Source organism: Ceratotherium simum, chromosome 15, assembly GCF_057802395.1.
Source record: "Ceratotherium simum simum isolate JZ-2026a chromosome 15, ASM5780239v1, whole genome shotgun sequence".
Classification (NCBI taxonomy): Eukaryota; Metazoa; Chordata; class Mammalia; order Perissodactyla; family Rhinocerotidae; genus Ceratotherium; species Ceratotherium simum.
In genome coordinates this window covers 6,259,220-6,403,398 of record NC_141914.1, presented here as the reverse complement: position 1 = coordinate 6,403,398, position 144,179 = coordinate 6,259,220, and the positions used below count along the sequence as shown (strand labels likewise).

The window sequence follows — 144,179 nt, the reverse complement described above, 5'->3', positions numbered from 1 at the left end:
GTTAGACCCGGGAAAAGAGTACTAGGGAGATAGTAACACTGGCCTACCACAGAGGGGTGTGAAGGAACAAAGCAAGTAAAATGTACATACAAAAATTAATTTGTAGAAAACACACAGATTTGCATCTATGTGTTTTAAATGAACTTATCCTTTTGAGATTTGCCAAAAATGCAGGCATTGTCATCGGAGCTCAGCCTTTTTAGGACAATGTCAAAAAAGATATTTGCCCACACATGTTTTTGCCAAAGTACAGACAGGCAGGATGCTGTCTATGAAGAGAGACGCCTCGGGCTGTTTGCTTTTAAAGGCTCGCCTTTACCTATTCCTCAATTAGATTCATTTTTCCTCCTCACTGTCCCCTGTTAAATCTAGTCTCATGTCTGTCCTGCTTTGGAAGAGTGCAATCAGTAACGGAGAATAATTTTAATGTCATCATAAAAATGTTATCTACCCAAGTGAAAGGATATAACTTATTGTCTCTGTTGTACACCAGATATTTTACGTATGTATTATCATTCAATCCACGCCAGTTATGGGTGATGACATTTCTTAGGGGCAAACACACAGGCTTGACAGACTGAATGACATACTCGAAGTCAAACAACCAGGAAGCGCTCGCTCTGCTGTGAATGGCTCCAATGTCAATGCTGTTTGGCAGACAGGAGAGACTGCAGGACTTTATGTTCTGCCCAAGTGATTCCTCGGCCAAAAACTTGAGTAAAACTTTCGGGCTTGGTGATGGCAGGTGTTGGAGTGCTGCACCCTATAGAGACAGAGGGCAGGTCAGAGGTCCTCACCCGCCCCCTTTACATTTGAGCTTCAGACACTTGTTAGGGAAAAGTAGCACTGGATGATCCTGGTCTACAATACGAAGCCAGACAACCACTTGAAGAGAGGATAAAGGTGATTCCAAGGAGGTGGACCCAAGCCCTCTAAGGCTCCTTCCTCCTAGTATTCCATAAGTGGCTGATTTTTAGCACCCTCTTCTAATTTTCCAAACCTAAAGATAATTATAACTCATTATTTTAAGAATAGTACAGTTTCTACTAATTCCCTCAGCCCCAGAAATGAGGATATAGTAGATAGAATATTGCTCTTGTCAGTTTCGTGAACTCTTTTCTTCAAAAACCAACCACAGCCATCCTCCATCCGTGTAACAGATAACATTTGGTTATTGAGACATGCTGAAGCATTTCTTCAGTCTGCCACAAGATTTGGGGGTGCTGCGCCCCCACACCCACCTCCCCCCACACCCCTGCACCGAATCTCCCAAGATCAAAATAGCACCTGGGAAATGGTTGTTTAAAGGTCTCTCTGAAAATGTCATGTTTCTCAGCCGTGTTACATAAGTTATTTATTATTCAATGAAACTTAAGTGAAAATCCCCAGCTACCAGCACACCTCTATCCTCCACTAGACACCCCTCATTCCAGAGCTTATACAGCAGAAAGATGCTACATGCCTTGAGACCAAGCCTACCTTGTTGGAGACCTGAACCAAACCTGGAGAATTAAACCAACCTTTTGGAATTCAGCTCACAGAAGAAAGCAGGTTGAGACAGCATGTCCACATATCTGTTCACTTCTTCAAGCAGCTGTGCATCTTTTATCTCTGCCCTGCCCCCATCCCATTTGTGCAACCACCATGTCAAACATGCCCGAACTTTAGATTGACACTACCCTTATAACCATGATGTAAGTCACAGCAGGAGGGTGCAAGGATGCAAACTCACTCCCCTCCACAATGCATTCATGGTGCAGTGGTGTGCACAGTACGTCAGTGGTGCTCCACAAACTCAGGTCAGAGGAGTACTCACCCCAGCAGAATTTAAGGGTAGGTTTTCCAGCCCACTCCTGATGCTTCTGCTCGGCCTGACTCCTTCTCCGGTGCCACCTTTGCTTTCTGCTCATGGGTATTTTCCACAAGATCAAATGGACTTCCAGACAATGAAAATGGATGAGGTTTGGGACAGAGAGTCTCAGTTTTTGGAACTTGTTTTTATAAACGCGCATTGGTCTGTCGACAAACCTGGAATGCCAAGGGCTCCTTTCAGAATGACCACATTGTCCTGTTCAGCTCCAATAATCCAAGAAAAGAGAGAGTTTTCCTTCTTTGTGCATCAGAATCATCCAGAGAAATTGCTAAAATACAGTTTCACAGGGTCCAGCCCAAGCCTACCGAACCGGAGTCTCTAGGGGCAGACACCAAGATGTCTGTGTTAACAAGCTACCTAGTTGATCCTAGTGAAAATGCAAATTTGAGAAACATTGCTGTGGCCTAAATTGGTAATATGAAAATTTGAAATCATGATGTTAAACACTTTATTTACAATCAGATCTTTCCTGGAATACATGATTGTCCTGAGAGATGACATGTTCTTTTCCAGATAGCTCCAAGCTTACACCTGTAGGCATTCAACCGGGAGGAGGCAGATTCCCACCCAGACCCTAACCCTGGTCATAATGAGATAAAGATATAAGCTATTTCTTCCCTTCTCCCACCTGCCCTCACTCCTGGCCGAGAGCTGGCTGGTCACAAATGTGGTTGCTGTGTTAATAAGAATCATATCTTATGTTGGTGTTTGTTTTTTTACAATGAAATGACATGATTAATTGGACAGAATATTTTTAGTGGGTTTAATGTCTTCGCTTTCACAAGGAAGGACTAAATCTCCACTTCCTTGGCAAATATATTGAACCCAAACACCTTGGGACTAAGATCCCTGGGGTGAAAGTCCATAAAGTGAATATGACCCTGAATATAACAGATAAAGAGCCAACTAACAGTGTGACCTGTGGCCAGTCCAGACCTGAGCACACAGTGACAGAGAGGAAGTTCACTTTCACGTTCACTTTCGACATCCCCTGTTTTTCCCTTTTTTACTTCCACAGTTGCAAGTTGAGTTTCTATACACAAGCAGACAGCCGTGGATGGGTAAGCCCAGTTGAAATAATTCCAACAGACTAGATCACATAGATATAGATGCACAGAGACTGATGGAAGGTTGGAGAGAATAGGGTCATCAGCTTCTCATGAAAATGGGAGAGTGCTTGATCAAAAATTTTCCAAAAGATCAAAAAGTAGATAAATTTAAAACATTTATGAAAATTATTAATGCACTCAGGTAATTATACAATAAGAACTTTATTCATTGATGCTTTCAACAAATGTGTATTGAGCACCTTCCATATGGCCAGCACTGTGCTAGTCCCTGAGGATTCAAAGATGAATAAGAGACAGATTTAACCTCGAAGAACTTTGTTTCTAGTGAATGGGAGACAAATATGTGAGCAAGGTATGCAGTAAGGAACTATGGGTGTTATGGCAGGTGGGTGGACAGGTAACTGTGTACAAAAGAAGTAATAGTGAATTGGTCTTTGGGAAGAAGGTAGGAGACAGCCTGTGCTGTGTTTTCAATAATTAGCGAGTGTTCACCTAGCAGATAAAGTGAGGAAAGGCTTTCAGGGCAGCATGAATAAAAGAATCAAGACATAAAACATATGGCACATTTACAAAATATCAAATAGTTTGGGACAACCCGAACATCATAGAGTGCAAGGAACAAGATCCAATTGGGATGATTCTGAAGAAGCAAGCAGGGGGCCTCATCAAGAGCTATGAATGATATCCTAGGGTGCTGAGGCTCAGTAGAAGAGTTTTAAGTCTTAGAGTCTTAGAAAGTTCACTCTGGGTAAAATGTAGAGATTAAGTATAAGCAAAAAAGCACTAGAGGATTGGAAATCCGTATGGAGGTCATTGCAATGATCTGGATAAGATCATGAAGCCTGGATTAAGGCAGGGGTTGTGAAATAAAGATGTGTACAGATGCCAGAGCTGCTAAGAGAGTAGAAATAACAGGCCAATGACAAAAACCCAACTGACCTATGGCCCTCTTCTTCTTCTTCCAAGTAGTCACGTTATTTGCTTAAATGATTCCATGCGCGGCATAGATGGGTAAGGCAACTAACCTCAATTTCATTTCTCTGATAAAGTATTTAGGAGTGCTGCTGAGCAGTAAGATAGCTAAAATACAGACAAGTCAGGATGGAAAAGAAAAGAGCCCAGGGTAATGTAAAATAAGCAATTCTCAGTGGTTGCCAGAGGTTAAAGGTCAGAAGTAGTTTGACTACAAAGGGTTATCAAGAGTGAATTTGGGAGGGCAGATGAAATTGTTCTATATCTTCACTGTTGTGGTAGTTAACATGACTCTTTTGTAAAAAGTCATAGACCTATACACCAAAAAGAATGAATTTTACTGTATGTAATTTTTTTAATAGAAGGAAAAGGGAAAGAAGTAGACAATTCTCAATGATAAATCAATTTATAGCAATCTGAGAAGAGAAACCTCCTTACTCTTGCATATTCATTCATTCATTCAACAAACACACATTGAGCACATACTCCATGCCAGAAACTGTGCTATGTGTTTGATACATGGTGCGAAACAGGCTCCATGGAGCCTACAGTCTAGTGGAAAAGACATCCATTAAATAAAATTTCTGTGAATTCATTTACAATAGTGACAGAAAAAAATAAAGAACGATATATTATGTGAGCATGTCACAAGCTTCCCTAAAGTGATATTGAAGCTAAACCCTGAAGGACAAGTTTAAGTAGACTGAAGGTGAAGGGGGAGGTCAAGTGAAAGGACGGCCTCCCCAAGGCGGGAGCTCCCACATGCCCACAAACACCCTCTCATGCATGCGCTCGCGAACACCTTCACCAACCCACCTACTCACCTTCACATTCTTATATGTCGTGTTTCTCTCTAAGATCTTTTATGCTCTGTAGCATTTCTATAATGGAAACTGGCAAAGGTTTTCTATAGACTTCCCCTATCTACCACTTACCAGATATGTCACCTCAAAGAAAGTTATTTAACCTATGTGTACCTCAATTTTTTCATCTGTAAACAGGATTATTAACTAGTACTTAATAATATTCAAGTACTAATTAGTAATGAGTACTGGGACATTGGGTAATTATAAAGAATAAATTGGTTAATAAAAATAAAGTCTTAAGAACAGCACCTAGAACATTAAGTACTCAATAATAGTAAGTTATTATTATTATTACTACTACTATTTTTAGAGACTCTCTGTTTCATAGAGAGAAGAAACAGCAATTAGGCTCAATTTTTGAAACAACCTGGAGAAATTACACTCTACCCCACCATACTAACATCCTTAATAGGGCCAGTGTCCTGAGCCATAGGATGGGATTCACGACTATTAAAAATGCTTTTTCAGGCCAAAAAGAAGCTTTAGGGCCCCTCCTTACTAAATCCATTCCTGTTTACCTAATTTAATTCTTCAGAGCATATCTTGTAAACTTTCACCTCCAGATGTGATAGAGCAACTGGTATTGGACTAGCCCTTCTGTCCTTAACAATAAAACTGGAGGTAATATATGAGGCAATTGTTTTTAAGCATTGGACAAAAGGAAACACAATACTGTGACCCCTGAGAGAGGAGAAAGTCATAAGATGAGCCCCATGATTTCCCTGGATCTCTACCTGGGCACAGTTACCCAACCATGACATAACAAGCCAGAATCCAAGCAAAGCACTGTGGTCCTACTGACCTGAAGAGGCAGAGCTCAGAGTTCGGGAAAGCTGGAACAGCCAGAATCTGTAGGGCAAAGCCCCAGGGAGTAAAGGGGGTAAGAGGGGGATAGAGAGAAGGGAGGGTCCCAGGAGTCATGCAGAAGGTTCTCTATGAATTCTTGGCTCAAGGCTAAGACGCACATGCCCATGGCAAGACTACCTGAGATTTGTAGTAACTATAGGGAGCAGTTACTATGGAGACAAGAGCAGAATGGAGATACCAGATATCAAACAGTGCAGTAGACACTGAAGTACAGGCCAAGGCAGAGTGGCAAGACATTGTTATCAATTTATTAACACACTAGGCATCTATCTGAGACACCAGAAAAGATTAAAACCATGCTCTAGGGTATGGTCCACTTCAAGGCCCACCCTAACAAAGTCTAAAGCCAAGCCTTTAAAAGATTTGCAGGGAGGGCCAGCCCCGTGGCTTAGCGGTTAAGTGCACGCGCTCCGCTGCTGGTGGCCCGGGTTCAGATCCTGGGCACGCACCAAAGCACCGCTTCTCTGGCCATGCTGAGGCCGCGTCCCACATACAGCAACTAGAAGGATGTGCAGCTATAACATACAACTATCTACTGGGGCTTTGGGGAAAAATAAATAAATAAATAAAATCTTTAAAAGATTTGCAGGGAAAACTGAATTTGGAGGTTGGAACCTGCCAAGATAGAGGGGCTTGGGAAACACACTGAGCTTTCCAGAGATGTACCCTAGCAAAGCATAAAGAAAAGCCGGCAGGAGTGCAAGGTAAGCAACCAGTAAGAGAGCTGCCTACTAGAAGAAAAGGTAACACTTCTCAAAGGAAGATAACAAAAGCCCAGAGCCTATACAACACATCACCAACAATGTCTGGTACACAACAACAAAAAATTACCGGATGTGCAAAAAACAAACAAACAGGGAAACATGACCCATAGTCAAGGGAAAAGCATCAGTCCCAAAGTTACTGAGAGGATGGATTTAGAAGACAAAAGCTTTAAAGCAGCTGCTATAAACATGGTTCAAAGAATTAAACTATATATATATATATATATACATGTTCTGTATATATATATGTTCTGTATATACATGTTCTATATATATACATGTTCTATATATATATATATGTTCTGTATATATATGTTCTGTATATATATATGTTCTATATATATATATGTTCTATATATATATATGTTCTATATATATATGTTCTATATATATGTTCTGTATATATATGTTCTATATATATATATGTTCTGTATATATATGTTCTATATATATATGTTCTATATATATATATATGTTCTGTATATATGTTCTATATATGTATGTTCTCTATATATATGTTCTATATATATGTATGTTCTATATATATATGTTCTATATATATATGTTCTCTATATATATGTTCTCTATATATATGTTCTATATATATATGTTCTGTATATATATGTTCTATATATATATATGTTCTGTATATATATGTTCTATATATATATATGTTCTGTATATATATGTTCTATATATATATGTTCTGTATATATATGTTCTATATATATATATGTTCTGTATATATATGTTCTGTGTATATATATGTTCTCTATGTATATATGTTCATATATATATATGAATTCATATATATATATGAATATATATATATATTCAAAGAATTAAGAAAATATAGGCTTAATGAGGGGAAAGATAGGGAATCTCAGCAGAGAAATATAAACTATAAAAAGGAGCTAAACAGAAATTCTAGAACTGAAAAGTACAATGACCAAAAAAATTCACAGTAGATCAGAGACGGGAGAAGAAAGTCCGTGATGAACTTGAACATGGGAAGACAGATCTATAGAAATTATCCAAACTAATAAATGGAGAGAAAATGGATTGAAGAAAAGTAAACAAATCCTTAGAGACTTGTAGGACAATAGACAATTGTCTAAATATGTATAATTAGAGATGGGGCAAAATAGATTTTTTTCAAGAAATGACAAAAAAGCAAGCCATGGACTAGGAGAAGTTTTTGTAATACATATATGTGATGATGGGCTTATATCCAGAATCTATTCTAAAACTCTCACAACTCAATAATAATAATACAAACAATCTTATTATTTTTTAATGGGCAAAATACGTGAACAGACACTTGACCAAAGAAGATATATGAATGGCTAACAAGCACAAGAAGAGACGCTGGACATCATTAGTTATCAGGGAATTGCAAATTAAAGCTACAGTAAGATACCACTACACACCAAATAGAAAGGCTAATATTTACAAAGACTGACAATACCAACTATGAGGCAGATGGAGAATAGTTGAGTCTCTTCTACACTCCTGTTGAAAGTGAAAAATGGTGCAACCACTTTGGAAAACAGTTTGACGGTTTCTTTTAAAGTTAAACATACACTTATCATATGAACCAACTACTCCACTCCTAGCTATTTACCAAAATGAAATAAGAACATACATTCACACAAAGACTATTTATAGAAACTTTATTCATGACTGGGAACAACCCAAATATGCACCAATAGGTAAATGGCTAACAAATTGTGTTACTAACACAATAAAATATTATTAATCAATAAAGATATAAATTACTAATAAATACAACAATGTGGACGAACCTAAAAAACATCATGCTGAGTGAAAGAAGCTCGGCACCAAAGAGTACATGCCATCTGGTTCTATTTATGTGAAGTGCTGGAGAGGCAAAGCTGACCTAGAGTGATGGCAATCAGATCAATGGTTGCCTGGAGCTGTGGGTGGAGGGAAGGGTTGACTGCCAAGGGGTATGTAGGTGGGAACTTTCTCATGTGATGAAAACATGCTGTCTTGATTGTGGTGATGGCTACATGGGTGTATACATTTATTGAACAATACTCTTAAAATGTATGCATTTTACTGTATGTAAATTATACCACACAAAGTTGATTTTTTAAAAGGATACTTGCCTAACTTTTTCAATTAGAAGCCTTATTCTCATCATCATCCTGTAATAAGTCATTCAACAATAAATTTTATGAGGAACCAGTTCTTTGTGAGTCACACACAGGCACCCCAAATGAATGTCTACCCATGCGTTTGTGTTACATGTGCGTGGCTGGAGAAATAGGTGCCCGTTAAACTAGTAAAGCCCCCGCCCGTCATCTCTGATTCTAGGCTGCAGAAGAAACTGTAACTTCAGTTCTCATCTTCCTAAGCATCCTCAGTAACTATTTGTTGACCAGTTCCTGAAGCGAGTGAGTGTCTATTTATTTTATAAACAAACTCTACCACCTGAAATCTTGGCTGTTGCAGTGCATAGGGGCACATTCCATACCAAACCTGCCCCAGTCTCACAGCGGAAGTGAACGGTTAGAGTCTGACCACAGAGTGAACCAATGCTACCGCCGGTCAGGTGAGCTGTCCTAAGCCCCTTCCCCTGCTCAAGGACCCTCTTACAGACTTTTTTGAAAATACAGGCCATAGGGAAGCTAGACTTTCCTTTCCTTGAAATTTTCCTATCTGCAGTGGTAAGTTGATGGACAAGGGCGAGGTGTCATAAACCAAGGGCACTACTCACCTGTGCAGTGACCACATGTGCTAAGACAAGTGCCTCCATTTACTGGAAAACCTCCCTTACTGGTATGGAGCCTTCATAAGAACAGCAGGGTGCTCACTTGGGCAGCACATATATTAAAATTGGAACAATACAGAGAAGATTAGCATGGCCCCTGCGCAAGGATGACATGCAAATTTGTGAAGCATTCCATGTTTTTATATGTGGAATCTTAAAAAATAACCAAACTCATAGAAAAAGAGAACAGATTTGTGGTTACCAGAGGCCAAGGGTGGAGGGGCAATTGGGTGAAGGTGAACAAAAGGTACAAACTTCCAGTTATTAGATAAATAAGTCCTGGGGACTATAGTTAACACTACTGTATGGTATATTTAAAAGTTGCTAAGACAATAGACCTAAACGTTCTCATCACAAGGAAAAACAAAAGTTTATTGCACCTATATGAGGTAATGGATGTTAATTGAGCTTTTTGTGGAATCGTTTCACAATATATGTAAGTCAAGTCATTATGCTGTACACCTTAAACTTATACAATGTTGTATGGCAATTATATCTCAATAAAACTGAAAAAAAAATAGCAGGAAATGTGTAAAATTTCACTACAAGCTCAAACGCTGTGTTACCTATTTTATGAGTTTTCTATTACTGTGTAACAAATTACCACAAACTTAACAATTTAAAACACTACCCATTTATTATCTCACAGTTCGGCAAGTCAGAAGTCTGGGTGGTGTTGGTTGTATTCTCTGCGTGGAGTATCACAAGGCCAAACTCAAGGTGTCAGCTGAGTTGGGCTCTTACCTGAAGGCTCTGGAAAAGAATCTCCTTCCAAACTTATTCACCTTGTTGGCAGAATTCAGTTCCTTGAGCATATAGGATGGAGATCCCATTCTGTTTCTGGCTACCTAGAAACTACCTGCATTCCTTGGCTCATGGTCCCCTTCCTCCATCTTCAAAGCCAATAATTGTGGGTTGAATCTTTCTCAGGCTTAGTATCTCCCCGACTTTCTCTTCTGTGGCCAGCCAGAGAAAACTCTCTGCTTTTAAGGGGCTCAAATGATTAGATCAGGTGTACCTGGATAGTCTCCCTATCTTACGGTCAATTGATTAGTAACCTTAATTACACCTGAAAAGCCACTTTTGCCACATAACAAAACATAATCACAAGAGTAACACCAGGGGCTGAGATCACAGGGTCATCTTAGAATTCTGCCTACCATACCAATGCTTGATTCTGTCCAGCACCACTGCCCTTCATTGTATCCCTAGAGATACCATTCACCCAAACATTACACAGTTGTCTTTAAAAACAAATGCTCCTAATCAGTGATTCAGAGCCCACTCTCCAGATTACAATAAGAAATACAGAAAATACTGGCTTTAAAGTTAGAGGAACTTGGGCTGGCCTGGTGGCATAGCAGTTAAGTTTGCACATTCCACTTCGGTGGCCGAGGGTTCACTGGTTCGGATCCTGGGCGCGGACCTATTCACTGCTCATCAAGCCGTGGCGAGGCAGTGTTCCACATAGATAGAGCTACAACTCTACAACTATGATATACAACTACATAGTGGGGCTTTGGGGAGAAAAAAGAAAAAAAAGAAGAAGATTGGTAACAGATGTTAGCGCAGGGTCAATCTTCTTCAAAAAAAAGAAAAGATTTTTAAAAAATAAATCAGTAAAAAAAATAATAAAGTTAGAGGAACTGTGATTAAATCCCAAGAGATCAAGGAAGAGAGAAGTCAGTATGAGCTGGGAAAAGCTTCATAGAGGAAATGGCACCCAAGCAGAGCTTTCTAGGATGCACAGAATTTGGGCAAGCAAGAGCATGACTAGAGACAGTACTAACAGGGCACTGGCTGAGTAGAGAGGAGACTCACCTGGTAGCCTGCTGGGGAAGATTCAACAGAAGGGGGAAGCTGCGGTAAAGATGGCTTTGCAAACCAGTACAAGAGTTTGCATTGGATTCAATAAGAAATACTGAGCCTGTGAAAACCTTTGTAGGTTTCTGTAAGAGTATGCCAAATGGTTGGAAATTTGAGGATTGGTGAGAAAAACAAGAAGATGAGAAGAAGAAGAATTAGAAAGTTATGGGAGGGCCGGCCCCGTGGCTTGGTGGTTAAGTGCGCGCGCTCCGATGCTGGCGGCCCGGGTTCGGATCCCGGGCGCGCACCGAGGCACCACTTCTCCCTCCATCCTGAGGCTGAGTCCCACATACAGCAACTAGAAGGATGTGCAGCTATGACATACGACTATCTACTGGGGCTTTGGGGGAAAAAATAAATAAATAAAATCTTTAAAAATAAATAAATAAATTAGAAAGTTATGGGAGACACAAATTGCTTATCTATTAGAGATACATACTGACATCCTATGATGAGTAGGGTGGGCTTTAACATATTCCAGAAAAAAATAAGAGAAAAGAAAAAGAATGGCAAAATGTTTATAATTGATGAAGCTTCATGGTGGTGCATGAGGGTTCAATATACCATTCTCCCTACTTTTGTGTGTGTTTGAATGTTTCAATAAGAAAATAAGGAAAGCCTATTGTGGTAATCCAGGAATGAAGTCATGAAAACCTAGACATGGGTGGTGGCAGGGAAAATGGAAAGAAAAAAAAAAGACTAATTCAACAGACATTTTGACCTTGGTAACAGATTTGATATAACAACTTTAGCGGAAGGAAGAAACAAAACTGACTCATTTATATAGCCTTGGAAATAGAATAATGCCATAAAAAGAACCTGTCAATTGTCTAGACATTCCTGAACTTTGATGTATCTCATTAGTCTGTATGATTGGAATGTGTATGGAAAATAATGATCTGTGTAAGTTAAATTTCTGTTTATAGACCTCTTTCTCTGCCTAGGGCACCAGAAGAAAAAAACCAGACAGATTTTCATAAAATTTAGAGGGTCTGTTTGGAAAAATCATCCTATTAAAATATAGCTTTATTTGGTCTATACAAAAAGTCATTTTGTGGGGCCCTAGAGGTGTCTCTTTATTTTTCTTTTAAACAAGGTAATGTAGTATATTATTTTTAAAGTTTTCTACAAGTTTAGTCCAGAAATTTACCTTTTTAAAAGGTTTTCCGGGAATCTTTTGAGTAGAAGCACCCAAAAGATCCAAATGTTTGCTTGTTTTCCCAAGCAATATATTTTAAATTTTCTTTAGACATAAGAAGATCCACCAGACAAAATTGCTATCTCAAAGATGAACAACTCTTGTTTTTATATCTGCAAGAGCTTAAAAAGGAGAATTTTTTGGAAATTTTAAAGTAATTCTGGAAGGAATAATTCTTGGGAGCAAAAAGGGAGAAATAGGCTTTTCTTTGTGTGAGGAAGATTAGCCCTGAGCTAACATCTGTTGCCAATCCTCCTCTTTTTTGCTGAGGAAGATTGGCCCTGGGCTAACATCCATGCCCATCTTCCTCTGCTTGTATATGGGACACCACCACAGCATGGCTTGATGAGCGGTGTGCAGTTCCACACCCAGGATCCAAACCCGTGAACCCCGGGCCTCTGAAGCAGAGCATGCGAACCCAACCCCTATGCCAGTGGGCCAGCTGGCCCCAAGATATGCTTTTAAAAGATGAATGAAAGTGATACCTAATGTAGAAACATTTGGAGCCAATTAGGAAAGACAGACTCTCTGTGGGCAGGCTCCCACTGAGACAAATGCCCAAACTGAGAAACTTTAAGCCCCCAAGAGAGGAGCAGTCCACTTCCAGGGCAGTCGACTCCTGAGTCTTCCAGGAAAGGCCAACAGGAGATACCCCACACTCTTATACAAGTATTTGAAATCAAAGTCCTGCCTGAGAGATATTTGGCTGCAAATGCAGAGGGAAGGCCATGAGGATTAAGATACCATGAACTGAGAAAATAAACAGTGATTTCAAATTTAAGCCCCGAATCAGTTAAGCTAAAGAATCTAGTATTGTTTCACAATCTGAAATCAGTCCCTATTGTCAAGCCGAAAGATACTGTTCCAACAGGAAACACGTGCAGGAGCTAATTACCAAGTCCACAGAACTACTGAAATCTTTATTTTTCAGATTACTAGCCAGAATCCTGTCACTTAAAAAAATATCTAGACCTAAAACAGGATATTTCAATGGAGTTTGGCAAAGTGGATTAATATTTCTTGTCTGAAACCATGGATTTCCTTGAATTGACCCTTCACATTCATGTCTGCAGTTTCCAGTAAGTGCCTACTCTAGTGTTACCATCACAAGGTCAGATGGTGTAAAATGCAGACATTAATTTGTGATCATGTGCTTCCCACATGGGCATCTCTAGGTGGTGTGATCCCAGGTGAAGAGTAGCAGGTTTACTCACATGTACCAGAGAGTAGAATGACTAATGAGAATCAGAGAAGCTCTGTTGTAAGTTTCAAATAATTAAACTCTTTTAATCATTATAATAGTTTTTAAATCACAGCTCAATAATTATTTTATTGTTTCTACTACAGTTTATCAGTGCTAAATGAGTCTCCTGGTCAATGCCAGGTATTACAGCTAATAAATGAAATGGAGATGATGAATCACACATTAAATCAATAATTATATATGAAAGATGCTCACAGATTCTGAAGACAGTCTGTAGTTTGCTCAAAAAGAAGTATTCATCTTAATCGCATTGTAAGAGAAATAATGGGAACAGAAAAGATTATAAAGCATCCTTTATAAAGATTATAAAAGATTATAAAGTAGTGGGTTAAATGGTGGCCCCCAAAAAGATATGTCCACATCCTAATCCTCAGAACCCATGAACGTTACCTCATTTGGAAAAATGGTCTGTAATTAAGACCATTGGCACCTGTAATTAAGAATCTCAAGATGAGGTCATCCTGGATTATTCGGGTGGGCCCTAAATCCAATGACAAGTGTCATTGTAAGAGATTCTCTAGAAATGTGAGAGAATAAATTCTATTGTTTTAAGCCACCAAGTTTGTGGTAATTCGTTACATAGTCCTAGGAAACTGATAGACCTGAGGATTAAAAAGCAGAATGACCTTAGATGTGTTAACACATTAGGTGACTCCTGATCTCTCTTTCAGAGCAGTTTCTCCAACACGAGATCCCACACGCCTGGTGCACAGCAGCCATTCCTCGGTTTGCTACCTCATCGCCACAGGCACTCCAGTAACCCATTCTCTTACCACCATATGGCTACTGCGTGTCACAGCTGCTCTCCAGTCTGCACTTCCTGGTTAATTTAGACTACAAGTGCACTAGAATCATCTTCCCGTATACCTGCAAGGAGCCTTAAAAACGCTGGAAATTCTGATTCAGGAAGGCTAGGGTGGGGCCAAGGCATTTGCACATTTAATAAGCTTCATGAAAGACGCTGATGTCCACCAAAAACCAAAACCTTGAACCTAGGGCATTCAGCAGCCAGACGAGCTATCTGGCTACTCTCACTCCCAAACCCACTCAGGCTGATTGGCAAGGAGGATGGGGTGATGAGGGGAACAGGAAGCATGGGCCTGAGGACAAAGAATATACACGGGAGAGCTGGACATACTGAGAGTGACATCCACTCTTACTCCTCCTGGAAATGGGCCATCCATGCAATGTTTCTGGGTCTATGCAGACTCCACAGGTGGAGTGAAGGGACTGAGAAAATAAAGTGGAACCAGACTTGGTGTGTAGAGCTGAAGGATAAAAGTATAGCTGGATTAAATCATAAATTCCACATCAGTGATAAAACATTTATACATTGAAGTATAAAATATGCTGAGAAAATGTAAATTAAAAAGGGATCCATAAAACTAAATTCAATTCAAGAAGTATTTATTGACTATCTGTATGTGCCAGATACTCTGCTAAGTGTGGGGCCTCTGATGATGAATGAGACCGTGCTCCCCTTCTCTCAGGGACAAATCCAGGGCACCAGCAGGAAAACCCAAACCCAGCCGTCAGGTTATAACCAATCTAAAAGCTCATACCCAGGCATGATCTCAGAAGGACCACTGAGGACTCAGCCAGTGGCTGAAGGTGACTTCTCCCTGAGATCACATTCAACACAGAACTGCTGCTATCAGAAAATGGAGTCAGTGGTACTGAATTTAAGAAGTTGACATTTATTAAAGGTTAGAGGAGTTTGAGGAAATTCTCCACTCCTGATCAACTAAAAACACAGAAATGAGATTAAATGTTACTGATTTGATTAACAAATAGAGCTGGAAGATTCGGTCTCTGACACTTGAGGGTATTTCACTTAGTGAAATACCAAACTACAGCACTCGAGTTAGTCCTTTGCAAACAGGGACTGCTTGATTTTTAAAAAAGAGAATAACTGTGCCCATTTTCATTAACACACCATCGATGTCACAGTTAAATTCTACGGCTGACTCAAGGTCAGAAACACGATAGTCACGAGTTCACTAGTACTTAATAATACAGCTCTGGCTGGAAACACCACTTCCCCCAGAACCAGTGATCCCAACCTGTTTAGCTTACATTCATTCACTCATTTAACCGATATTTTATGAAGCTCCTACCACGCGGCGCCAGGCACTGTGCTAGTACTGAGGTGGCAACAATGAGCACATAGTCTTGGCTTCTGTGGGCTCATTCTCTAAAACAAATTCCATGAAGCGCCCCCACCCCCCACCCCTGAGGCAGATATTGCTAGCCAATCCCGGCAGCGCCTCCCGCCAAGCCCTAGACTGCTGGAGGACCTTTCTCAACAAGCTACTTGTGAGAATGCACCAGTCAGAGGCGGAATACAAAATGAAACTTGTCGGCCACTCAGATGCTAATCAAACTACACTGTGCTTCCCCCAAAATACTACTGCCTTGGATCATGTCATTTTCTGTTTCTTTCACCTCCCGCTCCTCCCCCTCTACGAATATCCAAATCAACTCCTCTGAAGATACAGCTCAAATGCTCTACCTTCAAGTCTCCCTAGTTCTCCCCATTCAGATATAAATTCTTCCTCTTCTGAATCTCTGTATTTCTTCCCCCTTTTTACGGTATCTATATAAGTGCATGCCATGTCTCCCATATACGCATCTTAAGGATAATATGTCTTTTATGTCCTTGAATGCCTTACATTATTTATCATACAGCTTTGCACACACACACACATAAAATCACGTGCTTGCTAAGCACTGATTCAATTATTTACGAGAGAACCTGGGACTGATTAAGAGAGAATGTATAAGCTCACTTGGGAAAAACTTGTGTTTCTATGTTCAATGGGGATATATGATTTCTATTGCTCTGGTTATCAGGTTGTATTTGCAATGCAAATTAACTCAAGATTTCATTTATATGAAAGAAGAAAAACTATATCTGATGTACAGAATGGAACTACAGTAGATTCTTAACCTGCGAGTCACGGACTCCTGGTGGCTGTGAAGCCCGAGATTGTAGACAGCATTTGTGTCCAGATGCATCAGTGCCTTTTTCCAGAGAAAGGATACATAGCTTTCACCAGATTCTCAAAAGAGCTTATAAGAACTAGAATACATGTGCAGTAATTGACTGATGCTGACGGAGATGTTGATGTGTTTGTTCTCACATGTCAAAATGGCATGTTGGGAAAGGAAAGGATTCCATTTACTGCTGTTCCCAGGCCTACACCTCTCACAATGATCCTGGTTATCTCCAAATTGTTTTTCCTATGTTCACTGCTCCCACAAAATAAAGTATGAAAAATAAAGTCATAATGACTTCTTTAGCACATAAACTTCTAAATGATCAACAATAGCCATTAACTTCCATGATATTTTCAGTACATAATAAACCTCTATGAACTTGGCAAAGTTTTTTGTTGTTATATACCTCCAGGAAACATGTTCTCAAAAAAATCTAAATTAAAATACATTAGCTAATTTAAAGGTATTTAGATCAGTAATTAATAGCACTTTTTCAAACTAGGGAAAGATAAATAAGGGACAAGGAAAAAAAAGGCACATCCTTAAGACGACTAGTATTACTGAATTAACGTTTATTTAAAACCATGCATGAGTTTCTCCATGAGTGTGAACGGACTAGTTCACGTCACAGCCATATTGTCAGATACCAAATAACTATAACTAACTTTTGTCCACAAGACATATTGGGTCAAACAGTGTGATCGAGCCACAGGTTATCTTTTTAAATGGATTTTAACTACAAAGGTGATTAGTCAGTCAGTTGCACGTGAGACTTCTCATTTTAAAAAAAAGGTTTTTAATGAATCAAATTTATTACAATGAATTAGTGTGCAATCAAAGCCAAATATGCTCCTCAGCGTATGCCAGAGGTAAGCAAAATAACATTAATAGGATTAAAGTTACTAAAAAACACAGCATTTTTCTTCTGAATGATAATATAAAACATCATGGTACATTATCATTATTTGACAATAGAAAACCAGTAAGACATGTTTCAATATTGACTTTTTGTTGTTCCTCTAAAGGTAAAACAAAATTTCAACAGAGAAAGTAAATTATAAATTCTAGAAAGTGAGCCATAAAGAGGTGTTTTCTTTAAGAGCATGCAATTCCCTGCAAACAATGTGTCTGACCTCAATGTATGAGAAAAAGCATATTTACAATTCAAACACAGCTCTGTCAGCCACTAGAGAACAACTCTCCATCTTTCTCATCTAGAGATGGCAGCTGGGTGATGACAACTCTTGTGAATGTGCATAATTTCAAAAAATAGTTACAATTCACTTGTTCTTTTCCACTTTATTGATTTACACATTTTAAATGCGGCCATGTTAATGACCAAATATGTACAAATACTTTTAAAGACAAAAATAACAATTATATACAGTATGCAAAAATCAAATTTTAACCATGATGCCTTCCATCTAGTCCAATGACTAGACACTTTCCAGCACCAGCAATAACTATCAGGTATGCATCAGGCCAAACGAAGCCTCAACACTACATCCAGATTCAGTTTTTTCCTTTCGAATGCTTTCACTTTTCTTAAAAAAAAGTTTACAATTTACCTGCTTTTAAACTGGCAATAGCTACATGAGCACTGCCTTATGCCACAAATCAAAGCCTTTTCCTACCCAAAAGCTACTGTTAATTGAAGTCAATTTTACCATTCATATTAAATCCAGATGTCTAGATCCCAGATACCTGGCTATGAAATATTAAAATCTGCCAAGAGGAATTAGATATTTTTCTTCTTTTCTTTTAATATAACCCACTATATAATAGTGAACTAAATATGTTTGTTTCATAGAAACAACTTACATTTGCCAATACAGGGCAAATGGTCTATGTACAGATACATTAGGACTGCCTAACTGACAGTGAGTGTTGCCGACCAGGCTCCAGGTCAATGGAGCTAATACGGTGGAGCTCTCTGCTGAATGGACTTTCCCTTCAGGATGCGTCGGATCTGGAATGGAAATAAACAGGATTCATGAGGTTTATTTTTTTTTACGGTCAAAGTACCATATTTCCTTCCGAGTTTCATTCCTTTCTTATATACTCTCCACCACTCCTGTCAACTTGTAAGTATATAACAATGTGTCAAGATTTTAAGGTGACTTAAAAAAAATACTACGACTCCTTTTAAAGTTTATTATAGATCTCCTATAAAGATCTTTCAGTGCAAGGAAGTAAAGCATCTCCACTAAAAATTATCTCAAGTTGAAAATCAACAGCTTAAATAACACCTATATTCCTTTCCTAATCTTTACTCCTGCTATTTGTGAGAACATTCAGTAGAAGGCAGTAACTATGATGATGATATCCCACCTCTATGATGTTATCCCACCTCTCCTGAAGTCAGCCTCAACAAACAAGAACCCAGACCCACCTTACACACCCAAGTAAATCCTTAATAGCCTGCCCATCAGAGCCGTCACGATATCCAAGAATTAAAGCCTCTGCACATAACCTGACGGATCACAGGGAAGCCCGTGGGCTCCTTCAGAGCCTAGTGGTAGATTTTAGATCCCAGGCTGACAAATGTTATTATCTGTCTCTCTGCCCACAGCAGATTAAAAGCAACAAATTAGCAGAAAGAAGACAGGAGTAGGGGAAGCAACCACTGCCAGGAGACACAAAGACGGTAGTCTGACAATAGAAGCAAAGGGAGAGACTCTCCTCCCACTCACAGACACAAAAGCACAAAGCAGAAAGGAGAGAAATCTGAGAACACTTAGTGAAGAGCCAACCGGCTCTCCACACTCAGTAACCCCCTCGAACGTTGCTGTGTGACCGCACCCCACGAACAGGGAAGTAGAGGCAGACACTGGCTCAGGACCCTGCCGTCCACTGTTAATGCGGGCTCCTGGCCCTGGGACCTCTGTGAGCCTCCATTTTCTCAGCTGAACTTTTACACTGCAAAGTTTTCGTAACTGTGAGGTGGTATAATATACATGAAAGCTCCTTACAAATTATCAAGGGATTCATTTTAAGTTATAAAGAGCTGTATCAGTACAGGTTCCTGAGGCATTATGGTCATGATGAGGACTGTGATTTGCATTCCATATATTTTCTTTTGTGATTATCAAAGTATGTAATGACCTACCCGTAGCCACAATCACCCTCAATTTCCCCAGGGAAAGATTTCCATCAAAAATATCTTAAGTTCTTAAAAGATCAGTTCTTGTTATCAACAAACGTTCAGTCATGTGAAACTAGTCAATCTCCAAAGATAATATACAACCATATGCTGAGCATACTTTTGTTTAAAGTATAAAATATCTCTAGGTTCTAAATTACGTAAGTAACCTTCCCATTTCTTACTAAGTGTAAGTACATAGAAATAATCCTAACAGTTCATGTTTACTGAGCACTCACTACATGCCTGGGACTATCCTGGACACTCGGCAGATACTGACTCATTTAATACCCACAATATTTGAAGGCTCATCACTCACAAAACTAAAATTCTTTCTCCTTGGTGTCTGCAGGAATCTTGGTGTCTCCTCTCTCATTCGCTTCCAAACCTCAGACCATTCTGACTTACTCTAACCCCAAGTTTGTGTCATGGAAGAAAAGACAGGACTATGCAACCTCTGACCACTTGGGGTCCAGGGATAAACCCTCAAATTTCTTACTCTTCCTTGGGACACAAAGCAATTGACTCCACAGTGCTACAATGACCACGGCAGACACAGACACTGAGAGAGGCCACCTGAGGAGCACCGGCTGGCCTCTGCCCTGCACAACCTCATGTCCCTTTACGTTACTGACCACGTGAACGTCTCTGCTCTCCCTTCTGTTGCCCTCACCTGCTCCCCCACAGGGCCATCAGGAACCAAATGCACTGGCTGCTCGTTCTCCAGGTTCCGAGTACTTGGGTCAGCTCCCTTCCTCATCAACAGGCGGACTGCATCCAGCTGCGTCACCCGATACTGCAGGCTGGCAGCAACATGGAGAGCAGTGTTCCCGTTGTAGGCCTGAGAACAGAGACAAAACACCACCCGTCAGGAAGGGAGACTTGGATGAAAGCAGCTCAAAAGCCTGAAGAAGGTGTAAAGAAGGTCATTCCAGCTCTGGTGCAGTTACCGGAGCTTTCTGAAAGTACCTTTGTGTTCACAAAAGACAGGCAACTGGGCAGCTCCAGAAAGAGGCGAATGAGCTCCAGATTGGCTTCTTCAGCTGCCAAATGCAGGGCTGTGCGGCCACTTTTACGGTCCTTGTCAAAGGCGAGAGGGAAAACGACCATCAGACATGCCCTGGATACGCTTTTCATCAGGCCTCCAAATGTCTGAGTCAGCCTTGGAGACACTTCGAATGCTCCCTTCTCCCACAGCCTTCCTTAATCGCAAACTGGACGGAATCTCTCAATCCTAGTGACTTGCCTGTATGCCTCTTATCACAGTCTGCCCTTGTACACAGGGTGCCCATAAAATGGAGGCACACAGACGACACTGCTTTATCACATTCTGAGATATAACACACTCAGCCACTTATTATGTATTCGCCTGTGTTTGCAGACGTGGTGGCCACCCTGTGGACATCGTTAGCTGTGTCCCTCACCTTTTCTATCAGACAGCAAGCTCCTCAAGGACTCAAGTAGCTTATGATTTAGGCATTCTTCCCCCAGAGCCCCTAACTCAGTGCCCTGTACACAGGAGACACTCAGTAAATCAACCTCAAATTGAAGAGAATAAAATATTCTCTAGTTTAAAAAACAGATTAAGTCCAGATCCCTCAACGATGAAGCAACCCTTACAAAAAGCACGACCTTTAGCATCTGAGTATGAAAACAGAAGCCAAAGACAATATCAATTTCAAGTATTTTCTTTTCCTTTCAAAGGAAGACTAATTTATTTCACAGTTAAATGACCTTTTGGATAATAACCCAGAGATTAAAAGCAAATCAAGAAAGCAGATGAGATGGTCTTTTAAAACCTAAGTTTCTTAAATATCCATACATTTCTACTCACTCCATTAATTTAAAAAGAAGAAAACAAGTTTTTTCTATATCTGGGAACAAGGTCTTTCCTAGAACCACCTCCCCCCATCCAATCTCCAAACTCTCCTGTGAATTTACCTTAGCTTCCACTGCTGCTCCCATTTGAATCAGACTCTTAATGGTGTCCACCAGACTCTTATTCTTCAGTAAAAGCTCCTGAACCTCAGGCGAGTGGGGCTGCTGGTTTCTCTGGAGCTCGTGCACCACGGCGTTGTGGGCCACCACCGCGCAGTGCAGGGGAGTCAGGCCTGGAGAAAAGGATCACCAAGAGCAGTCAAGCAACCCAGCCAGGCTTTCGGTTGTTCTGTAATTATAAACCTTGAGGACGGCCTCTGACGTGACCTACAGACAGGCTCCACGAGAACTCATAAGGCATTCCGAATAATCCCTCCCTCAGGTCTCAGTGCTAATTTTATCCACAGAATATTTTAGCTTTAATTACCTCCCTTTCTTCTTGCTATGAACCTTAATACCCTTAAAACTAATGGGCCCCTCTCTATGAATGGTTCTTCACCCAACAAAGCTTCAGTTGCTTACCTTCGTAGTTAGTTGCCTCAAGATCCACAAACTGATTACTCATCACTGCTCCTTTCTGAATTGCCTACAAAATTTAACAACAGACCTCTGTTAGCAGAAGACAAGCTACACCAACACTTATCAGTATTCTATGGAATGAATAAGTCAACTCAAAAGAGATGGCTGCAACATGCAGCCTACATCCAACTTCTACTGTGCAGCCCCGCCTCTCCGGCCCCGTGACGCCGGAAGCCTGGCTCTCGGCCTCTCACCTGCAGCACCTGCGAGTGGCCCTTCTCTGCACAGACGTGCAGAGGGGTTCTGCCCCAGCAGTCGGTGGTGTTCACCTGGGCCCCGAGGTTCACTAGATCCTGCACGATGAGGTGCTGGTTAGCAGCCACTGCCACCTGGAAGGCACTCTGTGGACATTCAGAGGAAAAAATATTTTTTTTTAAACATATAACACCATCATAACAAAGACTATAAACGTAAAATAAGACTGATGGGAAAACCCACATGGAGAAAATAAATCCTATCAATAAGCAATAAGATACTGTAACACAAGGAAACTAAAACAAGCTTAGGTGTGGCTTCATGATACCCAGTTAGGCTTTGGTCAAACAACTACAAAGTTAACGTTAATAACTTCAAGGTTGATGGTGCCAGAGTCAACAGCTCCAAGTTAATATTAACTCAAGTCTCTTGGTCTTGAGCCCTGAAACAACCTCCACATACACCTGAGACCGTCACCCTCCTCTCCCCGTGACCACACCCTCACCTGTCCATTGTGCTCCTTAATATCCAGCATATGAAGTGCATTCATCTTTCTTGCAAGGACATAGGAAAGTGCCCTTCTCCCTTGGGCAACAGCGATATGGAGGAACCTGGCAACAAGGGAAGGAGAAGAGGTGAATTACTTCCGATTTCACTAAGTTCATCTTTTTTAAAAAATATTCTTCCTTTAGCCCCTTTCTTGATATGCTGGTACACTCAAGTGAAACCTCACAGAGCATAATTTGTCTTTTCTGCTAAGTTGATAACACATCTGAGTTGCAACAGACGAGTCAGGCTACCAGAAATAGGAAGGCGGCCAAGCACCATGCTGATTGCTTTAAATCTACTATTTTTAATATTCACAAAAACCCTATGAGGAAGGTAATATCATGAAACTGAGGCATGGAGAGGTTATGTAACTTGCCCAAGGCCACTAAGATATCAGGACAGATTAGTATTCAATCTACAAATCAACTCACAAGTGATCATGGTCAACTAATCATGACCTACTTTGCCCTACAGACAGTCTATGCTGGTCTTTCAAAACCAATTATTCAAAGAAGACACACATTTTTTTTTTTTATTAATTTAGAACAGGTAATTTTTCAGCCAGAAAAAAAAGAAGCTTTCTTGAAATATTAGCTATCATTGAAGAGCAGTCTCTACCCACACTAGCCATCTTGATTAGCCAACCACTTACTAAGCTCTAACTTGGTACACCCTAGGTATACCCTGTGCCTACTATATCCAAGAAGGATGGCTTACCAAATTAGGTACATGAGCAAAAGGGATACTCACGTGTCACCATCTGCATCCTTTGAAAGAAACTGGTCTTGAGAGATATTTGCCAATTTGCTTTCTTCCTGCTCTACTTGCCACTGAAAAAATGATTTCCCTAACTGTGTGGTGTTCATTGAATTTCCCATGATGTTCTGGAATGGCAGTGAAGTGCTTAAAGGGGCAGAGCCTGCATCATGCCCGGCCATGGCCTGGCAGGCACCATGTGGCATCATGTTGAAGTTCTGCAGGTGGGCATCATTTTGTTGCTGAACACTGGGGGAAGCCTGGATGGGAACAGCAACATTCTCAGATGCCCCATGACTGCTTAGAAGGGATGCAAAACCTTGGTTTGGGCAGAACTGTGGTTCCTGACCATCAAAGAGGTTTGGTTCATAGTTGGGGGACTGGGAAGTTCCGGAATAAGGACTGTATTCCAGAGTTGGGTTGTGGGTGTAGTGCTGCTGCTGCATGTTCTGGTTCTGTGGAGAATACTGGTACAGCGAAGCCTGATCCATCATGTGCGGGGAGCTGCTGACTTGGAACGGCTGGTATTTCTGAGGTGGAGAGAAGACCTGGCCTCCGTGGATGTCCTGACACTGCTCTCGGGGGGAACTCTGAGGGACCACCACAGGGCTCATCCAGCTAACTTGGACGGTGTTCAGGGAAACCGGGCTGCACTCGTTCTTAATGTTGATGATGTTCTGCAGCAGATCGGCACTGCTGTCCTGTTTGGATTCACTGTGGTGAACATCTTCCATGCTCTCCCCAGGCGTTGGTGTTTGAGGTGGCGTCTGGAAGGGAAGAAAAGGTAAGTTGCATGCTCCCTTCCAAAATTATTCCAGGAATAATTTCCAAAGGGTATTCAGAGGAAAATAGTGAGATACTTACCAAAAACTGGGGATGTAACAAAGCTGGCCGTTTGCAAGCTGGTCCATCAGACAACGAATCAGGTCCTTTCCTCTTCCCACTGTATGATACTGTGTTCTTCAACTCTGCACCAAAGAAAGGAATATGGAATCTGGGACCACTTTACTTGACAAATTTAACCCACAATCACACTAAATTATTTTACTCTAAAGCCCCCATAATACTATGAATAGAAGTAACTCTTACCTGTGAATTGCTCTCTGCTCACACCTTGTGTCTATAAGGAAAAAAAGTTTCCAATTTAGTGTGTATAAAACGGTTTCCTGCTTAATAGACATCAATAAATAGACTTATCTCTACCACTCTTTATAGCTCACCATAAACCTTTGATAGAGTTAGTCTAACAATATTTATTGTTTATCTTCATTTTCATTCCACTTTGCAACGTCCCCCATTTTCCCTTTCACCTTAGTTAACTCAGGTCAAGATTAAATTAATAAGGCCACTTGAGTTTTCCCTTTCTAGTCAAAATGTCCCATTTCAATTGACCCCCATTTATTTCCTTGCCCTCAACGTGCCTTCATTTATTCATTCGTTAAATTTCTCACTCGAACCTACCAAGTGCCTAGCACTGGGCTGAGCGATAGGAAGACAGGAGACAGCCAGAGTCTGTCCTGTGGACTCTGTGGTCTACAAGACCTACTGGACCCAGGTCAGCAGAGCATGATGACCCTGACAGACTAACCTCCCTGCCCTTTGATCCAAAACAAAATATAGGTGCCACCTTAAAATCATCCACAGCTTGGCCGGAAGCCTTCTGTTTATGACTTCGGATGTGCAGCAAGAGCTCCTTCACCGAGTTCTTCACTCGAACACCTTGAAAGGGTCCTCTCTGCTGCCTGCCAACCCCCATATGGGGCTCAACTGTTCGAAAGAAAACAACATATCCGATTAAATCCCTCCACAGACACAAGCCTTAATAACCTGAAAGCACAGCTGTCTAACGTATCAAGTCCGCAACAGCAGACTGCAAAGCCTTCCCAACCCGTTCTGCTCAGTGGCCGTGCATGTCAGTGCTCAGCCCCCCCTCAAGGGTTCTACGTAGCCTGATACCTTTCCCCACCAGGCACACAAAGGAATTAAACCTCAGAAAAATGTGACTTCAGGGGTTTCTGAAGCCAACAGAGAAACCCAAATTAAGCCCCTCTGCCTCTCAACGCTATCCACCCACAAGACAGGATCATAGATTTCGCCACCCTGACTCTCAGAAATCTATAATTATACTTGACTTTTGAAAAACCTTGGGGAAGCAAGAGATAAATGATGAATTTTTAGCTTTTTAAACCACAGTCTTTATGTCTACACAGAAATTTAAAAGTCTATTAATGCCACTCATCTAAGAAGGCACAAAACAAACTTCCTCAAAGATCTCGATGTACCAAAGCCTAACAATTGACAACGTCTTAGAGTTGTTTCTTATTACTGCCCTCAACTCTGCCAATAAAGCCGCTGAAATTCTCTGAGCTTAAACACACACACCCAGGATTTCCCCTCACTGACTGTTTTTAGAATTGCTCACATAAGCCTTCTAAGTAAAAAGGAAATAATCTCTTTTCGTACTTAAAGTTTAAAATACACTTCAGAATGTAGTCCATGAGGATAGCAATCCACTTCTGACCACCACTGTGTCACAATCTCTTGGGACGAGCTGAACACAAAGTAAACATGTGAAAAGTCCGGAAATGAATAATTCAGCCACTCTCTGGAGAGCGGAAACAAGTAATAAGATGGGACAAGAAACAATGCATAATTTGAGCATATATATCACAAACACAGAAGAGAAACAACTCAATCACGGGGCAAATAGAACAACTAGTTGGTTTTATGTCTAAGGTTAGGGATATCTTGCCAGAATCTAACACAGCATCTCTCCGGAATGACAACAGTTAATAATTCGACGTCACAGGGAGAAAAATCCAGTTTCAGAAATCCCCTCTGGCTATGTGGTAAACCAAGGAACTGGCAAAACAGTTTCAGCCAGATGAAGGCCAAATGTGGGAGAAAAGGTTCTAAACACACACACAATTTTTGCATTTGCTACACATAACATACAGGGAGCATCTTACACAACCGAGTGGCTTAAGTCACTTTTTTAAAATGAAAATGAAAAATCACTTTCTAAAATAAAAGACAACCGGGGCCAGCCCCATGGCTTAGCCATTAAATGCGCTCGCTCCGCTGCTGGTGGCACAGGTTCGGATCCCGGGCGCGCACCGAGGCACCGCTTCTTCCACCATGCTGATGCCGTGTCCCACATACAGCAACTAGAAGGATGTGCAGCTATGACATACAACTATCTACTGGGGCTTTGGGGAAAAATAAATAAAAATTACGAAAAAAAAAAAGACAACCGAAGCAGGAGTGGCTAGCAGTGGGGAACACCTGGAGAAGGTTCTTTACGATCACGCTGGTTAGATTCTCCAGCATTTGAGAGTATCTAGATGTTCTTCAGTCTGCCCACGGCGGCATCCTGTTTTCCCCCAAATTATGCAACTCAGTTCATTAAGAAAAGAAACCAAGCAATTCACACCCCAAGAAAGGAAACCTTCCACCTTTCTGTGCTAGATTGGACTTCACCATTCTGAACACGCAAAGCAGCACAGAGACCGCAGAATGCGGGGCCGCCTCCACACACCACAGACGGCACCAACTAGAGGCATCAACCGACCTGGTTTTCAGTCCACCTTCATCCTACACCTTGATGACATCGGTTTCTTCTCTTTAACCTAAAGTCCTTTTACTTAAAATTTCCACAAATCCTGAGGAAGAAATAAGTCATGACCTTGCACACAGCCCCCAAACCCTCACCGCGGCTCCAGCCTTTCACTAAAGTAGCCACGAGAAGAAGTGACACCTGCGTCAGAGCCAAACCTCGCGCTAGTGTGTGACTTAGAGCTTCATCAGGCCGTTTTTAGAAAAAAGAGAAGAGACCAGGTCTAACGCGGTTCATTGCCCCCAGAAGTCACCGGACCGCGCCCGGCTCCCAGACGGTCGGGGCAGCGAGTTGCACTCGCCAGCACGGGGCGAGGCATCCAGCAGTCGCCTGGTGAACGACGGCCCGTGTGAGTACGCCGCGCCGCCCGGGAGGCCCCCGCGGGCGTACCTGGCAGGCGCTCGGCGCGGGCGCCGCCCTTCGGCCGGGACTCGACGGCCCCGCAGGAGGAGGCGGCCGAGGCGGAGGACAGGTCGGAGGAGTCGGAGCCGGGCGAGCCGGGCGCCGAGGGCCCCGCGGAGGCGCCGGGCGGGGACGCGCCGTAGAAGTAGGCCAGGTTGAGCGGGCTGGTCATGAGGCCGCCGTCGCCGGCCGCGTCCAGCAGCCCCTCTCCGCCGCGCCCGTCGTCCAGCAGCTTGTCCACGATCATGCTCCCGCGCTCGGCGCTCGCCCGCCTGCTGCGCCGCCGGCTGGAGCGCGGCGGCCTCGGCTGTGGCTGTGGCTGTGGCTGCGGCTGTGGCTGTGGCCGTGCCCCTGCCTCGGCTGGGCCTCGGCTGGACCGCGGCTGCTGCGGCGCTGCTCCTGCGGCTCGGGCACCGACGGGCGGGAGGACGCGCGGGCTCGGGCGCGCCGGGGCTGCCCGGCTATTTAAGCGGCCGCCGGGCCGGGGGCGGGGAGAAGGGCCCGCCGCCCCCCGGCCCCGCCTCCGGATGCGCCGGGTTTCCCGTAAACCGTACAGGATGAGGCAATGCGCCCTCCGCCCGCGCCCCGCCCCGGCCGCGCGGGGTCCTGCCCTGCGCCCGGGGAGCCCGCCCCCCCCGCCCGCCCGGGCGCGGGCCGAGGGCGCCGGCGCGGGCCCGGCCTGCAGGGGGCGGCGGCGAGCAGGTGGGCCCGGCTCCCGGAGAAGGAAGTCCCGCAGGTGCGCGCCCCGCAGCCCGCGCGGCCGGAGCCAAGGCGGCTCTGGAAGGTTCTTAAGGGCCCGGCTCCTCCAGAGTCTCAGAGCACCTTGTCTCTAACTTAGCTTTTGCCAACGCTCCTTCCGGCAGGGTCCCAAACGAAGAGATGTTGAAGCCATTTTTTCTGTCCTCAAATTATAATCTAGGCGACAACCCAATTTTTTTGGCGCAGCCCGGGAATAAAAAGCAGTGCCCGTCACCTCTGTATCCTTCAATACTGGAACAAAGCCATCTTGGCCAAATGACAGATACACGTACGTGTGTGTCTGTATTTATATGAATGTAATTTCTTTCTTCTGCATAACTTTACACTGTGTCTGAGAAACACAGGAATTTTGCTCTTTCCTATCTTAAATATTTTTTAATGGATTTACAAAATTTTTTATTGACGTTCTCTTACTTGCTAAAACCATGGCTGGGAGTTAGTTGGCAGGAGAAAAAGATGAATGATTATGTCCGTCCTTTCAAGTACATTTTAATCTTGTAGGAATGATAAGGTAAGTACACACATGCTATCTTAAAAGAAACTGATTATGGTTAAATATTGTGAGGGATACAAAGTTCAGTCTGGTGGAGGGAAGGAGGAGGTCATGAGGAAAATCTCTGTAAAGGAGACAGGCCCAAAAGGATGGCTGGGATTTCAACCCACAGCATTTACAGCAAGAGGGACCAGCATGGGCAAAGAATTAAGAAGAGTCGGAGGAAAGCTTACAGTCCCTTTCAGGATAGTCAAAGGGAAAATGATAACATCAAATGTAAAAGGTAACTTGGTGCCTTTGGTGGAGGCACCTCCAGTGGCAGGCGGAGACACTGGGTCTTTATTTAATAAACACGGAGTGAAGATGAAAGAATTTGGGGCAGGCAAAATTAATCTGGAAGCAGTTTAGCTCCCCAGAGGCCATCAGGAACCACTGTAATAGCCTGGGAGAGGACTGACCTGACCCTGTGGTAGAGGCAGTTCATTGGAAAGGAAAGGAAAGCAGCCTGGCAGCATTGCCAGGGCAGAATCCACAGGCCTGGCCTGGTTGGAGGTCGGGAGCAATGAAGGGGTCCCCCATCAGGCTGTGGTTTGGGGCTGGATGACCAGGTGAAGAGGATGCCAGCTTCAGATCACAGGGAAGTCAGCAGAAGTAGAATGTTAGGGTTCGGGGAGGGAGGAAGGGAGGGATGAAAGGAAGGAGACAATGAGCTTGAATTGTTACTCAGTATTAATAGGTGGTACGAGACCCTAGTGGCGGTTCCAAAGTACATATTTCCTTGTTTCTTACAAGTGTTGTATTGCCCCCGAAACTTCTTACTGCCTCCCCGTTCTCCTCATTTTTGGATTTTGGTCACTTTTTTAAAAAATAGAAAGGAAACAACTCCCTTGATTTATCTGCAGAAAATACAAGGCTCCAGTAATTGCAATTCCTCAGAAACCAAAAATCACTTAAAAGATGCTCCAAATGAGATATTGGGCTTTCTCAGTCAAATCTATTTGGATGTTTTTCCTTCCCACTAACATATTTTATGTATAATAAACGCCTTAAGTGGCCATTCAAATAAATTCATGGACAAAATGTTTTTACAAAATTAATTCTCCCCCTAAAATTATTTCCTGTTTCACTTGGTATATAAAAATTCGCATCTCAAAATCATGGCCTCTGGAGGACTTAATATAGACAAACATGGTCAGTGAAAGACTAATGTTTCAAAATAAACATTCAAAGATTTCTCTGAAATGCCAAAGCAATCCTACTGTTTGAGAAGACTACAACCCCCAATACCCAGAAGCCCTCCCACACATAGTCAAGAATGGTTGTTTGTTAATATCACTACAAAATTAAATTTTAAATGGACTTTGCTTCACTTAAATGTTCAAATAGAAACTGAATTTGGTCTATTAGGTTGAATGATATGGAATGATATGACACTGCCCTTGTTCTAATCAAATACTGTTGAACATTCATTCTGCAGGAGGCAGCCAGCATGTTATGAGGACTTTCTGGAAAAATCCACTGAGGCCAACAGCCAGCACCAACTTCCCAGCCATGTGAATGTGCCATTTTGAAAGCAGATCCTACAGCTCTATGTCAGGCCTTCAGATGACTGAAGCACTGACCAACATCTTGACTGTGGTCTCATGAGCAACCTTGAGCTAGAACCAGCCCCCCAAAGCCACTCCCATATTCCTGACCACAGAAACTCGAAAAATGAGGCCTTGAGAGTTTTCCAAAGGCCTCACTGCTCATCGCAGATGAAAAGATTAAAATCCTCATCTGTCTGATTCTGGAGCCTGATCTTTTGCTTTAAAAAGGGAGATCAGAAGACTCATTTCCTCAAGGCTCAGACACACTGTCTACATCTAAAGATACAGAAAAAGATGAAAATGACATATTGGCGAATTCCCTGACTCATGGAAGGAAGAAATCTATCCCAAAGCAACTGAAAGAAACTAAATAAGAAATACAAATATGACAATGCTATCTCCCCCTTGGCTTTATAGACGTTGACAATTTACCTTAGTGTGTCTTATACAATAGAACATTTCTGAGTAGTATGATGGTGCCAGTTAAGTTGTAACACCATTTTGAGACCAATCATTCAGAGTTTTAAAAAAGGAACTGAATTTTTAAATACAGATGTAATAAACTTTTGAAAAACTAAAAATTATTTGGTGCAACTTTTCAATTGGTGCAACTTTTCAAACTTGAGATGAAAAAGCCAGTGAAGTATCTTACAGGATAAGTTATTGTGCTGCATTGGCTGAAGAAGTCAACATCATGGGTGAGGGACCAGTAACGACTAGTCGAGGTTATTCTGCTGAATGCCTTCTAGATGAAAAATCAGCAGAAGAAATGGTGGCACTGCCCTTTCCAATCATGTAGTAATTCATCAAATTGAAGATTTCACTGCCAACGTGAAAACCGATCTTGCCTGCAGAACTGCACTTTTGCCTTAGAATTGGACAACCTACAGACTGCCAGGACTTCCTGTTTAGGTTGTATTCATTGGGTATCACACTAGCTAGTCATCAAAGATCTTTTATATGAATGCTTGACCACATACAGAAGAGATGCTGAAACATTCACAGTGTACAGTAATTTCTTTGAATCTCATCATTTATCCTAGCACAGGCGTGTTGACGTTTGCCCTGAGGGTACAGAGGCAGTGGTGGGTAAAACTGCTGGTGCTCTACCACAGAGCAAGGCAGTGGCAACAGAATGAACTGGAGTCATCGTACCCTTCACCACGACCCACTTGCAGAAAAAGAGAAAAAAAAAAAAGAAGCCACTTTCATTTAAGCAAGTGCTAGATGAAACAGTAAGTTACTAATTTTATTAAATCTTGACCCTTGAAACATACATATTTTTAATATTCTATGATGATTGTCCGGAAAGCCACTTGGTGTATTAGGTTGAATGATATGACATTGCCATTTGTTCTAATTAAATATTGTTTTTGACTTGTGAGCTGAACTAGTCACATTGTCTTTCATGGAACACCAATTGTACCTGACTGCCAAACTGTGGTTATTCAGACTTGAGTATTTGTCAGGTATTTTTCAAAAATGAACAAAGTGGGGCCGGCCCCGTGGCTTGGCGGTTAAGTGTACGCGCTAGCCTGCTGGCGGCCCCGGGTTCGGATCCCGGGCATGCACTGACGCACCGCTTCTCCGGCCATGCTGGGGCCGGTCCCACAAACAGCAGCTGGAAGGATGTGCAACTATGACACACAGCTATCTACTGGGGCTTTGGGGGAAAATAAATAAATAAAATTTAAAAAAATAATAATAATAAAATAATAATAAAAATGAACAAAGTAAGCCTGTCGTGTCAAGGAACAACTGAAAGTATTTGTTGCCAATGATAAAATTCAAGGCTTCAAATGAAAATTAGAATTTGGGAAACTTTTGTCTGACACCTTGAGCTTGAGAGCTTCCCAATATTTGAAGATGTTTTTGATGAGGTCAATGGTGATATTTTATTAACAAATGCAATTTTTTCTTTTATTATATAATGAAATGTGGCAACATTTAGAAAATTTGTCTAACTCAATTAACTAATATTTTCCAAATGAACAATGCAAGATGTTACAAAATCACACATGGGTACAAGATCCATTCCAGGTATGGGTGACCAATGGGTATTAATGTATCAGAGTACAAAAAGTTCACTGACACAGTGTCAGATTCCACACTGCATTTATCCTTTAAGGAATATCACTTATTTCGGTATAATATTAAACAAGAATATCCACAATTGTCTGAAATGACTATTAAAACATTTCTTCCTTTTCCACTATATATCTGTATGAGGACAGATTTTCTTCATACACTTCAACCAAAACAACATATTGCAACAAATTAAATGCAGAAGCAAATGTGAGAATCTGTTTTCTGTAAAGCCAGACATTAAGAGATTTGCAAAAATGTAAAACAGTACTGCTCTTCTCACTGAATTTTTTTTTCTGGTTTAGAAAATATAGTTCATAAAATAAATTAGTAAGTGAAGATTTTTTAAAAATTTTATTGGTAGACTGTACACAATATATCATTTAAACTAATAGTTCCAGATGAGACTAATAATTGTTGAACACCTGATTCTGGAACCTTCCTCTCCTCTCCATCTCTATTTGAACTATCCAACACAGGCCTTCATCTCTCACCTGAGCCAAATGATTGCCCATCCAGCCTTGCCCACCTAAAATCCATCCTCCAGACTAGACTGCCATCAGCATGCCATATCTACAACCAAATCTAAGAATTCCTCTACTCTATTTAAGGATCCTTCCGTGGCTCCCTATACTCTTTAGCATCGAGTTCAATCTTCTTAGAATGGCAGGTGCCCAAGCCCTGCCTCCTCACCAGCCTCATCTTCTTCATCACCTGCAGTAAAACCAAACTGGATCTAGTTCCGCAGAGCAAACTTCACTTCTGCTGTTCCTCTGCACAGAGTGCTCTCCCGTTTCTCAGCTGGCCAATCATGCTCATCTTCCTCAAGACTCAGATTAACATCCAACACTCCTGGAGCCTTCCCTCACCTTCCTCCACACCCTCACCCTCACCCCCAGTCTGGCTTAAGAGCCCCTCTTCCGTGTCCACATACAGACTTCCATCAGAGCTATAAAGCTGTGCTGAAATTACCCATCTGTGAGTCTCATTCCACCATAAATTCCCAGGACATGTACTCCTTGTAAGTAGCCAACTGCCTGTTACTTAGTAAATATTTAATTGACCAGTAGAAACAAATGTAAATGCTTCCAAAATTATTTCACGTGCAATACCACACAGACATCAGAATAGACCCTTTGGCCCCCTGAATTAGAATCCCTTCATTCTGGATTACTATAAAACTATTTTCATGTATTTTATAAATATAAAAAAACCCAGCTGTCTTTGCCCAGGATTCTTTGGTTCATATCAACTTTGTAAAGAACGTAAAATGCTTTCAAGAGCTTTCAAAACAGATAGCATGTTATGTAATATTGATTTGTTGGATGATTTCCCTGAAAAATAACAATTATTATCTCCATAGCAATGTAAAACATTTTTAACATCTCAAGAAACATTTAAACTTCTGGGTGTTCTAACATTATTTTTTTTAATGTAGAGAAACAAATTAGACCATATATTTTTAAATTCTATGTATTCTCCAATATGGTAGGGCCTTGCAAATGGCAGGTGCTTTTCTAGGCCCTGGGGCACAGCAGTGGTCAGACAACAGTCCGTGTCTTTGTGGAGCTTATATGCAGAGATGTGAACATTCTGGTCATGTACACAGATACTATTACTATTCCTGAAGTACACATACTCAGTTCTGCTGGGACTTACGTACTTCCCAATAGAACATGACAACATCTGACTCCCAGGCTATGGCACAGACAGCTGTAGTTAGTAAGATCCATAAACTGCTTCCTTACAAATGGCATAACATATTATTTTGTGTGTTTTGGCCTAGAAAGACCAAAAAGTTCTCCTTTGAAATAATTTCCTAGTTCCTGTTTGCAGCAAATTATTAATATCTGGTATCAAAGCATGGTGTACCCTTATATTTCTGTTGAGGAAATTTCTCAAAGCAGGTAGATATACCTATCTAGTAACCTAATCATATGGATGGATTAGCAAAAGATTTGCACATCTTGGAACACTCTCCTCAGTGCTGACGGAATGAACTTGAAACTCAAGTACTGTATGTACAGTATGTACAACTTTCCATATTATGGACTGGTCATCTCAAGGCAAAATTAATGCTGGAATGTCCCTGGAGACACCTCTCTGGAGCTTCCTCTTGCCTGTAAGTATCTATAAAGAGGTGCCATGTAGCACTCTGTCCCACAAATATTTTCTGAGCACCTATGATGTGCCAGGTGAGTCATCCACCATGTAAAGTAACTCCACTGCTTTCCAGTAGGTATGTAAGGCCTGTCCACACAGCCCAATCAGTTACATGCCCTGTAAACAGAGGCTGAATCACAGCAGTGCCACGGTATCATGAAACACCTTCCAGCCCAGCAATAGACTGAAATCCATGTATGTAAGTTGGAAAACAAAACAAATTTGTCTTCCCCTTTAACACTTCATTTCTAAAGAAATGAAATTTTTTCCATTGGCTTTGAGAAAATATTCACATACTATGAATGTGTATATGATTCACACAAAATCATATGACATACATGATGGAGTGATGTTCGGTGTTGGTCTGAAGGGCTACCTGGTGTACCAAACTCTCTAATAAGTAATGATCAAAACTCACACAGGGCTGGCCCCGTGGCTTAGCAGTTAAGTGCGCGCACTCCGCTGCTGGCGGCCCGGGTTCGGATCCCGGGCGCGCACCTACGCACCGCTTCTCTGGCCATGCTGGGGCCGCATCCCACATACAACAACTAGAAGGATGTGCAGCTATGACATACAACTATCTACTGGGGCTTTGGGGGAAAAAAATAAATTAAAAAAAAAAAAAACTCACACAAAACATCCACATGAAACAAGTGCACTGTCCTGAAATTCACCTCAGGGTAAACTATTCTTGGCTCTGGAGGTGTTTCCTGGTTTCTGTTTATAATGATGAACTTTATCCATAACAGACACATATAGAAATATAAATGATGTAGATGAGCTTTGTCCAAAAGGGCAGAGCTTTACAAGTCCTGTGATGGCTTCTGCTTTCTCTGCCTTGTGACAATTCAAAGATTTCATTCCCATACATATGAAAGAAACCACCATCATAAATACTGAAAGTGGGAATACTGTCGATTCTGAACTGCCTGAAACAGAATGGTGAGGAAAGAAAAGCATTTCCTCCCAACGCCCTTTTCCTTCCTTTTTCCCTCCATCCTCCTTTTTGCCACTCTTTTTCCCACACAAATCCGCAGAATCCAGACAGTAGCACATAGTCCAAAATTATCCTTGCCTATAAATCCTTCTATAAAAACCCATCCTCTGGGAAGTTCACTCAGCTTTCAGGAAGAAAACTCCAATAAACTGATTCACACTGTAATGTAAATAAATAACTTTGTTACCTTTCATGGGAATATTTATACTTTTTAAGGAGGAAAAATAAAATCTAAAGGCCATCAATGAAACCCAAAGGACTGAATGTTTCATAGTTGGATTTTGGGACCTGAGGTAATTAAGCAAAGATTTCTGACAGACAGACCCTTCACTCTTCCTTTGTATAAGACACTGGCCTACATGAAGCTAAGAAACTTCCAAGCATCGTTCTACTTTCTTTAGGTAATGATTTAAATCTTTTCTTTTCCCAGAAGAAAAGGGTAAATTTGAAAGGTGGGTTAATTTGAGCTTAATGCCTTGTTAATATAGAAATAGATACTGTACTTGTAAATGCACGATACATTGTTCCTTAATAAACATGTTGATCAGACTGATTTATATGTTGACTTCTGTTTTTCAAAACTTTTATATTCATAATCTCCTTTTCCCTTCCCTTTTTAACACAGATAACATATATTTGTCAAATTAGATTAAGGATGAGAAATAATTTCATGCCTTATATGCCACATTTTATCAAGAAGAATTTTACTTCTAGAACTTTTAATTCAGAATTTAAGACTTGAGGTTTGGGGGCTTTTTGGGATTTGGGGGGGTTTTTTGTTTGTTTTTTTTTTCACATAAGTCTACAGGGATTTATTTTGAATTTCTGTAAACAAGGACAGTAGCATGTGCCAGACAGAAAGACCAAGTATAAAAAAGTTTATGTGTACATGATATAGTCTACACAGAAATAGAAATATAATGATGTCCACCTGAAATTTATATAATGTTATAAACCAATGTTACTGCAATAAAAAAAAAAAGTTTAAGAGCTGAGGAGAAATTAGCCAAGATCATGTGCAGAACAGACATCATTACCCAAAAAATAATAAAAAATTATAGACCCACAATATAATAATACTTTGATACACTGAGGTTAATAATAACTAGCCCTATGAGTGTCCACCAGGTACTGAATACTATGTTAGGTACTTCACATATATACTTTATCTCTAATGTAATTAACACCTGGGAGAATGGGCAAAGATTAAGGTGAAATACGCAGTGATGAAATCTTGCCAACCACAACCCACATCAGCAGACAAATACAACATGTACAGCCATGAGTCGAGTCTTGTGATTGACAGGATAATTTAATATTGGAATTAATTAATGAGGAAACCTGAACTCTCAGTTACTAAAAAACTGCAAATTTCATACAACATTAACGACAATTACTCGTTCAAACAATTACCTCACCTCCCCCAAAACTGCTTTTGCCACATTTGCTGGACACCTGAGGGCAGGAGTTGGCAACTCCAGCATGCAGGCCAACTCCGGCCTCTTGCACAGCCTGTCACCTAAGAATGGTGTTTACATTCACAAACAGTTACATCTTAAATGGTTATAGGTGCCTACGTAATACCCTCCATCTTCTTTCTTAGCCTACCAAACCTAAAACATTTAATATTTGGCCCATTACAGAAAAAGTCTGCCAACCCCTGCTTTAAGGAAAAGCGCTCAGAGGCACTGTAGTGTCACGGCTCTGACGCCTGCAAACTCAGCTCTAGCACTTACCAGCTAGTGACCTTGGGCAAGTCCATGAATCTCTGAGCATCAGTTTACTCACATAGAAACTGCGATACTAGATCACATGAGATCATGTACAATGCATGTAAAGTATTTGACACGTCCTAGACAATAAGTGTTAGTTTCCTTCTTGATCCTATAAATTATTATGACCATTGAGTAAATGTCCACCCAACTTGTGTGTGTAGCTGGGAGGAGCAGAGAGGGACAGATTACACACTGGACAGAAGCCTGTCTCATCATACCTTGTGTCTGCACAGCATTTTTCCTCCAGAGCACTTTCACATTTGTGCAGTCAAACTGGTTAGAAAGGAGCCCAATGTATAAAGGAAGTTATAATTGTAGAATTTGTAAGTCAGAAAACTATCATAATGAACAATTCCTAAAGTTGTGCCAAATTGGCCACAAGGTTCAGTAAACGGTTTCTCCTGTTAACATCCTTCCATTTTTCTCTATTTCCAACAAGCATGCTCAAATTCCATCTCTGAACCTCATTCTGGATTTTACAGACTTGTCCTATTGCCCTGTAGAGTGTCCTCTTCCCATCAGCCTACATCATCCTATACAGTTTAAAAGTTCCACAAAAGTCTAGCCATCAGGGTCCAGGGGACCAAAAGACAATTGGTGATAAAGAGGAGAGGGCAGATAGAAACAAAGTCATCTTTTCAGATGAACAGAACATGTGTTCTGTTCACTTTAACTCTCAGAATATCTGACCAGTGATTCCCACCCTCTGCTTCCCCGCACACCTGAGAGGTAAGACACACTCCCATCCGTGACATGCTCTCTGGCCACTGTGATATTCTGGGTGTGTGGCCCTTGAAAACGCTTCCCGGTGATTTTGATTGTCCTGTAAGGAGGAGGTCCCCATCCGCTGGAGAACTCTTGCTTTAAATTACTTTACCCAGTAATTCTAGCACCATTCATACCTCTCAGACTATCTGAACAAGACAGGCCAGATTTAACACGAGTCTTCACCTGTATGAAATACCAACAGATTCAGATTCACCTTTGATTATGATTTCTTAGAAAAAAGAAGGAGGGCAGACTTGGTTTAAATGCCTCTCCTACCTATAGCTGTATTTTATGAGACACACACCATAACCAGCAGTCCTCCTGGAGAAAATTATAGAGAAAGGTGATAGACTTATGTTTGTATGGACTGCTGGCACCCACATAGGTACAAGGAGATGGGAACCTTTAAATACAGGTATTGTAAGTAAAAGGAAAAGAGACCTGACAGAAACCAAGGACTCCATAAATAACCTTCTATGAAAATTACCGAAAAAAAAAAAGTAAATGCAAACAGATAATCTGAGAAGAGTAACCAGATTGCTGAAATGCCTGAATTTTTAAAGAAAGTCACACCTACTTTCTCATAAAGAAATGCTGTTGCAGAGAAGGGACCAGGTGATCTTGATTTGGAGAAAGCACAATTTAAGGGAAAACAGAAACAAAACTAAGTTTTTAGGTTGCATATTTCAAGATTCTCAAATATAAGTGTCTGTGTGTTCATTTATCTAAAGGTATTTGTTAAAGAACAAAATTTTATTTCAAGAAAAGATAAAAGGCAATATCCAGCAATCATCAATTTAAGTTCTATTGATCATAAAAATTAACCTATTCATAGATTCACTCAGCAAATATTTACTGAGCCCTCCTAATGTTCTGGACCCTTTTCCAGGTACGAGGAACACAGTCCTGAACAAAGACAGTTTGCCCTCAGGGCGCTTACATTCTACTGGGAAAGACAGACAATAATCAAATGGCTATAGAAATATAACCCCAGGAGGGGATAATGTGCTGTGAAGAAAAGAAAGCAAGGCCAAGGGAGAGAGCCAGACAGAGGAGCTATTTCAGCTGGAGAGGTCCTAGGAAACCTCCACACTGTCTTCCAAACCTACGTGGCAGCAAAGCAGCTTGAGACCTGAAGACGCATCTCCCATCTTCTCTGACGTCTGAGCAAGCCTCCCAGTCCCACAGCTTCAACTCTGACCTAGATAAAGACTCCAGGTGCCTATCTCCAGCTCTGACCTTTTCTCTGAGCTCTAATTCCACATTGCCAAGAGTATAATCAATGGACGAAAACCAAACTTGCCATCCTCCGCTTTGCTCTTCTATTCCCACCAAAAGACTACCTTTATTTTTCTAGAAATTTCTAGAGGACTTAAATATTTGACTCTTCCACTCCTTCATTCCACTCTAGAAAAGTCTTAATAGTTCCTTCTCCAAAATGCTTCCCACCTACCCCTTAATCCTCATTCTCACTACCATCACGTTTAAGAGCAACTAGAAATTAGTTTGGGAAAGCTGTGATATTCATGCTTTCCCCTGCTCGACCCAATTGCACCCTGTGACCTCCCAAATCAAAACTAAACTCCCATGCTTGGTTTTCACATCCTCTAAAATCCAGCTGCATCGTATCTATCTGTTATGGACTGAATTGTGTCTTCCTGAAATTCATATGTTGAACCCCTAACCCCCAATACCTGAGAATGTGACTGTACTTGGAGACAAGACCCTTAAAGAGGTAATTAGGTTAAAATGAGGCCCTTAGGATGTGCCCTAATCCAATCCGCCTAGTGACCTCATTAAAAGAGACACCAGGGATGTGCGTGCAGAGGAAAGGCCATATGTGGACACGAGAGAAGGTCGCTATCTGCAGGCCAAGGAGAGAGTCTTCAGGAGAAACCAACCCTGCTCACACTTCGATCTTGGACTTCCAGGCTCCTGAACCGTGAAAAAATAAACTTCTGTTGTCTAAGCCGCCCAGTCCGTGGTCTTGTGTTACAGCGACCCTAGCAGACTAATGCACGATCCCGTCATACTTACATCTACTGCTCAACACGCAGTCCTTATGAAAGATTCTGGAAGACGGCACCCTAATTCTTGCCCCAAACTTTTATCCAAGCTAGAATTCTTGCCTGTAGTACTCTTCATCCTTTGCTTAAAAGCACAGCATTTTGAAGCCAGACAAACCTGGGTTCAAATCCCAGCTCCACTCACTTAATACCATGTGGCTTTAATTAACTTCTCTAGGACTCTGTTTTCTCAACCGTAAGATGGGGACATTAACTGCACTCAGTCAGTACGTAGGTTAAATGAGGCAGTGTACGTGATGTGCCTCGCACAGCTCCTGGCACACAGTATAACTCAATGATGGTAGTTATAATTCTTGTTTATTTTCAAAGCTCCGTTTAATATTTGATTGTTAGCATTCTAGCCCTTTGGACCACCAGCCCAAGCTGAAGAGAACACAGGAGAAGAGGAGCATCATGGAGTCAGGTTTGGAGCCCTACCCTCCAGGGTCCTGATGCCCCCTGAGGACGCTGGAGTTAACGGGATAAGCCCTGGGAGCCATCAGGGGTTCTGAACTGAGTAAAAGCATGACAAAGCCATTCTCTAGGAAGGATGGAGCAGCCGCCCACTGCAGTTAAGCAGGACAGACACCCTGCAATCGTCAGGGTGACGGGTCATGAAGAACTGAACTCCAGCAGTGCCTATGGGAACAGAAGCGGGGAAGGGTTTAGAGAAGTATTTCAGACACATAACCTATAGGACTGGCCACAGACTGGACACAGGAGAGAGGAGAGTCAGAGGGAACTCTGAGGCCCTGAGGTCGATGGAGTCACAGCACCATGAACGGAAATACGAAGCCAGGGGAAGGACCAGGGTGGGGGGGCACGGAGTCTGATTTGACCTCCATGTCCCACGCCCTGTCCTCACCTCACCCACACCTGCAGTCTGATCGGGCAATCTCTCTGCCCTTCTCTTCCAGGAAAACCTCAAGAAGAGATTTCAAAATTCACTCACACCAAAACATCAACGTTGACCTTTCGTAAAGGCTACTTGCATTTTAAGAAAGACTCTCCAAAATTAACCACCATGAACTCTGGATAACTGACAAACATAAGTGAGGTATGGGAGGGAGAGAGCATGTCCTTCAACATCAGTGTCATCACACAGCCCACCTCTGCCTGCTACAGGCACTTTGTCAGCTGCAATCAGGCACCATCCCTCCATTTTGACACTAGTATTGTGTTTAATCCCTTTCTTAATGCTGGATGCTGTTCAACACCACAGAAAACATACAAAACTGTCTTCATTGGCTGTTTAAAAGAAATGAGATGTCAGCACAGAACAGCAGGGCTGGGCAGGTCCACGATTTATCAGCATCTGCCAGCCTTCAGCCAGCTCCAGGTTATCCATCACAATACTAGAGATGCCAGCGGTAGACTCGGCAGCCTTGCCCAGTGATCGTCTTCAGTCTCCTCCAACCCTAATGAAACCCACCTCTTCTACCCTTGACAGAATAGACAGAATAGACCCTTGACAAATAGAAAGTTCTTACAGTCTTCAAAATAGTTCTTCACAGATTAGAAAACAATTAAAGAGTTCTTTCACTTTTTTTCCCATTCTGGGTTATTCGTTCACCCAAAACTCATGGAGTGACCATGTGCTTGCACTGCAGAGGTGAGGGAGGGAGGCAGAGGAAAAGAAGAAGAGGGTAAAAATCTGAACTCACACGATTCCCCTCCTCAAGGTGTTCTCCCTTCAGTAAATCTTCACTCACATTTGTGGATCGCTTTTGTAGCCCCAGCCTTTTAAACCTCCCACAAGCCTCTCTCTGTTTCTTTTAAATATGGGATTCCACAGCAAGTGGTCCACATCTTCAAAAGGATCTGACCCAAATGGATCTAAGTGCATCACCTCAACAATTCCATAGGAGTTATTCCCAGCCATGCACATGTTTGTAAGTGTGTACACCGTAGTATGTAGACCCATAAGGGTGAGTGTGTAGGGGAGGTTGATTTGTTTTAATAGTCGTGGTGCTGAATCATTCAGCAGATTATTTACTCCGAATTTCATATTACTTCCTGTCACTTTTCGTGGACGCTGCCAAAAATTTTTTCACTGCACTCTACCAAATACTGCACAAAACGAGTTAAAACGACATCATCATGGTGTGGCTGCTATTGAAAACAGTAGGATGGTTCCTCAAAATATTAAACATACAATTACCATCTGAGCTAGCAATTTCACTTCTAGGTATACACTCAAAAGAATTGAAATCAGGGACTCAAACAGATACTTGTATACCCATGTTCAGAGCAGCATTATTCGTAATAGCCAAAAGGAGGAAGCAACACAAGCGTCCATCAAGGGATGAATGGATAAACAAAATGGGATATATACATACAAGGGAATATTATTTAGCCTTATAAAAGAAGAAATTTTTGACATATCCTACTACATGGATGAAACTTGAGGACATTATGCTAAGTGAAATAAGGCAGCCACGGAAGGACAAATAGTATATGATTCTACTTACATAAGGTAGCTAGAGTCGTGGAATTCATAGAGACAGAAAGTAGAATGGTGGTTGCCAATGGCTGGGGGAGGGAGGAATGGGGAGTCATTGTTTAATGAATGTGGAGTTTCAGTTTGAGGAGATGAAAAATTTCTGAAGACAAAAAATTTCCGAAGATAAATAATAGTGATGGTTGCACAACAACGTGAATGTACTTAATTCCACTGAACTGTACACTTAAAAATAGTTAAGACAATAAATTTTATGTTATGTATATTTTATCACAATTTCTTAAAATATCAAAAACACTTAAGGATATAATAGAAGAAAATATTCCTAAAATAAAGAAATATGAAAAAAAAAAAGAAATCACCAGGGCCGGCCCGGTGGCACAGTGGTTAAGTGCACACGCTCCACGTCGGTGGCCCGGGGTTCACAGGTTCGGATCCCGGGCGCGCACTGACGCACCACTTGTGAAGCCATGCTGTGGTGGCGTCCCATATAAAGTGGAGGAAGATGGGCAGAGATGTTAGCCCAGGGCCAGTCTTCCTCAGCAAAAAGAGGAGGATTGGCATTGGATGTTAGCTCAGGGCTGACCTTCCTCACAGGAAAAAAAAAAGAAATCACCCCTCTTCTGGAAGCAGGTACTTTAAAAATTCATGGCAATGATGCAGACACAGAGCAAGACACAGAGACAACAGGCCCAAGAAGAATCTTTGACTTCAATTGAATAAGCATGTGTAGGGCACTTACAGCTGTGTGTCTCAGCCTTGCTGTCATTATCACAACCCCTAAGGAGCCTTTGCAGATATTTCTTCTCTAATTGTCGCCTGATGAAAGTTTAAAACCACAGACACTCTGTGTATCTGTTTATGTACTATGGTCCTTTAGAGGGTCACAAACCGTTGTAATATCTAAGTATTTCCCCCCAAGAACCAATTTTGCCTCTTGGGGACAACATCACCCTCTTTGAGAAGGCATGATTTAGGGTATTAGCCACTAGAAAATGGGTGCCATGATAAATAGCAAATGTGACGGAAATAATCAGAGGACTGGGGATGCACACATCCTAATCAATGCTAAAATGTATCCAAAAGTCTTACAGTAATATTAACAGTTTCTGCACAATGCTAAACATCCAAACAAAAAGTGAGAAATTCATTTTTAATGTCTCCAAACATCTGGAAGTTGCCATCATGTAGCTATAACATCCAGGTGATTAAGAGAATTTTGAGAAGTTTAATTCAGATATTTGGTATCATGTATAGAGAACGTAGCATTACCGTTGTTGTTTATAACCATGACACAGTTTATTTTCCGACATGGAAAAATGATATATGCAGATTTTATAGAAAAGCAGCATAATTTTTCTTATTAACTGGAACTTAAGGAGCCTTATAATTTTGCTACTCAAAGTGTGGACCTTGGGCCAGCAACATCAGCATCACGTGGGAGCTTGCTAAAAACGAGGAATTACAAGCTCCACCCCAGACCAACTGAAACAGAATCTGTAGTTCAACAAGATCTCCAGGTAATTCTTATGCATATTAAAGTATGAGAAGCACCGCCTGAAAAGACAAATACTGAAATCTTCCTTAATTCATCAGCATTTTATTCCTTAGTCATCCAAGTAGATTTCTTTATTACTCCACTCATCTCATACTATAAAGCCTATTGGAAATGCAAACTAGAAAAGGATCGTGCGAAATTAAAAAAAAAAAAAATCACCAGATAGAAAACATGCAAATTTCTATCCCAGGGGCTACCTCTGAAAGAAGTTAATTCAGGGAGTTAGTTAACTCACTCTGCAATAGCGGGGATGGTAGAGAGCAGGTGAATGGGTTTGCCAGGTGCCCTCAGCTCCTCTCTTCAGAAGCAGCAGCAGTGGCCCTTCACCAGAGGTGTGACTAGGAATGTTCTTCCAAGCCTTAGCTTTCCCGCACGGGAGGAATCGTCCTGAGAGGAGGCAGTGAACAAGCAGCAGGATTCCCCTTTCTTTATAATCCCAGCTGTTGTGTCCAAAAATGGTGTAATACGTAAGAGGCTGCCTCTCCCCAAACATTAGCCCAACCACTACCATCAATTCCACCATATTGCTTCACTCTGAGGTACGAAAGATTTTCCGGTTGTCTACTAAAAATGTGAAGGATTATGTGGTTATCAATTAAAACTGTGTCAGTGAAATCTGAACAGGGAGTAGGTGTTAGCCAGGTGGGAGCCAGGGAAAGGGAAGGACCCTTGGGAAATCCGAGCCCTGGACAGAGGATGGCCTCTCTCCTTGTACCTCTGCTAAAATCCCACTGGTCTGGTGGCAAGGGTACTGGCTACGGAGACACGGCCCCTCAGATTCAAATCCAAGCTCTGCCATTTTCTATCTGGGGGACTTGAACCAACTGCTCAATCCCTCTGTGCCTCAATTTCCTCACCTGTAAAAGAAGGCTAATTATGTCTACCTCAGATGCTATTCTGAGGGCTGAGATCTAGCTGGTCAACTCCCAAAACAAGGCTTTAATAACTGTTAATTCCCTATCCAGGAACTCCTCCAAGGAGCAGTAAAATATTTTCATTTACCAGCTTTGCAAGGAAAGTGTTTTACCTCACAGACAGTCCCCAAATTTAAAGACAGGAAGTGCTTTACTCAGAAACCACATTTGCCAGCTTCAGTAAGTGAATGAGTGTCTTCACTGAAACTGCAGGGGGCATGATGCTCACTGGGCCTGCTGAAGATTACATAACCCTGAAACTGTCAGCACACAGCTGAATTCCCCTCTTAGAGGTATTCATGTGTCCTCCTCTCACAGAAAACAGTGGAAATTCAAATTGGTTAAAAAGATGCTAAACCACCAAAAATTCCTAGTTCACAAGAAATCACAGTAAAATGTCTATCAGTAAAACTCATAGTAACTTTGAAGCAACTTCAAAAATTGATTTAAGAGATCCAAGAATCTCAGAAATTTTAGAAAACATCCCACTGCCCATTTTGATTACATCGGCCAAGGCCCAGGTAACATCGGGATCCTATTTGTTTAGAAATATCCGCCTTTCTCACCCTCAGGAGTTCAGCATCAGGCCAAGAAAGCCAAAAGGTGACATTCAGCCTCCTGATCTTCCCGTCAACCTGGGGGAAAAGTAAGAGACCGCCAGATCAGTGTCAGCTAGGAGCCAAAAGGAAATGGTTTTCTCAGGAGCAATTCATTGTAGGTCTCAGAAAAAGTAGAAAATTGTCCCCTTCAGTAGTGCTCTCCCCTGCTATTTGAATTCTGAGAGGGGGACTTCTTTCAGGACAAAGGAGAATGAGGAAGGTTTGCCTCCATTTCCTCGGTGAGGAAAAGCCTGTATCCAGACTAGATTATGCTGACCACAGTCATCACCTCCATGCTGGAAAGGATGCTGCCAAACACTTACCATTATATGGGATTTCTTGTGCTAACTCATTCCAGACTCACTCTTCTGTCGCCCCCAGGGCTCCTCGACTGTACCCTGCCCATCTGTGTCTTCAACCCAAACAAAATGATGTTAGAAAGATGATGGGGGAGGGGCCAGCCCGGTGGCCTAGCAGTTAAGTTCACGCACTCTGCTGCGGTGGCCTGGGCTTCGCAGGCCCAGATCCCAGCATGCACCAAAGCACCGCTTGTCAGGCTATGCTGTGGCATTGTCCCATATAAAGTAGAGGAAGATGGGCACGGATGTTAGCCCAGGGCCAATCTTCCTCAGCAAAAAACAAAAAAGAAGAAGAAGAAGAAGAAAGAAAGATGATAGGGAAGAGCAGTGGATCATATATTGTATTCTGAAGCCAAACGGAGACTTCAGGGTGATCTGCGTGTTTCCATGATCTGGATGGCCGATGCCTCCTCTATCAGCGATATTGAGGGTAGGGAACAAGCCTGGGAAATTTTTCTCTCCTTTGTCTAAACAACCTACTGTCCAAGAGAGGTAAAAAAATATTCCACCTGACCAGATAATGTACGTCTTTAGAAGCCAGATTTAAAGTGGAGGAATATACATTACCAAGTGCATAAAATTTCCATCATAAATGTCATCCTCTTTGGGACACCCCCACCCTGCTACAGCCAGTTCACTAATCCCCGTGGAGAGACTCTCTGATCCATCCTACCTAGAAATGTGCTTTAATTCGCACAAAATCCCTTAAAATACTTTATTCAGATTGTTATAAATCTGAGGGTCAAGTCATCAAATTTCAGGTTTCGCTCATTCATAAAATGGTCTTGTAATACGTGTCTTCGATTTTATGGAAGTAACATAAGAATGAATGAGAGCATTCTATACAACATTTCGATCTACTCAGATATATTTGTCCATAAAGATGTGATTTTATGCCCACCCTTGGTGGGAAGGCAGGCCTCTAAACCCACACGCGGACCTCCTGGAAGATTGCGGCCTGGGGGTATCCTTGTTCTGCATCACTGACAAAGATCAACTAACTCCTTTCCTCACCCAGCCTGTTCTCCTCCATCAGCATCCTAGTCCTTCCTGGGCCTTAAAGGCAAACAGATATGATTCATAGTCATTACCAAACTATAAAAAGCATCCCGGATTTTCTTTCCCCAAAAAACTGCCCCCCAATATTTTGCCCACAAACAAGTATGATTACCCAAATATCAGACAGTGACTCCAAAGGAAAGAATCCGAATATGGGGGGGAATAAAAGCTTAGCATTTAAGACACTTTTTCATACTAAATATCAAATAATAAAAATATACCTCTGTTTGAAGAGTCAAGTCATACAAATACGTAAAGGCAAATCAATTGTTTCCAGCTGTGATCAGCGATAATCGCCCAAGTACGTGAGCGCATGAGAAGGACGACCAGTTTCCTTTTGAGGTTACATGATAAGCAGAGCAGCTAAGCAGCCTTTTTCTCTAAGAACTCGTGGCCGGAGGAGGCCAGCCCTCTCCCCGGCCCCCTTTATAGGGTTCGCGCGCTAGAGGGTGGGGGCGGGGGGAGCTGGGGACCCGTTTCTAAAACGCAGGGCACGGTCAGACTCTGGTTGGAACGGGGGTGCGTGGGCACAGAGGGGGCGGGAGGGGCAGCCAGGACGAGGTTGGTGGACTTTTTTCTGCACACTGGAAATTCCCAGGCCGAAAAGGTACCGACCCGCGTCCCGGACATTCCCCGCGAGGGCCGGCTCCAAGACCCGGACTGGAGCCGCGCACGGGAGTCACGGCACATCTGCAGACGTTTTTCTTAGGGATGCCTTTCTAAACGTCTCCCTCACTCCACTGCCGGGCATTAGGGTTGCCTCCCCGTCGGATTCACCGTCTTTTCGCGTTTTCTGTAAGGCCCCTCATTGTGTGTGCGCGGGGGGAGAGGTGCTTTCTGCAACACAGCTTTTTGAACGTGGCAATCGAAAAGGAGGGCCGCTGTCCTGCGCCTTCGCTGACAAGTCAAGGGACCAGGAATCTGCGACACAAAGCAGCGGTCCCGTAACGCGAAGATCACGTGATTTTCCTGGGGGAAGGGGGCGAATTTGACAGAGAGGGAATGATCCGTTGTACAACACCGAAAGGAATTCTCCTATGACAGTTGGTTTCACTGTGGCTTTTTTTCCTTTCGGGACACTTGCTCCTGTCATCTCTGTGCTGCTTCCTTTTTTTTCCCCAGGCAGTGTTCAAAACCAGCTTTATAGTCAAGACCAGAAATGTCCGGCTCTCCAATAGGAATGGGCATCCAGAGCCAAACACCAGGTCCTTAAAACTTGAAAACAACAGATGGTCTTTCTCAAAGAAGCCTGACTTCCTCTCACATAACGTAGAACATCAAAAAGCAAAATATAACACTTAAGTTCACACTTTTTCAAAACCTTAAAACGTTAAGTGCACTTTCAAGAGACAGGCTAGACTGAAGCTGGTGAAGTGCCTCGGGCCCTCCTACCTTCTGTATCCGAGAAACTTCTGCCCTCAATAACCCTCTCATCTCCCACCATGCCCCACACGCCTAGGATTCCTAAGTGCCCCTAGCACCCAGGGACTGTGGTCTCACTTTCACAGACAAAGAGAGCACCTTTGAGATCATGGTCACTTATTTCTTGCACACTGAAGAGTCAGGCATTCTAAGTGCATGAGACTCCACTGTAGGCATCGACTCTGTGGAGAATGATGCTTAACTTAACACAAGAGAATGAAGACACTTCAAGTGGCATTTCTAGTATAAGCAACTAGCTAATGTTTAAAAGCCGAGTTTACCCAGACCCAGAAAGATAATGCTGAGCTTTATTTTTTAGGGGGCAGGGAGGCTTGTTTCTGTTGTTTCCTTTGGGTGTTTATTTTCCTGTACCTCTCATAATGTTCCTTTAGTAGACTCACCAGAAACAGACCCACCTCTGGCATGTAACACATGGATAGGTAAAGGCTTACCATATACATTCTTGTCAAGCACCCTGATGTATCAATCTGAAACTTAATACCTGTAGCCAGGAAGTCAGTCAATTAGTATTTAATAAAATGATGGTTGTTCAGAATAGTAAAATGGATTATATGGGAAAACCAAAGTTCTGTTTTCTATTTGCTAAAGAAATGTTCCTCTTAATAGGATAACTTCTATGAAATATAATTTGCATAGAAGGCCTTTATTATTGATTCTGCCTTTCACAAGTAACATCAAATCAATCATATAAGTTCTCAAATAGGAGATCCACTAAATGAAATTAATGCTGTTGTTCCAAAATACAAATCCATATTCTAACCCAATGAAATTGTACATAAACCACTGTTTTAATATCTTATTATAAACCTAAATGTCCAACCATAATGGCCAACTTATGTAAGTAATGATAACATCATTAACTGAACTGTTAGGCAGACTTTTATAGTTAAGTTATGAAGACTATTTAACATAGAAAAATATTTGTATGTTAAGTAAAAAAACACAGATACAAATTACATATTCTGTGATTACAGCTATGTAGTTAAAAAAAAAACCTGAAAGAAAATATACTAAAATGCTAATGCATTCAGATGACAGAATTATGGATTCTATCCATAGATTATCTTCTTCTAGATTTTACAGTTTTTAAAAATTATGATGCCCTACATATTTATAATGGAAAATATATACTTAAACTTTGTTATTTTGCTGGCATGCTAATATTCACAACTATGTTGTATTGGCCTAAAATAAACTTTTCAGAAGAAATTAAAATATTGTATCTAATTGTTCTGAGAAAGATTTAGGCAATATATCAAACTCTACACTTAGGCATTTTTTTAAAACTTCCACACTACACAGTAGAAAGACAAATTAGAAGAGGGACAGAAGCGAATGAGAATACTTCAAGAAACTATGTCATCAAATCTTTAGGACTTTATGTCACTAAATCAAAAAATAACAAAAAGTGGACAAGATTACAAGAAATCATTACAAGAAGTAGCATCACTCCAAAGCCCTGGAGAGGAAGTGGAAATTGAAATTCCCCTGGGAAGATGATGACAGCCTCCTCTGGCAATCTTTGAGAAAATGCTCAGAAGTTCTTGCATGAAAAAGTAAACCTCTCTTTACAAAAGTCCAAGTTGTAGTTGAAAAGGGCTAAGGACTCGCACCTTAGTTCAAATGCAAACTCGAGTTCCTCATCTATAGAATGGAGATAATATCACCTCACTATTGGGACCATGACAGATCATGACAGAATTAAATGTGATGGGTAAAAAAAAAATGTGACGTCTATTATTTTCTGAAATAATTTCATAATTATTTTCTGAAATAATAGACAAGCAGTACCATTTCCTTAGTTCTATCTTTTCTCTTCCCTTAATGTTTCTCCAAGTGTAGAATCCCACCATTCCATCAGAAGCATTGGGCATTTGTCACAAAGGTGGATTGCACAATTCCCAGAGGCATAGCCCCTAATTCTGCATTTATATCAAACATTCCAAGCGATCGTTAGACACTCTAAAGCTTAAAGACCATTAAAACTAAGCTATCATATATTTAACTCTTCAGACTTCAGAAAATAATTAAAAATATTCCTTCCCATGGTGGCCCTCAAGGCTAGGAAAGGAAGATCTTAGCATCTCTGTTTTAGTTACAAACCCAAATTCTTTGACCCATTCTTCTAAGAGTGCATATTTTCATGCTTTAAGCATCTGTCTTTATCTCTAAAGCCTCCCCGGTTTCTTCAAATGTCCATTTTGGGATAAGAAAACTAAACTGGAACATATTGTGGCTCAAAAAGAAAAGAGTACTTACTAAATGGCCCCAAATTAACTTAAACTCATTTAAAATTAATAAGATAAAGACAGTCAAGTAAAATTGATAATTCAGTTATTTTAAGACAGCCAGTAGGAATAGCAGCTTTTTACTTCCAAGCATGAGAGTGTGTGTGCCTTATGCCCAAATCAAGAAATACCTGCCATAGAGTTCAATATCTAACTTTAATTTCCAATTAGATTTTAATTTCTAATTTTGGTATGCAATTCAAAATAACAACCAAAAAAAAACACTGGAAACTGATGGAAGTAATTTCCACAACTTTATAACAAACAATAGCATTCTTTACATGAAAGTCAATTCTTAAAACCCTCAAACTTCAAAACACAAAAATAGATTTCCCTTTATAGATTTCCCCCTTCCAGTTCCAAAAGTGGTTATTTTAGAATAAGGATTCATCATGTAAAGTTTAGCTGAATCAAATAAATAACAATCACCCAATACAACTGTCGATTCAACGCATGGATTTGACATATACTGCTTTCAGATTTCCCTTTTGCTTCTTTTCCAGATAAACACAGGACAGTGGAAACAGTCTCATTAGAAAATCCTGACCAACGACACTAGCTTCTTCAGTTAATTCAGAAAAAGTGGGTCATCAAGAGAAACTCCTGAGACAGAGTCTTCAGTGTGGTACAGGAGCCACTGACTATGAGCCTCAGTAGTTCACCTGAGAAGGTGGACCAAGTGTGCTATTCATGCAGATATGCTCAATGTCCTCTACCAGATAAGCTACAAGCACTCTATGCCAACCAAACCTGTCCCTTCCATTTAGGTTGGAATATTTCTCACACTTTTTAGCCCAGTAATCTCCCCTCCCAGAAGAAGCTAGTTCAAACACACTCATTAGCATCTTTGGTTACAAGGGCATTACAGTGTAGATGCTGTTAATAATAGTTCTCCCATGGCTAAGTCAAGATTGGAAAAAATCCTATAGGTAGACATAAATGTAAACTTGCATTTTCTAAGCTCCTTACAAGTCATTATATAAAGTCTAGCTCTTTTTGAAATTTTGTACATATCAATGGCACCCATCTCTCCATGGGGCCACCATAAACTTTCTGTAATGCAGTTGGTGGAGAAAGTCACTGAATGTGATTTCTTCAGTCCCCTCAGGGCAGGCTAGGTCTCCACAGGGCAGACAAAAGACAAGAACATGTCCAGTTGGTTCTTCACAATAACTTCATCTGGATGTAGCTTGTGGGGTAGATAATGGGCCAGGGTCATCTCCCAGGCATCAACGAGATATACTCCAACCCCTGAGAACATCTTCCGAAGGATGGTGTCCAGCTGAAAGTTGTACCAGTCACTGTTGAAAAGGCTCACCTCAGGCCCCAGCTCTTGGGCGTTGGCTGTTCGGATGACTACTATGGTCTTAGGACTTCGATCCAGGAGCTGGACCACTGCTCGACGGATGTTTCTGAGTCGCCGGATATACACTTCCAAGGGGAAGGTGCTGAAATGAGACCATACAGCTATGGCCACCACTGTGTTCTTCCCTCCCACGATGCCATTCAGCTCATTTGCCACATAACGGAGCTCATTGCTAAAGACAGTGGTGAAGCGGATGGGGGGACCATGGCAGCGGTATCTGAGCAGGATGTTGTGCTTCTGGTCCACTGCAAGGAAGGGACCCACGTTCTTGGGACTACCCAAGTTAAATTCTACCAAATCTGAAACGAGGAAAACTCAAATTCATAAAAATGTTCAAACCAAGCACATAAATTTTGATTATTCTTTACTTAGTGGCTTCAAAGAACAGTTTCTAAAATAAAAGTACAACAGAAAGGTACGATACAAACGTACAGGGAACACCTATGTTCCTTCCTCCTGGCCCCTGGGCCTGCGTGGGCCCTTATTCTAACATATTTATTATTTAAATCACCCCATAAACATGACATTACAAGTTATACCATCAGTGACAGATTCTATACCTATGTCGATACCTCAGAAGCAAATCACCTGTTTACCTCTATTAGAGGTAAGAAATCGTCCTGTTTGCACTGATTGTTGAATATCTAAAAATAAACTTGACGTTTACACATTATTGTTCTAACAGATAAATATTATTTCTTCCAGGACAAGGGCTACAACTTCTGCTTTTTTATGAACACATAATAGTAACCAATACCTCTTTTTGCAATAAGTGAAAGAAAGGAGCAACCCTGTTTCTTTGACTTTCAACTGGATGGGGAATCACGTTCATGTCTGAGAAGTTCCATCTCTGTCATAAGAACACAGACAGCAGCACAAGTGGGAATCCCTTCACTCCCTCCCCTTTATCTAAGATGTGTTTCAAAGTCCAGCTCCTCTGAGATCTTCTGAAGATCCCAGGAATTGGTGATTATTCTCCCTTGTAACTCCTTAAAAACTGCCTTTACAATTCATCACTTAACCCATGCCCCATGAGGAAAGAGTGTCTGTCTCATACCCCTAAATATTCCTATAAGTGCCTTACAGAGAACAGACTAGGTAACTTCTGGCAACCCAATCCAATTAACACTTCCTAAGCCCACATTCAGTGCCAGCCACTACGGTGTGAAAAGCCACCAATGTTCAGAGGGATAAGTCACAGTCCTTGATCTCAAGGGGTTTATAGTCAGTTCTGAAGAAGTAGCATCAAACGATGATTGTCCTATATTACGCTTAAGGGTTAAAGTAAAGGTTTCACTTTTTTCTCCGCGCAGTCCCAAGCTCCTAGTCTAGTCTTTCCTACCTAATTCATTACTCCTTAGCATTTGGCCCCACTTAAATTGAATAGAAGGTCAAGCTACCCTTCTCTCTTTTGATAAGATCAAGCAGTGACACAAGGCTTCATCAGGTGACAATGTGTCTGCACAGGGTAGGTGGAAAACAATCAAGACATTCAATGTGATCATTGCTATGAAAGGAAACACCAAGCCACATCATTAGAACTTAAGAATCAGCCAACTACAGACCCCTGGAGGGCCTGCTTGGTCAGCATCAAACCGTGCCTCGCGTCATGCCACACAAATTATTTCCCTCCTCCTGACTTTTTTTTTTTTTATAATTTTATTTATTTATTTTTCCCCCAAAGCCCCAGTAGATAGTTGTATGTCATAGCTGCACATCCTTCTAGTTGCTGTATGTGGGACGCAGCCTCAGCATGGCCGGAGAAGCGGTGCGTCGGTGCGCGCCGGGATCCGAACCCGGGCCGCCGGCAGCGGAACGCGAGCACTTAACCTCTAAGCCACGGGGCCGGCCCTCCCTCTTCCTGACTTTTAACTTACACTTTATCAACTAGAACTCAGCTATGTCTCTTTCAATAAAAAACAAGCAAAACAAAAACCAGAATCAACTTTACTTTTGGGGGTCATATCTACTTCCTCCTTGCCTTCTAAAAATTAAATTTGAAACTAGTTGATGTAATAAATAAAAGAGAAAAAAGAAAAACATCACAAACAACACCTGACAACAAATCATGGGAATCTGCTTTATGAAAAGTGCTGCCCATATATAGCTATCAAAAACAGTTTCCACAGAACTCTTTGTCAGCTCCCTAAATTGCAAGCAAGGTCTTTAGTCCTGCTGCCCGGAATCCATCCCTCCTCACCCATCCACACCCCTTCCAGGAAGAGGAAAAGGCCCACTGTGAATAAGAGATGGCCCTCCAAGGAGCGAGGTTCTATTCCGAGTCTGGAGAGCAGCCCCAGAGCCCAGCGGTGATATCAGGAAGCTAAGAATGCTGGCACTCAGCAAGCCTCCCCGAGAAGGAGCCAGCTCCATCTCAGGTGACACCAGTAGAAGGCCCAATGGATGACGGAGGGATGGCTTTGCTGCGTGGATGCATTAAAATGGACCACAGTCAGTTTGGCTGCTTCCTTCCAGTTAAATCTATTATAAACTTGGAGCTGAACCAAATAAAACTAGGAGAAAAACAACTGGAAATGTCCACCTCTGTTTTACAGCCCAGAATATTAGAAGTGAAAGACATCTGTGAGGTGATATTCTCCAGCTGCCTCATCTCACACATGGAGAAATGGAGCCCTGAGAGTAAATGTCCAGGGTCACACAGCTACCCAGTGGAATGAACTTCAACAAGAAACCAGTGCTTCCAGCAACACATCACAACCCCACTGTTGATCACAAAGCATCACACATCTCCAGGGTTAGGACACCTCTTCAGTCCTACAGAGAAGTAACTGCTTCCTCACCTGATGCCTTTCTTCAGGCACTGGAGTGAGCCTGCTTATTTCAAAGCTGATTTTGTACATGTGGGAAAGAGTTATGAAACAAAAAGCAAAGTACCAACCTGGAACAAATGTAGTAAGGTATTCAAACCACTGCCTGATTGTCGAGTCACCAAATAAATACACCACTTTTCTTTGCAAGCATTCTGTAACGTTGTCAGGGTCATTAAACTGGCGCATCTTAAACCTTCTGGGCCTCCACTGATCTCTGTAATAATAGCCGGAAGGAAAAGTTCCTGAGCCTTGAGATAGGTCAAAGTTGTTAGTTTCTGAAAAGAAAAAGGAAAAAATAAGATATTCTGAAACATTCCTCCAACAAACCATACATGAAAAATGTTCCAAGAAACACAATTATGCCCCTCCGTTTGTTAGCCTGCTGGCAAATGGGCAACACTTCCTGCTGTCACATCTCAAAGAAATCCCAGACTTTCCCCTGGCTACAAAAGGTTCTCCTTTGCACAAAAATGGGAAGATCTGAAATGGGGGTGAGGGTGTTGGGGGACAGAAGGGGAAAGGGGGACTTTGAGCATTCCCTCTGATTATTCATGTTTCTATCAAAGCCAAAAATAAAGGCAGGCAAAAACCGAGGAAATGTGTCAATATAAGCATTGTCCTGCATTATCCCAGAACAAAAGAGTTTCTTATCCAAAAGCCTGTGAGGCAAGTAACAACTTAGATTCATATTTTACATATGCATAGTAATATAAGTCTACTGTTTCGCAGCCCATTACAAGGAGAGTTTTAACCCACGGGTCCTACAATCAAATATTAATTCAGAAAACCACCACTTAATACAGAGAACAAGCCAATGACATACAGTCTAAAGAATTATTCCCCACAATACAAAAGGTTCAGAAGGTCTTTAGGCACAACGGACATTAAAAATGCATCAGCAGTGTGTACTCACAGCTGTAGCCTAGCTACACACAATCATACGAGCACCAGGACATCTCTCAGAGGGAGAGTCAACATCCTTCTGCCCTAACAGCTCCCTCGGAAAATGCCACTGTGGAAACAACACGCTTTACGTGCTTCAAAACAAACAGACAGAGAGCGCTAATATTTCTTGCAAGTTTACTTTGCACCACTGTTCTGTGCAATTCAACCTATTATCTCATATGATGCTCACGATAATCCTTTAAGGTAGGTCCTATTATTATCCCTACCTTTCAGAACAGGTAGGCAACTTGGCCCGGGCCCCAGAGCCAGCATGGGGCAAAGCCAGGACCTGATCAAGCACGTGAGCCCCAAAGCCCGTGCTCTTAATCACTGCGCCACATCGCCGCTCAAAAACAGACGTTTGTAGATGCCCTCCATTTTCTCTCTGGCTTTTTCCCTTTAGGTATACACTTACTCATGTCTAACACTCAAATCTATAATCATCAAAAAACCACCAATCATTTTATATCAATTCCTTACATGCCCCAAGGTTCAAACCTTGCTCATAATCCAGTAATTCTATAGTCTCACCTGTTAAACACAATTCAAAATCCAAATGCTTACACGACTCAGAATTAACTGAGTCCCCTATTTGTGACTATTTTCAGTTTATTTGACTTCTCGATATTATCCGTATTACTCAAAATTATTTTGGTTTTATTCCCTTCAGAGAAGATGCTGTATTTGACAGTACATATTTAATCTTTTTTCTTAGGCATCTGCTAACTCTTTGCAGGTTCAGGGCCAAAACGTAAATAGAATTTTTATCTTTCCCCCCCCCCAAAACCCCAGTAGAGAGTTCTATGTCATAGTTGCACATCTTTCTAGTTGCTGTATGTGGAACGCGGCCTGAGCATGGCTGGAGAAGCAGTGCGCAGGTGCGCGCCCAGGATCCAAACCTGGGTCGCCAGTAGCGGAGCGCACACACTTAATCGCTAAGCCACACGGCCGGCCCCGTAAACAGTATTTTTAAAAGCTTTATTTGGCAAATGTGATTACCAAAGAAAAAATGGGGAGTGGGGTAAATATTTACTTGGTTTACTTAAAAACAATTTCTCAACACGTGCCTGAGTGTGGCTTCCCCACGTTACCACACCGTGCCCGGAGCTCCCGCATCACAGCAGCTCCTCAAGGCTACACAGGCCAAGGGCTCCTGACGATGCCTGGGGCCCAAACAAAATATTTACTAGGATGGGAATTTACAGTGATTTTGAAGTTACAATTTTTACTGGCTATTCTGGGTGCAATACATGTTATAAAGAAAAGTGTACATCACACAGGAAACAATTACCATTTCCATTCAAATGTTAATTAGATTTACTACCAGAGTTAAGTCAAGCAAAGCAAATCAATGACTGAACCTGAATTAATCTTTAAACATGCAGCGCTAGGTAAAACAGCATTTTTACATTGAAATGCATGTGCCTACACTGCCCTCTTACGGTCAGCTGGGACAAAGACACTGCCTGACTAAGGATTTTAAGCGGTCTGAAGTTGTTTAAAAAGTCAGCATTTCTCGGAACTCAGATGCATTTTCAAGTAAGATAACTGAGCTGTGAAAGCCTCTTAAATCGATAATATAACCCCTAATGTACTATACATGTGGAATAAAAATAATTAAAAAACAGAAATGAATTATTACTCAGTTTTCTGGTTATCTTGAATATTGATGGCCAAGGAAGAAGTTACAGGGAGGGGGCTGGAGAGGCAGATATGAAGATATTCATGAGAAATCAGAAGGGAGAGTTTTCGTCATTTGCAAGTAAGGTCCCAGCTTCTCTAAAATGTCTTGGCTTCTCTTTAAAGCCCATGGCTTACATTTTCCTCCAAAGGGCGTCATCCCATGTCACTCATTAGCCATAATGAGGGCTATGTGGGCCACAAATGGGACAAAATGAGAGAGACAAATTTCCCTAAACTCGCTAGAAAGAGCTTGCGGAGGGGGATACAGCATGAATGAAGGGTGGGAAAGGTATGTGCACACAGGTGCGTGCACAGGTCCCTTAATTCTGTGGCATGGAATTATCCGTAGAAGGAAGAACAGTAAAAGGCAGGCCAAAAGGGAGCGCATGGTTCCTAAGGGGAAAAACAGAGAAGGTAGAGGAGAAATGGAGTCAAACAATTCCTTGACCAGGGAACAGGAGCAGAGGAACACCTGGGTGCCACCTAGGGAGATAAGGAATGAGGATAGCGTGTCCAGCTGTGTAGCACACCCTGTCTAGTGCTGGCAAGATGAGAAGGGCCCAGCTACACAGTGATTACAGCGGCTTGAGTCTACCCTTGAATTCCCTCTACAAAACCCAGGGAATTTGGTTTTTTTCTTTATGTTTTACTTCCCTATAAGCTAAGCATTTTACAGAGGAAAGTTAAAAAGGCTGTATAGGTACAAATACCTGTAGATTCAGAGAATGTTGGAAAGGAACTCAGAATAGCTAGTCCAAATATCTTTATTTATTTTTTTTGGTGAGGAAGATTAGCCCCGAGCTCATATCCATTGCCAATCCTCCTCTTTTTGCTGAAGATTAGCCCTGAGCTAACATCTGTGCCCATCTTCCTCTATTTTGTATAGAGGAAGCATAGCTCGATGAGCAGTGCGTAGGTCCGCACCCAGGGATCCAAACTTGTGAACCCTGGGCCGCTGAAGCAGAGCACGCAAACTTAACCACAACGCCACTGGGCCGGTCCCCAAATATCTTTTAAAGGTGAAGAAAGCAAGTCAGAGTGACTTGCCGCAGTTTCTCAGAGAGCTGTCAAGGCAGGCAGTGGGGGAGGCAGCTCTGATTACAAAGGTCACCTTCATTACTGACATGGTCCTGGCAGTGGGCTTCCTTCCCCAAATGACTTCAGTTAGCTGGACTTTATATGCAGGATATGAGCCCTTCAATTTTCTAAGTTAACTGGGTCTGGACCTTGGTTTCATTATCTATAAAATTACTAGTTATTCTGAAGGGTTGCTGTGAAAATTCAATACTGCAGTAGTGTGAAAGCATTTTTTTTTTATTGTGTTTTTTTTCCTGTTAGGAAGATTGGCCCTGAACTAACATCCATGCCCATCTTCCTCTACTTTATATGGGACGCCGCCACAGCATGGGTTGACAAGTAGTGCGTCAATGCACACCCGGGATAAGGATCTGAACCCGAGACCCCTGGGCCGCCAAAGCAGAGCATGTGCACTTAACCGCTACACCACCCGGCCGGCCCCCGAAAGCACATTTTCAATAGTAAAGGGCCAGTGTGGAGTGCTGGAAATAGTCTATATGCTCTAAACATTCTCTATCTTGATGTGTGGTAGTCACTTGATAAGTTTTCTATTGCTGTGTAACAAATCACAATTAGTGGCTTAAAAACAAGGGGCATTTATTTCTTATCCACAGTTCCGTAGGTCAGGAGTCTGGAGGATGGCCTACTGGTTTCTCTGCTCAGGTCTCACAGTTCCAAATCAGGATGTCAGAAGGCTGTGTCCCTTTCTGAAGGCTCTGGAGAAGAATCTGCTTCTAAGCTCATTCCAGTTGTTGGACAAATTCAGTTCCTTGCGCTTCATTTCCTTGCTGGTTGTCAGCCAGGGAATGCCCTTCAGCTCCTAGAAGCTGCCTCCACTCCTTGCCACGTGGCCTCCTTCATCTTTAAAGCCACCAACGAAGGATCTCCCTCATATGGAATCCTTCTCACACTTCCCATCTCTTTCTTCAGGAAGAACCTGGTCCCTGTTAAGGGCTTATCTGATTAGGTCAGATCTATCCAGGATAATCTCTTTTTTTTAAAGCCAACTTTATCCTATACTACAACTGAAGGGAAAGGATTGTATAAAGTCAGGGATACTGGAAGTCATCTTAGAATTCAGCCTACCACAGTTACAAAGATACGTAACAAAAGGAAAACTCCATTGTCCTTTCTGCTTATGCTCTGTGTGCACTCTTGTATATATTTCAACAGATAAGGAAAAACAGTAAAGGGCTATAAAGATGTTAATACTTATTCTATTGCTCTTAGATCTAGTCCTATCCTAAACTCTCAGTAAGCTCCCCAAAAATATGAGTTCTACTTTAGCTGTTGTTGAGATTAGAAGCCATTAAGGTCCCTAAGCCATTAGGGTATTAATGGTCTGGGGACGACAGGACAAGTGCTTACGAAAATTCAGCAGTAATTCTGATACTGGGAAAGCCCGTCAGAAACCAGACACCAGCCCTTGCTAAGGTAGTCTCGTCTAACTAAAAGCTGTGTTTCTTTGCTTTTGACTGGAATTACACCCATGCATGGGGGCAGCACTGGCAATCTCAAACAATCCCCCAGACTCTAAATATGCATCTTAGAATAATTTGACCTTGCAGGAAAATCAATTAACTAATACAGAACAAAATTTCAAAGGGAAAAAAACTCTTCAAAATACAAGATTCATAGGTGAAATCATAAAAGTGGAAAGACTATGAACCCTTCCAAGGCGGGGCAAAGAAAATACAAGATTAGCCTGAAATATGTTGTGCTGCCAGAAAGTAAAGTGCTCAAAAAAAAAAAAAAAGGATGCGAGCACGTTGCATGTCAAAAGGGCACAGAGGCCAAACTGAAAAAAGCTCCCAATTGCTAAATCTGGAACACACGGAACAACAGAATGGAATAAATAACCATGAGTCTATACTGATGTAATTAAATAAATGGGAAAGAAGAGACAATTCTTCCTCACAGACAAATTCCAACTAATAAATGTCTTAAGAATGAGAGATGTTAATAACAAGCCACCATTAGAACACCACAGAAATGATTGCTGCAGGCAAGATCTACCGACGAACGCTAAAATTAGTGGGCAAAAGTTTAAGCAGAAACAGAACGTTTACACTCTGTTTTAGTTTCCTGTGGCTGCTGTAACAAATTACCGTAAATTAAGTGGCTTAAAACAACACAGATTTATCCTCTTACAGTTCTGGAGGCCACAAGTCCAAAACAGTATCACTGGGTCAAAACCAAGGTGCTAGCAGAGCCATGCTCTCTGGAGGACCTAGGGAAGAACTGTGCTCTTGGCTTCTCTAGAGCTGTGTTCTTTGGCTCATGGCCCCTTGGCCTTTTTTTTTTTTTTTTTGAGGAAGATTGGCCCTGCGCTAACAACTGTTGCCAATCTTCCTCTTTTTCTTTTTTCTCCCTAAAGCCCCAGTACATAGTTGTGTATCACAGCTGTAGAGTTGTTGCAAAGTTTCTGTCGCCATGTAAGGTAACACTCACAAATTTGAGGGATTAGGATCTGGATATCTTTGGGGGACATTATACAGCCTACCACAGTCTCAAAGTATCTCCCTAGAATACTGAGTAAATACAAAGATAAAAATGGTAAGTTCACAGTGGAGAACGCTGGCAGACACCACTTTAACCAAGTGATCAAGGTTAACATCATTGTCAATACATATCGACATCACATACCCCTTAAAAGGACACAACATTGTTTCTGTGCTATTCTTTCCAAAAATGCATAACCTCAAACTAATCACAAGAAAACATTAGACAAACCCAAACTTAGAGACAGTCTAAAAAATATCTGACCAATGCTCTTCAAGAGTGTCAAGGTCATGGAAGATAACGAAAGACTGAGGAAACGAAAGACTGAGGAACTGTCACAGAGGGAAGACCAAGGAAACACGGTGACTAAAGGCAATATGGGATCCTGCACTGGCTTCTGGAACAGAAAAAAGGACATTAGTGGAAAAACTGAAGAAATCCAAATAAACTCTATAGTTTAGTTAACAACACTGCACTGATATTAAATTCTTAGTTTCAATAAGTCTTCTGTGGTTACTTAAGATGTTGGCATAAGCGGCAGCTGGGTGAAGGCTATACGGGAACTCTGTACTATTTCTGCAGCTCTCATTTAAGTCTAAAATTATCTGAAAACTAAAATTTAAAAAGAGGATGAAAGGAAGGAAGGAAGAAAGGAACAAAGGGAAAGAGGGAGGAAAGAAGGGAAAGAGGGAGAGAGGATTTGAGCCCTTCGTTTAGGATCTTTGAGTGCCCCCTGCTGGTCACTAGGGTGAACTTCAGTGAAGTTCTGCCAAGCTGAGGACTTTGATATCATATAGAGCAACAGTCCTCCTCTTTTCTTTCCAATCACGTACCTGCTCCGAGATGGTTTTCGCAAAGCCAGGCTATTCTACTCCTACAGATTCATGGTTGCTTTCTTCCTCTAAAAATCCATCAGAAGCCTCACCAGTTACTGAATCTGCCTTCCCCCTAAACAGAACAGTACATCACAAGCCAGCAAGCACTTCCTGATTGAAGCCCAAGACCTGGCAGGTGCAAGAAAGCCTTCCAAAGCTCCTGCCTCTGCCCCCCTGGACACCCAGGGACGTCACAGGGCAGGCAAGCCAGGCCGCCGAGGCTGTGGGGGAGGACAGACGTAGGCGTGGGACCGGCCTCTTAGGCATCGGACACGAGGGAGTGTGCGGAATGCGGTAGTACTCAGGGTACCCTGTCCACCGATAGCTCAGCATGGGGTCGAGGGCCCGTCAGAGAGAAGACAAGCAATTTCCATTAACGATGTTTCACGCATGTATCCTCTAAAACTAGTAACTCACTGGGTTCAAGTAAATCAAATACAGCTCTTCATCAGGGAAAGACCAGGGTTTCTCGCGGTACGTGAGACCAAGGATGCAGACTGACAGTTCCTGCCTGCACCTCGGCCACAGACAAATTTTAATTAGCCCACACAATATTTTAAACGGTTTGAATTAGATGCCAATGTTGTGAAATCCGAAGACATCACATTTAAAAACTGACTTCTCGGTTTTCATGGAAAAACAATCTCTCTAGATGTGGCCACATTTGGTCTACATTTCTGCATGGCAACAACGCAGCAGGAACTGAGAAGAGGCTGCCCCTTTAGATGGTCCTTGCTCTTTGGTTCCCTCCCCACCACTCACGCACGGCTACACCCACCCTGCTGGACTCCTGTGTGTTAAATACCAGGTCCCTGTGGCACTAGTGTTTGCAGTACCTGCTGTTGGGGACACTATATATATGCTTTCAACAGCTAAAAGGACCTTGCCTGCCATCTGCACTTGACCTTAGCCAAAAGGCCAAGAAGCGATTGCCTGCCATCTGCATAAGCCTCCTTAAGAATGTTCATCCTTTCTTCCCAAAAGTCACTATGTCTACTCTGCAAAAACATAACATATACATTTACTCTTCTGAATTTCATTCTTTTACTTTTAAAAATATCCTGCACCAATAGATCAGAATCATCTGGAAGGTTTGTTAAAACACAGATTGCTGGGCCCACCCTGCAGAGTTTCTGTTTCCATAGTCTGAATTTGCAATTTTAGCAAGTTCCCTGGTAATGCTGATGCTGCTAGTCCAGAGATCACACTTTGAGAACAACTGCCTTTCACTAACCCCGCGCTTTTGATTTTAAAAATTTCCATGACAATTTTACACACATTTCTTGAATATCTCTAGAGCAGTCATATCCAACAGAACTTTCTGCAATGACAGATACATTCTTTATCAAATGCTGTCCAACGTGGTAGCCACTAAGTCACATGCAGCTATTGAGCATATGTGACTGAAGAATGGAATTTTCTATTTAATTTCATTAATTTAAATTTATAATAGCCACATGTGGGTAGTAGCTACCATATTGGACAACATAGCTCTGAAGGCTCCTGAGGAGCCAGAGGGGGAGGGAAGAAGAAGACAACTTAACATGAGCATAAACAGCAAAACCCAAGATTATGCTCATAAGGTCTAACTGATTTAACGTAATCAAACAGCTCTTTCAGTATTTTCAATTGTGCCCAGAAGTCACCATGGCATATTAAACAGAAAAAGAAGTTTTTGTAACATCAGTGAAACTACAGAGCTTCAACCCACTTAGCAAGAACCCCCACCAATCCTGGAGCTCACTTCTGCTTACCTTGCATCCTCCTGGGAATCACGGTCACCCAGTCAGGTCCACTGGAGTTGACTGGCATTTTGATATTGACACCGCTTAGGAGGAACAGAAAGAGCACAAGCTTAGATTCAGGAACATTTATTTTTCAATATGTATCTTTATTCTCAAATAAAAAAATGGATATGACTTTGCAGAGCCTTATTAAGATGAAATATTCTTAGAAATATTTATCAACATGATTAATAATAAACTAGGTCTCTTGTAATAAGCACGTTATATGGATATATAAACTGAATAAGAATTAAATAGGTTCCTAAGTTCTCACTGCTTAGCCCTGAGAGTATGAACTCCAAAACGACAAATCTGGTGTGAATTACTTACTCCCCGTGGACTCAGAGAATGGCTCACACTGATGAGAGTGTCTATTTTGTCACTATTTGTTTTCAGGCTGCAAGTCTTCACAGCACTAAGTCACACGGCAGATTCCTAGGCCCTGCCCAGAGATGAGTCCCCTGGGGACACATGCTCACACGGTACTTTGTTCATCATGACTCCCTTACTAAAATGTACGTTCCTCGAAGACACAGATTGTGTCCCACTCACCTTCTGTCTTCAGCACTCAGCACAGGCCCTGGACTAGAGCCCATGCTCGGAAAATATCTGATGGAGGGCTGCGTGAAAAGTGGGGTAGAGTGGAGTCCAAGAGAAGATACTGAACACTCGGTGTAACTATTCCAAAACTGGGTCACAGTAATTAGGCCTCTTACAGTTAGACCAAAAACAAACAAACAAAATAGGATAACTTTTTTGATGTGGGAACTTACAGTCATGATTTTTTGTTTCATCAAAAATCAGTTCAAAAGAGATTTGTTCTTAAATAATTCTTAAGCTTCTATTCTGTGCCAGGCACTGTCCTATAAGCCAGTAAACAAAACACACGGCACCTCCTCCTTCACGGAACCAACATTCTAATGGGGAGGAAGGAAGGACAGGGAGCTACATTAGAGAATACCAGAATTTCATAGCTTAAGTCAGTGCCATTTGAGAGAGGACAGGACTTTTATTTATTTATTTATTTTGTGAGGAAGATCAGCCCTGAGTTAACATCCATGATAATCCTCCTCTCTTTGCTGAGGAAGACCGGCTCTGAGCTAAAATCTATTGCCAATCCTCCTCATCCCCCCACCAAAGCCCCAGTAGACAGCTGTATGTCATAGCTGCACATCCTTCTAGTTGCTGCATGTGGGACGTGGCCTCAGCATGGCCGGAGAAGCGGTGCGTCGGTGTGCGCCCGGGATCCGAAGCTGGGCCGTCAGTAGCGTAGCGCGCACTTAACCGCTAAGCCACGGGGCCGGCCCAGGACAGGACTTTTAAGAGAGCGCATATAAACTGCTTTCGCGAGTTTGGCAAAAAAAAAGAAGAAAATTTCACCTCTGTAATTTTCCAGTAAAAAAGCTCAACCTCAATCTAGTCATGCAGAGCCAATAAAGCAGCAAATCCAAATTAAAGGGCAGGACAGACGTTATTTCATCCTTCTGGATTCACAGGTGCTTTTTGGTTTTAATGGCAGGATATAGTGCTGGGAATATTTTGAAATTTTACACTCACTTAATTCTCTAACCTTTCTCCCACCTCTTTTCCACATGGAATTTCAGTCAGTTACAAGCTGTGCTTCCTCCTCTGTGCTAGGCCACGAAGTGGCCTGACAACACAACTCTGAAAGGCAGTAACCAAGCAGTCTTCACACACAGGAAAAAGTGCACAGAAACAAAATCATCTGCTCACAGTCATCGATAAACAGTGTGTCTGAGATCTGAAGCCAGGATTAAAACTAAAGCTCAAGTCCTTTTGTCCTGAGCTGTACAAAAACATCGGCAGCCTCAAGAACAGTACAGTAACTACACTGAGCAGTGCTCCCTCTGCTGGCCTTCTAAAGCATGGCGGGAGACGTCAAATGGGTGCAAACTGTTATGATCAAAAGCTGACTCAAGCAGCAGTGGGAAATCAGAGGGTTTTATTTTAGAAGCTCCTATAGCCCACATATTTTATGGTAGGAATGTTCCCCCCACCAATTAATGAGTGGACACAAAACAAAATTTTTTAAGGTATCCAGATATACTCAGCAAAAATACCTCTCTACCAGGGAATGTTTTAAAAGTATATATTTCATTAAAAAATAAAAAACATATTTACATTCTTTCAAATAATTGCACTGTTTGACCACGTAGCTTTTCTTTTTATTTCTTAGGAATGTTATTTTATTTCAGAACTATATGGACTGTTGAAGAAAACAGAAATTCTAATTCATACTGATTCCATACCTTCAGTTTTACAGATTATTTCATGTATTGATCATTATGCTGAAACAGTTTCACACGTAGGTTCAAAAATCAGAATTTGTGCATAATACACAGTAATTTCAACAACCATTAACTTAAAAATATAGTTTGCTATGGTGTTCCTGGCTTCCTGTGCTTATCACTAAATCAACTCAGCAACGTTGCCATATTCATCTTTTCCCTATCAATCAATGTTTATATGATTTTAACTGATAATATGTCACTTAAAAATGTTTTAGTTTATTAGACATGAAGCTAAAACACTGACCTGACTACAAGACCTTTAGCCGCCCTGTTCTTGGATGGTTCTTCCATCTGTGAATAGTGATCTTGCTTATACAGCTATAGATACCCTATGCAGTTCTGAATTAAAACATAGATATGAGGGTAAAAAAACAAAAATTCAAGGGTAAAACGTCTTTAATTTGAACTGGAATAAGCACTAAATTTCGCTTTTAAAAAACTAATCACAAAACACAAATCTGTATTTATTTTCTTATTCACCACTTCTCCTGAATGGAACAAGTTCAGAGAGAGATAAGAAGCCCACAACCAAAACCGCAAGTCTCCTAAAAGGGATGAGGACAGCGGAAAGGGACTCTTCAATTACCCCCCTAGAACAAGGCGCCCATACCTCTGGAAGAAAGCATTCTCAGCAGCAGTGAGGAGGCCCTTCAGGTATCCGCCTTTGAAATGGTTAATTCTGCTGCTGCAAGGCAGCTTCTTTGGTTTGAAGCAGAACCAGGGTTCTCCAGTGTAGAGATCTGTGAAGTTACACAGAGGCAGGCTCCTAGGAAGACACACGTTGCACTCAGTAGTTTCAGAAATTCTTCCTGAACGGAAGAGACTCTTGAAATAGACCCTGTCTGGTTTCTCTTCCTGTAGGTGCTGAAGAACTCTGATCCCTTCGCTGGGGTGGACCAGAGATATGGACACTTTAACTTTGCCTGGCCAGAGCAACGTAAAAAAGACCTTGTAAAACCCATTCTGGTAGTCTACCACTCTGCCCACGGCCCCTGCCTGCAGCTTAGGCGAGTGGATTCTGGCCTGCAGGTAGTCTCCACCATACTTCTTGGGCTTTCTTTGAAAATCCTGTACATGAACCAGCACCTCTAGCTGGCTTCCCACCTTGAAGAAGGCTGCAGAGTTCAAGATGACAAAGTAGCTGGAAGAAGGGTCAGTGCTCTTCAAAAACGGGACTGGGCCCACATCAGGCACCTGCCACTGTAAGGCGGCCAGCAAGGAGTTCTCCTCCATGCGCTCCCGGCTGGACAAAGTCTGGTGCTCATAGCCACAGTAAGGATTCCGGCTAATTCCTGACACCTGGGGGGAAACAAACTGTCCACTACTGTCGATGAACGTGGCTGAAACAGTCTCATGGTCCAAGTACTGGAGAGAAAGACACAAACAACAGAAACCAAAGCTACAATGAATCTCCTTATATTCAACCAGAGAAATCTCTGCTTCAGTTTAAATTTTAATAAAACTACTTGGGATGCCATTGTTTCAAAAACCAGAGCTCACCAGTTTTATAGGGCTATCTTACTGTCACACAGTGAAATCAAGATGAGGAATAAAGTCATAGAGGGATTCCCACACTTTTGTGTGTTTTACCTCCAGGAGCTTGATCAGGTTCCCACAGTAAATATCAGAGAAAAATCTCACGCTTCCAGCAGGATAAGGGAAAAAGGAATCATTTCGAAATATACCAGAGCGTTCTGTTCTTCTCTTGAGGCCTGTCCTCAAGAGAAACTATTCTACCAGAGCCTAACCTACTGGGGTAAGGAACATACCCAACTCCAGCCCATCCTAACCATTCTGTCCAACTTAAGGGGTGTGGGGAGGACTAAGAACCACTTCTGGAATTCACAGCCTCAGAGCACAGGCTCACTAAAGGACTGAGACTTAATCATAGAACTATAAAACTCTTCACCTCCCCAACACCTCACCACCACTAAAAGCCTATTTATCAGTCTTTTTACCCAGTACATCATGTCCAGCTTTCAAAAAAAAATTACAAGACATATGACAAGGCAAAAAACATAGTTTGACAACACAAATCAAGCATCAGAAGCAGACTCAGACATGTCAGAGATGTTGGAATAATCATATCAGGAATTTAAAACAACTATGATTAATATGCTAGGGGCTCTAATGGAAAAAGCAGACAACGCACAAGAACAGATGGGCAATGTAAGGAGAGAGATGAAAATTCCAAGAAAGAATCAAAAAGCAATGCCAGACAGAGCAGAGAGGATTTTTACGGCAGAAATAATACTCTGTATGATATTATAATGATAAACAGATGTCATTATACATTTGTCCAAACTCACAGAATATACAACACCAAGAATGAACCCAAATGTAAACTATGGACCTTGGGTGACTATGATGTGTCAATGTAGGTTCATCCTTTATAAAAAATGTACCATCTCGTAAGTGATGATAATAATGGAGGAGGCTATGCATGTGGGGGCAGGGAACATATGGGAAATCTCTGTAATCTTCCTGTAGCGTAAGCCCTGACTGATGATATTTCTTTTTAGTAATTCAAGTGCCTGACTTCAACTTTGATTGCCAAGGCATCCATTTCAAAGAGGCATCCACTTCAAAGACAGCTATCTCAAAAAAACACACTGCCAGACCCATGACTAGATAAAGAGCCAGGCCACCCCTGCAACCCCTCTACCCCCACCCCCACTCCTTTGTTTTAGAGATCTTGGTTGATTTAGATAACTGACCACTTATACTTATGTATGAGTAAAATGAATGACAACAATTATACAAGGGACAGGAAGAAGAAATTAGGAACATTTTGTTATTATAAGGTACCTGAACTACCCACGAAACAGTATAGTGTTATTTGATAGTAGACTTGGATTTGTTGTAAATGCATATTGCAAACTCTAGGGCAACCACTTTAAAATAAGAAGTATAACTGATATACTAAGAAAGGAGAGAAAATGGAATCTATAAAATGCTCAGTTAAAACCACAAGTCAGAAAAAGAGCAGAAGACAAAAATAGGAACAAAGAACAAGCACAATGAATAGAAAACAGTAGCAAATATGGTAGATACTAATCCAACTATATCAATAATCACTTTGAACATCAATGAGCTATATGCACCAATTAAAATAGAGATTGTCGCAATGGATTAAAAAACAAGACAATTAAATGTTGTCTACAAGAAACCTACTTTAAATGTAAAGACATATACAGATTAAAAATAAATGGAGAAAGATATACCGTTCTAGCACTAATCAAAAGAAAGTGGGAGTAGATACATTAATTTCAGACAGAACAGACTTCAGAACAAGGAAAGTCATCAGAGATAAAGAAGGGCATTATATAATGATAAAGGGGTCAATTCTGCAAGAAGACATAACAGGTATGTACCTAACAACAGAAAGTCAAAATATGTGACAAAAACTGATAGAACTACAAGGAAAAACAGATGAATTCACTATTATAATTGAAGACTTTACCACCCCTCTATCAGAAATGGACAGATCCAGCAAGCAGAAAATCAGTAAGAACATAGTTTATCTCAACAGCACCATCAATCAACTGAATATAATAATGTACATCTATAAACTATTTATCCAATAACAGCAGAATATACATTCTTCTGAAGCTCATGTGGAACATTCACCAAAATGGACCACATTCTGGGCCGTAAAACACACCTTAAAAAATTAAAAAGAACAGAAATCATACAACGTCTCCTATCAGACTACAAGGGAATTAAACTAGAAATCAGTAAGAGAAAGACAACTAGGAAATCTCAAAATTCCTGGAGATTACACAACACACTTCTAAATAACACAAGGGTCAAAGAAGAAATATCAATAGAAATTTAAAAAATTTTTAAGTAAAGAAAATGAAACACAACTAACCAAAATTTGTGGGATGCAGTGAAAGCAGTGCTTAGAGGGAAATTTACAGCACTGAATGCATATATTAGAAAAGAAGTAAGATCTAAAATCAATCATCTAAGCTTCCGCCTTAGAAAACTAGGAAAAGAAAAGCAAATTAATTCCAAAGTAAACAGAAGAAATGAAATTAGAAATTAGAGCAGAAATCAATGAAATTGAAAACAGGAAATCAGTAGAGAAAAGTCAATGAAAAAAGGTGATTCTTGGAAAAGATCAATAAAATTGATAAGCCTGTAGCCAGGTTAACTAAGAAAAAAAAGAGAGAGGACAGAAATTGCTAATAGAAATAAAAGAGAAGACATCACTACAGATCCCATAGACACTAAAAAGATAATTAAGGAACACTATGAACAACTCTATGCCCACAGATTTGATAACTGAGATGAGATGGACCAATTTCTTCAAAGACACAATCTACTAAAACTCATGCAAGAAGAAACAGATAATCTGAATAGGCCTATACTATTAAAGAAACTGAATCAACAATTAATGACCTGCCAGGGGCTGGCCCAGTGGTGCAAGCGGTTAAGTGCACACGCTCTGCTGTGGCAGCCCGGGGTTCGCCGGTTCGGATCCCGGGTGTGCACCGACGCGCTGCTTGTTGAGCCATACAACATCCCATATAAAGTAGAGGAAGATGGGCACGGATGTTAGCTCAGGGCCAGTCTTCCTCAGAAAATAAAAAAAAAGTTAAAATGACCTTCCAAAACAGAAACCACCAGGCCCAGGTGGATTCACTGGTGAATTCCACCATATATTTAAGGAAGAAATTGTACCAGTTCTCTAGAACCTCTGTCAGAAGATGGAAGCAGAGGGAATACTTCCCAACTCTTTCTATAAGGCCAGCATTACCCTAACACCAAAACCAGACAAAGACATTATGAGAAAACTACAGACCAAACTCTCTCTTGAACATAGATGTAAAAACCCTCAACAAAATATTAGCAAATCGAATCCAACAATGAGTAAAAAGAATTATACACCATAACCAAGTGGGATTTATCCCAGGTATGCAAGAAAGTACCTTAACAGAACTCCAGTGCTTCCTAGCGACCATGATTTACACCCTCCTAGAACTGGTCCTTAATCTTCACTTTGGCCTTTCTATTTAGAAGACAGGCCCCTAAAAAGACTTCACTCTTTTCTATTTTGGACTTTAATATGGTTATTTTTATTGTGGCATTTTCCTCCATATACCACACAACACAATGGCTTTTGTATATTTTGTATCTCAAAATTTTATATCCTACCTCTAAAATTCAGATGTTTAAACTCTTTCTTATTAATGAACAGATCTGCCTGTTTAACAATGGAGTTTTATACAAAAAAAAACCCAAAAAACAAAAAACTCTCAACTTAGAGCCTTGTAAAATTTCAGAGGTAAAGAGAAGATCCTAAAATCTTCCAGAAAGGAAAATAATGTTACCAATAAAAAAAATTTTTAATAAAAAGCAAGAATTAGATTGGCATTAGACTTGTCTTTTGAAACGATGGACACTAGAAGACAGTGGAGCAAACTTGCAAGGTTCTAAGGGAAAAGGATTTTGAATACAGCATTCTTAACCCAAATACAAATCATATGAGAAGACAAAATAAAGAGTTTCAGACATGTGAGCTCTCTTTCCATGTGCCCTTTCAGAACGACATTATTTGAAGATTTAATCCAGCAAAATGGAAAGAAAAATCCAAAGAAATGAAACTAACCCAGGAATACAATGAAAAGCAAACTCAGAATAACAGCTGGGTAACAGATCAAGAAAATAATCAGTGAACAATAAAATAGGAAAGATAGAGAACTCTGAGGGGAAAACGCCTTCAAGAAGAAAGCAGATTCAATTCATCAAATTATATGAAGGAAGATCCTAATGATATGCTACAGAAGGCAGTATTTTCTTCTCTCATCAGAAAAAGAAAGGCAATTAGCGCTCCAGGAAAAAAAAAAAGAGGTATAAGAAAGGCATGGTTAAAATATGAAGCAAATTAAAATGTAGCATGATTAAGTAACTGATGTAGTGTATAAAACAATATCCATTTGACCTTGATGCTTGGAACATTCTCCATCGATAAACACAGGTTTTGTTTCAAGGATCATGCTCTATATTGAATAACATTTACATAATCATAATAATGTAAATCCTGTATGTTATGATTTTTAACCATAAGAATCAATCCATAAAGAATAGACATTAGCCTTAATTATAGTTACAGCAATAAATATAAAGATTATAAAACCTGATGATGCAAAAGTAATATTATAGCTAACAGAAGTCAAATGTAAAATAATGCAGGCGTGCTTTTCTTCTTCAATTACAGGAGGGAGTTAAGATATATTGTCTAATGCTATTAGGGAAACAAAGATCTAAATACATTATTTAATGTATAGAAACGAAAATAATTTTACAAATTTTGGAAAGAGAGTGATAGAAAATGTGAGACAGCAGAATATCTCACCTTTCATTATCTTAACAAGAGCAGCAGTATCAGCAAATATTTATTGAGCACTTATATGCCAGAAAATCTAAAAGACTTTACGTGAATCTTTCGATATGATGTTCAGATCATCCCATGAGATAAGTCCTATTATTATGTCCACCTTACAGACAAGAAAACTAAGGCACAGAATGGCTTAATAATTTGCCCAAGATCATGCAGGTTATAAGCAGCAAACCAGGACTGGAATCCAAGCAGTCTGACTTCAGTCTGGGTTCTTAACTACCTGCACTACACTACCTCAGGTGGAAGTGTCAAGATATTGTCACAGATTGAGGTATATGGGGTAACTCTTCGGGTTCAAATCTGATTCAGTTTGAACTAAAAAGCCTGACTTATCACCTATCAAAAATACGTTGTACATCTGGTTAACCAGTAAAGAATGCACTCTCTTAAGATAAGAATGCATACTTCCCCTCCTACGCCCCATTGGTAACGCCTGGATTAGGTCCTTTCCCAACATTAGGGTCTTGTTGACCTGCTAATTTGCAACTGAATATCTTTGAAACTTTGATGAAAATGTATCGTGGGTGTGTTTAATGTATATTCTTTGTTCTAAAAAGATAGAAGACTGTACTGAAAACCATGCTTCTCTGGAATGCTTTCTAAGGACTTCCCAGGTTATAATCCTCACTCTGGCTCAAGTAAACTCACCTTATTTCTCTTCTCTATAGAATGGTTATTGGTTATTTTGCGTAGACAATAACAAGCCCCTTTCCACCACAACTGGGTTTATGTTAATGAGGTAACTTTTGGAAAGCACCTAAGGGTGGGGACTGGTTGCCCACAGAACCAACCACGATTAGAGGGTTGCAACTTTCAGTCCCACCTCCTGACCTTCAGGAAGGGGAGACTGGTTGGAGGTTGAAACCATCGCCAATGACCAATGACTTCATCAGTCATGCCTACAGAATAAAACCCAAAATATGGGGTTTGGAGAGCTTCCAGGTTGGTGAACATGTGGAGATTTGGGGAGAGTGGCGCACTCCTGGAGGGCATGGAAGCTCTGCACCCTTTCCACATACCTTGCCCTAAGCATCTCTTTCATGTGGCTGTTTCTGAGTTATATCCTTTCCTAATACCAGTAATCTAGTAAGATGTTTCTCTGAGTTCTGTGAGCCCTAGCAAATTATTCAAACCCAAAACATGGGTTGATGGACCGTCTGATCTATAGCCCATCTGTCAGAAGCAGAGGTGACAACCTGGACCTGCAACTGGCATCTGAAGGGGGAGGGGGAGACAGTCTTGTAGGACTGAGCCCTCAAGCTGTGGGATCTGATGCTCTCTCCAAGCAGATAGGGTCAGAACTGAGCTGAATTATAGGACACTCAGCTTGTGTCTAAGAACTGCCTGGTGGTGTGGAAAAATCCCACACACATACGTTGGAAATTGGGTGCAGAACTTTTTCAGTACTCAACCCAGAAAACTGCATCTTACACTGCACAATGAGTTAAATTGCAAGGGGGAAAAAAACCCAATAACAACAACTAAGCAAAACCAAAAATTACTTTCCTCAAAAGCTAGCATTACCTGTTATGAACCACTAAAACAAAGCCTCAGGCTCCCCATATATGCCAAACCACTTCAAAATCCCATACAGCTTAAAAATAATCCCATACAAGGTAAAAATAATCCCACAATACAACAAGGATTTTTAATGATCATCTTTGAATCTGCATTTTTTCCCCTCTCATTTTACACTTACAAACACACATTTTCAATTGAAAGGATTTCATTAGGAGCCTTCGTTTTATTTATTTATTTTTTTGTGTGAGGAAGATCAGCCCTGAGCTAACATCTGCCAATCCTCCTCCTTTTTTTTTCCACTGAGGAAGACTGGCCCTGGGCTAACATCCGTGCCCATCTTCCTCCACTTTATATGGGACGCCGCCGCAGCATGGCTTGACAAGTAGGAGCCTTCGTTTTAAAGGATCACATGGTATTTGTTCATTAAAAAGAGTAATAAGAAGAAAACAAAATGACTTTAAAAATTTTCCTTTAGCAGAGTTGATGCCAGCATCATAACACCATAAGATATTTCTCCTTTTCATCCACCTTCTTAATAACTCATTAGGCATCCATACACAAACAAAAGTGCCTCTGCGGGATCCAGCCCCCCATGCCAAGGGACTCTGGAGGAGTCTCACCCACGTGTGCATCTAGTAATAGGCAGACAGACCTCAGCACAGGCTGTGGAACTTGCCCCAACCCCTCTCTGCTGCAGTCCAGGAAACCGTGGAGCGTGCTGACCTGGGCAGATACTGATGGACGAGAAAGAACTTGTAGAAACCCAGCCTTCCCAAGGGGAGATTCCAGCATGCCACTGGAGGGAAAAAAAATGAGTTTGGACGCACTGGAGAGGGTAAAAGAAACTTTGCCAACGTCAACCCTCCCCCAACATGACACCGTGTGGGTCTGAACTATCCGTAGCACCCTCTCTGAAGAGGGAAAAGGCGAGTGTGGGATGCTGTGTGGGATGCTGCTGAAGGAACCCATTTCTCTCCAGCAGCACCCAGAGTACTGATGTGGGACCTCCATGATTGGCAGGAGGGAGGAGACTGGGAAAGAGGCAGATAAGAATATCCAAGGGCACGCAGGGGACACAGTTCCTGCTGAGTGTGCTCAGGACCTTAGCAGGAAGTCCACCCACAACCCTGTTCTACTGTTGGGTCATGGGTAGACTTCCTGCTAAAGTCCTGAGCAAGAAGAACCTCACCTAACAACCTCCCCACTGAGCTCACAAGCACCCCCAATGCCCCGAGTGCTGAACCTACCCCTCCTCCCACTCTGAGACCAGCTTCTTGTGTGTGCTCCTGAGGGAGGCAGCAAGTGCGGTACTGGTAAATGCAGTACTATCAGAAAAACAGACCAGTATCAATGGGGAAGGGAGAAACCACAAACTTGAGCTACCGTGCCACCTTCTGGAAAACAAAAGAGGTTATTAACAGCAGCTAGCCTGGTGGGTTGTAAGAACCAGAGAAGACATAAAAGCTAAAGATTTGTGCCACAAGAAGCAGCAAGAAGTGCAGAGCAGATGTACCTGTACAGGCGCCAAGAAAACCCCAGATATAACAGGGCCAATGAACAGTCTATCCAATCTGAAGACAACCAGTAAAGATTTGAGGAGGTGTCTGCTACTTCAAATGCGAAAACAGCAACGCAAATCTACAAGGAACATGGAGAATCAAGGAAACATGTCATAACCAAAAGATAACAATAATCCTTCAATAACTAAGCTCAAAGGCATGGAATTTAGCGACTTGCTGATAAAGAATTCAAAACAGCTGTTTGAGAAAACTCAAGGAGCTTCAAGAAAACACAGACAAATCAACGAAATACACGAACAAAATGAGAAATTTACAGAGAGCTGGAAATCATAAAAAAAGAAGCAAACAGAAATTCTGGAGCTGAAGAATTCAATGAATGAAATGAAAAACGGAAGAGAGAGCATCTACATCAGAATAGATCAAATGGAAGACAGAGTAAGAAAGCTAGAGGACAGGAACTTTGAAATAACCCAATCAGAAGAGAACAAAGAAAGAAAGAATAAAAAAGAGTGTAGAAAGCCTACATGATCTATGGGATGCCATCAAACAGACAAATAGAATAATCGGGGTTTGAGAAGGAGGAGAGATGGAAAAGGAGGCAGCAAGTTTATTTAAAGAAATAATAGCTAAGAACTTCCTAAACCTAGGGATATACTTGGACAACCAAGTTCACGAAGCTAATAGATCACCCTATTATCTCAATGCAAAGAGACTTCTCCAGGACACATTTCAATGATACTGTCAAAAAAACAAACATAAAGAGAGAATCCTAAAAGCAGCCAGAGAAAAAAAGATTGTAATCTACAAAGGAATACCCATTCGGCTATCAATACATTTCTCAGCAGAAACCCTACAGGCCAGGAGAGGATGGAATGACATATTCAAAGTGTTGAAAGAAAAAAAACTGCCAACAAGAATACTCTATCCAGCAAAGTTATCTTTCAGAAATGAAGGCGAAATAAAGACTTTCCCAGATAAACAAAAGCTGAGGGAGTTCGTCACCACTAGACCTGCCTTGCAAGAAATGCTGAAAGGAGTTCTTCAAGCTGAAATGAAAAGACACTAATCAGTGACACGAAAACATACAAAAGTACATGACACACTGGTAAAGGTAAATATACAGTCAGATTTAGAAAACTAATTCTGTAATAGAATGGTGTGTTAACCACTTAAGTATAATATAAAGGTTAAAAGAAAAAAGTATTAAAAATAACTGTAGCTCCTATAATTTGCTAACAAATACACAATATAAAAAGAAGTAAATTGTGATATCAAAAATATAAAAGGGAGGGAGTAAAAGGTAGACCTTTGCATGCAACTGAAGTTAAGTTGTTATCAGCTTAAAATGGACTGCTTTATCTATGAGATGTTTTATGTAAGCCTCACGGTAACCACAAAGCAAAAATATAGAGTACATTCACAGAAAAGAAAGAAAGGTGCAACAGAGCATACCACTGTGGAAAATCACCAATTTACAGAGAAAGGAGAAACAGAGGAAAAAAGAAACAATGAAAATACAAAACAATCACAAAGCAATTAATAAGATGGCATTAGTAAGGCCTTACAAATCAACAAATACTCTAAATGTAAATGGATTGAATTCACCAATCAAAAGGCACAGAGTGGCTGGATGGATTAAAAAAACCAAGACCCAACAATATTCGGCCTACACGAGACTCACTTTAGATTTAAGGACACACACACAGGCTCAAAGTGAAGGGATGGAAAAAGATATGCCATGCAAGTGGAAACCAAAAGAAAGTGAGGGTAGCTAGACTTATACTAGACAAAACAAACTTTAATCCAAAAACAATAACAAGAGACCAAGACGATCATTATATAATGATAAAGGGGTCAATTTATCAAGAAGATATAACAATCATAAATCTATACCTACCCAATATTGAACACCTAAATATATTAAGCAAATACTAACAGAACTGAAGGGAAAAATAGACAACAATACAATAATAGGAGGGGACTTCAATACCTCTTTCAGCAATGAATAGATCATCCAGACAGAAAATCAACAAGGAAACATTGGACTTGAACCATACATTAGACCAATGGACCTAACAGACATTTATAGAACATTCTAGCCACAGCAGCAGAATACACATTCTTCTCAAGTGCTCATAGAATAGTCTCCAGATTAGATCACAGGAGAGGCCACAAAACAAGTCTTAGCAAATTTAAGTTAAGACTGAAATCATAGCAAGTATCTTTTCTGACCACAATGGTATGAAACTAAGCACCAACAAGAGGAAAGCTGGAAAAAAATACAAATATGTGGAAATTAAATAACACACTCCTGAACAACCAATGGGTCAAAGCGGAAATCAAAAGAGAAACCAAAAAATATCTCAAAACAAATGAAAATGGAAACACAACATACTGAAACCTACTGCAAAAACAGTTATGAGAGGGAAGTTTATAGCAATAAATGCTTATACGAAGAAAATAGAAAGATCTCAAACAACCTAACTTTATACCTCAAGGAACAAGAAAAAAGAACAAACTAAGCCCAAAGTTAGCAGGAGGCAAGAAATAGCAAAGATCAAAGTGGAAATAAATGAAATAGAGACTAGAAAAACAACAGAAAAGATCATCAAAACTAAGAGCAGCTGGGGGGCCAGCCCAGTGGCATAGTGGTTAAGTTTGCACGTTCTGCTTCAGCGGCCCAGGGTTCACACGTTCAAATCCCAGGCTCGGACCATGGCAAAACACTCATCAACCCATGCTATGGCGGCATCCTACATACAAAATAGAGGAAGATGGGCACAGGTGTTAGCTCACAGCCAGTCTTCCTCGGCAAAAAGAGGAAGATTGGTAACAGATGTTAGCTCAGGGTCACTCTTTCTCACCAAAAAAAAAAACTAAGAGCAGCTGGTTTTCTGACAAGATAAACAAAACTGACAAACCTTTAGCTCCACTAAGAAAAAAAGAAGACTCAAAACTAGAAATGAAAGAGGAACACTAAAACTGATACTACAGAAGTACATAGGATCAGGCCAGCCCCGTGGCTTAGCGGTTAAGTGCGCGCACTCCGCTACTGGCGGCCCGGGTTCAGATCCCGGGTGCGCACCGACGCACTGCTTCTCCAGCCATGCTGAGGCCACGTCCCACATACAGCAACTAGAAGGATGTGCAGCTATGACATACAACTATCTACTGGGCTTTGGGGGAAAAATAAATAAATAAATAAAGTAAAATAAATAAATAAAAAAGAAATACATAGGATCATAAGAGGCACTACGAACAATTATATGCCAACAAATTGGATAACCTAGAAGAAATGGATAAACTCCTAGCAACATACAGCCTACCAAGACTGAATCAGGAAGAAATAGAAAATGTGAAAACACCAGTAACTAGTAAGGAGATTAAATCAGTAATCAAAAACCTCCCAACAGAGAAAAGCCCAGGACCAGACGGCTTCACTCGTGAATTCTAGCAAACATTTATTTTTTACTTTTTGTGAGGAAGATCAGCCCTGAGCTAACATCCATGCTAATCCTCCTCTTTTTGCTGAGGAAGACTGGCCCTGAGCTAACATCTATTGCCAATCCTCCTCCTTTTTTTCCCTTTTTCTCCCCAAAGCCCCAGTAGATAGTGGTATATCATAGTTTCACATCCTTCTAGCTGCTGTATGTTGGACACCACCTGAGCATGGCCAGACAGGCGGTGCGTCGGAGCTTGCCCGGGGTTCCGAACCCGGGCCGCCAGTAGCAGAGCACGCGCACTTAACCGCTAAGCCATAGGGCCGGCCTCTCTAGCAAACATTTAAAGAAGAATTAACACCAAACCTTATCTAACTCTTCCAAAAAGCTGAAAAGGAGCAAACACTCCCTAACTCATTTTAGGAGGCCAGCAATACCCTGATAGCAAAGCCAGATAAGGACACCACAAGAAAACTAAACTACAGGCCAATAGCCTTGATGAATATAGAAGCAAAATTTCTCAAAAAAATATTAGCAAACCAAATACAACAGTATATTAAAAAGATTATATACCATACACAAAACAATAAATGTGATACACCACATTAATAGAATGAAAGATAAAAAATCATAGGATCACCTCAATAGATAAAGCATTTGACAAACTACAACATCCTTTCATAATAAAATCCCTCAACAAATTGGGTATAGAAGGAACATACTTCAACATAATAAAGGCCATATACAACAAACCCACAGCTAACATCATACTCAACAGTGAAAGATTGAAAGATTGTCCCTTCTGAGATCAGGAACACAACAAGGGTCTCACCATTCTTACTAAACATAGTACTGGAAGTGTTAACTAGAGCAACTAGGAAAGACAAAGAAATAAAAGGCATCCAAACCAGAAAGGAGAAGGTAAAACTGTCATTATTTGCAGATGATACGATCTTACATGTAGAAAATCCTAAAGACTCAATCAAAAAACGTTGGAACTAATCAACAAATTCAGTAAAGTTTCAGGATATAAAAATCAACATAGAGAAATCAGTTGCGTTTCTATATACTAATAACAAAACATCTGAAAAAGAAATAAAGAAAACTAACCCATTCACAATAGCATCAAAAACAAAATAATTAGGAATAAATTTAACCAAGGAAGTGAAAGATCTGTATAATGAAAACTATAAGACTTTGATGAAAGAAACTGAAGACACAAACAAATGGCAAGATATCTCATGTTTACAGACTGGAAGAATTAACACTATTAAAATGTCTATACTACCCAAAGCCATCTATAGATTCAAAGCAATTCCCATCAAAACTCCAATGATATTTTTCACAGAAATAGAAAAAATATCCTAAAATTTGTATGGAACCATAAAAGACTCCAAATAGCCAAAGCAATCCTGAAAAAGAAAAACAAAGCTGAAGGCATCACATTCCTGATTTCAAACTACACTACAAAGCTATAGTAATCAAAACAGTATAGTACTGGGGCCAGCCCGGTGGCACAAGCGGTTAAGTGCATGCGCTCCGCTTCGCCGGCCAGGGATTCGCAGGTTCAGATCCCAGGGGCGCACTGACGCACTGCTTGTCAAAAGCACGCTGTGGCGGCGTCCCATATAAAGGGGAGGAAGATAGGCACGGATGTTAGCTCAGGGCTAACCTTCCTCAGCAGGAAAAAAAAGGAGGAAGATTGGCATTGGATGTTAGCTCAGGGCTGATCTTCCTCACAAAAAAAAAACAGTATGGTACTGACATAAATACAGACACACAGACCAATGGAGCAGAATCAAGAGCCCAGAAATAAACCCCCACATATACAGTCAACTAATACCTGACAAGGGAGCCCAAATACTCAGTGGGGAAAGCATAATCTCTTCAGCAAATGGTGCTGGGAAAACTGGATAACCGCATGCAGACAAATGAAATTGGACCCCTATCTTACACCACTCACAAAAATGAACTCGAAATGGATTAAAGACAAACATAAGATCTGATATCGTAAAATCCTAGAATCAGCAGCTCCTTGGCAGTGGTCTTGGCAATGATTTTTAGATATGACACCAAAAGCACAAACAACAAAAGCAAAAATCAACAAGTGGGACTACATCCAACTAAAAAGCTCTGTATAGCAAAAGCAATGATCAACAAAATGAGAAGGAACAGGAGAAGATATCTGCAAACCATATATCAGATAAGAGGTTAATATCCAAAATATATAAAAGACTCAGACAACTCAATAATAACAACAACAAAAAAAACAATCCCATTAAAAAATGGGCAGAGGAACTAAATAGACATTTTTCCAAAGAAGACATCCAAATGGCCAATGGGTACATGAAAAGATGCTCAACATTACTAATCATCAGCAAAATGCAAATCAATACCACAATGAGATATCACCTCACACCTGTTAGGATGGTTAGTATCAAAAAGACAAGAGACAACAAGTGCTGGTGAGGATGTGGAGAAAAGGGAACCCTTGTGCACTGTTGGTGGGAATGTAAATTGGTGTAGTCACTATGGAAAACAGTATGGAGGCTCCTCAAAAAATTAAAAATAGAACTACCATTGACCCAGCAATCCTACTTCTGGGTATATATTCAAAGGAAATGAAAAAAGGTATCAAAAAGATATCTGCACCCCCATGTTCACTGCAGCATTATTCACAACGGCAAAGATTTGGAAACAACCTAAGTGCCCTCTGGTGGATGAACAGATAAAGAAAATGTGGTAACATATATATATATACATACATATATATATATACACACATACACATACACACACACACACAATGGAATATTATTCAACCACAAGAAAGAAGAAAATCCTGCAGTTTGTGAAACCATCGATGGACCTTGAGGGCATTACGCTAAGTGAGTCAGACAAAGGCAAATAATGTATGATATCATTTATATGAGGAATCTAAAAAAAGTGAACTTGTAAAACCAGAAAGTAGAATGGTGGTTACCAATGGCGAGGGGGTGGGGGAATTGGGGAGATGTTGTTTAAGAGTACCATCTTGCTACTAGTAGATAAATAAGTTCTGGAGATCTAATGCACGGTACAGTGATCTAATGCACGGGACAGTGATCTGGAGATCTAATACACGGTACTGTATTATAAACTTAAAAGTTGCTAAGAGACAAGATCTTAATTGTTCTCACCACAAAACAGAAATAATAATTATGTAACATGATAGAGGTGTTAGCTGACACTGTGGTGATAATCATACCGTAATATATAAATGCATCAAATCAACACATTGTACACCTTAAACTTACACAATGTTATATGTCAGTTATATTTCAATAAAAGAAAATTTTCCCTTACCTATTGATCACCTTTTAGGAAATATTCCAGCCTCCCTCTCCTTTTCAGTTGTTGTGAAGATATGGCAAACCATTAAGGACAAAATCGTGCACATGTGCTCACATCATACCCCCTCTCCTTCTGACTCTTTTCCTCTCGTCCTCTCCCATCACTCTTGTTCTTCGCGTAGCGACACCAACTATTCATGACCAGCTGACTCGTGCAGCCCAGTCCAAGAATCACCAGACACTTGGTGCTAAGCCACCTGAATCTTACTCACAAATGAAAAAGAATGCAAAAAGATCACCTGGTTAATTTACCTAAATGACAAGTCTATTCCAGGCCAGTGACAGGGGCAACTTCAGGGTCCGCCATCTTTTTAGATTCAGAGCCAAGCAGAAACACCAATGGTCACTTCCGGAGCCACTGTAAGCTGTGGACTAGAGTGAACATTACGGTTGCCTGTCCCATGTCTGTTTCACTCTTGGCCTACTGAGAAACAGCACTGCTGTCTGCAGACCTGTCAGCTCAGGGGTGGGCCTGACTGATCAAGGGACAATCCCAAGCGACTGATTCAGGAATGGGCATGTGAGCCAATTTTGGACTATGGAAAACCAGAAGAGGTTGCTGGAGGTTTCTGATGGATGCATGCAGCCAAATCCAGACACCACCAGTGCTCTGGGAACAGCTATCTGAATTTTACTTGCAAGTGCAAAAATGCAAGTAATCTCTTGAGAGAGTTTCAAGGGAACAAACTGTCTCTTAAGCTGGACATGTACAAGGAAGCAACCACTTGTTGCTATGGCAGCATCCTACAATCCCACCATGAAAGAGGACGCCACAGAAAAAAAGCTCACACAAAGGAGAGTACAGCCGAGAAACTTACAGAGAAACAGCCTGAACTATGCCCAGCAGAACCAAATGAACTATGCCCAACCTACCTCCTGACTTCTATTCTAAATGAATAATATCCTTTAACGTTAAAGCCAGCTTGAACCAGGTTTCTTTACCTGCAGCCAAAAGCCTCAATACACTGGTATTGTTTTTATAATCTTAAATTATCAATGAATAAGGAAAAAACAAATAAATAATTACAGCACATGCTAAAAGAGAGCTTATCAAACAACAGACAACGATTCTCCCCACGACCTTTTGCTGGATATTGATACATGCACCTCCTTCTCATATTATGTGATACTTTTAATTAAAATTGAGTTTGTGCTCTTTAGAAAATGCTCAGATACTCTAATTACAAGAAGAGTATAGTCAGGATCAGAAAGAGGATGGAAAAGGGATTAAGGTATGGAAGACTGCTGCGCTTCAGAGCCTTTCCCATCCCAAGCTTCTTTACCAACTATCATCACAGTAATAAACTGAAGAGTTTAACAGTCATGACAATATCTCATCCTGGACAAAATGACCTCTTTAGACAAGAGACTCTACTGAAAGACCTATTTATTATTTTCAGTATCAGAATTGTCTTAATCTTTTATTACTGCCATCTCCCTTCTCCATTATTGTTCAGTTTGTGTTTGTGCAGATAATTGGAGCTGTTAGCTGACATTCTGCCCAGAAGTTTCCAAAAACTAAAGTGGGACTATCAGGGGAATTTCCTAACATTCCTTCCTAACTGTAGTAACATTAATGATGTGGGATGCTGGCCTACCCTCTAAGTCTCTCCTTCTCCCTTTTCCTACCCCCGTGCCTATCCTAGACTACACAACTATCTTTTTTCTCTATTCTTATACTCAGGCTGTTGAATGTGGTAAAACAAAAATGCACACTCACAAAACCCATGCAGGTGAGTCCACACACACGTATGGCCTTGAAATTTACTGCCCCTCTGTCGTCCTGCAGCGTCAGCTCCATGTGCCAACCCCATTCTTTCAAGCCCCTACACACAAACCTCCCGCTCTACCTTCCCTCCTCTACAGGCGAGCACTCCCTCCAAATCCTGCCCTCCAGCAGCAAATGCATCTCCATTGCCAGGCATCGTGACATTTCTCCTTCTTGGGTCAGAGGAGCACAGCAGGAGCACACCCCCTCCTACACGACTAATGATACAACGATAACAAGGGCACTCACAATGTACCGCATCCCTCACCAGACACACACACCTATACGCCCCATTTGTGCTCCAGATCCCTCCTCTCCTCCCCCCGTTGGCCACTAATCCTTCTCCTCTCCAGCTTCTCTATTATCTCTTTCCCCTCAAGTCCCTCAGACCTCTACTTTCAGCTGAGATAGAGACACAATGAGATTTACCCTTCCACCTGAAACAACTTAAAAACAAAAAGCCCCAAATATATGAAACAATGGTTTTCTAGACACTGGACATCAGACAACAAAAGACAATGATGCCTGAAAGACAGGAAATAGAGGAGGTGACCCTGTAATTACCCTTTGCTTACAGCCTTGAGAGCATTTCCATGCTGCAGCACAGGGAGGGGAAGTCAGGCAGAGCCTGGTGAACTACTTAAGTTGAGGTGATGGAGCTGAGAATCTTAAAACACTGAGCCGATCAGAATGCACAGGACAGAGTAACAGGAGGAGAGAGCTGCATGGAGAGAGAATTCAGGAGATCCACAGAGGGTCCCCCTCGAGGATTCAGCAGAGTACTTAAGAGCACATGTGTGTAATGAAACCACTGGAGGCTTGGAAAGAACCACGTGAAAGTATGAAAGAGAACAGTCACCCAAGCTCCCACAGGGCTGGGAGGTTGGGGGGGACACAAACATTAGGCTATAGCAAAACCCAGTAAGCAAGACATACCATAATAACGCTGGACCTATAACCCGAGAAATACAAGCCAACAAGATTAAAAGGGCAGCATCATTTTATATAGAAACTACTCCATAAATTTTGAAGATAGATGAGTTGACGCACGCAGTGCACAGGTGGGAAGAGGGGAACACCAAGTACCTTCTTCGTGCCAGGTACGTGAGGGTTCTGTAAAGTGCCCTTGAGTCTCCAAAACACACTCATCAAATTCCCCCCGAAACACTCCTTCATCTTGTCGCCAGGAGTCAGCTAACGGTCCCCTCCTTGAAAAGGCTTTGCTTCATCACTCTAAAGCTGCTCCAGAGCAGCCCTATTTGTAAAGCCTCTCTTTACAGTGCTTTTCACAATTTCGAATTATCATTTATTATTATTATATGATTGTGATTACTTATTGCTGTTATTTTCTCCCACGCACATTTAGAACATGAGCTCCGTAAGGGAAGAAATCATGTCTGCTGTCTCCACTACTGTACCCCTGGTGACGAGCACGGTATGTAACCTTTGCAGGCTCTCAAATACTTACTGAACAAATGAAAACCACCAGTGTGACCAGGATGAGCTTCCTGATGACCAACACTTCCCAGATTAGTCAGCCTCAAACCCTAGATTTGGTCCCCTTAGTTATGATGAGTATACTGAGTACTCACCTCTACCTGAGTGACGTTGATGACCAGCACCACCACCATCAGCACTGCCAGCAGACAGCAGAAAAGCCGCAATCTGAAGAAATTGGTCCACATTGTCTGGCTGTGTCCTGACACCCATGGCCGACACCGTGCTACCTCCGCTCCTCAGAACTCCATGGCTGTCTTTCTACGAGCTGCAGGCAAGCTTTCACTTTAGTCAGCTTCTTTTCTGCTAGTGTTCTTTGTAGATAGGAGAGGCTGGGGTTGATTTAAGAAGCACATTTTTCTTCTCCTTCAAAGAGGGGAGATGAGAAAACAGATCACCAATTGCAACAGCCTAAGGTGGGTGAGAGGAAAAACACACATGTCCTCTTCCTTAACCTTACTGAAGGGCCAAGGTATGAGAAAGCAGAGAGCCAGAGCACAGTCACATCTATTCAAAGCCAGACAATTTACTCAAACTCAACCCCAGGCTTCTGTGTAAATACAGTGATATTTATCCAACTACCTATTTAGATTTTAACTTTTAACAGAGCAAAGCAGAATGTCTTCAAACTCCTAGAAATTGCAAAATTAAAGTAACTTAAATCTCTACAGAGGTCTAAGTAAATAAAATCACTCCCCTTCCCTTAGAGTTTAAGTTATATAACCTTACTAGAGTAATTACATGTAAGGAGCATTAAGAGGAAACCTTGTGATTTGATGGGAGTTCTGGGATACTGTGCAGACCATCCTGACATCCTCCGGAAAACAGTCCCATCCCTCTGTACGGCAGGAGACAGGAAACACCCTTAGGGTTTCTAGCTCCCCCACCACCTGTGTGGTCCTGATGTTCCCACAGCTGAGTGACAAGGCACAGGAGGAAAGACACCTGCCCTGAGGATGCAGGAGAGGAAAGCTAAGCTTGAGGCGTTAGTAACAGGACACCCAAATCCTTCATCACCCCTGCTAGAGGCAGACGACTTCAGCGTCTGCTGCTCCTGACTGTTCTCCCACCTAACAAATTCAAAATGCTCTCCCGAGGTGCTATTCCGATATAGGTAAGCAGAGAAAGTAGTAGCGCTTTGTTCCCAGCGAGGCCCTCCACGGCGGGTGGGGTGGAGAAGTAAAGGTGAAAGGGCGCAGAGGGTCTCAGAACACCTAGCTGCACCGGCACCCCTGCAGCCGTGTCCTGGACCCGGGAAGCCCCATTCCCACACTCTTCTCTCCGCCATCTACTCCACTCCCACACCACAGGGACCACGCAACCGGCCTCCCCCCAGCTGCATAAGGAGACGAGGCTAAGCTCGTCCAACAGGCTCTCCATCCTCAGAATTCCCACAGCACTCACTATTTTCACATCTCAGCTGATCTCTATATTTATACGTATTTCTTATCTCCCCCACTAGACTATACCAATTATAACTATATATTTTTTAAAAAACCAGAAACCACATATCAGAGAAAAAGCAACTTACTGAATACAATGTATCATACTTTTTTGATTCCCTCACAGCACTTAGCTCTTTACATGATATAAGTTGATTCAATAATCCACACATCAAATAACTGTGGAGGCCTACTCTGTAACACACACTTTACTAAGTACCAGCACTTCCCTTGGAAAGCTTACACTCCTATTAGGCAAGAGGTAGTTCACCTCCTAAATTACAGAGGAATAAATCCACCACTCCTGGCCACGTCCACAGGGACACCGGGTACTGTGCAAGACTGCACTTACCCATTTCACAGCCTCCCAACACCGCCTCTCTCCAACACCCAGGCCCCCACCCACCCCAAACGCCTGTAAATTCTGGGAAAGAAATGGCTGTGAAATAGAGGAAATGACTCTGTCACCAGGCCCAACTGCTCCTTTGTAGAAACAGTTCTCAAGGAGTTGGCCGTAAGAATCATAGGTTTCCTCGACGGCCAGAGAGGGAGAAGACCAAAGCCAACACTCCACAGGAAGTCAGCTGCACCATGGCAGGCGCGGTCTGTGTCCTGTGTGAAGGCCAGCAGCCAAGAGGACATCAGCGTGCTTTGGGGCAGTCATCGGCAGCACAGCAGCGGTCAGCTGAGCAGAAGGATGGCCAGGGCAGCAGCACCAGAGCCAAAGGAACTACAGGGCTACAGGCAGCGACGCAAATACGAAAGTCCCTCACGGCCGGGGACTTCTACTGAAAATCACTGTGGAGGGTCCTACTAGGAAAAGACCTGACTACCTGCTCCGAGCAAATAGAGCACTGAGATCTGAGGGACCCACTTGTACACCTCAGTAGGTAGCCTGAGGCGCACCAGACAGACCTCTCTTCCAGACATATAAAATGTTGATAGCTGCCACCTCTGGCACTTTCTGTTTTTCCCCTTCATCTTTATGTCCTAATTTTTCACCAGGAAATAGAAATCACAAATATAAAGAATAAAGCTGGTTTCTACAAGTAATAATTAAAGATGAGCCATAAGGAGAAACAAGGCATTAAATCAGATATGGGAAAACAATTCAATGCAAAAGGAAAGATTTCAAAGGGAAAGAAGAACTCTGTAACAGGTTTCTGTTCTTTTCCTACAAATATAAAAACCTAGGCATTATATCAAGAAAGCTATTCACAAAGAGAGCAGGAAAATATCACTTGTATCTCAAACTGCTTAGAACTGAGTAAGAAAAATAGTGCTAGATGGGAATGACTCTAGAAAAAGTTTCCTAGGTCAACCAAAAAATAAAAATACATAATTGAATGTAATTTACCTTTTTTTGGAAATTTCTAGTTCTCAAGAAGAGATGCTTATTAGAACTAGGAAATCAGAGTTTACACCTCACTTTCCTCCAGTGTAAAGGCCTGAACTCCAGCACTCGTGACAGCAGCCCAATTCTTTTCTTGCCACATCCGAAGCACATGTTGATGTTTTTTTCATTTTTATACCATTCTTCCTGCTGCAACAGAGACAAGCACATGATATACAGGTTAAAGATACTGAAAATGAAGGAAAAAAAAAACCATATTTGAAATCAAGTGTACAATTTTATAGAAAGAGATGTATGTAGGTTTCAGTACAATGCAGTAGAGGAGTGGGGATAGGAATGTTTCCTTTCCTACTAATAAAAAACAGTAACTGGCTATTTATATACACGAACTTAACCATGGCAAATTATTCCTAGATCTGAGCTGAAGGTCAAAATTTTATATATAGCAAACTATATAAATATAACCAAAAAAATATAAACCAAAGATTAAAGCCCCATATGTCTTTTTTTTCTTAAAGACTAGAATAATCATGTAGTTCGACCATCCACCCTACCACTATAGAAAACAAGAGGTATCTAGACAGATCTAGAACTGATGATTACTCCATGAGGAAACTAAACCTCAGCAATCTTGTTTTCAAATGTTTCTGAAGCGTCACTCCACCACTTACTCACGCTTCATATTTATGTTCAAACGACAAGCAAAAAGTAAAATGCGTGGTCTGTTGAGTCTGTTTTGGCAAATTTTTATTAAGACTACTTACCAGCCATCTAACTTCTTTATGGCAACAACCCTAGACTGCCATTAGGTACCTGACTTCCTATTCCCATCTCACAACAGAATTACAAAGTGATTGCTTACATCACTTGGAATTATAATTGTTAGTAACACAAATGAAATACTTGAGTTCAGTACTAAAAAGAAAATTGGGCAGCAACCCCACCCGCTGGGGAGCTAATGTTCTTAGACAACCATTTCACACAGGCAATGTATTAGAGGACAACCACACATCCAGTTTATGGAACAGTCACCATCCTAAATACTCTGGCCTGCTATCCACATAAATGTAATTGTACTTGTCGGAACAAGCGTCTGGAATTTTAATCCAGAATACACGGACCCCCTACATAAAAGACCACAGCACAGATTTACACAGAATATACCCAAACTTAAACATTTATATCTCAAACTTTCCAAAGAGCAGCTGTATTTCACAGTATGCTAAGACCTTGAAAGTTAACAGGGCAGGGTCTAGAGAAAGAACTGGAAACTCATCCAAGACCATGACAATGATGGGTCAACCAAATAAGTAAGGTCAATCCTTGGACAAAGATGAAGCAGGACGGAAGCCTGCAGGGCTTGTTTCCTCAGAGCCCATTTCTCTTTCACATACACCCGCCTCTCATGCCCCAAGTGCTGACTCACCTAGGCCTTCCCCGCCGGTCTTCCCAAACAGCACCCCATGCTTTCAAGGGGGGAGGAGGGTGCAGAGAAGTAAACTAATCAGTTAAACAAGTCACAGAATAGTAAATGCTGTAAGAAAAAAACAGGGCATTTTGAAAGGCAGTAGTGTCTAACCTTGCATGCACATTAATGTCATGGGAGCTTCTAAAAATGCCAACGCCGGGACTGCACTCAACCAACCGAGTCACAATCTGTGAGTAGCGCCCAAGAGACAGCTTTTCTACAAGGTCTCCAGACGATTACAATATACACCCAGGAAGGAGGCCACAAGTATAGGGTGGCCAGGGGTCTTATCTGTATTAATTGGTCAGGGATGGCCTTTCCGATGATGTTTGAATTGTAACTTACAATGTCCCCTCAGGACAATCCGGTTCCAGGGCAGTGGGGACAGCCAAGCCCACTTCAGTGGTCCCTTCGTCCCTTTCTCAGTAACAACAGCACTGTATCAGGCCCAGAGAGACTGTGGGGATAACAGACCCAGGGAGAAGACACTGAACACCGTCAAAGGAACGCAGAAGCCCAACACCACGGAGGAACAGTGCGCCGCCGCCGCCTCCACCGCGCGGATCAATTAACTACCAGGGTCTGGGAGCTCCGCCAGCTTCAAGCACACCCTGACGTTCCAAATGCTAATTAACCACGGTGACGAGGGGGAGGCCCACCAGAGCAGTGCGATTCTTTATCTTTAGGAAACGTGGCAACAATCCCCCGTTAGAGTAAATAATGTAAAGCAAGGAAATTTTGACAATTACACACATTTTGTATAAATCCTGCCTGAGAATCCCTCTTACCACCACCCTAGTGGTCTTTGATCAAGCCGAGATGGGCGACAGGCCAGGGACTCCACATCACACCCTGAAAAGTCACCCTCGTTTCTCCCCACACGGCCCGAATCCGGGGTCCCGAGACCGGGCATCGCGTGAGAGCACCGATGAGCACGGGGAAGCAGCGGGTCCCCCGGCAGCGACGAGACGGGAGGGGCCGAGCGGGGGCTCAGCAAGTGCGCCGCGCCGGGTTAGGGAGGGTGTCAGGGGGAGAGGTCCTCAGCGGCCCCGGGGTCCGGGCCCCTCCGCGCTGCGGCGGCCCTGCCCGCGCTGCAGCAAGTGCAGAAACCGAGAATGGAGGCGCGCGCGCCCGGCCCCGCCCCTCCCTGCCGGGTCCGAGGCAGCGGCAGCCGCGGAGCCCAACCCTGCCCGTCGTGGGCCCGAGCCTCCCCTCCCAGGCTCAGCGCCCCCGGCCGGGACCCCGGCTGCAGCTTCTCCGCACCGGGCCGGGGGCCCGGGAGCTGACGCGCGCAGGGGAAGGGGCTTCGCAGCCCAGAGGCGCGCGCGAGGAGCCGGACAGGGGCGCGCCCGGACGACAGGGGCCCGCACTCACCTCCAGGTCGGGCCGCGGCCGTGCGCTGCCCCGCGGCCGGACACCGGGACAGCCGGCTCGGTCGCCGCGGCTCCAGGCAGCCCGGCCCCCGCTTCCTGGCCCCGATACGTCTCCTCACCCCCGACCCCCGGCTACGATTGGTCGAGCTCCGGGAGGGGCGGGCCGACGACGCTGACTGACAGCCGCGGGCGCCGGCCGCGAGCCCTGAGGCGAGGACGCCGAGTTGGCGCCTCTCGCTCGGCTGCCCCCCGGCCAGCGCGCAAGGGGGTCCCGCCGCTGTCCCCCTGTGGCCTGAGCTCTGGCCCCTCTCGGGAGCCAGCTCCTCGTCGCCTTCGCACATCAGGGTTTCCCCAGGGAGCGTCCGTTTCGAGGTATTTTTCTTGTCAGCAAAAGTGACCAAACCGAGGCGCCCCTCCTTGGGCGGTCTGTCCTCTCGGTGCCGGAGTATTGTTCCTTCGACCGGAGAAGCACGGTGTGCCAAGCACGAGCTCGGACGGCAGGCCCTGGAACCTTTTCCTTTCTTGAAATTGGCCGGTTTATTCTATTCGCCCTGGAAACAGCCCGTTCCTTTTACTCTCCCTGTAGATGACGTGGGCATTCTGGCAAAAAACGCCTGAATCCTTTTCCCCCCAATTTTAGGTCATTCTGTTTGGGACATTCTCCCAAGCGGTAAAAGCCCGTCGCAGCTCCGTGAACTTCAGGAACTGAGAGGAGTCCTTAGAAGACGGACGGACGCCTGCCCAGGGAGGCGGAAGGGGTCGGGCGCTCTGTGCTCCCCGGCGCCCGAGCTGCCGGGGTTACCAACCTTATCCCAGCCAGACCAGGCTCTCGGAGTAGACCTCCCCCAGACTGTTACCTCAAGGCCGAAGGAGAATACTTAATATAAATTACAGGTCACGTTAATTATTTGTACATTTACTGACCACAATGGACTCTCGGTGCTCATTCAGATGTGTTCATGGCAGGACTACATGCATGGGTGACCAGACCTATGAATGGAATAACAGGAGGTCCTACACAGGGCAGTCTCTTCTAGAGCCACCATTTCGTTCTCCTTCCTTGAGGAAATTCAGCCTGCCAGGGCCTGCTGTAGTCATAAAAGGTAGCTTCCATTGCCTCTGTGCCTAATGATGAACAGCCCCATAAGATAGACTTCTGTTCCAAGTCCTATCTCCCAGTAGTGGACTCCCCTCCACCCACCTGTCCAAATTTGGCTGTCTGGCAAGTGGCAAGTACTTAAACAGGACATGTGGACTTCTAGGTCATGGTTTTGTTACCACACAAAATTGGGATTCACTTGCCGCATGCACATAAAAAAGACAATTACTACAGCATCAGCTTTTGGGAAAAGGAATCAGCTTTTTTGCTAGATCCATCTGCAAGGAGACAGGGGCATACGCTCTCAGATCTGTCTCCCAGATCCAGGGCTTGGGGCACAATTTGTGGGCTGGAGGGCAGAGCGGTCTGAAATGTGGAGATAGATGATTGGAGGTAAGGAGAAGTGAGATAACTGATGATCTGCACAAGCATAGTCAAGCTTCATGCCTCTTCATAGGACATATGTTCACAAAATGGCAGTGTTACCACGATCTGAGGGTGGAATTTTTAGCTCCTTGATGTCAAAAGGGTCACTTATCGAGCATTTGTGCAGGCCCATTGATGGGTTGGTGGTCTCAACTGGCCTGAACTGGATGAGGGGGGTCTCAGTTCCTGAAAAACCACTCTTAATTACTCTGTTGATAAGATGGGGTCAGTTGAACTGGTCCTGGAGGGCCCGCGGTTACAGTTTGGACCACATTAGTGATCTTGATTAACCCCCATTCACACAGGCACTCATAACTCTGAGGCATTTGAGTGATCTTACATATATTTTACAGTCATTATAGCCACAAGCAAGAGTTGGTGGGACCAGAGAGGCTGGTCCCACTAGATTCTGTTGACCTTAAACAAATGGACAGCCAGTTATTTCTCCAGCAAAAATGGGTTTATTTGGGATTAGCAAAGAATTGCAATTCCGAGTCTGCGACTGTGGCAAGCCACCTACAAGTCCCAAGCAGCAAGGGGAGTTCTCCCTTTTTGTACTTTTACAGAGGGGAAGAGGAAGTTGGGAGGCCTATTGTAAACAAAGAGTCCATTGGAGGAGACTGGGAATTCCAAGTGTGTGGCTTTTCATTGGCTGAGTTTCTGTTTATTAATTTTTACATTTCCCCTTTTGGTCAAGATCTTTCTATGAAAGCATTGCTAATCAAGAGTCATGTTTTTCCTGTTTCATTGGCCTTTTGTCCCTAGGTGCCAGGAAGACCCTTTCCTGGGTGTCATGTCCCACACTGGAGAAAGTACACAGGTTGGAAACCGATTGAGGTCACATTCAAGTAACAAGGAGGGGCAGGAGGGAGAACTCACAGGCATTTTTCTTTTCTAAAGTCCTTATGTTATCAAGATCATGAGCACTGGAGATCATCTGAAGCATTATGTCATCAGCAAAGGTCTGGCAGACAAACTTCCAATAAGCCTGGTCTGGACATCTTGGGAAAGCTGTCTCCTCAGATGTCATCTGCTTCAATTCTGGGAAATCTTTAAGTCACCAGATGACGTGCAGGTCTAGTCAGCGTTTGGTGCTTTCCTTAGAGGTGTCGTGTGAATCCAAGAGTCTATTCCCTGGAGTTTTGTGGCATATAGCAAGCCATGTGCAAACCCCCAGCAGCAAGGGGAGGAGAAACTCTTACAGAGGGAAAGAGGAAGTTGGGAGGCCTATTGTAAACACAGTCCATTGGAGGAGATTGGGAGTTTGAAGTGTAGTGGCTTTTCATTGGCTGAGTTGTGACAGTCTCTCATTGGCTGAGCTGTTGCTGGGCAAGAAGAGGAAGTCTTTCTTCTTCCTGTTGGGCTCTGAAATTGCCATAGGGCATGAGAGATCCCAACTCCATTTTACATGAGGTTTATTAATTTTTACAATTCTTAAAAGATCTCTGACTGCGAAGTTATGACAGTGACTGCAAAGTGACTGCGAAGCATTCTCCCAATGCAGAATACTACCCTACAAAGAATATGTGCTTTGGATCCTAGCCTGACTGGGTCTGATCCACAGTGTTGCCTCTTACTAGCAGTGCCATCCTAGGCAAATTACTTAACTTCTGTGAGCTCGTTTCCTCCACTGTAAATTAGGGGCAACACTACCTGCACTTAGGAATAAATGAGATGACAAATGAAAAGTACCTAGCACAGCGTCCCAAATCTCTTCCTCTTGAATTCCCTATCTCAGGTTATGACACTGCATAAGGAATTTCTGAATGTTGCATTTATGATAACTTTGAGAGCTGGGGGAAAAAATGAGAACATGAGGTTTGAATGTTATGATATGAAATCAAAGGAGCTAATCATTTCTGACCTGTCTGCAAATATGGCTTAGATGCTGATGTTACTAAATTTTATTTCTCTAAGCAAAACAAAGCATGGATCTTAACGTTAGAGAAGCAAAAGCAAATTAAGCCTGTTTCTGATGTAGCTAACTTGGGGGATATTCACCAGCAAATCTGGCTCTGTCTCTGATGGCAGAAGCTTAGGGCACAAGCACTCCTGGGCCCATGTCAGTTCCTATTCAGTTCCTTTGTTTCCTCCCTTTGAACAAGTGACTGAATTTGGGCCCCAGAAACCATGAAACCATTGTTCAAAATAAGTGACTGTTGTCCCATTAGGTACCAACCACCTTATTCCAAAAACACCATAGACTGTGAGAGAATGCTGCCAAAGGTAGGAGACTAGAAAGAAGAGGTATTTGGTGCCTGTGTTAGTTGGCTCAGGCTGCATAATAAAATACCATAGACTGGCTGGTGTAAATAACAGAAATTTATTTTCTCATAGTTCTGGAGGCTCGAAGTCCCAGATCAAGGTGCCAGCTGATTCAGTTCCTGGTGAGAGCTCTCTTCCTGGCTTGTAGATAAACACCTTCTCACTGTCTTCTCACATGGTGGGGAGAGAATGAGAACTCTCTGTTGTCTTTTCCTCCTCTTATAAGGACACTGATCTCTTCGGATTAGGGCCTCACCCCATGACCTCAGTTAACCTTAATTGCCTCTTGTTGGGAAAGAGTCTCATGCGTGCAGTCTTTCATGCATGCAGCCTTGGCCTGGAACACTTCCTTACCAAGAGATACATGAGTTCTCACAGCACTTGTTGGGCTTGTCACCTTGTGTGGGAATATCTTTTCCTGTTTCAGACTCAATGTGTATTCCTTTGTTCTGCTTAAGAGACCCCACAGGGCTCCCTTCCTCCTTCCATGTGAGGACACAGCAAGAATGGCCATCTATGAATCAGGAAGCTATCCCTCACCAGACAGTGAATCTGCTGATGCCTTGATCTCGAACTTCCCAGCCTCCAGAACTGAGAAATAAATTTCTGTTGTTTATAAGCCACCCAACCTATGGTATTCTGTTACAGCAGCCCAAACGGACTAAGACACTTAGACTATCCACTCAAAACAGTTTTCTAAAGTTACTTAGATCATCTCCCTTTTTCCTACCCCCTTCATTGAGTTTATGTCATACATCTGTAATACAGTTAGATTCACTTGTCATAGTCCACATTTCATCCTAAGAGCCCCTGACATCCTAGTTGAGATTTTTGGGGGTAAAATTTACATATAGTAAAATTTCAGTCTCGTGTACTGTTCTATGGGTTTTGATAAATACATAGACTCATGTATCTACAACCATAGTACCATACAGAATAATTTCATCACCCTAAAAATTCCCATGTGCAGCCCCTTCCTCAACTCCCAGCACCCCCTAATCTGTTTTCTCTCCCTATGGAAAACATTAACAAAACTAAGAGTTGGCTCTTTGAAAAGATAAGCAAAATTGACAAACCTTTAACTAGACTAACCAAGAAAAAAAAAGAGGGAGGACCCAAATAAATAAAATTATAAATTGAAAGAAGAGCTATTCAACTGATACCACACAAATACAAAGGATCATAGAGACTACTATGAACAATTATATGACAACAAATTAAACAACCTAGAAGAAATGGAGAAATTCCTAGAAACATACAATCTACCAAGAGTGAATCAGGAAGAAATCTGAACAGACCAATGAGTAAGGAGATTGAATCAGTAATCTAAAACTTCCCAACAAAGAAATGCTCAGGACCAGATGGTTTCACTGGGAATTCTACCAAAGGATTAAAGAAAAATTAATGCCAATTCTTCTCAAACTCTTCCAAAAAACTGAAGAGGAAGGGACACTCTCAAACTCATTTTATGAGGCCAGCATTACACTGCTACCAAAGTCAGATGAGGACACCACAAGAAAAAAAACTACAGGCCAATATCCCTGATGAATATAGATGCAAATTTCCTCAACAAAATACTAGCAAACCAAATTCAAAAGTACATTAAAAGGGTCATACACCATGTAAGGATGATTCAACATACACAAATTAATGTGATACACCACATTAACAGAACGAAATATAAAAATCATATGATCATCTCAATACATGCAGAAAAAGCATTTGACAAAATTCAACATCCATTCATGATAAAAATTCTCAATAGATTGGGTATAGAAGGAACCTACAACATAATAAAGGCCATATATAACATGCCCACAGCCAACATCATACTCAAAGGTGAAAAGCTGAAAGCTTTTCCTCTAAGATCAGGAACAAGGGTGCCCACTCTCACCACTCCTATTCAACATAATACTCGAAGTCATAGCCAGTGCAAGCATCCAAAACGGAAAGAAGTAAAAATGGTCTGTGTTTGCAAATGATATGATCTTACACATAGAAAATCCTCAGGACTCCACCAGAAACTGTTAGAACTAATCGATGAATTCAATAAATTTGCAGGATACAAAATCAGCATACAAAAATCAGTTGCATTTCTATACACTAACAGTAAACTATCTAAAAAACAAATAAAGAAAACAATCCCACTCACAATAGCATCAAAAACAATAAAATACTTAGGAATAAATTTAACCAAAGAGGCAAAAGATCCATACACTGAAAACTATAAGACACTGATGAAAGAAATTAAGGAAGACACAAATACGTGGAAAGCTGTCCCATGTTCATGGATTGAAAAAATTAATATTGTGAAAATGTCAATACCACCCAGAACCATCTATAGATTCAATGCAATCCCTATCAAGATTCCAATGAAATTTTTTTACAGAAAAAGAAAAAACAATCCTAAAGTTTGCATGGAACCACAACAGAGCCCGAATAGCCAAAGATGAGAAAGAAGAACAAAGAGGGAGGCATCACACTTCCTGATTTCAAACTTCACTACAAAGCTATACTAATCAAAACAGTACGGTACTGGCATAAAAACAGACACACAGACCAATGGAACAGAATGAAGAGCCCAGAAATAAACCCTCGCATATACGGTCAACTAATATTTGCCAAGAGAGCCAAGAATACTCAATAGGGAAAGGACAGTCTCTTCAATAAGTGCTGTTGGGAAAAGTGGATATTCACATGCCAAAGAATGAGACTTGACCCCTAAATTACACTACTCACAAAAATTAACTTGAAATGGATTAGAGACTTAAACATGAGACCTGATATCATAAAACTCCTTGAAAGTTGCTAAAAGAATAGATCTTAAAAATTCTCAACACACCAAATACACACACACACATAACTATGTGAGGTGATGGTTATGTTAACTAACCTTATTGTGGTAAACATTTTACAATATATACATATATCAGATCATCACGTTGTACACCTTAAACTTACAGTGTTATATGTCAACTATTTCTCAATAAAGCTGGAAAAAATTTAACAAAATTGAAAAAAAAAGCAAAAATACAAATCATAGTAAATACATACAATGGAATACTACTCAGCAATAAAAAGAAATGAACTATCAGATGAATCTCTAAATAGTTATCCTGAGTAAAAGAAACCAGATAAAATAGAAGGAGAAGTTATGAAGGAGATGAGAAATCTTTGGGGGATGATAAATATGTTCATTATCTTGTCTGTGTCAAAATTTACCAAATTGTCCACTTTAAATATGTGCAATTCACTGAATGTCAATTATATCCCAAAAAAGATATTTTTTTAAAGTTTAAGGTTTACATATCATTTTTTATGACTCCCAACTCTAACCAATTTTTTGATAAACCAACTGTTAGTCTGCTTGGGCTGCCATAACAAAAACCACTGATTGTGAGGCTTAAACAACAGAAATTTATTTTGTCATACTTCTGGAGGCTGGAAGTTGAAGATCAAGGTGCCAGCAGGATTGGTTTCTGGTGCGACCTCTCTTCCTGGCTTGCAGATGGCTGCCTTCTTGCTGTGTGCTCAAATGGTCTTTCTTTTGGGTGTGCGTGGGGAAGAATCTCTTATGTCTCTTCCTCTTCTTATACGGGCACTAGTCCTATTGGATTAGGGCCCCACCCTTATGACCTCATTTAACCTTAATTACCTCCTTAAAGTCCTTATCTCCAAACACAGTCACACTGGGGGTTAGGGCTTCAACATATGAATTTGGGGGGACATAATTCAGTCCAGAACACCAACCAACTACAGGACCTAATTGTGTCAAATAAGAGGGCTTCTACTCACTCACTTCCTAACTTTCAGCACCCACTGTTTCAACACCATCTGACAGTGTCATCTGTGCCCTTTGAGGGATAATAATATCTGCTCTTCTCTACCCACAGAATTCCAGTGGGTATCCTGTAAGTAATGAAATCTACACCAAATAAAATGAAATTAGCAGTCCTTTCATTTCATATCCATTTTCATAAGGCTAGAACTGTTTTATTGTAAATTCACTTTTATAACAACAATACTATCTGCAATTTGTTCTGAATTTTAATTATCCATTAATTAGAAGCACAATGAATAACAACCATTACTACTATAATAAACAGATGAATCACTCAAAAAAATGTACAAACTTTTTATTTAGAATTAGACTTAAATACAAATTAAATAAGTACAATATAAAATATTAAGCCTTCATAAAACAGACCATAACCACTTTAACTAATCCACTACTTCTACAACAAAATTAAAGAGAAATCTAAAAATGTTCCAAAATCAAACTGGTTTTAAACTCTTATTGTCAAGCTTAAAATTATTATAAAATCCTCAAAGAAATTTAATTACAAAATGAACAAAGCCACTACAGTATGATTCCTGCTAGCCACTAAATCAATTAAGGAATTAAAATTTAGTATTTCTATTCATTCACAAATAAAAAGCACCTCATTTAAAAAGACAATTATCTGTTTCTCTCCAACACTGTGAAGACTACTTGGTTTATTTGACTTTTAATTTTAATATGGCACAAGAGGTTTGATGAGTGAAAACAATATCACTAAAAATGTTTAGAATGTTCCTTACAGACCCTCTCTGCTTTACTTCATAAATGAGGGGGTCATATATTTAAAAGTTAAAAACATTACAATATAATAAATATCCCTTAATAAGGTACATGACAAAATAAAAATATACATTAAACAATGAAGTCTTTTACTTTTCATTTATGAATAGGAAAATGATCTGACTCATTTTATATTTTCCCCTTTTACTATGTCTTAATTTACCAGAAAAAAAAGATTTTATATTTTATATTATTGTCATAAATCCAATTCTAAGAATATGCACCAAGAAAAGTCCCAAGGGAGATAATATAATATCTTAAGCATACAATTTTTCTGAAAATACTTATAAAAAGTGGAACTAGATTTGTCTTAAGTAGATAACAGGAAAACACACTATTAAGGTGTTTGCATATTTAAAATAATCCAAAACAAAATAAAAATCTACACTCGAGAATGGCACCCACATTATTCAAGAATAAAGTTATTTGCAGATATGCAAACAATTGTGTGGCTAAAATATTTTCCTAAAACATGCATGTTATGAGGCCTTTTATAATTAAACTTACAAAACGAAACTATATGATGTATGTATCAACTGTCATGATTGGAGCTTTCTGCACACCAGGAGAGTTAAAACTTTAACTTCTGTTGTTCTGCAACACCAAAGACAAAACATAATCAAACTCAGCATTTCACTAGAAAATTTTATATATCTTTGCAACCTGTTATACTTCATGTCACCAAATAAATGGACTCCAGATGTAGCTATTCTTTTAAAATTTTAATTTCTACTATTGCTCTTTAAAAACCATTTTAATCAAACAACATTTCTGGGAAAAAATTCACTCAGGGTTCTGAACAATTTAGTTGTTTTCCACAAGAAACTTTGCCTTGAGTGGTAGAGTTCTAGCTCTCTGAGAATTTTTTTTTCTGTTTCAAAAAGAATGAAAAATATGCAGAGACTTTCTTACTGACTCACTAAACGTAAAGATTAATAGCATATATTAAGATTTTGAAATATGATAACTTTTACGTTGTCAGAGTTTATTTACTACTAACTAGCTAAAACATCAGACAAGTCATCTACCTTCTCTGTGCCTTAGTTTCACCTTTAAAACAAAGAGATCAGAGGGGCTGGCCTAGTGGCATAGTGGTTGAGTTCGTGCACTCCGCTTCGGCAGCCTGGGGTTCGTGGGTTTGGATCCCAGGCGTGGACCTACACACCACTCATCAGGCCATGCTGTGGCAGCATCCCACATACGAAAAATAGAGGAAGATTGGCATTGGTGTTAGCTCAGGGCCAATCTTCCTCACACACACACACAAAAAAAACAACCCAAAGAGATTAGAATAGATAATCTCTAAAGTCCCTTCCAATTCTCAGATGGCATCATTCTGTGCTTCTGTAAGAATATCTAATTGATATATTGAATTTTCCATAAATCAAGAGAAGTGTTGGGAACTAAAATAGCATAAGTGAACTAAACCTCTCCGGTTAGAAGAAGCACAAAGATCACGTTAAAGCTCAACTCCCAAACCTTACTGGACCCATTACCTCCTTAGCCAGACCAATGAAGAGCCCATGGAGTTAAAACCAATTTAAATTTTAAATTACATTGTAAATCTATTAAAATGTATTAAGTGTATGCCACAGTTTTCTTGCATTCTAATTTACATTATTTTCATTTTATCTACAGTCAAGATAATGTGTACAGTTAAAATAGGGGCTATTCAATATTCTTGCACTTCAAACATTAGCACAGTTAAACAGAAGGAAGAGCAGACTATTAATCATTATCATATTCTGCCAATCTAAAAATAAATGTATGCTGAATACTTATTTATGGGCTAGAAAAATAAGGCAAAGGTAAAAAAGGGAAATCTTGGTGACAAATGCTGATGCTGAAATGAATTTAGCTGTGTTTTGCCATTTCTTAAAAAAAGAGAAGAGGGAGAAGATGTCAGCAGAAACCTGCTTGGGTAATACTAAACCATGACCTTCCAGCTTCTATGAGCTTCTGTGAGAAATTCATGTACCAGGAGCAGCACTGTGGTACTAGCGCAGTGCAAGGCGGCTTTTCTTTGTCTAACTATGGGCAGCAAATGAGGCACTTAACTGTAAAATAGAAAAATAGGGTATATTTAAGAAGAAATTCAAAATCATTCATAAAAGATAATTGGCATTATTTAAAAAGTAAAAAATTCTATTTTTATTTAACATGCATTCAACATTACACAGGCTTCACTAGGGAAAATCCTTTTGAACATAAGACTGCTGTTTCATTTATGAGACGGAAACTATTTCCTTTTCAAGAGATTCTGGATTTCTAGGAGTGAAATCCAAGTCCTCCAACCTGAGTGCTAAACATTTAAAAACCAAGAAAAACACACCTTACCCACACTGAAAAAACATTTCTACTAACAACAAAGTGTAACATGTGATCCCTGACTGTATTCTTGAAGGATCAGAAGTCTTTATTTTAGATAATAACTTCAAAGAAGGGGACCTAATGACTATAACAGAATAATGAATAGATATCTAGCACCCAAATTTAGAGAACACTTAAGTATTGCCATAGTTTTAAATAGTTGTATGTCCATAGATTGGGGGAAATCAGATATGCATTGTTCAACGATATTATAACATTCTCAAAGATTAAAATATCAAGCTTCCAAAAATTATCCTTGATTTGCGAATGTATCTATCTGTAACATTCAAACACAGTATTATCATTTCTTCCTGAAGTTACAGATATATATTCTTTTTAACGAGTAAAGAAATACGTAAGGTTTTTTTTCCCTTAACCACCATTAAACCGTCTTCCAAATGTGGCACTTTTTCAGCGATTTAGATAGAAAATAGTCCTTTAAAAGAAAAGTCATTTATATTCTACCACTAGTAATATTTTAAATGTTCTTCACTATGAGGCTGAGGTCAAAAAGGGAAGAAAATGACCATGGACCTTCTACTGAAATACGTAAGAAAATATAAAGCAGGAACAGAGAAGATGAATATACATTAATTTCTGGCAATATATTGGCACATAAATGCTTATCTGTGGGGTAAAAAAAGCACTAAATGAAAAGATAATAAATGTTTGCAGTGACATTATTCCAAGTGAATGGAGCCTAGATCCTGCTTTCTTCATATCTAAGAGAAATAGTCTTGTGTTGCCTCTTTAGATAAGCTTGACTTTTAATTCTGGATGGAATACTTTGCTTCATATGTTAGAACTGATGCATGACATTAACTAAAGTTTTCCATGAAACAGTTTAATCATTCCCACTGAAAAATCCTATAATCATACCTTTTCTCCCTATTTGCTTCTAAGAAGGCTTTCCTTAACTCAAAAGTCTTTAAAAACACGTTCTTACTACAAGGAGGATGGAAAATTTCAATAGTTCACGGTCCTCATATTTGTCATTTATATTCACTTTAACAAACTGCATTCCTTACTACATAATTAATTTCCTCATATACAGAAGAATCAAAATTCTCTTATTTATATCTTTAAGGTAAATTTTTCTATCTTCTTTAAGATACTCTAGTTAATTTCTGAAAGGAAATGAGTATGTAAAAAAACAGGAACACTGCTGATGCAATTCAGTTGTTAAGAAATAAAGTGCATATAGCTTTCAATATAAATATTGTTTGATACACTACAGCTAAGTAAAAAGCTAACAAAATCAAAAGGAAGATTCAGCTCAGTATCTAGAATGTGGAAAATATGAGACAAGAATACAAATTCTATATAAACAGTAACAAAATTGGGCAGAATATTTCCCTTCAAAAAAAAAAGGCAACTGAAAATATTCCTAAGAAAAGTTAAGTGGATTTCTGCTTCCCAAGCAACCAGACATGCTACACAGTAATACCAACATGCAATATTTGAAATGTAGAATCACATTCTGACTGCTGCCCTTGAACTTCCGCATTTAATTTACAATTCTCTGGTGTCTGGCTGATGTCATCTCGCAAAGTTGGAGATAAGCCATGAGTATCATCTACAGAAGCACTATCAGACAAGGCGTCTAACTTTTCAGGGGAACAAGCTATGTAAAGCTTACTATCTCCTGTCCCTTCATCAAAATTTGTCCTTTCTTCAGCATCTTCTAGCTGCTGAACTGAAGTTAAATACTGTTCAAGCAGACTCTTATCCTGCTCATCGTTTGAGCTTTCCTTACTCCATTCACAATGTTCTTCGCTAACATCCCCTACATTTGACTCTTTGCCATATTTGACTGTGTCAATGGAATTCCCCATTATGGAACTTTCACTGCCTTCTGTGGAACTTTTTTCAAAATCCAAAGAATCCTGCAAACAGTGACTTTGTTCTGTTAGGGAGGAATGAAAACCAGAGTCTGGAAATTCTGGTAAGGATTTCTCTTGAGGCGCTTCATCAGAAGCAATGAACCAATCAGAATTTTGATCAGAAGAGGGCTCCTGACTTTGGGTGAATAATGGAGGTTTAGATGGCACCAGAGTACTTGATAAAGGAGGAACATCAGTATGCCAGGAACTTAGACGCTGGTCCACCGTCTGTTGCCAAGCTTGTAGAGACCTTACCTATAAACCAAAGGAGATAGCTTTATTATAAAATAAAAATCATGCCTGTTTTACAATTGTCCTTTGAGCTTTTTTCCAACACTCATGAAGTTGGTAAATGGCAGAACTGGAGTTAGAAACGGCCTGACTCCTTTCACCCTTTCCATAGCTCCCCCAGCCTAAACCAGGCTGGCACAAGCGGTACACACCCTTGGTAACAAAAGGCCCTCACCAGGAGAGTGGCATGGGCCAAAGCAATTCTCTTGCTTCTACTGGAAAAACAATCAGAAGCATGACAGCCCATATCTACCTGACTAAGGGGTTAATAATGTACTCAGTAACATACGCTGAGGTCTATATAATGAGACAGATTAGAGCTTATTAACATAAGTAGATTCTCTAAAATAAAAGTCTCATTTTCCATATCTATTTGGGATAAGAGTTCTTAAATATTATCTAACAATCTAGTATATACAACTTTAAAATACCTAAAAATATCCTGAGTTCTTGATAATATGACCTTTACATTTTTTCAGGTATACCCTAAAATCTCAAAACTTGATTGTAAAATCTGCAACAAGAAATCAATATATAGAATTTTTTTATTTTCCCTCTGACTACACTCCAAGTTAATCACCAATAGCAGACTGATATGTATCCTTCCAGACCTTTTACTATGTATTTCCAAACACACACGGAGTTTTTAAAAACAAGTGGAACCCTAAGTTCTGCAACTTGGTGTTTTTCACTGAACAATGTTATTTTGGAGATCTCTCCATGTCAGTCCATACCGTTACCTTATTCTTTTTAACCACTCCATAGCATTCCACAGTATTGTTACTCTATGATTTATTTAGCCACTCCCATACTATTAGTAATTATAAAACCTTACAAATCAACAATTATTTTTTAATTTTGTAGGTAAGATCCCACCATAACAAATTCTTTTGTAAAAATATTTTCAAGGAATTATCGTCAAGAAACATTTGATGGGATACAATAATAGTAAAACCGATTGTCAGAACCATCCCTAAAGTGTGACATCACAGGATTCAAACTTTCTCTTCCAAGAAGTCATACATACTTTTTAGGACATGCATATTGTAGCCATCATACACCATCTTAGTCACCTGTTATTCTAATATTCTCAAAAGGTAAAACAAGATGGATAGCTACATAAAACTTCAAAGTGGGGGCCGGCCCAGTAGCACAAGCAGTTAAGTGTGCGCGCTCCGCTGCGGCAGCCTGGGGTTCGCCGGTTCGGATCCTGGGCACGCACGATGCACCGCTTGTCAAGCCATGCTGTGGCAGGCATCCCATATAAAGTAGAGGAAGATGGGCACGGATGTTAGCCCAGGGCCAGTCTTCCTCAGCAAAAAAGAGGAGGATTAGCATTGAATGGTAGCTCAGGGCTGGTCTTCCTCACAAAAAAAAAATAAATAACTTCAAAGTGGGTTTTTTATATCTGTTGGAAAGTTATAACAACATCCCTTAATTTAGTCACTTTCCCTCAGCTTTATACTTCTTTATCTTTCTGGTCAAAATTATGAAAATATTTTTCTTCAGATTAAATAAAATGTAACCAAATTCTCTGTCCTTTGTCAGAGTTAGTGGCAAAGCACACAAACCACATCTTTAACTGTGAGAAAGCGTGCTTAACATGCCTGACTACTCTACGATTATCTCAACCTAGAATTTTCCTTTGGTCACACCTTAGGTAAGTCAGCAGGAGGGGGTTTACCTGGTTCCAAAGGAATCTGACAGCCTCTTCTTGTACAAATTTTTTAATACGTTCTTCATCTCTTTCTTTTCTTAATCTACAATAATCCAAAATCCATTACTGACACAAGGAAGGGTACTTCTTGTTACAACTAATAAGCACATGCATTGTAAAGAGATTAATAATCTAATAACAGTTCTTTCCACTTTTAGAATATCTAAGCTGAAATCAGTATTAAACTATGACTCAATGTAGAAGACAAATGAGATGTGACTGAAATTCAAATTATATTGGTTCTATAAAGTATTGCCAGTGATGAAAAATAAAATATCAAATGGCTCTTTTTCAGCCTCAATTTCTCAGACAAACACAGCAAACGGGCAGGAGCTGCAGAAAGGAGTGGTCACTCAAAGCTTCCAAAACCGTTAAGGATTAGGATCACAGCTTGAAACACCCTCTTCTAACAGACAGGCAGGACTCATCCCACCAAAATGCATGTCTCTGTTTGCCCCAGTCCCTGACACACTCCTTGCTGTCATCAACAGACCTTCCCATCCATTACCTCCCCTCATTCCTTAGAGTTTTACTCTGGGCTCCCTGCCACCCTCTCCATACTTACCCCCATCACAAACCTAAGGTTCCCTTAGTTGTCCATCATCTCCCAGATTGTCCCCACCGTTTTGTTCTGAACTTCTGACCCACTTTCTCCAGCCCCTCCAGCCCTTCTCCTGTGCTATCTGGCACACCATATACATTCAATCTCTTCTCTGAACTTTTCCTTGACCTAATCAGACCCCCTTCTCAGGGCACTGCCACCCTCTCAAGTGGAAGCTATTGTTTTCACTCATATATCAGGGTCAGACGATTGCTTCTCACTGCTGTTTACAGATGACTCTTCATCTTCCTCCTGCAAGAATTCCAGCCATCCTAGTAAATCTCCGCTAAACTCTTTCTCAAGTAGGGACTTTCCATTATCCGCCCCCATTCACTGAAGTCTCAGCACCAGTCTTTCCCTCTGCCCCATTGCTGGCATCATTTCTAGAGACCTCAACATTCACACAGATGCTCTATCTAACAACAATCCACCATCACTCATTCTCATAGTCTCACTCTAGACCCAATCATTTGACTACACCATTTTCAAAAATGATTTCAAGCACCCACACAACCAGGACCTCCTATGCTCCCAGTTCACTCGTTCTTACGCCCCACTGCAACAATATAGATGTCCAGTCTTCATGCAGGCCTCCAAACTAATGATCCCTTCCTCCTATCTTCCCTTTAACCTTGCCTAAATTCCAAGATCCATCATTATAATCATCCCCTCCCAATTACTTTCAGCTCCCTTGCCCTTCCCTCTCTCCCCCACCATAGTCACCTGGAAAAAAACCATTCCTGGTTGCACCAAATTAACCATGCCCGAGTCAGAACAGAACAGCTGAGAGCTGCAGATGAAATTCATACAACCTGACTTATTGTCTCGCGCTTTAAGTTTTTCCTCACACTGTCCAGCAATCCTCCTCCATTCCCCTGATAAGTACATTTTTAAGATGATTACCTCACACCTCACATCTCTCTCCTTAAACCCCCCACACCCTCAACCTCTTCTCATTTTCAAATGTTGACCATGTCTTCTATATTATTGAAAAAGGAGAAGCACCCATCAAACAGGACTACCCACTCCCACCATCACACCCACCACCTTACCTGGTCCTGCTCCTTCCTCAGGCCCCTCCCTCTACTTGTGCACTGGATCCCTTCTCTTACCTTCTCAAGAACTTCATTCCTGCACTTCTTTCTTTCCTCTGCACCAGCAGTTTTTCCATCTTTACTGAATTATTTCCATTGACACATAAACATGCTCTATATCTCCCATCTTTAAAAAAGAATTTTCTTTAACTCCAGATTCTCCTCCAGCAACCACCTACCCTCTTCTCTTCCTCACAGCAACACATCCCAAAAGAGTTGGCTATACTCACTCTTCACCTCTCATTCACTATTCAACCCATTCCGAACTGCCTTCATCCCGTTACACCACTAACACTGCTCTTAGGAAGCTCACTGGGCAGGAAAGGTTAACTCAGCAGGATTGGGGGGTTCAAACCCCGCAAATTCCAAAGATAGGACTGGCCTTGACCAGCTCCTGGTAGATAACCTCCAAGCCCTTGCAATATCCTACCGGATAAAAGTACCTTTGTATACGTGGGGCCTTGGGCCAAACCAGATGGTTTATGCTAACAATGTGCTTTCTGGTGAGTACCTGTTTTGTTCACCTGGGGGCCTGGGCCACACTGCATCAGTCTGACCTCAGGTGGGGGCTGAGGTCTGAGTAGTTAAGGTCAGTCATACTGGCACTCAATGCCTACATGACTGACTCCCAATAAAAACCCTGGACGTCAGGCTCGAGTGAGCTTCCCTGGTTGGCAGTACTTCACAGGTGCTGTCACACATTGTTGCCAGGAGAATCGAGCCCTGTGTGTACAACTCCACTGGGAGAGGACACCTAGAAGCTTGTCCTTGGTCTCTCCTGGACTCTGCCCTATGCACCTTTTTCCTTTGCCAATTTTAATCTGTATCCTTTCACTGTAAAAAACCATAATCATGAACGCATAGCTTTCCTGAGTTCTGTGAGTCCTTTTAGCAAATCGTCAAACCTGAAGATAGTCTTGGGGGCCATCAACACAGTCACCAATAACCTCCAGCTGCTAAATGTAATGTATAGTTCTCTGTCCTTCCTACGGCACCTCTCTTCTCTCCTCAAAAACTCCCCTTTGGAGCTGGGACACACACCCTCCTAGTTTTCTCTCCACTCGGCCATCCCTTCTCAGTCTCTTTTACTGCCTCTTCCTCTTCCACCTGATAATATTATAAAATTGCTGGTTGCAATACTAATACTCAAAATAAATTTACAAAATCCTAACTTTCCCAGGTTGACAGTAAAACATGTGAGCCATGGAATTAAGGAAAATTCTGACCATTGCCCCAGAATTTTAGCCCCTTTTACATCCTTGCTATTTTATTTCTTATGTCACTTACTGGGTTCTCTGTAAACTTTCTCATCTTCTCATTTTTATACGTATTCAGTTTTTCTACATTTTCTGTACCTTTCTATGTTTAGATTTACAGATGTCTACAAGGCATGCGTTCGTTCAACATTTATTGCTATACTGCATCTATGCACCAATTGCTGTGCTGGAGATGGAGACGCATGACAATCTCTGCTGTCCAGATGCTTTCAGTATCTCGTAGGAGACAAGTCAAGCAAGAGTGGCAACGTGGTGTGACTAATGTTCTGACCACAACAGCAATGATGCAATGTTCTGAATCAACTCTAAGACTCTGACACTCCCAGACCACCAAACCAACAAACAAACCATCAAACCAAACAGGACTTCGACCCACCTCCTTATTTCATCAGTTAGGCAGACAATGTGCTCCTGCATTCTGCGCAGCCGGATTTCATAACGCACATCTTTAGCTTGAGGGTTGTAGTTCCTGGCATAAAAGCCCCGCCAACAGGCCTGAAGCTTGGTGGCTGCTTCATTCAGTTTCTGAAGGGCAACTTTATCTTGTCCCAAAGCAGCAGATCTATGGGTTAAAACCCTGCAGGGAAGTTTCTCTGAGGCTGTTTGAGACGTGGTTTCTTCACTGTCTGGCTGCACACGGAGGACATTGTGTCCAACTGACTCAGGAAAAGCTGTAAGACTGTGGGCGTCATCCTTCAAGACGGCACTGGTGACTGTTGGCTCAGGACACGGCAATAACCCATCTTTCTCATTTACCTCTGTACTGATCGCACTTCTCATCATTTGAACAGAATCCTCATTTGCAGCCCAAAAACCCTTTTCCTCTTCCTTGTCAAAGTCCTGGTTTTCCAGCCCTTTCACAGATTCATCTGTAACACCATCATCTTCTAGGCCCAAGTTAATGCCTTGTAGCCTCAGCTCAACTGTAGGTGAAACCGGTGAGAGTCCTGATGCAACTGGCATAAAAGTGGACTCTGAAGAGAGAAGACTACAGTTCAACTTGTCCTCATCTGTCTGTATGTCTTCCAGGTGCAAGTCATTTCGAGAATATCTTGTAGTGTGTACAGAGGCTGGAAAGTTATTCTTAACAGCATACACCTGATCATCATTACTGCTTATCCCAACCCAAGAATTGACTTGGATGACAGGTTCTAGAAGAATCAACAGAGTATCATTTAAGCCACTAAATATTTAAACAGGTATTTTTTTAGTTGTATCCTTTTAATGAAATCTAATTCCTGAAATATAGTAAAATGTAATAACATGCCTTTAGTGATATCCTCCAATATGCCTAAAACATCAAACCAAATATTTTTAAGAAAATGAATTCCAGGGGGCCAGCCCAGTGGCACAGTGGTTAAGTATGTGCGCTCCGCTTCGGCGGCCCAGGGTTCACAGGTTCAGATCCTGGGCACAGACTGATGCACCGCTTGTCAAGCCATGCTGTGGCAGTGTCCCATATAAAGTAGAGAAAGATGGGCACGGATGTTAGCCCAGGGTCAATCTTCCTCGGCAAAAAGAGGAGGATTGGCATCGAATGTTAGCTCAGGGCTGATCTTCCTCACAAAAAAAAAAAAAAAAGAAAGAAAAAAGAAAATGAACTCCAGGGGCTGGCCCCATGGCGTAGTGGTTAAGTTCGGCAGGCTCTGCTTCAGCAGCCCAGTTTCATAGGTTCAGATCCTGGGCATGGACCTACACCACTCGTCAGCCATGCTGTGGTGGCGACCCACATACAAAATAGAAGATTGGCACGGAAGCTAGCCCAGGGCCACTCTTCCTCAGCAAAAAGAGGAGGACTGGCAACAGATGTTGGTTAACAGATGTTAGTTCAGGGTTAATCTTCTGCACCAAAAAAAAAAACAAAAGAAAGAAAAATCAAAGTATGAGGTCAATACAAAAGTTATCAGTCCACTGAATGTTTTTAAAAATGAGAAATATAATAGTTATATATGTATTTCTGTGTATATACATATATATAAAATATAAGATCCAAATGTTCATTTAAGTTAACAAACAAAAAATTATGAAAATGTGTACTTTTTTCTGTTTTGTGGTACCCAACAGATGAAATGACTTGGAGCAAAAGGATCAGAGGTCATGAATTTCGTACCGCTCTCCTGGACTGCCTGGCAATCCTGAACAGGGCTTGAATGCTCAGGTACAAGGGGTGCCCTTGTTTCAACAGGAGCAAGAGGAGACAACTCTTCATTTTGGCTTTGGTTCATCAACTGCCTCTGGTGAAACCTAAAAATCAATAATATTTCATGTGATTTAACACAAAACAAAAAAAGTAAGCCTTTCTGCTTCCTAGGTAACACTGTCAAAAAGGTAGAAGTTTATAAGTTTTCAAAGCAGAGACCTTTAATCACAACCAAATTACAAAGTCTCATTTGAACACACAAAAAAGAAAAGGTTAAGAAACTTATTTTTAAATCACAGACACCCCTCATATACATTCAAAGGCAGAATCACCGATAAAAGAAGTGACTATTAAATGCTTCTAGTTATACTTCTTACTGTTAGTATTTAAAAACTCATATGAATTTTTGTGTATATGTGTTTATTTTATTTTATTTTTTATTTATTTATTTTTTTAATAATTTTATTTATTTATTTTTTCCCCCAAAGCCCCAGTAGATAGTTGTATGTCATAGCTGCACATCCCTCTAATTGCTATATGTGGGACACGGCCTCAGCATGGCCAGAGAAGCAGTACGTCGGTGTGTGCCTGGGATCCGAACCCGGGCCGCCAGCAGCGGAGTGCGCACACTTAACTGCTAAGCCACGGGGCCGGCCCTATATGTGTTTATTTTAAAGTAAGCAATATACAAAGCCATTAAAAAAGATATTGTTGAGTGTTATATATTTTAGGGCGACTTATTTTTACAAAATGAACCTCCTGACTGATGAATTTTGCAAATTTTTATGGCAAAATTATATTTTTTTGTTTTCAGAGTGAGGTACTTTAATTGGAAAACTTCTCAGCAACTCAATGAGGTTTTACTGAATAGACATGGATATAGCTTTTCTAATGTCATTCTTTCATTATTTTAATTCCATGATTACAAAGATTTGATGTATCTGCTATGCTACTATGTATCCCCAAGGGCTAGAAAAGTGCCTTCCTGGTACACAGAAGGTGCCTAATGAATACTAGTTGAATGAGTGAATAAATACATTTCTTGTACTATAAAAATAAACTCATATGAAAAATCTACATTAAAAGGACAAATACATTTTCTTAAAAATCCCATCCTCCCATACTGCTTGGCTCTCCCCACTCAAGAAATGATCAGCAATGCAGTTGTTGTGGAGCAAACTGCACTGCACTGCATGATTCGGTTCCCCTACAGGACTGCTGCAGTGACAGGGGCCCAACTGCCCACAAATGTGGGCCACAGCACCTGCCTCAGTCCTTCTAACCCCACAGGAGAGACTCAGAGGTATTTTCATTTGTGAATTCATCAGCTGCTACAAATTAATGGGCTTACCTCTGCTTGCTCAGAATCTTCTCTAGTTTGGCATCCTCTGCAGTCTGAAGACCCAGTGTAGAAGTGAGAGGACAGACTGTAGCCAGATACTGGACAAGCTGGATATGCTGACCAGGCCGATATGCTCTCCCCTTGCCTTGACTATAGAGCCATTCGGCTTTCAAACTGGAATTGGGGGACATAAAGAAGAGGAGAGGACACCAGGGTAGACAAGATACATTTTTAAGCAACACCGGGCTTCTGTCTTAATTTACCTTTATAGCATCATTGCATGCTTTTCATAAATAAAATTAAAATTCAAAAGTACTTATCCTTCTGATTCACCCCTCTTATGCTTATAATGTTTTAAACCTTTTTTCTTGCTTAGGGGCACTTCCACAGAGTTGCACTATGGTTCCAAATATTTTAAAATTATTTTCAAAGAAGCAATGAGTATTCCCTCCATTCACTGTCAAAGTAAAGTACCTAAATACATAAATTGCATATAAATACATTAGTTCATAATGACAGTTAAAAAAAAAAAGCTAACTGATCACAGCTGGAGGATGCTAGTGAATCACCAACTCACTATTTTTAAAAACTGGTAAGTAAGCAGCAAGGCACCAGCAACCTCAGAGGCACAAGCAGCACAAGGAGGGAACTGACAATGCCTCTAGCAAAGGCAGTGAGGGTAGAAAGTGCAGGCTCTCAAATACAACCAGAAGCAGCTCAGAACCAAAGTAACCAAAGCCATACCCAAATAAGAAAGGTGGTAACTACCACAAATGTGCCAGCAAAGGATCAATTCATCAAACACTATGAAGAACTACAGTAACATGGCAGAACAGAAAAAGAAAGACAACTCTCCAGAAACCACACTTGAAGTCACAGGAGATTACAATCTGACTGACAGAGAATTCAAAACAGCTGTCATAAAGAAACTCAACGAGTTACAAGTAAACTCAGAAACAGTTCAATGAGCTCAGGAATAAAATCAATGAACAGAAAGAATATTTCACCAAAGAGACTGAAACTCTAAAAAAAAATCAAACAGAAATTCTGGAGAGGAAGAACACAACTAATGAGATGAAAAATAATGCAGAAAGCATTAAAAATAGAACACACCACATGCAGGAGAGAATTCATGAGCTCAAAGATAGAAACCTAGAAATAATTCAAGTGGAGGAAGAAAGGGAACTAAGATGTTTTTTAAAATGAAGAAATTCTTTGAGAAATATCTGACTCAATTAGGAAAAGTAACATAAGGATAATAGGTATCCCAGAAGGAGAAGAGAGGGAGAAATGAACAGAGAGCTTATTCAAAGAAATAATGGCTGAGAACTTCCCAAACCTGGGGAAGGAACTGGACATGCAAGTACATGAAGCTAAAAGAACTCCTGATAACCTCAATGCAAAAAGACCATCTCATATAATATTAAAACTGTCAAAAGGCAATACAAAGAAAAAATATTAAGGGTAGCAAGAGAGAAGAAAATAACCTATGAAGGAAACCTCATCCAGCTTTCAGCAGATTTCTCAGCAGAAACCTTATGGGCTAAAGGACAGTGGAATGATATATTCAAAATACTGAAAGACAAAAACTATCAGACAAGAATACTCTATCTAGTGAAATTAACTTTCGGATATGACAGACAAATAAAAGCTTTCCCAGACAAACAAAAGCTCAGGGAGTTCATTGCCACTAGACCTGCATTATAAGAAGTGTTGAAAGGAGCCCTCCTACCTGAAACAAAAAGACAAAAGTTTACAAAGCTTTGAGCAGGGTGATAAACAGACAGACAGAATCAGAAAATTACAGCTCTACATCAGAATAGGTTAGTAAACAATTATAACATAAAGGATAAAGGGAAATAAAGCATCAAAAATAACTATAACCACTTCAATTTCGTTACAAACTCACAACTCAAAAAAGAATAATGTGTGAAAACAAAAACATAGAAGGGGAAGAGGAAAAGGATGGAACCTGCTTAGGCTAACGGAGATAAGAGGCTATCAGAGAAAGAATTATCTCATCTATGAGATCTTTTATACAAACCTAATGGTAACCACAAAACAAAAAATTAGAGCAGAGTCACAAATCATAAATAAAGAGGAAACTCAGAAAAACATCACAGAAAACCACCAAACTGAAACGGCAGACAGAAATACAAGGAAAAAGAAACAATGGAAATTTGGAACAACAGAAAACAAAAGATAAGATGGCAGTATTAAGCCCTCATATATCAATAATCACCGTAAACATAAATGGATTGAATTCACCAATCAAAAGACATAGAGTGGCTGGATGGATTAAAAACAAGACCCAACAGTATGCTGTCTCCAGGAAATACATCTCAGCTCTAAAGACAAAAACAGGCTCAGAGTGAAGGGATGGAAGATGATACTCCAAGCAAATAGCAAGCAAAAGAAAGTGGGTGTAGCCATACTTATATCAGACAAAACAGACCAAGACAAAAAAGATAAAAAGGTACAAAGATGGGCATTATATAATGATAAAAGAGATATTCCACCAAGATGATATAAGTCTTATTAATATATATGCACCTAACACAGGAGCACGAAAGTATATAAAGCAATTACTAACAGACCTAAAAGGAGAAACTGACAGCAACACAATAATAGTAGGAGACCTTAATACCCCACTTACATCAATGGATAGATCATCAAGATAGAAAGTCAACAAGGAAACAGTGGCCTTAAATGAAACACTAGACCAGATGGACTTACTAGATATATATAGAACATTCCATCCAAAAACAGCAGAATACACATTCATCTCAAGTGCACATGGAACATTCTCAAAGACAGACCATATGTTGGGAAATAAAGCAAGCCTCAATAAATTTAAGAAGACTGAAATCATAGCAAGCATCTTTTCTGACCACAATGCTATGAAACTAGAAAGCAACCACAAGAAAAAAGCTAGAAAAGTCAAAAATATGTGGAGACTAAACAACATACTACTGAACAACTCTTGAATCAATGAAGAAATCAAAAGAGAAACCAAAAAATACCTGGAGATAAATGAGAATAAAAACACAACATACCAAAACTTACAAGATGTAGCAAAAAGCAGTACTAAAAGGGAAGTTTATAGCAATACAGGCATACCTCACCAAACAAGAAAAATCTCAAATAAATAATCTTACACTATACCTAAAAAAACTAGAAAAAGAAGAACAAACAAAACCCAAAGTCAGTAGCAAAAAGAAAATAATAAAAATCACAGAGATAAACAAAATAGAGACTAAAAAACAACAGAAAGATCAGTGAAACTAACAGCTGGTTGTTTGAGAAGACAAAGAGAACTGATAAACCTTTAGCCAGACTCGCTAAGAAAAAGAGACAGAAGACTCAAATAAATAAAGTCAGAAATGAAAGAGGAGAAATTATAACAGACACCACAGAAATACAAAGGATTATAAGAGAATACTATAAAAAGCTATACGCCAACAAATTGGATAACCTAGAAGAAATGGATAAATTTTTAGAATTATACAACCTCCCAAAACTGAATCAAGAAGAAATAGAGAATCTGAATAGACCAATCACAAGTAAAGAGATTGAAACAGTAATCAAAAACCTCCCAAAAAAACAGACATCCAGGACCAGATGGCTTCTCTGGAGAATTCTACCAAACATTCAAAGAAGATGTTAATACCTATCTTTCTCAAACTCTTCTGAAAAACTGAAGAGGATGGGATGCTTCCTAACTCATTTTACAGGGCCAATATTACCCTGATGCCAAAACCAGACACGGACAACACAAAAAACGAAAATTACAGGCCAATATTGCTGATGAACATAGATGCAAAAATCCTCAACAAAATATTAGCAAATCAAATACAACAATACATTAAAAGGATCATACACCATGATCAATTGGAATTTATTCCAGGGGTGCAGGGATGGTTCAACATCCACAAATCAATCAATGTGATACACCACATTAACAACATGAAGAATAAAAAAATGCAGAGAAAGCATTTGACAAGATCCAACATACATTTATGATAAAAACTCTAAACAAAATGGGTATAGAAGGAAAGTACCTCAACATAATAAAGGCCATATATGACAAACCCACAGCCAACAACATACTCAACAGTGGAAAACTGAAAGCTATTCCTCTGAGAACAGGAAATGAAAAAAGGATGTGCACTCTCACAACTCCTATTCAACATACGACTGGAAGTTTTAGCCAGAGCAATTAGGCAAGAAAAAGAAATAAAAGGTATCCAAATTGGAAAGAAAGAAGTAAAACTGTCACTATTTGTGGTTGACATGATTCTACATATAGAAAACCCTAAAGAATTCACCAAAAAACTATCAGAAATAATCAGTGAATACAGTAAAGTTGCAGGGTACAAAATCAACATACAAAAATCAGTTGCATTTCTTTTTTTTTTTTTTTTGGTGAGGGAGACTGGCCAGGAGATAACATCCATTGCCAATCTTCCTCTTTTTGCTGAGGAAGATTGACCCTGAGCTAACATCCGTGCCCATCTTCCTCCATTTTGTATATGGGACGCCGCCACAGCATGGCCCAATGAGCAGCGTGCAGGTCCACGCCCAGGATCCAAACCTGCAAACCCCAGGCTGCCAAAGTGGAGTGCGTGAACCCAACCACTACACTACTGGGCCGGGCCCCAGCTGCATTTCTATACACTAATAATGAGCTAGCAGAAAGGGAAATCAAGAATACAATCCCACTTACAACTGCAACAAGAAGAATAAAATACCTAGGAATAAACTTAACCAGGGAGGTGAAAGACCTATACACTGAAAACTGTAAGACATTATTGGAAGAAATTGAAGAAGACATAAAGAAATGGAAATATAGTCCATGCTCATGGATTGGAAGAGTAAACATAGTTAAAATGTCCATATTACCTAAAGCAGTCTACAGATTCAATGCAATCCCAATTAGAATCCCAATGACATTCTTCACGGAAATAAAACAAAGAATCCTAAAATTTATATAGAACAACTAAAGACCCTGAATAGCCAAAGCAATCACGAGAAAAAAGAACAAAGTTGGAGGTTTCACACTCCCTGAATTCAAAATATACTATAAAGCTATAGTAATCAAAATAGCATGGTACTCGCAGAAAAACAGACACACAGATCAATGGAACAGAACTGAGAACCCAGAAATAAAACCACACATTTGGACAGCTAATCTTTGACAAAGGAGCCAAGAACATACAATGGAGAAAAGAAAGTCTCTTCAATAAATGGTGTTGGGAAAACTGGACAGCCATGTGCAAAAGAATGAAAGTTGAACATTATCTTACACCATACACAAAAATTAACTCAAAATGGATTAAAGTATTGAATGTAAGACCTGAAACCATAAAACTCCTAGAAGAAAATATAGGCAGTACACTCTTTGACATCGGTCTTAGCAGGATCTTTTCGAATATCATGTCTACTCAGGCAAGGGAAACAATAGAAAAAAATAAACAAATGGGACTACATCAAGACTAAAAAGATTCTGCACAGCAAAGAAAACCATAAACAAATAAAAAGACAACCCACCAACTGGGAGAAAATATTGCATATCATATATCCGACAAGGGGTTAATTTCCAAAATATATAAAGAACTCACACAACTCAACAACAAAAACATGAACAACCCGATCAAAAAACAGGCAGAGGATATGAACAGACATTTTTCCAAAGAAGATATACAGATGGCCAACAGGCACAGGAAAAGATGTTCAACATCACTAATTATTAGGGAAGTGCAAATCAAAACTACAATGAGATTTCACCTCACACCCGTCAGAATGGCCATAATTAACAAGACAAGAAATAACAAGTGTTGGAGAGAATATGGACAAAAGGGAACTCTCATACACTGCTAGTAGGAATGCAAACTGGTGCAGCCACTATGGAAAACAGTATGGCGATTTCTCAAAAAATTAAAAATAGAAATACCATATGATCCAGCTATACCACTTCTGGGTTATTTCTCCACAGAACATGAAATCAATAACTCAAAAAGATTTATGCACCCGTATGTTCATCGTAGCATTCTTCACAATAGCCAAGACTTGGAAGCAACCCAAGTGCCCATAAACAGATGAATGGATAAAGATGTGGTATACATATACAATGCAATACTACTCAGCCATAAAAAAGACAAAATTGTGCCATTTGCGACAACATGGATGGACCTTGAGGAGGGTATTATGCTAAATGAAATAAGACAGAGAAAACACCGCATGATTTCACTCATATGTGGAAGATAAACAAACACATAGATAGGAGAACAGATTGGTGGGAAGGGGGTGGTGGCGGGGGAAGGCGTAAAGGGGCACATATGTATGGTAACAGATGAAAATTAGACTATTGGTGGTGAACACGATACAGTCTATACAGAAACTGAAATATAATAATGTACACTGAAATTCATGCAATGTTATAAGGTAATATGACCTTAATAAAATAATTTTTAAAAAACTGGAAAATAAAGCATGAGAATTAAATATTATTCTGTCTTTCCTATACAAACTATAGCAATGAGAAACCAAATAGTTACTTCACAGACATATTCCAGCTAATAAAAAAATGAATGATAGAATTAAAATTTCACCACTTTACAACTCGCAATGAATTAATGGATTTAGGCATTGATCACTAATAGCTACTAATAACACAAGGGACAACCAGACACTGTGTGCCTTTCAATAGAACCCACAAAGTAGTCCTTCCCCAACAAAAAAGCCTGAATCTGACCAAACCTCCACATCCAGCTACCAATTTACAGGAAATACAGAAGAGAGAGTAGCATGTCAAAGGACACAGGGACGTAATCAGCAAAATAAGCTCAGCAGGAAACTTTACTGGACAAATAATCTGACAACTTCAACAACAACCAAAAAAAGAGAAAAGAAAGCAAAGAAAATAAGAGAGGAGGAACCAGTAGGTTAAGAGAGATTTAAGTGTCATCTTGGATATTCAGCCAGGCAACTCCGCCCCCTGTGAGATCTCGCTCACTACAAGCGAGCGCAGGGGACCTGAGTGAGAACCACCCGCCAGCACAGCCAACCACAGAGCATGTGATATTAATAACCTGATGTTTCAGAACAATGACAAAGAGAGCGAGACATCAACCAATCACAATGTGGATCCTGTTTGGATCCTGTTTCCCAAGAAACCACTAAAAGACTGCATTTATGAGGACTACTGGAAATGTAAGCACTGAATTAATATCTGATGCTATTAAGGAAATATTGTTAAATTTTTTGAGATGTGATAATAGTACTGTAGTTATTTCTTTAACAGCCCTTATCTTTTAGAATTATATACTGAAATATTCACAGATGAAATTATGTGTAATCTGACGTTTGCTTCAAAATAACATAGGAGACGGGGGAGTGGGTGAAGGTATAGATGAGCAAGGTTGGCCGGCCATGTGTTGAAAAGGCTGAGTTGGATGATGGATTCATGGGAGGTCATTACACTACTCAATGTATTTTTGTGTATATGTTTGAATTTTTTTTTAATTAACATGCCATTGCCTCAACTTTACCATTCTTAAATCTGCCCCTCAACTTGAAGTTGAGGTTGGATCATTTTGGTATACTTTGCTTCTCTGTTTTTACGCCATTAACTCAGAATTGCAAATAGTTTAAAAATCCCTTCCAAACCACAACCATCTTCTTGGACCTTCACATTAAGGTATCCACATCAGTCTAAAATTGCCAAGCCACTCAAGGTGTATTACAGATTGAAAAGAAACTGGTCCTTCTGACAACTGGTTAAGTTATGCAAGACGGCTCGGGCTTGACTGTTCTGCAGTTTAAGTGTGAGGAAAACCACAAACTGGAGCATCAACTACTGTAAGATCTCTTTTTCTGCCTTTGCTTCACACTCCTCAACAGACAGACCATTACACAAGTTTATTAATCCATAAAATATTCTCCTAGGTAAAAAATCTCCCTGCCAATTAAAACACCATGGCGAATTTAAAGAAAAACAAAATTAAAACTCATTCAGCTCTAACATATTAATTCAAATCATGGGAATATAATTCTTCTCTTGAAATGAACGAACAGTTTACATAATATAAGTAATGACTTTTTTTTTTTTTTTTGGTGAGGAAGATTCACCCTGAGCTAATATCCATTGCCAATCTTCCTCTTTTTTTCTTTTTTTTTGAGGAAGACTAGCCCTGAGCTAACATCTGTGCCAATCTTCCTCTACTTTGTATGTGGGATGTAGCTACAGCACGGCTGATGAATGGAGTCTGCGCCCGGGATCTGAACCCACGAACCTGGGCCGCTGAAGCAGAGTGCATGGAACTTTAACCACTCGGCCACAGGGCCGGCCCAGAGTAACGACTATTAAGAGAGCCTTTAAAACAATCTGCTCTTTCTCCAAAAAAAACATTGAATGAAGTATTGAATGAAATGGTGTTTGATATTTGCTTTTAAAATACTCCAAAAAAATAAAAGTAAAGGATAGAGGAGACAAGATTGGCAAAATGTTGATAATTATTGAAGCCACATGGTGGATATTCAGGTGTTCATTAGGTTATTCTCTCCACTTCTCTATATATTTTAAATGTCCTTTCAAAAAAGAAACATCTCCAAAGTTCTGCTCCTTGACTAAGTCCTGATCCCTAACTAAGCAACAGAGGTACAGCTTGGTACTAGGTCCTGTAAATAGTAACACCGAGATGGAAAGAAATTCAGAAAGAACTCCAAGTCCTGAGGTGCTGCATGCAGGAAGGTGCAGGCCTTTCCCAGGTGTGCTTCTTGCTGAGACAGCTCAGCCACAGCACCACACGGGTGGGGCCTGCTCAAGTTCCTCTTTTCAGTGACACACAGGAAGGCTACCTGAAGTCATCGAAGAACGTGTGATACTTCTCATAATGGAGAAAAATTCTAACCTAGGTGTTCTTAGCAAATAACAGGCTGGGTAGATACAAGAACCGGAAATTCCTTTCTGTCCTTCAGGGTGATTCCTAAGGTCGACCAGGAAAATGTTTTGAACTCTGCTTAGGCTCCCCATCGATTTTCAACGCAACAGCCCTCCCTTAGAATAATTCCTCCCTCCTGAACAGAATACTTTCCAGAGTTGTTTTAAAACGCACGAGCACTGTTTACAGACTGCAGAGTCGTCTCCGACATTGACGGCAGCAGCATTTTTCTCTCTAGTGTGGCATCAACAACCATCAAGGTACCCTAGTTTGAATATAACGTTATTTACCCATTCTTCTAGGCACCAACATTTGGGTTGTTTTCCAAATGCCCCACATGTTTAGAGCTATTATGAATAAGGCTGCTATGAACATGCTTGTACATTTTTTTTTGGTAGACATAAGCACCTGTTTCTGTAGGGTATATACCAGAAGTCAAATTGCTGGGTCGTCGGGTATTTGTACATTTAACTTCAGTAAATACTGCTAGTTTTTCAACGTGGTTACACCATTTACACTCCTAGAACAGCGTACGAGAGTTCCAATTGCCCCACATACTCACCAACACTTAGGATTGTCCATCCTTTTAGCTACTCTGGTGGGAACTGGTTGATTTGAAGACTCCTTAATGACCAGGACAAAAATGTTTCTGAATTCTCAAAAAAGTCAATATAGTGGTTATCTCTAGTGGTGAGTGACATTATGATGAGAGTGCGGCAAAGGAGATCTCTGGCGTGCAGGTAATGTTCTATTCTTATCCTCAGTGGTGATTATATGGGTATTTTTAAATATTATTTTTTAACTATATCTGAGTTATGTGATACTTTGCAATTTTTTAACTGTAGGGAGCAAAAGAATCTGTCTGCGAAAGGGTTGCTATTGTGCTACCCTCCCACCTCCTCCTTCCTCTCACCCTTCTTCAGTGGAGGGCAACCCACGCTCACAACTGATTCACCAAAGAACTTTCAGAAATCAAACTGTCGTATGTTGGGCACTAAGTTAAATTCACTAGTCCCAACCTCTGGGGCTGATGCTTATTTCTTATCCTTTTTCAGAAAGGATAGAAAATCCTAAATGACCAGCACATAGTCTGCTATATGATTACACTAATGATCTTAATTTCTAAATGCACATTTTAAGAAATATTCAGTATATTAATCTGTAGTAAGCTAGAGATGGTCTTTTCAGTAACTTCCATGGTAAATGTGATGATAAAGAACATGTTCACCTTTCCTTCTGGGAAATCACGTATCCGTCTAGCACTCTGAGGTTCAAGCACCAGCTGACAATGTACGGCCGATAGTCAAACCCCGGAATGGAAGGTGTTGCCATCACACAAGGATTGTTCATGATCGACAACTGTTCCAATTCAGTTAAGGATGCCAAAAAAGAGATCTGGAACAAAGGATATCTTTGTTGAGTGAAATGGACTATTCAGTGTCAAGCACAGGGCTTCCGCACAGGGCTGATTACACATCTTTGGCAGTTTGAGAATGTAACAATTTCCCTCTTGTTCTAAAAAGTGACAAGTAACACTCTTATATTATCCACTGACTTCCAAAGTTCCAACAATATGGCCATTTGTCCTTGCTGCACAAAGTCCCTTAGAAAGTACCAGCACTGTTTTCTGCTATTTTGAAAACGTAATAGCAGCCAGAGAAATGTGCAGTGTGCCTTATTAACCTCTTTAATGTAGATGTCCCTCTACCACCAATCACTTCCAAATGGAATGATAATTGCAGCATTAAAATGAAATTAAGCCTTAATGAACCACTGACATTAAGAAAAAGTGGAAAGAAAAATAATGACCACCTAGAGCCAAGTGTTTCATCTTAATGGCTGTTTCTCCAAGATGCCCACAATCTAAAAGTGAGCGCTCACAACTTTCTCCTGCATGCCTTCTGGGCTTCGCAGTTTTCTGAATCCCATAGAATACCCTCAAATTTTACCTCATTTAAGTCCCGAATTTCATTTTCTGCCAAAGAAAGTATAGCAAGACTTCTGGGTAGATAAGCAGGTGCCATTCTAAGAGAGGTGATGATGTTTCCATGTAAAAGCAGAGTCTTGAAAGTAAAAACAGGATGAATTACAAATGAAGATTACAAATAAATTGGTCTATTTTGACAAAACCAAAAGGATGTGTACGAAAATAAAGGGATCTATTTTCTTATCTTCTTATCACACACAAATCAAAGACTGTTAATGCTAGAAGGGTCCTAGGGGGTCTTCTGGTCCAACTCTCCCTTTACACGTCCACATTCTAAGCTTGAGAAAGTTTAAAGACTTGTCCCAGAACACATGCTTGGTATAGTGACTAGCATTTTGTGAGACTTACGTTATTAAAATGACCAATTTCCAACATACTTGTTCATTTCTTTTTAAAACATCAAAACAGAGGGTGAGAAAAGTGAAAGAAAACATTCATTAAAACAACCATGTATAAAGGAAATTTTCCAAAAGAGAGAGAGAGAACCCACAACTCATAATTTGCAACTGTACTCTCTTGAAACTAAAAGCTTGAGGAAGGTAGAATATGCTACTTGCAGATGAAGCTGACTCAAATTAAGTCAGCAACAATGAAGAATAAACCAAAGATTTGACACTCAGGATTCTAAGATAATCATGCCTCCATTCCAGAAAAAAAAATGTTCAATCATCGTTCATTTGAATTCTCTTCGGATCTGGCTACACCAAAGTGTTTAGAATAATTGTTGCTAAAAATTTCTGCTAAAGATGTGTGAAAAGTTGAGCTAATAATACTGCTTCTAAGGCTTAATGAGTTCGTCTGATACTAACAATATCCAATGAAGCAAAAATTTGGAAAAAGCCTACATGTTTTTTGAAGCTGTGATTCTAACTGTTACTTATTTGGTTGCATGACACGTTCCCCTCTATAAAAAGTACTACATGCTACAGGTTTATTTTCTAAATTAAAGTGAAGTTAATTTTGAGAATTTAGTAATACCTATTACTAAAAAACAGCAATCCTGAGTGTCAAGAAAACAGACTCAAGTTCAGGAATGACTACTCTCAACCTCACCAACATGTTATGTTCATATAACTAAAGCTGCTGGCACTGGCTGGCTGGGCGTGAAGGGAATTTCATCACGTTCGGAGAATGGTAAATAAGAATTAACCTAAACTACAATGACCAGTGTTAGTTAAAATAAATCAGTTACAGAAACTAACAACAAAATGTTCCATACTTAATTTGTGATGGTCTAACAGAATTTTTATCATAATGAACACAATCTGTTCTTCATATACAGCAGGCCAATCAGATCACTCTCTCTTGGTATTTTAGTACAAAATTTCAGAAATGACATAGTCAGGAAACAGGCTTACCTTCAATGATACCAATTTAGACAGATCACCTATCTGGGGTATGTTATTGTCTGATAAATCGAGGTGCTGTAGGGCTGTGCAGCTATTGATCTGTTCCATGGCCTACCACAAGAAAAGCATCACATTAGTTCCTGCACACAAACTCAAAAAGTGAACGTCTTCCCTCGTTCCTTGTAGCTGAGTCTCCTGCTTCCTCTGCTTATTACTGGAAGCACAGGAGCAGGGCTTAGTAAGAGAACGAGGAGGCAGTGCTAACAGAATTTGGTAAATTGTTATGTAGCACGCTTCCATCTTCATTATCCCAATAAGAGTAGAGGATCATATCATCTCAGATATTTATAGCTTGAAGAAACCTTAGTGACAACACATGACAGTTGGTATAGCATAGAGTTTACAAGTTAAGAGTGGAGCCAAACTGCCTGGATTAGAATTCCGGCTCTGCAACTTCCTAGCTGTGTGACCTTAGGCAAGTTACCTGACTTCTCTGTACTTTGGTTTCCTCATCTATATAACGGGCATAATGACTATACCTACCTCATAAGCAGTCACAAGACTGAATGAGTTAATACAGTTAAGGTGCTTAGAATAGTACCTAGCTAAACTAACTGCTCAATCGAGTCCCTTCATCTAGCATATCAAAAAATAAGACACCAAGATATTTATTAACTTACCCCAAATTACAGAGCTACTATGTGGTAGAAGCAGGACTAGAATCCAGATCTCCTGACTTTTAAAACAGTATAGTCTACACTGTACCATTAAACATTTACTTAAAGCTGAATTCAGCATGAGACAGTCTCCCTCCTAACATTTCATTCTACTGTTTGATCTACTTTTCTAAGTATAATATAGATTCTTTGTTCACATGTAAAAGAATACCAAACTGCATTATGTGTTTCAAAACGAGATTTTTTCTCAGTATATGTTAACTGAAATTATCCCTGGGGAGTGGGAGTGAGTACTTTCACTTTTTATTCTACTTATTTCTATACTGCTTCAATTTCTTTTTTACAGAGAATACTTTGGTAAGTTAAAAAAAGAAAACTAATTACTTACAAAAAAAAAAAAGAAACAATTCACCTTGAGATTATTTCCTGCCAAATTCAGCCATTGCAAATGTACCAGCTCCTTTAGCCCTTCCACAGAGCCAATGCTGTTATGTGGCAGGTTTAACACTCGGAGCTGGGTCAGCTTGGCCACTCCCATCATCCGCACCAGCCGGTTATTAGCCACTGACAACTGTGGGGAAGAAACGTATCATTATTCTTAGGAATAAAATATACATACTACTTTCACAGTAGGGTGATTAAAAAGACTTGTTTATATCACCAAACGTTCCCAAATATACAAACCCAATTTGCACTTTTCACATATATTGTCTAAATACTCTACAGTGTAACTATTAGTTTGCTGTTGTTCCTAAGCAACAGAAAATACAGATAAAGCTAAGCAATCAGACCTCCTCCAACTTGTAAAGAGAAAACATTTTTAACTCAGCAACTACTTGAGAATGTGTGTGTGAGGAAGATCAGCCCTAAGCTAACATTCATGTTAATCCTCTTTTTTTTTTGCCGAGGAAGATTGGCTCTGAGCTAACATCTATTGCCAAACCTCCTCCTTAATAACATCTAACATCTAATGCCAAACCCCCCCACCCCCAAAGCCCCAGTAGATAGTTGTATATCATAGTTACACATCCTTCTAGTTGCTGTATGTGGGACGCGGCCTCAGCATGGCCGGACAAGCGGTGCGTTGGTGAGCGCCCGAGATCCGAACCCAGGCCGCCAGTAGCAGAGCGTGCGCACTTAACCGCTAAGCCACAGGGCCGGCCCTACTTGAGAATGTAAACTCCACAAGAATAGGATCCTTACATTGTCTCAGTCAAAATCTAGAACAGCGCCAGACACATAAGAGGGGCCCAGTAAACATTTGTTAAATAAATGAATGAAGTCTTTACTCCCATCCTGAGGTAAAAGGTTATCTTAACAACACAATATTTTGCCAACATAAAATGTTTTCTTTTTTAACAAATGCTTCTTTTTCTAGTCTACTCTAAATGTAGCATATACGTGTACATCTTCAGGAGAAACTGTCATATAAAAATTTAAGGCAACATTTACTGCTTTCTAGGCCCGCAGAGTTACTTTTTTGTTAGGTTATTTTATTGTTTTATTTTGTATAATAATAATCTTTTCCTGTATAACTATTTCCCTAGATGGCAATACCTACCTGTATTAATTGTCTGCATTTCTCAAGATTTTCCAATTTAATAATCTGATTTTTATCCAGAATCAAAGTATGAATATCAGCTTCACAGGGTAAGTTCGGACTTAATTTCTGTAGCCCCTGCCCTGACCAATTGACCACTGATCCTTGAAAAGAGGAAAATCATTAGAAAACACAAATATAACAGTTGAGCATAGGAATGGAATTATACTCATAAAATCTCTATACATTTAGAGTTATAAAACACCAAAGCATAATAAATATCAAGATTTTAAAACTAAAGCAATCAAGTTATAAACAACCACAGACTGAAATTATTCACTTTCCTTCAGAAATATCAAATTACACCTAGATTTGTGATATTCTACTCAAGTTTTTATGATGTGATACTTTGGAATTCTTCACATTTAAATATGAACTATTAGTTACATGTTTGCTGCCTAAATAATGATAGCATTTTTAAATGGAACTAATCTTTTGATAGAGATCAACTTGCCTACAACCCAACTACCAGTACATCCTAAAATGCCCAACTATTTTGAAAATAAAAGTATATAGTTTAGTTAATTTAACTACAAAATGGGAATAATATACCTAATTCATTAAATTGATGTGGGGATGAAAAGAGACATATAAATAACACTCAATAAAGTAATAAAGTAAAAGTTTAAATCCTGGCTCCAGCAGTTAACCATTGTGGTATCTTGGGCAAGTTATTGGTCTCTTTTGGGCTCGCCTTTCTACTCTGTAAAATGGAGATGATGATAATACCTGCCTTATTATGTTGTTCTACAGAGAAAATGAGATAATGTAAAAAAAAAGCACTCAGAATATCGTCTGGCTCATGTAAACAGTGCTCTGTAAGTGTAAACTGCTATTACTGTCAGTAAGTTACCTTAGTGGGCTGGGGGTGTGGAGTTTAAGAGAAGCCCATTCAGAGGGGGGCGGGGCCAGTGAAACTGCCAATTTCAAATTTATACCCAGATTAAGATTACTTTGGGAAATAATTATGCGAGATTGCTCTCCAAAACGGTTTCAACGTTTTTCCATTGTCTAATGGCTTCCAGTATTTGGGGGTGATGGGATTCTCTGAGAATTTGGTGAAAGATGTCCCAGAAAAATGCACAGCCTTTGCACACAATTCTAAAGGGTCGGCAGACCTCGTAGAACCATCGATACCCCGCCTCCCAAGAAGTTACAGCCCCCAGATAACGAGCCCCTAACTTAAGCCGCGGGGACAGGCCTCGACCCTCGGCTCTGCCCTCGACCCAAACGGCCGCGCCGAGCCTCGGAGCTGTAACCCCAACAAAGGAGAGCGGCTCACGCCCGGCGGCTCCAGCCACAGAAGCACCACACCCCGCGCTCCGCTGGGCGCGACCAGACCCGACCCCAGGACCCCGCCTGCAGAACTAAGGGTGGAGAACTGAGGGCTCCGGGTCACCCACCGATTTTATCAGGGTCACCAGACGCTTCCAAGAACGGGTTCAACGTCAGTCTAGGGAGCTGTGTTTGAGGATTCCTGAAAGTTCTAGGAACCGACGGGACAGGGGGACGCGTAAAGCGAGAGAGGGAGATCTTGCGATTTTCACTTGGGCACCCAGAACTCAAACTAAACATCCAAGAGAGGTCACGGCAGCCCGAAACCCACCGCCCAGGCAGCCTCAGGAGCGCGGGAGCCGGGATGCCCAGCCGCGCGAAGGCCCCTGGGGACTGTAGTCCCCCGGTCGGCCCTCGCCGCGACGCTGGAGAGCTAGGCAGCGCCGGGGGACTACAACTCCCAGAGGGAAGCGCGCCACCGCGCCACCCATAGCTTCGCATCAAAAGAACTGGTCCAGAACTGCACCCCTAAACCCAGGCTTCTCCTCTCCACCAGGCAACTATTTAATTCAGTTCCACGTAGTAAACCTTGGGACTCACGGGTGGGGATCGCCTTACCGTCTCCAGGAGGCAAAGCTGCGTCGACGCGCGCCACCGCCATAGTTCCCGCTTGCTAATAATACCAAGCAACCGTCCTCCAGTGGCTCTGTGGAGCTTGTAGTCGGAAGGAGGGAACGCAAACTACAGCTCCCAGGATGCACCGCGCCCAGCTGGCCCAATCGGCTGCCTATGCCTAATGACGTAAACCTCGGTTAGAATCTGAGCCGCAGTGAGTTAGGAACCCTGGTCAACTCCCGTGTTTGACAGATGAGCAAACAAACCATTGTTAGAGGATCATTTCACTCCATTTTCTAGGTGTTTGTGAAATTTGACACTTTTACCATTATTATAAGGTCACTACTTAATGCAGACCGAATCTGAGAGCTTATTATTAGAAGTCTCTGTGCGGGCTGCCCCTTCCTTTGACAATTCTAAGTTGCAAGTTTTCAACTCTACTGTAGGAATGACGTGGGCGATCTTGTTGAGATAGTGAAAATGGATATTTTATTTGAAAATTTAGTTAAAGCATGCTGGGGGGTGGATAGAAGCTTTTATATATATATATATTTTTTTTTTTATATATAATTTTATTTATTTTTCCCCCAAAGCCTCAGCAGATAGCTGTATGTCATAGTTGCACATCCTTCTAGTTGCTGCATGTGGGATGTGGCCTCAGCATGGCCGGAGAAGTGGTGCCTCGGTGCGCGCCCGGGATCTGAACCCAGGCCGCCAGCAGCAGAGCGCACGCACTTAACCACTAAGCCACAGGGCCGGCCCAAAGCTTTTATATTTTTAAGTGGTTGTTCTTGAATAGTTAACAGAACTTTAGACCTGGGAGTATATTTAATAAGTATGAACCTGGAATTTTTCCAGGGAGTATACAAAAGTTTACAATATAGTCTCCAAATCAAGAAATACACTGCTGAATTGGAGGACAGTAGGCTCACACTTTTGATATAACTATGAACTCAATAAGATTTCAGGGAATGGAGGAAGAAATGGAAACTATAATCTTCAGAGGAGATTATAGGAGGAGGAAGTGAAACATAGCTAGGGCTTAAAAGATGTAGACTTTAAACAGTTCAGAAGTAGAAGATGAAAAGACATTAGCGCAGGCTGCAGGTGGGGAAGGTGGTAATGAAGCTATGCTCACAGGAAGTAAGAAACTAACCTGATAGCACCACAGAATGTACAAAAGGAGCTTCCAAATTCTACTACCCACTCCTCCGTTTCCACTTGCAACCTTTATTCTGAACTCTCCTCTTTGTGAAACAGCAATGTCCAAAATCTCTGATAATTTCTCTTTGGGAAAATCCAATAACTCTTGCTTCTAGATTTCCAGGCACTTGATTCTGTGAGCATTCCCTCCTTCCTGGGTTCTCCTCCTGACTACACCTGCCTTAACTTTTTTCTTTTTTTTTACTCTATTTCCCACTGTTTTAGTCTGAAAACAAATTTCCTAGTTCTGAAGAGGGAATTAAGACTAGGAATTTTTTCTTCTAACCAAGAGACCCTTACCTAGAAAGCACAGTCTTACTATACAGGTGTAAGAACAAAGCAAGCCTGAACACTGCCTCCTACCTTTGTTCCTGGAACAGCTGGTGAGGATTGAGGAGTCTCTAGCTCAGGGAGGAAGAAAGGGTTTACAGTCCTCTCCAGTTTAGCAGGGTAATCACTTGGGAGGGGGATCCTGGAAGCCCAGAGGGTCCTTAAGAAGCAGGGATTCCTGCAAGTTTACAGCAATAGCAGAACCAGAGTTTTGTCTGGTTCATCTGACCTGGGATCCTGAGGAAAGGTCCAAAGGATTCCTTTTATGGGGTTAACTAAGTATAGTCATGGCTCTTAAAGAGAGTGGCCAGATATTCCTGGGCATGGTCCCACATGCCCAAGTGAACCAGCAACCCTTTAAAATCAGACCACAGAAACTCTTTTGTGCTTCGGAAACAGCTTTTACATCTAAAATCAAATTGCTAGGCTAGCCCGGGTGGCCTAGTGGTTAAGTTCAGGGCAATCTGCTTCGGTGGCCTGGGTTTGGATCCCGGGCACCTACACCTCTGTTAGTGGCCATACTGTGGCAGCAGCCCACATAAAAAAGAAAAAACAGGAAGATTGGCAACGGATGTTAGCTTAGGGCGAATCTTCCTCAGCAAAATATATACGTATATATTTTTTCAATTAAATTGCTATACTCTAAATGGCCTCAACTTGTATATATGTTAAACTCTGCAAGCTCCCATCAATTTGGAGGATTCTCCTAACCAACTTGTGACCCTCTCAACAAGGCAGCACTATTTGGCAGGCCCTGGCCTCACAAAAAAGACTTTCCTTTCTATCAGCACAGTATACCTGATCTCTGCAACAGGTATCTGACTCTCTCTCCCATCTCTAATTTATCTGCCCACAGCTGCTGGCGTGATCTAAGGAAAACAACACCTTTTATGTGTTAATCACCTCCTCAAAACCTTCCCTTTTGAACTTCAGCTTTCAAGGCCACCACAATCTGGCCTCACCCTACTTCCCATCATTCATTCCACTACTTTTCATTTGGAGTTTCTGAGTGAGGGATTGACAAAATGAAACTGGTGTTGTGGAAAAGTTAAACTGCTCATATAACAAGGATGAATTGAGAAGTAGAATGGTGGAGGAAGGAGACTATTGTAATAGTGGATGGTAACCTTTACCAGAGCGGTTTCAGGAGGGTATTATATTCCAGTTTAGATAACAGAGTTAAGAGACTAGGTAGACGGGGAAGTGGAACAGCATCTGTGGGTGGTGCAATTGACCCTGACAAAACAAAGAGGTTTTCTAATTGGGATGAGAACTTAGATTTGAAAGAAGTAAATATAATAACAACTGAAAAGTGTTAGAGTTTTAAAACTAAGAAGTTATTAATATACAGAATTTTGACACTGTAAAGATTTTGAAAATGTACCTTTTTTTTTACAATAAAAAATCTTTATGTGAAATTTAGGTGCAGGGCCAGCCCCGTGGCTTAGCGGTTAAGTGCGTGCGCTCCGCTGCTGGCGGCCCGGGTTCGGATCCCGGGCGTGCACGGATGCACTGCTTCTCCGGCCATCCTGAGGCCACGTCCCACATACAGCAACTAGAAGGATGTGCAGCTATGACATACAACTATCTACTGGGGCTTTGGGGGGAAAAATAAATAAAATTAAAAAAAAAAAGAAAGTTAGGTGCATAAAACTAAATGTTTTCTTCTCCAGTTGGTATTCATTGGTAGATTCTTATGGTCTTGCTCCCTTATCTATGACCTATGACATGGAAGGAGAGACTGCCACTATGAAATATCTATTCACGGGTTATCTAGAAGGCCCAAATGAGCAATAACTTTCCTCATTATCACTTATTATATCATCATCATTATTATCTCTGGCTATGTGCTAGGCTTTGTGATAACTATATATCTTTGCTCTAATTTTCACAAAATCCACGCAAGTAGATCCCAAGAGATTATAGTTGCCAGATAAAATAGAAGGCACCTAGTTAAATTTGAATTTCAGATAAAAAAATGAATAAATTTTTCATATAATGTCCCAAATATTGCATGTATATATTGTAATATATATACTAATACATATTAGTAGATATTTAAAATATATACTATAATATATGCTAATTTCTGGCAACCCAACAAAAGGTAAGTAATTTATCCAAGGACAGAATTTTGAATTCATGTGCAACCATATATTAACTTTTCTGATAATTTAATTTGAAATACTATTACTGCACATTTTATTTCTCTGGTTATAGACTTAATGAATTTAGTCATTTTGCAAACTAAGAATATATATATTCTTTTTTTTTTTTTTTTGTGAGGAAGATCAGCCCTGAGCTAACATCCATGCTAATCTTCCTCTTTTTGCTGAGGAAGACCAGCTCTGAGCTAACATCTATTGCCAATCCTCCTCCTTTTTACTCCCCAAAGCCCCAGTAGATAGTTGTATATCATAGCTGCACATCCTTCTAGTTGCTGTATGTAGGACGCAGCCTCAGCATGGCCGGAGAAGCAGTGCGTCAGTGCGCGCCCGGGATCCAAACCCGGGCCACCAGCAGCAGAGCGTGCGCACTTAACCGCTAAGCCACGGGGCCGGCACAGAATATATATATTCTTAAGAATTTTTTTTCATGTTTTTGTGTTCAGAAAGAAATTCTGGAAGGATCCACAGACACTATTAACTGTGGTCACCTGAGGAGAGGATGTCTTTGTTCAGGCTGCTCTAACAAAATACCATAGATTGGGTGGCTTAAACAATAAACATTTATTCTCATAGTTCAGGAGGCCGAGAAGGCCAAAATCAGGATACTGGCAGATTCCATGTCTGGTGAGGGCCCTTTTTCTGGCTTGTAGACAGCCCCCTTCTTGCTGTATCCGCATGCAGCCAAGTGAGAGGTCATCTCTCTCGTGTCTCCTTTACAAGGACACGAATATCATTCATGAGGGCTCCACCCTCATGACCTAATTACCTCCCAAAGGCCTGACCTCTGAACACTATCACACTGGGGATGGTGGCTTCAACATACAAATTTGGGGGGGACTTAAAACATTCAGTCCATAGCAGAAAAGGGAAGTAAATCAATGAGGGACAGGATTGGGGAGAAACTTTTCACTGACTACATTTATGTAATTTTTTAAAATCATATGAATGCATTGCCTATTCAAAATATTACATTTTAAAATATATGAAATAAACATCAGTTCTGCCATAACGACAACAGACAAAAAATGATGACTACAGTGTCTATGGCTAACAAAAAGGCCCGAGAGAAACTAGAAGCCTGAAGTGCATGAGAATGGGAAGAAACCACAAGATGAGGAATATTCGTGAACAGTTATGTTTTAGTCAGAATGGGAGTGGTGATGTTGCTGTGCCAGTCACTAACTAGCACACCTGGTTAATGGAAAGATGTCTGAGGTATCAGTTGTTGTCTTTTTAACCATGTTGCAATCAACTAGGTATACTGTGATCCCCGTTTTTAAAAACAATTATATATGGAGAAAAGTATGGAAAATTTCAACCAACTCTGAACCATGGAGACCTCAGACACTGAGGTCATTAAACATGCTGAAGGAGCGTCTGGGCTTCAAAGCCAGACCAGGGATGAATGCCAGTGTTGTCACTTACTAGCTGTGTGATCTTGGACCTGTAATTTAAACTCTGTGCGATGCCATCTGAAAACTGGCAATAATATTCCCAATCCACATCACCACTGCGATAATTTGATCCATTACCTCATGTTAGGAACCCAAAACAGTGCCTAGCATATGGTAAACACTCAATAAAAGGTAGTGATTTTTTTTGTGTGTGTGGTAAGGAAGATTAGCTCTGAGCTAACATTCGTTGCCAATCCTCCTCTTTTTGCTGAGGATGACTGGCCCTGGGCTAACATCTGCGCCCATCATCCTCTACTTGATATGGGACGCCGCCACAGCATGGCTTGACAAGCAGGGTGTTGGTCCCTGCCCGGGATCCAAACCCACGAACCCCAGGCCGCCAAAGTGGAGCACACGAACTTAACGGCTATGCCTCCAGGCTGGCCCCGGCAGTGATTTTTTTATTATTGCTAAGGTAGCACTGTCCAATAGAAATATGTGAGCCTCATATAGAATTTTGAGTTTTCTAGTAGCTGTATTTTAAAAAGAAAAAAGAAACAGATTAAATTGTTAATAATTTTATTTGACCCAATATATTTAAAATAATAGCATTTCAACATATAAACAATATGAAAAGTAGTAATGAGACATTTTATTTTCTTATTTTTAATGAAGTTTTTGAATCCAGTGTGTATGTTACACTTGCAGCATGTCTCAATGAGGACTAGCTCACCAGTGCTAGTGGCCACATGGGGCCAGCAGCTACTATATCAGACAATGGAGCTCTAAGGGGTAGGATTATCAAAACTCTCACCATAAATTTGTCATATCATTATCTTGCATGTTTTTAAAAATCATATATTGCTCTTACAATCAGAAAACACAATAAAAATGAAAAGTCGCTTGTTCTGAAGTCAGAAAGAATTATGCTTTTATTATTTTAATAGGTGTTACACATATGATAATAAAAACCAAGCAGTGCAAAAGGTTCTACACTGATAATTTCGTGTGTTCTGTCTGTACACTTGTCTAGAAGATAGGCTGCAGCTCTTTCAGATTATCAAACTGGTCTGTAAATTAAGTAGACGTTTAGAACTAAAATTACAAAATTTCAACAATAAAATTCTACAGAAATATATGAATGGAGGGGCTAACTATCCTGCCTTATTATAAGGGGATTCTAGCTGGGCTTCTGTCCAGACGTTATGGTGAACAACTAGGAAACTCTCTCAGTTTCTCCAAAGCAACAAGATTTCAGTTACGTGGACACAGAACAGTCTTAAAAGCGTCAATCCTAAAAAGCGTGCAATGTCAGGGCCAAAATAATGAATATAGAAGAGTTAGCCATCCTAAGATGAGATACCAAAATTTTTATTTTATTTTTCTTCTAGACATCAGCTAGTATCTGAGAGAAAGAAGAGGCTACTTTATGTAGATATTCTCCAGCAGGGGTTGGCAAACTACGGCCCGTGGGCCAAATCCAGCCTGCCACCTGCTTTTGTGCAACCTACAGCTAATCATGGTTTTTAGGTTTTAAACAGCTGGAAAAAGTCAAAAGAATAATAACATTTCATGATACATGAAATTATATGAAATTCAAATTTCAGTGTCCATCAATAAAATTTTATTGGAATATAGCCATACTTGTTTACCTATTGTCCACAGGTGTTCCTACAACAGAGTACAACCAAGACCATGTGACACTCATCACTTCACACTGCTGCTACACACTACAAATCATAGTGACATATCTGCAACTTGACAGCATTTGGAGTGCCAGGTGTACCGCCATACTGTGACATTTTATTATTTTTATTACCAGCATATACCTATCATGTCAAAAGAAAAAAGTGGTCTTAAAATGTCCCATCTTTAAGGTATAGTGAAGTGTGGATTATTTTATCATCAAACTAGATGGCAAAGCATTGTGTTTATTATGCAATGAAACTATACCTGTGTTAAAGGAATACAATAGGTGTCAACGTTAACAAACTAAGCAGTCGTCACAATATTCCCAAATCACAGAAAACAACAGCCAGAAAAGTTAAAAAATTAAATAGAGTATCTCGTCATAGCAGAATTTCTTCACACACACAAAAGAAAATGAAGCTGCAACCAAAGTAAGTTTTCAAGGGCTCATTTGTCAGCCAATCGAGGAAAGGTGATCACTCATGGTGTGCTAACCAAATGTCTGATTGCAGCAGCTCAAGAAACGGACCCAGAAAAAAGAAACGGTCTTGTTTAAGACCACAGCCTTTAGGTGAGAACAGCTGCTTAAAGTGTTGAGGACACTGGGAACAACATCAAAGGTCAATATAAATTACTTAGTGAAGGCAAATTATTTTGAATGGTTTTCCTTGGCTCTTAATGAGTTGACAGGTATTACTGATACTGCTCATTTGCTCCTTTTTATTCCAGGAGTCAATGCTGGAAGTGACTGAAGAATTAGCCTCTATGAATAGGCAGCATGAAACATGAAAAGAGGAAATATTTTTAGAGAAGTTGAGAAAACACGAATTCAATAGCCCTAGAGTGGAATCTGCTATGCTTTGTTACAACTCATGATGTAAGTAGAAAAAGGCTTGATTCCACAGATTTACACCTATGAGAAAGTAAAGTGTTTAAATCCTGTGGTTATAACGTCACTGTATTATCAATCAACAGGTGCTTTGTGGAAAATATTTCAATCAACCATGTGTTATTGATCTAGTAGTGTCAACAATAAACTTCATTTGCTCTCGTGGACTTAACCATCATAAGTCCATGAATATTCTGACTTGCCCTACCTCACAGCATTTGATAACTTACTAGTGGTAACATTTTATTGTGATTTTTTTTTTTAAGCTCAGGGCCAAGACTGAAATTTTTCTAAATGAGAAGAATCTCCCTTAACCACTTTTATGGAACAATAGATGGATTTAGAATTCATTTTTGGTAATTTTCTAATTTTCATCATTTGACGTTGCTTCTTAATGACCTCAACCTAAAATTACAAGACAAAACAGCACTTACATGCAAAATTGATTCTGTGGTAAAGTCATTTTGACAATAACTAACATTAGTTAATTCACAAGTTAAAACAAAAAGGACGCTCTCCATTCTCACACAAATTCGCAGTGTTATATTTTTCGAGCTCAAACTACAGTTTTAGCAGTATTTGAGAGGCCTCAGTGCAAATGCAAAAGAAATTTCCATGTTTCAAGACCCATTTAACTGTGCTCTGAGGAGCTTACACTTAACTTTCAATTGGAAATTATTAATATGACATGGTAAAAGGATGATACCAAGAGAATAATCTATTATAATCCTATAATTGCATTCCAAGAGTTTAATATGCTCAATTTAAACCATATGCCCTTGGATTGTTATCAGTATTGGGCAGTATTTATCTGGGTGAAAAGACATTTTTCAGAGATTAAATTTGTAAAATCTCATTACAAATCAAGATTAACAGATGAACATTTGCAATGGATTTTGATGATAGGGAATAACTTTGAACCCTAATGAAGAGAAATGTTATCCTCCACCACTCCAAAAAAGAATTTCATTCTTCTCTTTAGTAGACCTGCTTACAAAAACTTGTACTCAATATTATTATATTTAAATTTCATCAATGAAAATGTTGTGGAAATTTGTTTTCTTTGTTATATAAATACCTATATAATACACTCAATTTTGTCTCAGTGCACAAAGCGTCAAATATTTTCCAGGCCTCCGGGGGGAGCTCTGCGCTTCGCGCAGCCACTGGCCCCTGGGCTCCGACAGGAGGCAGCCCGCCTCTTCCCCGGCCGGCAGTCGTGCCTCGGGGCTTACTTAGTAGAGATTCCGTAAACGGAACGAACAAATGTAGTAAATGCTGTAGCGTAACTCCCAGTAGAGAGAGCGCCCAATGAATGTTAATTACCATCACTGCAAAGCGCCACCATGCACAATTCGATTCGCACGGCCTGGGAGACAATTCAGGTCTCATTGCCTTTTTTTGCAAATCGTAAAACTATTAAAATTTAATTTTGCTGGTTGAGAAAATGGGCCAACACAGAAGGCAAAATGTGACTTTAAGTTCCACCCGCGGGGTACCGGTCTGTGGGTCACTAACCTAGAGGAGGGCGAGTTCACGATCCCTGCAGCGGGACCACGGCTCTAGGACGTCTGGCCGCAGGAGAGAGAACGCCTCAGACACCGGCCGGCGCGGCCTGTGTGACCGTCACCCCGGAGCCTCCACCGTCTTCGGCAAACTCCTCCCGAGAAAGGCCGCCGCGGCGAAGACCTCGCGCGTCGCCGGCGAGAGTGACGTCATCGTCGAGCGCCGGGGCCAGCGAAGGGCATTGGGGGAGGAGATTGCCCCCACGACGTTATAAGGTCCCTTCCCATGATCCTCTCCTTCTCTTCGCCATTTTTCCTTCTTCCCGGCGGCTGCAGCGATGAAGTAAGGGGGAGTCCTGCATCCTATCCGCCTCCATCTTCGGGCAGCGCGCCTCTCCGGCGTCCCGGGCATGGCCTCTCCTTGCCGTGGCCACCCTCCCTAATGGGCTTTCGCTTTTCGTTCCAGGGTCGAGCTGTGCAGCTTCAGCGGCTACAAGATCTACCCCGGACACGGGCGGCGCTACGCCAGGACGGACGGGAAGGTGAGAGGCCGCGTCGGCTCCACGCCGCGCGTACTGCTGAGGGGGGAGAGCGGGCCACTTCGTCTAGGCGGGTCCATTTCTCTCGTCGTTCTTGTCCCTGGAAGCCTGGCTTCGGTGCCCCTGCGTGCAGTGGTCGTGAGGACCGGAAGCCTTTAAGTGAACCATTCTTGAGCCTTGACCTGGTGTGAGTCAAGGCCGCATTGCGGAGTGTAACTTCAGTGGCCCGGGATAAGGGAGGTGGGCCACCGAGGTGTCTGGCCACTTAACGGGCCCAGGTCCTGCTGGAATCCCGGGAGGGACGGAAGCTAGACGCCTCCCAGGATTTGCCGCCGCGCCCCCCCGCCCGCGGTACGGGCTGAGGTCAGCCTGCCTGCTCACGAGAGACGACGGGACCAAACGCGGAGACCTTCGTGGTGCCGCTCAGTCACCTGCCACTTGGTGACACAAACCCTTCGGTCTCGGTGGCCTCAATTTCGTAAAAAGAGACGATAGCGCTAGAATACTAATTCGCTAAGGATTTCAAGTTCAGCCTCTCGTGCTTTGTATAGTTGAGTAACTACTTTGAACTTGTCACGACAGGTGTTCCAGTTTCTTAATGCAAAATGCGAGTCGGCATTCCTTTCCAAGAGGAATCCTCGGCAGATAAACTGGACTGTCCTCTACAGAAGGAAGCACAAAAAGGGGCAGTCGGTAAGTGAAGTGCACTTTGCTGTTGAGGGGCTATCCCTTAAGTGGTTTAACTTCTGAGCATCGGTTGCTGCTCTGTAAAATTGTGATTAAATGAGACAGTACGTGAAGGTGCTCTTAGGCCGTAGAGCATCGAACACGAAGTGAAAATGATTGATCCAGGGTTTCCTTATGCATCTTAGGGCCACAGTAAAGAGAGTTGAGATTTGGAAGCATCCCCTTGCTGGAGTCAGACATTACATTAAGCACCGTTGGGTTATAGAGCACCATGGAAGTGTTCAAGGTGTTACAGGGGGTGGAAACTAAGTAGTTATTTATGGTTTTGATCATAATGTTTATAGGATTAGTCCTAACAGATATCAGTGGAGTCTTCCAGCATACCACTTCGTTCTCAAGAAGACTGGATGTGTTTTTTGAAGTGCCCTTTTAGCTTGGTGAAGGAGATTTTTGAAGAAAGGTTTGAGTGCCATGACACTCAAGTATTCAGGAAACTTGGAATGTTTAGTGAGCACCTCCTGGGCGAAAGACATTACTAGGTATTGTTAGAGTTCAGAAAAAGGAGAAATTTATTTCTAATTTAATTAAAAAGTGGACTTGACACACCCATTAGGATGGCCATTAAGTGGGGGAAATGACAAGTATTGGTGAAGATATGGAGAAATTAGAACCCTTGTGCATTGCTGCATGTAAGATGGTGCAGGCACAGAGGAAAATGGCTTGGCATCTCAAAAAGTTAAACAGAATTATCATCATATGATCCAGCAATTCCACTTCTTGGTATACATCCAAGAGAATTATAAGCAGGGACTCACAGATAACTTGTACACTGATGTTCATAGCACTATTATTCACAGTAGCCAAGAGGTGAGAACAACCCAAACGTCCCATCAGTGGATGGCTAACAAAATGCGGTATATACATACAGTGGAACATTATCCAGCCTTAGAAAGCTGACAGCCAGCCAGCATGGATGAACTCTGAAGACATTATGCTAAGTGAAATAAGCCAGATAGAAAAGGACATATTGTGTGATTTCATTTTTGTGAAGTACCTAGAGTAGGCAAGTTCCTAAAGACAAAGTAGAGGTTACTAGGGGCTGGGGGGAGGGAGGAATGGGAAGCTAATATTTAATAGGTGCAGAGAGTTTGGGATGATGAAAAAGTTCTGGAGGTGGATAATGGTGGTGGTTGCACAACATTGTGAATGTACTTAATGCCACTGAGTTATACATTTAAAAATGCTTTAAAATGGTCAACTTATGTATATTTTACCACAGTAAGAAAAATACTTTAAAAATGGATTTAAGATAAGAAAAACTAACAGGTAAATATTGGCATTTCCTACAATAAGATTTCATCTTGGTAAAAAATTTAAAACAAGCATTTTAATCACAAATGTCCTGTTTTATCCATATATTAAAAAATTTTTAAGATATTTGGCATATCCCTGCCTTAATAAACAGTTCTTCAAGTATATTTTAATTTTTCTTGGACTTAGAGGGGCACTGCAGGATCTTGTTTATTGTTAAGCACTGTGGTATAGATTTCCAATATAGAATCTGCAGCAAATGTTTGAATTGTTCTCTGTCTTGATTCCCGGACATTCTCTAACACTTGGTGGCTTTCCTGTCATAAATCATTTTCTAACTTGACTAATTCTCCCAGTGACAGTACTTTGAATAAAAACAAATTATGTGAGTTGAGGTTTGATAATTTTTTTCCAAAAGTAAATTCTTTAACATAAACAGTCTTATTAAAATCTCTTTTCAAGTACTGTCCAGTTAACTTCCTTAAACTTTTTGTGTTTTTAAAATAGTAAAAAATGGCCAGAATTTGTAATAGATGATTTAACCAGTCCATAATTGGAAAACTTATCTGCATATTGTGGTATTTTACATATGGATATATCTTTATATAGTTATTTCATTTCAAATAATTGCATGAATTATTTCTGGTTGAATATTATTATGGTCTGAATGTGCCCCCCCCCCCCAAATTAATATGTTAAAACCTAACCCCCAAGGTGATGGTATTGGGAGGTGTGGGACTTTTGGGAGGTGATGAAGTCAGAGGAACGAGCCCTCAGGAATGGGGTTAATGCCCTGATAAAAAGAAGCCACAGAGAGAGCTCTCTTGCAAACTTTGGACATGTGATGATACAGCTACGATGGGAAGAGGGTCCTCACCTGACCATGCTGGTATCCTGACTTCCAGCCTCTAGAACTGAGAAATAAATTTCTGTTTACAAGCTGTTCAGCCTGGTATTTTGTTATAGCAGCCTAACAGTAAGACAAATGTGGATCTTAAAAGACTCATTTCCCCTGCCTTAAAGACTTAATTCCTCCCCCAAATTCATGAAGCAGTGTTCATAAGTGTGCTTCCCATCTTTTTGTTTTGTAGGAAGAAATTCAAAAGAAAAGAACCCGCCGTGCAGTCAAATTCCAGAGGGCCATCACTGGTGCATCTCTTGCTGATATAATGGCCAAGAGGAATCAGAAACCTGAAGTTAGGAAGGCTCAACGAGAACAAGCTATCAGGTGAGGAAGCCTTCATTATGAGCATTTCAGCTCTTGGGGTGGATTTTAGATTATGTTTGGGTTTATAGACACAGAAATCCAATCTGACGTTATTTTGTGGTTTTGGTACTTAGATCTATATAGGGATTGTCAGTCATAAATATTTAGGTTTAATAATACAGAAGTTTATAATACAGTCTAAACTAAATGGTTTGTTGAAATTCTATATGCAGTTAAAGCTATTATACAATTTTTAATGTATGTTAAGCTGACTTAGGGGTCAATGCCATTTATTGACAAACCCTTTGGCTTTATCCTATAAATTATTGGAGATGGGGAAGGAATATGATAATTTTACTTTCCCAAAACACTCTAGCTCTTTTTTAATAGGCTGTACCCTTAAGGCGTAAAGTGCTTTGTCTTAAGTTATTTTTAACCCCCCAGGGCTGCCAAGGAAGCAAAAAAGGCTAAACAAGCATCTAAAAAGACAGCAATGGCTGCTGCTAAGGTAATTGTGGGCTTGTCTTGGATTTCTTATTTAAAACAAAAGGAAAATTTATTTTTAATCCCAATTATAGTAAATGAAAGTTTCAAGTTTTTAAAGAATTTAGTGCAAATGGAAATAATGTTCATAACTGGTTTCTGGGTAAGTGATTCAGATCTCCAGAGAGCTCCCTCTACCAGAGTCAAATGAGGCTGTTAGTGTTAGAAATTGGGAAAGGGGAAAGTAAAAGTGGCTTTTGTTTTTTAAAGTTTATTTTGAGATAATTTTAGATTTACAGAAAGCTTTTCAATAACAGTGCAGAGTTTACCCAGCTTTTCTCAATGTTATCAATTGAGATAACCATAGTAAAATTTTCAAAACCAGAAAATTAACATTGGTCCTATACGACTAATAAAATCGATGTCCTTTTTCTGTTCTTAGGATACAATTCAGGATCCTACGTTGCATTTAGTTGTGTCTCCTTAACTCCTCCAATCTGTGACAATATCTTTGTCTTGCATTTATATTTTATAGAAAGGTGGACTTGTAATTTTTAGGGGGTTCTTAAGAGTAATAGGAATGTAGTTAAATAATCAGGAAAGCAATCTAGGATACATACAGAATCTGGACATAAGAGAGGGGTGATTAAAAAAAAGTTGCATGGAATAATGCCACATAACGTTATCTTTTTACAGGCTCCCACAAAGGCAGCACCTAAGCAAAAGATTGTGAAGCCGGTAAAAGTTTCTGCTCCCCGAGTTGGTGGAAAACGCTAAGTTGGCAGATCAGATTTTTAAATAAAAATCTAACTATAACTAGATTGTGGTGGATTTTTTTACTCTCAAAAGAGGCATGTGGGGCCTGCATGGTAATAGCTGAACTATAAAGAATTTAAGAGCTAGGCATTTTTTAAAGAGTTCATTTCTCAGGAATAATGCCTCTTAATGTAAGCCTCTTAGTTGGAGAGATGTTAAGCAAAATGATGTAAATAAGATCTGTATTGTGAAATGCTAGTTTTGCTCAGCTGAGGTGTAAAACTTTTTGGTTACATTGCTGTAAGTACTAGGATGTTACACAGATTATTTAGTCTAGGTTGATTGCTAAAAGGTGCACTTTTTTCTATCACTTCTGTCTGCAGAAAGCAAACCTTTTTAATGAATTATTTTTGTATTAAATTGCCCTTTTCCATGATAAACAGATACATTTATATTGTTTGCCTTTTGTTCGCTGGTATCTTAGCTCACCATTAGCTGATAGCTGAGTTACAAGTGCTCTTAACTATCAGCTGTGTTAATCTGCTTTTGGCTTTCTGAAAGTAACCTTCAATGAAGAGAACAATTTTTTGTGTGTGTGTGAGAGGAAGATCAGCCCTGAGCTAACATCCGTGCCCATCTTCCTCTACTTTATATGGGACGCCGCCACAGCATGGCTTGACAAGCAGTGCAGTGGAGCATGCGCACTTAACAGCTTGAGCCACCAGGCTGGCCCCAAGAGCACAATTTCTTGAGTATACTTATATAAATTCCCAAAGTAGTTTGCTGAACTGGGAGATTGATAGAGCCATAGTTAAAACTGCAAAAATGTCTGAGTAGCCTGCTATATTCAAGAGAGGT

At 40.9% G+C, this 144,179-nt stretch overlaps 4 protein-coding genes and 1 non-coding gene across 17 annotated transcripts; 2 read left to right on the top strand and 3 right to left on the bottom strand.

Annotated features, from left to right (window-relative positions):
• The first annotated feature begins 9,244 nt into the window (after positions 1–9,244).
• LOC147915110 (U6 spliceosomal RNA) lies at positions 9,245–9,351 on the top strand. The gene has a single exon (XR_015554552.1). It is a non-coding gene; the product is annotated as a U6 spliceosomal RNA (small nuclear RNA).
• Positions 9,352–17,094: 7,743 nt separating this feature from the next.
• NFKBIZ (NFKB inhibitor zeta) lies at positions 17,095–28,085 on the bottom strand. Of its 2 annotated transcripts, none has more exons than XM_004439967.3 (12): positions 27,643–28,085; positions 25,264–25,403; positions 24,726–24,756; positions 24,501–24,604; positions 23,631–24,403; positions 22,837–22,942; positions 22,331–22,477; positions 22,080–22,143; positions 21,621–21,790; positions 20,649–20,759; positions 20,353–20,520; positions 17,095–18,506 (listed from the first exon to the last, which is right to left on the bottom strand). In XM_004439967.3, exons 1-12 carry the CDS (start codon positions 27,899–27,901, stop codon positions 18,453–18,455), a joined length of 2,127 nt encoding a protein of 708 aa, XP_004440024.1. In that variant the 5' UTR covers positions 27,902–28,085; the 3' UTR covers positions 17,095–18,452. The 2 variants fall into 2 exon arrangements, with proteins under 2 accessions (XP_004440024.1, XP_087295657.1); XM_087439531.1 differs by lacking the exon at positions 27,643–28,085 and adding an exon at positions 26,100–27,625.
• Positions 28,086–51,267: 23,182 nt separating this feature from the next.
• NXPE3 (neurexophilin and PC-esterase domain family member 3) lies at positions 51,268–91,668 on the bottom strand. Of its 7 annotated transcripts, XM_087439525.1 has the most exons (9): positions 91,591–91,605; positions 90,562–90,673; positions 90,175–90,282; positions 88,752–88,937; positions 86,048–86,318; positions 67,016–67,770; positions 64,064–64,137; positions 55,296–55,502; positions 51,268–52,695 (listed from the first exon to the last, which is right to left on the bottom strand). In XM_087439525.1, exons 5-9 carry the CDS (start codon positions 86,138–86,140, stop codon positions 52,145–52,147), a joined length of 1,680 nt encoding a protein of 559 aa, XP_087295651.1. In that variant the 5' UTR covers positions 86,141–86,318; positions 88,752–88,937; positions 90,175–90,282; positions 90,562–90,673; positions 91,591–91,605; the 3' UTR covers positions 51,268–52,144. The 7 variants fall into 7 exon arrangements, with proteins under 7 accessions (XP_087295651.1, XP_087295652.1, XP_087295650.1 ...); XM_087439526.1 differs by lacking the exon at positions 90,562–90,673 and having other exon boundaries at positions 91,591–91,648; XM_087439524.1 differs by lacking the exon at positions 91,591–91,605 and having other exon boundaries at positions 90,562–91,200.
• A 7,832-nt stretch (positions 91,669–99,500) lies between these two features.
• CEP97 (centrosomal protein 97) lies at positions 99,501–138,529 on the bottom strand. 6 transcript variants are annotated; one of them, XM_087439521.1, is made up of 12 exons: positions 138,352–138,529; positions 129,164–129,338; positions 127,232–127,368; positions 126,083–126,241; positions 125,003–125,104; positions 123,607–123,720; positions 122,886–123,052; positions 112,725–112,889; positions 111,344–111,477; positions 109,610–110,384; positions 106,229–106,304; positions 99,501–104,508 (listed from the first exon to the last, which is right to left on the bottom strand). In XM_087439521.1, the coding sequence occupies exons 2-12, from the start codon at positions 129,204–129,206 to the stop codon at positions 103,804–103,806; spliced, it is 2,577 nt and encodes an 858-aa protein (XP_087295647.1). In that variant the 5' UTR covers positions 129,207–129,338; positions 138,352–138,529; the 3' UTR covers positions 99,501–103,803. The 6 variants fall into 6 exon arrangements, with proteins under 6 accessions (XP_087295647.1, XP_004440023.1, XP_087295648.1 ...); XM_004439966.3 differs by having other exon boundaries at positions 127,232–127,374; positions 138,352–138,528; XM_087439522.1 differs by lacking the exon at positions 129,164–129,338 and having other exon boundaries at positions 127,232–127,374; positions 138,352–138,526.
• Positions 138,530–138,605: 76 nt separating this feature from the next.
• Positions 138,606–143,381, top strand: RPL24 (ribosomal protein L24). The gene is made up of 6 exons (XM_004439964.3): positions 138,606–138,681; positions 138,805–138,880; positions 139,460–139,570; positions 141,967–142,103; positions 142,527–142,590; positions 143,262–143,381. The coding sequence occupies exons 1-6, from the start codon at positions 138,677–138,679 to the stop codon at positions 143,340–143,342; spliced, it is 474 nt and encodes a 157-aa protein (XP_004440021.1). The 5' UTR covers positions 138,606–138,676; the 3' UTR covers positions 143,343–143,381.
• Positions 143,382–144,179: the final 798 nt, after the last annotated feature.

Coding starts and splice junctions, on each gene's coding strand:
- NFKBIZ (XM_004439967.3), bottom strand. CDS start 27,901: ATGATCGTGGACAAGCTGCTGGACGACGGGCGCGGCGGAGAGGGGCTG. Junction 24,404..24,500: donor TGTTACATCCCCAGTTTTTG/GTAAGTATCTCA, acceptor CTTCCCTTCCAG/ACGCCACCTCAAACACCAAC. Junction 20,760..21,620: donor GAGCAGCAGTGGAAGCTAAG/GTAAATTCACAG, acceptor GCCTTTGACAAG/GACCGTAAAAGTGGCCGCAC.
- NXPE3 (XM_087439528.1), bottom strand. CDS start 86,140: ATGTGGACCAATTTCTTCAGATTGCGGCTTTTCTGCTGTCTGCTGGCA. Junction 55,503..64,063: donor GATTCCCAGGAGGATGCAAG/GTAAGCAGAAGT, acceptor TTTTCTTTTCAG/AAACTAACAACTTTGACCTA. Junction 52,696..55,295: donor CCTTACTACATTTGTTCCAG/GTTGGTACTTTG, acceptor TCCTCGTTTCAG/ATTTGGTAGAATTTAACTTG.
- CEP97 (XM_087439519.1), bottom strand. CDS start 129,046: ATGCGAAGCTATGGGTGGCGCGGTGGCGCGCTTCCCTCTGGGAGTTGT. Junction 123,721..125,002: donor CTAAATTGGTATCATTGAAG/GTAAGCCTGTTT, acceptor TTTACTTTCAAG/ACTCTGCTTTTACATGGAAA. Junction 123,053..123,606: donor AAATTCGGGACTTAAATGAG/GTAAAATTTGAG, acceptor CCTTTGTTCCAG/ATCTCTTTTTTGGCATCCTT.
- RPL24 (XM_004439964.3), top strand. Junction 142,104..142,526: donor CAACGAGAACAAGCTATCAG/GTGAGGAAGCCT, acceptor TTAACCCCCCAG/GGCTGCCAAGGAAGCAAAAA. Junction 142,591..143,261: donor CAGCAATGGCTGCTGCTAAG/GTAATTGTGGGC, acceptor ATCTTTTTACAG/GCTCCCACAAAGGCAGCACC.